The following is a 130,554-nucleotide window of genomic DNA, read 5'->3' as shown; positions in this document are numbered from 1 at the left end:
AGGGAGTATACGCGCAATAAGAATGGGCAGGTAGATGTATGTAGGAGAGTGGCGGTGAGATTTGCTTACAAGGATGAGGATGGTATCCTGGTCTGGAAAGTTGCATGTGGAGTTCTCATAGTGATTCTTGCTGATTTACTCTATGATTCCTTGCATTGTTATTAATTTATATTGCCTGTGTGGAAAAAGCCACTAGTGGTGGCACCCCATCTGCCAGACCTGTGAGGGAAGGAAGGGCAGCTGCCTAGGACTATTGTTATGCAGACTACACACACCTTTCTGGGGATGGTTTCCAAGTTACGTTCATGAACTCTCCTCCAGATATGCACATGTCAGAAAAGGTATCAGTCCATTAAAATCTCTGCCCTGCTGGCACTAGGCAGTGCTAGGTGGGAGCCACATTCTCCCCATCCCATACACACCTCTCCTGTACTTTACTGCATTCCAGCTACCACAAGCCAGGACCCCAGTCACCTGTTTCCTACCTCCTTTCTCTCTTGTCTTCCTGCCCATTCTCCTTCAGCCCTGACCCATGACTTCCCTCCACTTTGATATTGCATTTCTATGATATTCTATGATACTCATGTCCTTATTTCTAGGCTAAGGAGTATCTACAGAATGCTGAATGCCTGAATAAAAAACTTAAATCAGAAAATAAAGTTGCGCGCCAAAAGTTTGAACAAGCACTGAAAGAAGAAAAACACTGGGCTAGAAAAAGGGGCGAGATGGAGGCAAAGTAGGTTTCAGCTGTCAGCTTTTGGATACAGATATTTTAAGTTTGTCATTTTATGACTAATGCTTTTCTTGCTACATTGTGAGATCATGTTTCTGATGAAGAATCTAACATTTTTTTGTTTTCTTCTGGTAGATTGAAGCAATTATGCATTTTGTTGAATGAAAAGCTTAAATTTATGGCAAATCTTGTGGTGGAAAAGAAGAACCTAGAGATGGAAATCAAAAGTCTTGAAGACAGCCTGCTGTATGTAATCTCTCAATATTGACAATAGTAAATGATTTCAGTGCCATTTACTCAGGAGCAAAGCTGGTGTGAGAGATTCTGAAATGTAACATTCAGTAGGGAAGCTAAATGGCTTTATGAACTATACAAGCAGGCTGGTGTGAAACTTCATACAGCTGCCAGTTATTCCAAGTCAGTCTGTGGTTTCTTATCGCCAGGTGAGACATATACAAACAACGACGAATACAGTGCAGCATGTGAAACTTCACAAACAGTGGTTGCGACTGCAAACTCCATATGGTGGTACCAGGTCTTGGTCCAAGCCACTACCATTTGATGGTTGTATCTGAGAAAATCTGCTTTTACTCAGAAAAATCTAAATAAGCACAGATTTGCACCATGCACAAGTGCCCTAAAAAATAAATCTTTGGGTGTGTGGTCAGAGCAGAACAGATTTCCTGTGCCCTATGCAGTAGCATATGGCTGGGAGGAGCACGGCCAAAGCACTCTCTCTTAGCTTGTAGCTGGTAGAAGAGATTTTGGACTTTGCTGCCATAGATGAGGGCATGCCCATGTGTACTGACCCCAGACATCCTGCACTGGATCCAGTTTGCCTATTTGCTAGAGAATCAGGACAGGAAGGCTGAACGCTGTACTCTAATAATCAAATTCTCTCAATGTAAGAAGGGTAATCCTGGCAAAGGGGAGAACTTTTCTTTTTCTCTCTGCTGGAGAGTCATCCTTTGCAAGATAAAGGGAAAAAGTTTGGCCAATTAATGTCCCCCAAACATAGCAGTGCCAAATGTTTGCATACACTCTGTATTTTGAGTGCCACCAGTTGTCCTGGTTCTGTGCAGCATTTCATAGTGTGGCACTAGAGGGGCTGTGCTCCTAGGGTCTTTCTGTTCTCTCTCTAAATCCTCCTGAGGAATGTTTTTGTTAATATGGAGTTGTCCTACTTCTGAATATAATTATAGATGAAATGTGAGAAAAGAATTGCTCACCTCCCTTTTCATACTGAACACGAAAACATACAATACATTCATTCTGCTTTGCAGGAAAAGAAGTACGTTTCTATTTTGATAGGAGCAGTGTCTTCATTTTTCCTGGCAAAGGAGATATTGTTGCCATGTAAATGTGGAATGCAAATAAGACCATGAGGTAGCCATACACTGCTGAAGAGGACGAGAACTTGTAGTGAAGTGTAATGAAGTATACGGCATATAAAACTAAATTTAAAATATGCTGAGGTGAATAATCATCACATAGTATCTTGACACTAATTGGATATCTACACTAATGATGGAAAGGAAAGGGTTTTAAGAGTTTTCTCCCAGAGTCAATCAACTCTTAAATTCAGACTTTTAAACTGAAGTGCATCAAACTATGCAAAATGTACCACAGCTCTGACCTCTTAGAAAAACTAGTTGAAAAATCCCCTTTTCCCAGTCCCTGTCATACTTCTTTAGATTTTTATGTTATGTTTGTACATAGTAGCCTTGTTATTTGACTCTTCACTGGCTTTATGAGAAACAGCATCTCAATATATCAAGTCCCAAATAATTTAATTTCAACATATGACACATAGACCTCCCAGTCAATTTTACAGGACCACCAAAAAATTATTTGGGGCACATCTCACTACTGTTAAAATGTCTTGGAGTGCTGGTTTGATACTTGTAAGTTTTGCATTTGGAACAATAAGACCTTTGGAAGAAACCCCCATACCACCTCTTTGTAAATGCTTCTAGTGTTTGGAGCAGGTGCTTCCCACCACATTTGTGTCTTGAAGGAGTGGAAATCACTGTTTTCACACTGCTGACCTTTTTTGTTGTATTAAACTCTCTTGGAATGTGTTGAATACATATTAAATTCATGCATTTTAATTTTTACCACACATAATACACTAAAAAATGCATACTAAGAATTTAAAATAAATTGATTTGTGCATCTGGCTGGAAGTTCTACTTCTGAACATACTCATTTTTACTATTTACTACTAATACATTAGAATAATTGTTCATTTCTGAAACATCTGCTCTTGTGCTTTTGGATTTGTTTATTGTTTCTGACTTGGAAAAAGTCTCCTGGATTTGCCTTGGTTCCTATCAGGACACTCTTAATTTTAAGTTGATGTTTCTAACCAAAGAAATAACATGTAACACACAGCTATGGTTGAACATTAGTATGTTTGTATTTTTGAGATACGACCTACAGGTACTATATCCAACTTGTAGGTGTTGGAGGTTGGTTGGTGGGAAGGAAATTTTGAAAAACTCCACTAAAAATTTGAGATAATGAACATTTGTAGAGCACTTTATTATTTCTGAAAGTTTCCTTTTTTTTTTTTTTTTTTTTTTTTTTTTTTTTTTTTTTCCCAGAATGTCAAAGGAGATGTATGCAAAGGAACTGGCATCTCTAGAGCAAGATTTGAAGACAGAAAATAAGATGAGGTACAACTAACTAGTAATTGGGCATTGTGTCCTTGAAAACAAAGCAACACATTAATGAATTACTACACCTTGTTACTGCTCTTATATCAGTGATATAAACCGAAGGCCTCACTCTGTAAATATCCAGTGATATAATGGCAATAAAAGCACATCTCCTCGAATATATCCGTGGTTTCATTTGAATAGTATCACTCTACTGTCAAGTGGTGAGGACCACTGAACTTTGCATATATGTGGCTCTTAATCATTATATCATTAAATGTTCTACTTAATTTCATAAGCTATTTGAGAGTTGCCAGCATATGGACATTTCTAAAAAATGTAAAACTGTCTGTTGTTTATTTTAATTAATTTTAAGTGTAATTAATATTCATTGGTAACTAAATTGAATATTACACCATACTTTTGTCTCCAAAAAACAATCACGCTCAATCCAAAAACCTGTCTTTGCTTTTTCCTTTACTCTCATTAAAATGTTACTCTAAAATCTTTCTCTTTTGATAGCCAAGAATCTTTTTTTCTTGACATCTAGTTTGCTTTTTTGTAGTTGTTTCTACATCAGTGTTGTCATTTTATCCTTTTCATAGTTTACAAACCCTAGGGATTTATGAATATGAAATCATGTCCCTTCCAGCCTTGCAACTTTCTAAGCAAAATTAGCCAAATTATATGGTCCAGACTTACATAAGTTAATTTTAAGTACCTTACAGAAGCACTTAAATGAGAGTAGTCACTTTAGGATTCCTCCTGTGTGTTCAGTACAGGCAATTTTAAATAGAAATTCAGAGGTGTTTTTTTTTTTTGGTTGTTGCTGTGTTCAGTCTTTTTATGCATCTCTCCTAGATTCTGTCAGGATACCAGATTTCTTGCTGAACCACTTTGATCATAGTCCTGAAGTTACAGTAGATATGTTTGAGTTTTCCAATATCTTAAATGAGGCTTGCTATACCTCTGATAATGCTATGTCTGCCTTCAGTGTTTTTCACCCGGTTTCAACTTATTTTTGCTTATGTATCTGTCACTAGAGTAATGCTTCAGTGGAAGCTACTGTACTTAAAAAAGCAGAGAAAACTCTTTTTCTTAGAGGAGGAGAACATAAGCAGAGAAGCGAGTGAAAGGATAGAGGCTCTTAGAAAAAGGCGTGCTGAACTACTTCTGAAGGTATGTTAAACAGCAGATATTATAACCCATGACATTCAGTGTTATAGTAAGTTCATGCTGTACATTCAGAGTAAACTGGTACTGAAGTAAGTAGCCTCTAAAGTTCATTGTAAGCTATTAAACATGATATCAGGTCTAATGATCTTTGATATCTAAAGACAGGTCTGGACATAGTACTAGGCAACTGGCTTCAGGTGGCCCTGCATGAGCAGGGAGGTTGGACAAAATGATCACCAGAGGTCCCTTCCAACCCCAACCATTCTGTGATTTGATCTTAACTCCAATTAATAACAATTCAAAAGCAATTATTTAGCTCAGCAGATACTGTGCTTTAAATGCAGACTGCTCTTTTCTTGTTCTGATCGCTTATTTCCTAGCGGTCCAGGTAGACACTATGTATTTTAGAAATTACTCACCTTTGTTTTGTTTTCCGTTACAAGACTGAAGACCTTGAGAAAGAAATTCTTCAGTCTGAAAACCGAATCAAAGCACTCAGTGAAGAAGCAAATAAGAGGGAAAATGATTACAGGAATTATAATGAAGATTTCATTAACAAAATGAAATGTCTGGAGGTAAGCTTTGCTAGTTCTGCCTTTTTTTTTTTTTTTTTTAATTAACCTTGGAAAGATTTCTGGTGGATGAATTGTCAGTGTTTGTTGTACCACATTGGAGTGTAGCTCCAATAGCTATGCTCCAATGTGACCCATCAGTCAGTAACTGTTTCAAGAAATTTCTTTATTTTTCTTTGTTTGTTGTTGTTAGGAATTTTTTGATTGTTTATTTAATGGTCAAAAGCACTTACGATGAGACCCTCAGATTATTGAGACACTGGAAGCAGCACACATGTGTATAACATGCATATATACACCGTATGTATATATTCATGCACAATATGGGCACCAATCTCAATAGAATGCCAGGCAGTGAATATTCTTCTCAGAAGGGTTGCTTCCCATTTTGAAATAAATATATGTGCAGGACCAATTCAGTCATGATATGCATCCAGTTTAGCTTTATTGTGAGCTACCCGATGTGTAAGTTGTTAATGTAGAATTTGTTCTGTCATTTTTGGGTAAACAGGCTAACGTTCATGGAAATACAACAGCTTGGTTTTAGACTTCTGTTCAAATTCTACTCTGAATTATTGTTGTTGTAAATCTCTTGGAGTGATTGGTGGTGTGCAATACATAACCCAAGGCTACTTACTGTTGGTCTTCTTTAAAACACTGATGAGCTTTCTTTCCCAAGAAAGTAGGGCATGGAAATGCTGAACATGAACTATGCAGAGCTTTCAGAAATTTCAAGTGCTTCTCCGATCTTTGCTATGCAGCATATGCTCTGTCCCCAGGGAAACTGTCTGACTCCTGGTCAACAGTGTGATTTGAAATAGGATAAACCGGATGCCAGGAATGTAGGAAGCATTTATATATCTTACGTGACAAAGGTATATTTAGAGAAGGCCTTGGGGATTTTCGTTGTTTATCTGGTGGAGAGGTTATGATTCCACATCACCCAAGACAGTTCAGGCCATGTTGTTACTAAAGCTTTCCTAAAAAACAGGCCTGAGATTGTCACTGATGTGTAAATAGTTGTGCCGGATTCATTCTCCCACTCTTTCTGGCAGTTGAACTATTCAGAATATACAAAGTCATTGCTAAATACATTGACTCCCATTCTGTCTTTTCTTTAATATAATCCATACTAAAAGAGTTTTTCCTACATCTAATACAGTGTTGAGGAAAACATTATCAGAGGGTTGCCCTTCCTTCCTGACCTGGATAAGGCAGGTTTGGAATAATTGTAACTATTATTTTCATTCAATGATATGCTCTACCATTTTCTCCTTTTTTTAACTTTTTTTTTTTTTTTTTTTTTTTCCTGCTATGCTTTCATTTCCTACCATTTTGATGAAGCAATTGTAGCTGCTTTGTTTTCTTCCACATTTTCCTTTTGGGGAATAAATTCCTTTATAAATGCTTTCAGCATTTTCTTGCACTTGTAAAATGATTGCTTGACTGTTGTCTCATGGAGGCAGTCTGTGTAAAGGGAATATTTTCCATTATAAGAGTAATGACAGATCCTATGCTGATTTATTCTGCTCTGTCAGGAGCATCATGGTGATGCATGGTGTCAAAGTACTCTGTAGAAATGAGGCTTAGATCACCTTTCTTTCTCTGCCTTCTTAATACTCTAAGGGTGCCATTTTCATTTTGTCTGTTCTCCTCCGTACTTTTTTTTTTTTTTTGCATTCTTTTTATCCATTCTTCTGCTACAATCCGTTAAAAAAAACAACAACAGAACACCACCAAAACTTATGAGTATATCCAAACATCTATACTTTGAGATTTTTCTGATATTTCTACTCTTTGATCACACAACTGGATATGATTTTCCTGACTTCAGAGTCTCACAGGGACCAAAAACATGTAGTGCAGCATTTGACATGAATGTCGTGTTAATAAAAAAAGTTCAGTGTCCTCATGTTATTTCACATCCTGGGCCCAATTTAATTTCTAGTATGGCTTTATTTCTCGTGTATCATCTTGTCTTTCTCTGAACATCATTCTTCAAGTCCTTCTGTCTGTATAGGATGTTCCTGTTCTCCCTTTCCTTGTTTATACCTATTGCAGCAAAAGAGAATAGATGTATTTTTCTACTGAAAAGTAACTCAACTCCTGACTTGCATTCCTTTTGCCCTAACCAAGATGAGATTCCACTATGCCGAGAGATGCCCATATACAGATGCCTCAGATTCAGGAGCATCATCATTACATTTATCTTTAGCAAATATTAATATGATTAAAAAAATAGGCTTATGGTTGTGCACGAAGCAACATGAGGTATGTTAAGCTGCAGAATTAAATGCTGCCAGGAAAGCACGTGTGAAATAACATGAAAGCACTCCATATTGGCGGTAAAAGGAAAAAAAAAAAAAAGTTGCATTTGTTTTGCTTCATTTATGGGTTAGCAGAATCAATTGCCTAGTATAACCAATGCCATTTAATGTAAATAATGCTAGTATCAGAAAGGTAATACCACAGGCTAGGATAGGGAAGGAACCAGTTAGCAAGTGTACCGAGAGAACTCAGATGTGTTCAGATCACCCAAGTCTGACAAAATTCACTTTCAGGTAGTTAAGTTGCTGAAGCCATTTCAGTGCTATTCATGATTTAACTGCACATCAAGAACAGGTGAAGCTCAAATTATCTTCAGTTCCCAGAATAGCCGTGCTGGGTAACACACAAAGTTGATCCTACAAGAAGTCTGTCTTCTGCAGTGAACAATAGTGCTGCTTGGAAAAGTAAGGAAAAGTAATGGAAAAGTGATGAAAAAGTAAGAACATTCAAATATAGAACAGCTCTTTTTCTGTAGTATCTCTCTGACAAATGAAGTGTCAGGAACTTCTTCAGATGGAGATGGTATCTGCATTTAATAGCTTTTGATGGGATTTTATGCTATGCTTGATCTTCAGGGTATTCTTCTGTCACTGATTGATAATTTTAAGCTCACGTATACATTTATCCTCCACAAAAACTTATAATTTGTTTAATAATATAAAAAAAACTCTTCAGTTTTAAACCTGCCGTCTTAAACGTTTATCATCATCTTGCAGTTTTATGTTGTGAGAAGCAGTGAATAGCTGCTGTCTTCTCATCTTCTCCAGCAAAGACGTGATTTTACACACCTTTCATTGCACGTCCCCTCAGTTGTCACTTCTCAGGGCTGAAGAATGCTGGGTACAAAAACGGTTGGAAAAATCGTCCTAGATAATAGTTACCCATCAGTTACTGACCAAACAGAATAATGGTCTCAGTTAGTTTGAGGGAGTTTTCTCTCAGACTGGAATTAATCTCTATTTTCCTTAATGATTCAGGCGATAGGGCTGAGAGAATGCTTATCGCATCTGCAGAGGACAGACTCGATAAGAGTGGGAGCACCCTCTGCAGGACAGAACTAGAATTCAGAATTATTTTAGCAAATCAAGGAAGTAATGTAGGGGAACAAAAAGAAGGCAAAGAGAAAAAGTTATGATAAAAAAATGTGCATTTGTATGTTTAGGTGGAAACAGTTCTGTACAAATTCATCACTGGGGAGGTCTTCAAGCCTAGCAGTGAGAAATAGGACTAAGGCTGACAAGTTGAACGTAAGTCAGCACAGATGTGTAGTAATGAAAAAGAGAAATATCCAACTGGTCTCTACAAAGTGGCATATAGACTGGCATGGCATGTAATGAAAGTTTGCAGCTCCAGCCAGTTTTGTTAGGACACATGTGGAACACATCATCTGTTATTGATTACCTAATTTAAAGGAGGACATAGATTACTTGGAGATCCAAGGGGAGTTCAATAAAGATGATAAGGGGGAAAAAAAAAAAAAAAAGTTGAAAAAGTGTGCAGTTTTTCCATTTAAAATAAGTAAATCTAAAATAAGATGGTAGTTGCCAAATAAATAAAAACTGATAGCAAGATGACAAACTTCTCCTTGTCCACTTGTTGAGACAAATAGTAGGCAACAGAGCAGATTTAACTGAAGAAAAAATTAAGGCCTAAGAAAACACTGACAGCACAAATTGCAAAATCCTGGAATCAATTGTCTGAGACTCGATATCTCTACCACTAGGGTTTTTAAGGACAAGTCAAACATCTGTCATAGGTACTTAGGTCTAATTGATTCTGCTGTAGAGCAGAGAGATGGACTAAGATGACCTCTTGGGATCACTTCCAGTGTTCCTTTCTCTGTGTTTTTTTTCCCCCTTGGTTACATTGAATTATTTATGCATTAAATGCTGCTTAGAAAGATTATTGATTAATATTTACTTTCATTAAAGAATGACATCAAAACTGCAACTGAAAATCTGCTTAAAAAAGAACAAGAATTAAACGTAAGCAGGCTAACCTTGGAAGAAACACAGAAAGAAAAAGAAGAGAAGTATACAAAATATGAAGAACTGAATAAATCATTTTTAGGTAAGTGTTAAGTAGCTCCTCTACATGGCTGGGTTTTCTCTTTTCTGAAAAGAGCATGTCATACCCCTTTGTCTGCCTGTAGCTCAAGTGAACTATGAAACAAGTACAAACCGAGCTCCTGGCAACAACTAGAATCCATAGACATGGCTATAACGTAAATATGAAGTATTTTGAAATGCCAGACCAGTCAAACAACTCACTCACTGATAGAACCTAGTTTTCTTTATAAGAGTTTAACTTTAATGTTCAGTCATTATTCTGTCTTAAAAACCCTTTCCCTGCTTTGTAGAAAAGAAAGATGAAGAGGTAAGAATCAAAAGAGCCATTCAGCAGTCAATCAAGACTACTAGGAAGCTCAAGGAGGACATGGTAACAGCTTAAAACTTAACTACTAATTCTGTAAAATTTCCACCAGCAGTTTTTTAATCCCAACAGGCACCCATGGAGATGGGAAGACAGGCTGGGGCTGTGCCTTCCTTTGTCTTGCTCTGTTCCTATCTGGTGGATGCCTCAGACCTCAGCATACAAATGCTGTGGCCCAGCATTTGTATCATGATGTCCTTAAGCTTGAGTTTGCATTCCCTAGGCACATGAACAGGCCAAAAAGAAGCTGTTGAGCTGAGACCATTTGTGAACTTGCTTCTATTCAGATGCTTGCTCACTGCTGGGGCAGGACTTTCCACCACTTCAGTAACTCCTATTTGAGAAATCTTCCTGTATCGTTGCCTCTTTACCTATCCTTGTTTCTGCCTTCCAGCATTCAAGCAGCACCAGTGTAAGGAGAGAGAAACTTCTGTTGTTGTGGGGATAGTTGCATACAGCTCAAAATGTCTGAGGCATGGTGGCTCTACTGTCCCCAGTGTCCCCACAAAGCTTGCACAGTGAATCTGCCTGTCAGCCACCTTCAGAGCTGTACAGATGATGAGTCTGAGCACAGTACCACGGTGCACATCAGACCTGCAGAGCTCTCACTGGCCATTTTTACAGCACATGCACCACCAGTCTCAATGTGTAGCAGGGCCATTTGTCTAGGGTTGTGGGCATCAGGCAGCCTGGCCAGAACTTGCTTCAGGTGGGCTGTACATCCTAGGTAACAGTCAGATTGTTTCTGCTTTCTGTTTCTCTGACAGAATGCCACTTTCAGGTGGAAAAGGAATGTAGTTGCATCTTCTGGTGTTAATGGAGAGAATTTAAATGTTTTTAGTTACTGAAGGGCATGAGAGAAACTTGATAAACCACATAAAGGGCTCTGTTTTGAAGTTGCTCAGGATTGTAGGATCCATGCCCAAGTGGCCTGGTAATGGGTAAATCTCTCTGATGACTGTTCCACAGAAGCTACGTGACCACAGATACTGTCTCTGTTCAGAGAAGGGAGACCTCTTTCTCCAACCATATTAGAATCGTGAAGCATAACAACATTTGTGTACACCTGAACATCCAGTGACAGTAATGTGATGCTTCTGTCATTGGGTGGCCTTACAGCAGGGAGGTCACTTCGTGTCAGAGCTGGTTCCTTTCTTGTGGACCATGAGCTGTCGCTTGCCCTCTCTGTGTCTCTTCCTCCTCATTGGTAAGAGAGTACAGATTCCTGTCTCAGATGTTACTCTGAAAATCTTAAATGAAAGGTGCCATGCAGTAGAAACTCTTTTCACTTTAAGTACAAAAATCCTATATAAAGGTCAGGTAGCAGTGAAGATTTTGTTATTTGCAGCTGGAGCTAAGAAATAAGCTGCGGATCACGCGTGATGCTGCAGTTAGTCAGCTGAAGAATCACACAGAGAGTATGAAGTTGCTGGAAAGAGACATCTATGAGATCAATAGAAAACTTGACATTGTGAACACAGAGAACTGCAGATTCAAATCAGTGAGTATATTGAAGCTTAACAGTGTTCATTCCCAATATGAAGTTCTTTGCTCAATTTCACAGAGAACTATCCACAGAAGATGATGAAACACAAAAACCACAGGGCAAACTTTGTCTTGTAAAGGAATGCGCAGATCTGTGTTTACTTGGGAGGGAAACAAAGAGGAATATCCAAGTGCAAGGCATCCGCCTAAGGCGTAATCAATATCACATATCTGCTGCCTTCAGTCAGGGATTGTAGGAAAAAGCCTTCCTGCCACATGAGATGAAAGTGAGATGTAGAATAGGCCTGTTTTGTTTGGAATACATGCTTTTGAAAGTATTTTGTATACCTTTCAGACCCTGGGCTATCAGTGTAGTAGAGTCTCCTTCCCCGTAAAATACAGGAAGGATTGTAAAAGTGCTCTTATTGCCAGCTGTTTTCAGGCTGCCATCCAGATTTGAACCCGCATTTGCACAGCCACGTGGACTGAATTTCTGAGCTGATGTAACCTCTCTGCACTGTTTGGTGCCTGCGAGCAGAGAGCTCTACTGCTGCCAGTAGTGAATCTGTGCATGCTAGCACTGCAGATGTTGGGTACCAGCGACTCTGTGGCTCTGATTATATCCTCCTGGACTAAAAGGCTTCACTCAGACCCCCTGGTTATGCAACAAATCTCCCTCTCCTTATGTTCACTTCGCTAACAGAAGCTGAGAAGGTTTTTCTGATGCCTGTATCGCACCAGGAAGTGCTGTTTATTGTGTCTGGGCTAACACATTTCAGCCAAACCTGGGACAGCACAAGCTGAGTGCCAGTATTGATCCAATGTGAATGAGTCCACCTGATTTTGGGGAAGAAAGGAAGAAAGAGTCCCAGTTTGGATGTGAGCTGTGCTGTTCTGTCTGTTTTCAGCATCATAGCCCGTTTCACTTGGTAGCATAGACATAGCTGGCTTGTAGTGATTTTGACAACTGTTAAAATTTAATCAACAAGATGAAATGGATGCTATTGTTGAAAGAAAGCATGTCCAGAAGAATACGTTAGCCTTCGTATTTCTGTAAGTTAAACATCAGTTTATTCTTGCTGGCCTCTTTAGAAACAGTGAAACTGATTGGACGTTATTTAGAAAAGTTGGAAACTGTGGCAAATACTCAGTTGTAATTATTTTTTTACAGTGCAATCTGCAGATGAAAGAAGATATTTTTGCAATGAATTCTGAAGCAGAAAACCACAAGTCAGCAACAGTCAAAATTCTGAATGACCTAGCAGTGCTTCATGGTAATGTGTTAATAACTATGTCAAAACAAAAAGTAATATTTTTAAATAATATCTTTAAGTTTTTGTGTCTTACCGTAGTTTAACTGTTGACTCTGTTGTAGATCTTCTTCTGAAGGCATGGTCAGAGGACAGCTTTATTCAAAAGGTGAATTTGAATTTTCTATCATGCTATTTTGCATAAATATGTTTCACTTGTGATGTAAAAATGATTTCATGTTGCAAATAGGGCACTGCAATTTTTGAACTCATAGGGGGAAAAGTATTAAACCCATGGTTTCTAACACTATATTTATATTTTTCCTGATACTGTTCCTTTTTGCTTGTCTTTTTGATCCTTTCTTAAACTGTGCAGTCTCCCTGTATCTGCTAGCATTCTTGCTTCTACCTGCTGATCAACAACCTTGTAATGTTTTTCCAGTTGGAAATGGCCTTGAAATTTGGCAATTGAAAATTTCCAACAGGAATTAAACCAAACTATCATGTAAGAAAGTTTTTCACAAGTTCTTCCATTAGAAAGGCAAATTTTCCTCCTTTCCTCCCTTCTTTCCTTCCTCCTTTCCTTCAGGATTGGATCATTATTGAAAAATTTCCTTTGAAAATGGTGGTCTGGTGGCTAGTCAAGCTGTGAGAAAAGAAGATAACATAACTTTCTCAGCATGCTGTGGTTTGTGCTTTTGTTTGTTGTTTCTGTTGTTGTTTTTTCACTTTGAGAAAAAAGGAGTTTTATCCCATGTCATTACAGGAATTTCTGGAGAACGAGCAGGAAATTCTGAATGCAGTGACAGCCCTAGCAACAAAAATTCAACATCGAGAGGAGAAGATTGGTGATATTAATAGCAGGCTACAAAATAGCCTGGAAGGACTGGATTCTCTGTTTGAAAAAAAATCTAGAATGGACGATCACTGTAAGATACACCAAACTTTTTCCCCTAATTTGTTTTCAGTCCCAGAGGAGTTCTGTTAAATATGTTAATTCTTAATAGCCTGTGACAAAATACAAGTAGTACAGCTGTGTTAAATCAGATCACTCTGCTGTAGATTCAGATTTAGTGGAACAGTTAGCGCGTTTTTTTTTGTTAGAAGAACTAGCCATGCTTTATCACACAGCCTGGATATTAACTTTAATTTCCTCTTTCTAAAGGCTTGTGATAACCACAGTGAGGGGGCTGTAAAATTGTCTGAGCATCACTGATCTTTCCAGAATTACATGTTTGCTTTTCCACAAAGGATAAATAAAACTAACAAACTCGAACTGCTGCAGCTTGTTGTTGTGTGGTTACCACTGTAGGAATACATGGCTAATTAATGTTTGTGTTGTCTAGAATTTTACCTGTGGGCAATTTGTACTGCTGTTTCCATTTAAATGCATGCCATTCTATACTGCAGTATAGCAGAGGTGTGCGGTGGTGTTATTACACTGGGGCCCTAGACGCATACACGCCAAATTGCTTGCTTCAGGTCCTCATTTTAACTTGAATCCTGTAGATTTCTGCTCTCCTTGTTGGTTCATTGAGGCCTCGTTTGTAATGAGTCACAGGTTTGTCACTGTATGACATTGCCTTGGTACCGAATGTTGTAAATCGGAAGGGCTGCAGCACTCAGGATGCTTTGAAGTAATTGGGTCTGGGTTATACGACAGGAAGCCAGGAAGGGGGGAATTTATAGAGGAAGGGAATCTCCCTGGAAGGAAGCCAGGCAGAGGGGGGGGAGGATGGTGAACATATAGTAGGAGTCCCCTGGTTCATCTGAAGGCCAATGTCAGTATTATTTTGTGGGTGAAACATGTAGGGCAGGTTTCTTCATAAGGAGCCTACAGAAATGTTGCTCAATCATTCAAAACTGCAAGTACTTATTTAGCTGCATCTGTTGAACTCCTTGTCTGCCATTATATATTTTTTTTAATTACAGTGAGAGAAGAGGATTAAAAATAAAAGCTTTTAATTTGCATTTTACATTCCAGGTTTTGCTGAAGGCTAAAACCCCCACGGCCAGAAGGAAGGTCAGTGTTTGGTAATGCCACGCATGGTTCACAGGCTTCCTATAAACTCTGCTTTTAATAAGACCCTGATTCTCCAGGCTTTAAAATTATTACATGATTCTCTAGCCCGATCAAAAGATGTACTCATTAGTACAGCTAATGTTACCTCGGAGTCATCATTACTTTTCTTTTTAAAAATACAAGGCCCAACTTTTAAACCTAACATATGTATGTGGAAACGCACATAGAAGCATACAGTCCTCAGGACTGCACCTCTGCAGAAAGCTTTTTCTGCCTGTTGCTGCACTGGCTGCTCACACGCCTTCTGTGTATGCACTGATGTGGGAACCACACAAAACTAGACACAAAACTGTCTTTAGTACATTTTAAAGAAAAACACACCTATGAATCTGTCAGTTATGTACCCGGTATCTTAACACATGGACTTTAAGAACATAGTTTTAGTTCTCTCCTCTATGTTTATATGCAAACTGCATTTTCTATGTAGCAGCATAGACAGAATTTGATTTCCTTAAGGAGATCAGTTATTTCCTTAATCCCTAAGTAATCCCTTACTTCTGCATACAAGATGTGGTTTGTTTGCATGCTATTTTTAGAAGCAGCAAACTTTGCTCTGTGCATTGCCAGTTGACAGGTTATCAGGAAATGTGTATCAGATGTAAGAAATTAAACCTATGGAGAAAGGTTCTTGAATAGAGCAGCGCACCACCTTGAGGAAGCCTTGAGAGCACGCACAGAACCCCTGAGCTCTCAGCAGGCTCTGTCCCTTTCCCCTGAGCCAGCAGGTAATTGACTAGAAAACGCATTCCTGCCACAGTAATGTGCAGGCAAAGTATGGAAAGATGCAGTATTTCTGCTACTGCTGCCAACAATTTGTTGTTAAGAAAAATCTCCCTAGAACTCTTCCTTCAACGTTCAGTCCTTCAGTGCTGCTCTGCCCCTTCTGGACCCACTACAGCACAAAGTAGTTTGTGATTAATATACTGTGAATGTGCTTTGGGTGTATTCCCATACAACACACACAGACAATAAACGGATTAACAGGCATGAAGCATTCTCATAAGGGGAAGATGTCTTGTAAAAGACATGAAGAAGGGGAGAAGGCTCCATCCATTTGTAGTTACCCTGGCTCACAGCCTGACCTGCAGCAAGTGCTTTGCTGACAACAGCTGTAAACTACTAGGAAACGAAAATCTTTAACCTGATTCTAGATAGGAATTTATAGCCAGGATATAAGAAAAGGGCTTTAGTGGGAGAAATGCTACTGTTTAATCATTTCCAGAGGAGGTCTCCATACCTAAACCAGTACACAGAACATAAACTATGGAGAACTTCACAGTGCATTTTGTTTTCTTTCTCCTAGAAGTCAGAATAAAGTACAGTGAAGAAATCATAAAAAAAAGACACCTTGAGCACAATTCCAGTGCTTACCTTCAGCTATCTGAAAGTCTCTTTCCCCTCATGGAAGACAGAAGCTAGAATGCATGATGAGAAAACCAAGTGCTCTGTTTCATTCAAGCGCTGTTGTTTGATGTACAAGTGCTCCATGTTTTATCTGAGCTCGGTTTGTTTCATTGAAACTCTGTTGAAAAATAAACTATTGTTCTTCTAAACACCACCTAAAATATTGTAATAGGCAATAAACATATACAAGCAAAACTCTGTACTAGAATGTCAGAAGCTTTTTATGCAAATTCACAGCAATAAATACAGACATTCCCTTTGATCTATACTAGATATTTGCGAAGAATACAAAGTGCAGCTTTTTAATATTATACAGTCTCAGAAATGTTTCACCCAGAAGTCTTGTACACAAATGGCTGCTTCTAACCCAGAAGTTTTCAAATGCGTACCAAGCACTACACTTGCTTACTCCAGGTCGTTGTAGGACAGCACTGTTGGCACAGGATCCTTCTAATGCCCATTCCCCCCCTCCGAGAGTATGCGTGAGGGCTCCGTGTACTTGGCTGTCAGCACGTAGAAGAGGGCAGGCGCGGGGACGAGGGCAAGCAGCGGCAGGTCCTGCTCGAGCTTGTCCAGTTTGGAAATGGAGATGATGCCGTAGGCGTGGAGCAGCCAGTGGCTGACGAGGACAACCAGCCTTTTCTTCCTGACAAGGAGGTCCTTGAAAGACTGGCAAAATGAACACAAGCTTCTGTTAGCGCGCTGTACCTGATGTTTAAGGCACGTTATAGGTAGTGCACAGAGACACTGCACAAAGCCTCGGGGATTGAAGCCTTTCCAGCACATAGCACAGTTTCTCAGTAGGCCACAAGGGGGAAGTCTCACAGGAGCTTCCTCCAGCTAAGAGGAAGTCATAAAGGAAGATGCTTCAATACATAAAACACTGCTGAGACAATGCAAGAGAGCAGTCTCTGCTCATTCAAGTATTTTGTTATGAGTTTCAATACAGAAAACATGTTCACCTACCTCCACTTCAGAAGCAGACATGTACACAGCCAATGTAACCAAGGACAACACCAGTATGATGTATGGGAAGGCGTAATCTAAAGGAAACATTAAGGAAAAATGCATTATTATGCATTCAGGGGAGACTGGAGGCCACTAAGCTACCACAGCCCACCTACTGTCAGACGTGTAAGCAGGAAGGCTCAGCCAAACAGAACTAGTCAATGCTTCCATCTTAGGATCTCAAATTCAAGCTAAATCAAAGATCAGCTGAGCTCCCCAAACTTGAATTAACTTCTGAAATCAGATGTACTCTACCTTTGCAGAAAGCTTAATTAACTCCTGAATTAACTTCCTCTCATACCCAACTCTGTGCCTTTTTGGGAAAGGGGCAGCCTCTAGCAGCACAAGCAAAGATGAGGCAGTGCTGCTCGGAGCCTGGTTAGGACAGGGCTACTAAACAGACCCCTGTTCAGCTCAGGCTCCTCACAACCTGCAGAAACCTTAACAAAATCCTCATCCACAAAGCAAGAAGCGTCACGTCCCTTCTCTCCCTCCCCTAAGCCATTTGTTACTTTGTTTATGGGTATGTTTATTAGCGTTATTAGGACAGAACTCACAGAGCAGGCCTCCTCCAACCGCCTGGAGCACCGTGAGGACAGGGAAGAAGTAAAGTGCTGCGTAAATGCTTTTAAATCGATCGGACTTTCCTAAACCACAGGCAATCTTCTTCACCAGCAGAGGGCGGAGTAGCATCATGAGCACAAGGCAGAAGGCGTAATATATGAACACGATGGTGTACCTGCAAAAAACAGAATGAGAATTTAAATAACAAATTCTTTAAAATGTACAGTTATCTCATCCTACAGGCTCAACTCAGAACCAGGAAATTTGTTAGGTAGGGACAAACCTACAGAATTTACAGCCAAAGGATGTGACAGGAGGGGGACACAGAGACACAACGATGGACAGACTTGCTAGGGGAAAGTGTCAAGATGCAGCAGATGGGGAAAAAATGAAGATTTATGCTTCATAGCTCCATGTCCTAGACTGTGTCACCTTCTTTGGTGGCAAGAAGGAACAGATCACAAAATGCTCTCTGAAATACTTATCTGTTGAGCTTCCCTGCTGCATGTTGAGGATGCAGCACAAAGAAGACACGGGAAAAGACACTGGATTCACAAAATCATTAAATGTTGGTGTTTCACACAAAAAACAGCTCAATGAACAAAAAGACTTCAGGGGTTTTCATACTCATTGGTCCAAGCTGGGTACATGGGAACAATTTCTGCCACTTTGAGAAGAGGCGTGGGCAGAAACAAACACGTACAGAAGGAAGAAACAGCTCTGAGGACAGAAACCTTTCCACTCACAGGGGATAGACGGCTTCGTGGGTGCAGTGCACTGTGGTGATGTAATCGGGGCTCGGGTTGTAGAGCATCGTGTACCAGTCCGAAAGCTTCTTCACCTTGCAGGATCGGATGTGCAGGGAGCCAACGGGGTCGCTGACGAGCAGCGTAACAATCGCTGCAACGCTGCACTCGAACAGGGCGGTGATGTGCTGCAGCAGCGCGCTGGAGCTGCGGAAGGTGAGAAATTTAATTCTGTTTTATACCATTAAGGTAAATCTAAAGGCTGACCCAAAGATGTAGGTGTGTACTGGACAGAGACTTCTGCGGGGTTGTGACTCACTGTGACCAAGGACAGGACAAATAATAACAACATTCTGCTTGAATAAGAAAAAACAAGTATTTTAAGCTGAGCGTGAAAATTAATTCATAGGATCCAAAATGATTTAATGTGTAAAATAACTGGGAACCATTCCAGCTTCTTACACCAAAACCTGCTGTAGTATGGGTAGTAGAAAGTAAGATCAAACCATCACAAGAAGTATTCTCCTATGTATACCGATGCAGGAATGCTGGAAGCAGGAGTTGCCCTCCAGGAAAGCACAAGGTGGCATCAGACTACAAGCACAAAAAGCAAACAGCCAAGGCTACAATAAAACACAGCCGTCCTCATCATGTGTGATACTCCACAGAGCTGAGCTATTCCCTCCTGCAGCAGCACAGCTTCCCTGTGCCCAGCCCAGGGACACTTATAAGTAAACGCAGCACAGGCATGAACACCCTGCCAGGATATCAACACTCACAGTGCTGCAGTCTCAAAGAAAGCCTCAGTGAGAATAAGGCACCACACATCCCAGCACAGATAATATTGTGACATACAATACAAAGCCTTCACCGCTGAAAATCATTGGTAAAGATGGCACATAACCAGGCATTAAGCTCTCTCAGGCCCTTGTTTTCAGTGTTTAGTACACTTGAGAAACATTACTTCTTTAAAAAACTGCAGCCAAGCTCCTGATGGCCACATGGAGCCGTGAATTTAAATCCCTGTTTCTACAGAATTTTCTTGATGCACCCCACTGAAGTTAAGGTACATCAGCAGTGCTGTCAGGACCAAAACCTGCCATACACATTCCTAAAGAGAAAAGTCAAAAACATTCTTTCTTAGGGCCTCCGCAGGTGGCGGGTCAGTCTCATAGGGAGAGGCTGACACAAGGCATTGCTCTGGCCTGCCACGGGGAAACCTGATGTGGGTTTCTCTGCAGGCTGAGATGGGTGGGAAGGGCCAAGATGACTGCTGTAAATAAAAACATCAACCAACTGCCCAGAGCTTCCGTGCTGCTGCATTGGCTCAGCCAACAGGTGTGGTGCTAGACAGATCAGTTCAGCATCTCAGACTACACTTGTGGTTAGTACATTTTTGTAAATACCTTTTTTTGAAGGAGGGGGATGCTAACCTCTTTTTTCCTGAATACCACTCAATGAAGAACCAGTGCAAGACCAAGGGCAGCATGGCCATGAAGCCGAGGTACAGCCAGTCATAGCGGTCGGGAGACCCCAGGCATTCCCGGCAGATTTTGTTCTCGTCGGTCCGCTGGCCCCTGGGGCACACCTGCGGGAAGCACAGCACGGGGGTCACAGCGGAGCCCAACCACGAGGCGCTGCACCCGCCGGGGGCGGCCGAGAGGCCCAAGGGCAGCGAGCTGGGAGCCCCCGCACCTACCCCGCAGTCCCCGTAGGTCTCCAGGGAGCCGTTGACGGCCAGGACGGTGCGGCCGCAGTACAGCCCCAGGCAGGCGGGGTGGATGGCGACGGCTGCGGGGAGAGCACGGGCGTTACGGCACGATAAATTACATTACATTACATTACATTACATTACATTCCGTTACGCTAAATTACACGACGTTAGGTTAGGTTCGGGCCCACCCCGGCCCTTCCCACCCCGCGCAGCCCCGTCCGTACCGGAGCCGACCATCCCGGTACCCTAGCAACGAGCGCTTCCGCTTTACGTCACTTCCCCTTCCGCCGTGAGTCCAAGCCCCGCCCACTCCAGCGAGCGCAGCGGTGGGGGCGGTGACACGGTAGTGGGCGTGGCTACACACGATGGGCGTGTCCACATTGGCGTGGGCGTGGCTACAGGCGGTGGGCGTGGCCAGAGCCACATGGGCGTGGCTATGGGGCAGCGGGCGCGGCTTGGTGGCCAAGTGGGCGTGGCTTACCGCACAGAGGGCGTGGCTTGCCGTGCGGTGGGCGTGGCCTCCGCCGTTTCCCGCGCTGATGGCGGCCGAGCCTGCGGGTGCCGCCGATGCGGGCAGAGCCCCGCGGCTGCCGCCCCGCTGGCTGCAGGCGCCGCCGCTGCTCACCGTGGAGATGCAGACGGGCGGCGAGCCCCTGCGCGTCATCCCCCGCCTGGAGGCGGCCGAGGCGGCGGTGGCGTCGTCCGGGCTGTCGCTGCTGGCGCTGCGGCGGCACGTGGCGGCCACCCAGGACCACGTGCGGCGGGCGCTGGTGCACGAGCCCCGCGGCCACCGCGGCATGTACGGGGCGCTGGTGGTGCGCGGCGCGGCGGCCGTGGGCGACGCCGACCTGGCGGCGCTGTTCCTGCATGGTGCCGGGTACAGCGCCATGTGTGGCCACGCCGTGCTGGCCCTCGGGCGCTTCGCCCTCGACTATGGGCTGGTGGCCGCCCCGCGCTGTCCCGAGACCACCGTGCGCCTGCGCTGCCCCTGCGGGGTCGTCACCGCCTTCGTGCCGTGGGATGGGCGGCGCAGCGGCAACCCCGTCCGCTTCCACAGCGTGCCCGCCTTCGCTGCTGCCACCGGTGGGGCTCAAGATGGTGGTATCGGTGTTTGGGGGGCTGGGGTGCTGGGTGAATCCTTCCCCGGTTCTGATGTCCTCCAGAGGTGGGATGAGGCCACCAGGGCAAGCTCGCAGAGCACGGCTGGGTGGCCTCAGACTGCTCAGCACCGTGCCCCCTTCTCATCGCTCTCCCTTTCCCTGCACAGACGTGCCCATTGATGTCCCCGGTCACGGGAAGGTGGTGGTCGACATCGGCTATGGTGGCACTTTCTACGCCTTCCTCAGTGCCGAGCAGCTGGGCCTCGACGTCTGCTCCTCGAAGACCAGAGACCTGGTCAGCGCCGCGAGCGCGGTGACAGAAGCGGTGAAGAAGCAGGTAGGGCACCGCGCTGCTCTGGCTGCTGCTGATTATGAAGTGCTGCCTGTGTTCACAAACCTCCCTGTGCCGTTCCCAGTTCCCGCTCCATCACCCTGAGAGCGAAGACCTGGCCTTCCTCTACGGCACCATACTGACAGACGGGAAGGACGCCTTCAGCGAGGAGCCCACCACCAATATCTGCGTGTTTGCAGATGAACAGGTACAGGAACAGGCTGTTCTCGGGTGCTCCAGGCACTGCCTTTTTCCCCTTCGTACCCCAAACCTGCATATTTTGTCTTTCCCTTTGTGATATATCCTGATTTTTAACCCCCCCTGGGCTAGGAGGACTTCTCCCTAAGCACAGTATAAAGGTGAGAGAAGCAGAGCTGCTTCATCTCCTCTTGTAGGTTGACCGATGTCCGACCGGTTCAGGGGTGACAGCTCGCATCGCCCTGCAGTACCACAAGGGGCTCATCCAGCTGAACCAGAGCAGAACCTTTCGGAGCAGTACCACGGGGTCCCTGTTCACGGGGAAGGCAGTGAAGGCAAGTGCTTGGTGCTGGAGTTTCCCCCTGGCTTGAGGACTGCGGGGAAGGTGCTGTTGCTGTGGGTCTGTGGAGGGGCAGAAAAGCCTTTCTGTGCCTGGATGGGGAGGAGGGAGGTGCCTGGGGGTCTTGCTTTCACACAAGCAAGGATTTTTTATTAGGCAAGGATGTAATGGTAAGAATTAGTTGTGTTACATGGCTTCACTGCAAACCCTCAGCCATCAGAAAAGGCCCGGGTGAGATGCATTTCTGATGCTGATGTAGATAAATCCACGTGGTTTATCCTCTGTGTCAGCGGGGGGTGGGTTCCTCTTCCCATCCCCTCTTCCCTGCTCCAAGTGAGCGTGTTGCTCTGGGACACCCTGACCCTAACCCCTCTGCAGGAAGCCAAGTTTGGGGACTACAACGCCGTTGTAGTGGAAGTCTCGGGAGAAGCCTTTTACACCGGTACGGCCACCTTCACAATGGAAGAGGAGGACCCGCTGAAATACGGCTTCTTCTTCAAGTGACCGGAGCCTCTCGGTGACGGTGCTGCGCTTCTGCCTGCACATTTCTGCTCTGCTTCTGCCCACGGCTCGCTGCAATGTCCCAGAGCAACCCGACCAGCCTTCAGTGGCATAACGGTGCCTGCTGTGTTCTGAGATAACAGGTCGTGCTTCTCTGCTCTGGCTATTGATGGAGGTCCAGGGCTGCTCTGGGAAGCCACAATCTTTTTTTTTTAAATAATTTTTCACAGAAAATGGAGCTGATCTTTGGAGAGCTGTCTTCGAATTTACGTGCCTTCTCTGCTTCTGTAAATTACTAATTTCTAAGCCAGATTCCTATTAAATGCCAGCTGGAAACACTGCCTTCCCCTCTTGTTCTTGCTGCTGGAGCTCATTTCCAGGGCTCTGCCAAGCGTGTCACTGCTGGTAGGACTGCCTATCCCTCCCTGATGCCTCTTGTTCAGGCAGCAGCGCTGCTCTGCCTCATGCCCCTGTGTCCCCAGTCCTGGATCCCCTTATCACTGCCCTGGTTTCATCCCTGCCAGAGCCCTCCTGTGTCCCAGGTCTGGGCACAAACATGTGCAGAGGATTCCCAGCCTGCTGCGTGCTGTGTCCTCCTCACACTGCTTCCTAAACCCTGCCCTCTTGCTTGTTTCGGACCACAGTCTGCAAACACCATGTGGTTAACTTTCAACGGGAGTAGCTGGCTTCAAAGGTTGGAGCCATTTTGACCTTTGATTGCAAACTTATTTAGTTGTGATTCTGTCTGAGCCCAGGGGCAGCTTGCCCAGCGGAGCGTGGCCAGGGCTGGCGCCGAGCCCCGCGAGGGACGGCCGCTGGGGATAAACCAGGCAGAGACCGGGCAGGCTGTCACGGTGGCAGAAACGGAGCTTCAGGCCACTCGGGGCCTGTAATTTCCTTTGTGTCTCTGGACAAAACGGTGTTGGTTTATTGGAGACACTCATGGGAATTTGCCTCATTAAATTCTTCTGAAAAGGAGAATGAGTATCTCCAGGTGGCTCCATGCAGCAAGTCAGGCTGGAGAGCTTGGGAAAGGGTAGCATGGGGAGGACTGAGAGGAATTTCTTCTGTCAAATTGAAAATTACAACTTTGGAAAGAGAAGGAGCAGAAATCCGCAAGTTTGGAGAGCAGCTGTGCTGCCAGCGGGCTTTTTCAAGGCTGGCATTTGGGACTTTTGCTCCCAGCTTTGCCTCCGATTTCCTGCAGAAGTTCTCCTGCCCTGATGAATCCCCTGCAGCCTGGGGTGCGGGTGGGCAGCAGAGATGAGCACATCATCTGTGCTTGCAGGAATAACTCAGGGGTTTGGGCTGGGGAAGAGGGGGCTCAGGGCAGAGCTCGGTGCTCTCTGCAGGTACCTGGAAGGGGTGGGGAGCTGGGGGTCGGCCTCTGCTCACAGGTAACCGGTGATGGGACCAGGGAATGGCCTCGAGTTGTGCCAGGGGAGGTTGAGGTGGGAAATGAGGAGACATTTCTGCTCAGAGAGCAGGCAGGCGTTGGGACGGGTTGCCCAGGGAGGTGGGGGAGTCCCCATCCCTGGGGGTGCTCAAGGGAAGGTTGCCATGTCCCCTGGTGCTTGGGGACGCGGTTTGGTGGTGACACTGGTGGTAGGGGGATGGACCAGATGATCCTGGAGGGCTTTTCCAAACTAATGATTGTAAAAGACACTAGTGTGCTTATAGCTTGTGCAAACCTCCTTTGGGATCTCTCCCCATACAAATACTCCAGCTGGCTCTCACAGCCCAGCCCTTCAGCCATTAACCTGCAGCCTCCAAAAACCCTTCCCCGGAGCGGGGTCGGGGTCGAGATGCCCATGAAGGGCAGCAGGCTGGGACCCTATAACCGTGACGGGGAGCGGGGCCGTGAGGGAAATCGGGTCCGTGAGGGGGCTCCGCGGCCATGGGGCCGCCGCTGCCCCCGCCCCCGGTGCTGCGGGGCGGGCCGGGCCGGGCGGGTTCCCCGGGCAACCATGGGCGGCCGGGAGGACGTCAGCGGCTGGCGGCGGCGGGCGGGCGGGCATGGAGCCGCTGGCGGCGGTGGCCGAGCCGGGCAACCTCTCCCGGGGCGGCGGCAACGAGAGCGGGGAGGCTGCGGCCGCCTCCGGGGCGGGGTGGTCGGCGGCGGCGCTGGCCTCGCAGGCGCTGGCTCTGCTGCTCATCTTCGCCCTGTCGGCGCTGGGCAACGGGGCGGTGGTGCTGGTGATCGCCCGGCACCGGCAGCTCCGCACGGTGACCAACGCCTTCGTGCTGTCCTTGTCGCTGTCCGAGCTGCTGGGAGCCCTCCTCTGCCTGCCTTTGGCTTTTCTCAGCTTGCTCAGCCGCCCGCCCGGCGCTTGGCTCTTCGGGCAGCGCCTCTGCTTGGCCTCCGCCGCCTTGCACGCCGGGTTGGGCATCGCCGCCACGCTCACCATGGCGCTGCTCTCCTTCGACCGCTACTGCGCCATCGTCCGCCAGCCCCGGCACAAGATGGGGCGCCGCCGCGCCGCCCAGCTCCTGGCCGCCGTCTGGCTGGCAGCCCTAGCCCTTGCCGGCCCTTGGTACGGGCTGGCGGGCGAGGGGCGTCGGGAGGCACGTCCCGGGGCGTACCGCTGCGTCTACGTGCTGCCCTGGGGCTCCTCGCGGCTGGGGCCGCCCTACGGAGCAGCCCTCATCGTGCTGTGCTACCTGCTGCCCTTCGCCCTCATGTGCTTCTGCCACTACAACATCTGCCGGGCCGTGCGGCTGGCCGAGAGCCGCGTGCGGCCCCTCACCACCTACGGGCACCTGCTGCGCGCCTACGGGGAGATGCGCACGGCCACCACCGTCCTCATCATGATCGTCTCCATCATCTGCTGCTGGGGGCCCTACTGCATCCTGGGGCTGGCCGCCGCTGCCGGCCGCCTGCCCTTCTCGCCCACCATGGACGCCGTGGCCAGCGGGATGGCTTGGGCCAACGGGGCCATCAACCCCCTCATCTACGCCGCCCGCAACCCCAACATCTCCGTGCTGCTGCGGCGTAGCCGTGAGGGTGGCTACAGGACTAGGAACAACGTGGCCGCCTACCTCTCGGCCCCGGGACGCCGGCCGGAGCCTCGCAGCCGGGCTGAACGCGTGCGGGAGCGCTACGTCAACCGGCACAGCGCGCCCCCGGGCAGCGCCCCGTCCTCCTCCAGCCCGGCGAGCGGGGGAGAGGTGGCCATGTGGGCCTGCAAGAACCCAGCTGTCCTCTTCTGTCGGGATGGGCAGCCGGACACCGTCTCCGAGGCCGCCATGCAGGCCAAAGCGGACACTGTGGACACCAGCCTCTGACAGGGTTGGGGTCCGGGATGGAGGCATTGGGCGCTGTGGCCGTCTCCCTGAGGACGCAGTGGGAGCCCCAGCTCTTGCAGTGCTTTGCAGCCAGGCTGCCGGGAAAGCGGAGAGACGGGACTGCAGGAGCCACAGTGGGATTTCTTCTCCATCTTGCGAGCTCTGGTTTGGCGACCGAGCCTCCAAGCAGCGAGAGATCCCAGGGAAAGGGTGTGCCCCTTCCATTTCAGCAGGCCTGATGCACTGGTGATAGCTGCTGGGCCCAGCCAGCCCAGGAGTTTGGCTGCAAGAACAAAGCAGCTGTTGCTCCAGTCCTGCAGCAAGCGCCAAGCTGAAGCTGGGGAGCAGACACACAAACACAGCCCAAACCGACGACCGACTGTGTGAGCTGTTTGTTAAGTGCCAAAAGAGCAATTGAAAGCTGCACACTGGCAGCTGGAAGACACTCTGAAAACACCACACTGTGAAAACCGCATCATGGCAGGAAAATGTTGCTTTAACCCATTATACGTGGAAGTGCCGAAAGTCACAAAATGTTGGACAGGCTAAAAAGTGATCTGTGATGATGATATTTTCTTAAACTCCCATGCATAACAAAACAGTAATTGTTGTGACAGACGTCTACGGAGAGGGAAGATGTGTGATACTGGGAGGGAGGGAAAGGAAGATTAAACTTGTCAGCATTTCAGCAGCCTTTTCTTTTTCTTTACAGGTACAGTCAGCTTAAAATACTATGAATGTGAGAAATGAGAGCTCTTCAGAACTGAGGAAAAGGGTGTGGGTGTAGACTTTGGTATCACTGAGCTTGTGCACAAGGTGTACGCTTTCTTTTTGAGCTCATCAGAAGTGTCTCACATCTCTAACAATTTAACCGTGTTTAGAGGAGCCATGCAAGAGAGGTGAGTATCCAAAGGAGAGGTAAAGCAATGCCACGTGTTCTTTGTCTGCTTAAGCATGTGAAAATGTGTATATGCAGAGAACAGATATCATTGCACCAATGGCAGCAACCTGATACTGGAATGTAATATTTAAAAACCAGCTCTGACACTGAAACAAAATGAAAATTACACCAGAAAGGAAGTGCAATTGCACAGCATAAATTCGTATGAATTTATCTGTATCGTTTATTTTTGCCCACAGGCTCAGAGGCCTAAAGCCTTAAATTAGTATTTTGAATCAGAACCTAAGATTGTCCTTCTTTATCTTTGCTGGAGTTAAATGTGAAAGACGGGCAGTGTTTTTCTTGTACTGTCTTTAAAAATATGTTACTGTTTTAACAGCTTTTTCAACTGTTTGTGACTCAAGTTAACATACAACCCTTATTTTGCAACTGAGACAAGAAATAAATTGTCTTTTATGCAGGACATTAAAGTGTCTCAGCCTGGCATCATTCTCAACCCAGCCTTGAAAAGGGAACTTCTCTTAAAAAATTGTTAGATGAATGAGAGTAGACAGAAACCTAATTGTGAAATGTGACCTGATTGTTTGTGAACTTTTAATGCAGCCATTTTTTATGCTGTAAGCATTATTCTAAACCTCTTTCTGTGATGCTCCTGAAGTCCACAAGGAAAAGATACGACCCTTGGATACCTCTCAGTACTCACATTTTGCCCTGTAGATCTTGGATTTTGCAAGTTGAGCAGTGCTTTTGTACGGTTTCAGAGAGAAGCCGGACTGCTTTCCATGGAAGCTGTTTGACAGCGAGCGAACACTGGTGACTTGTTAGAAGGGCAGCACAGGAACTGCTTACATTTTTGTTTCTCTGGCCCGCCCGTCTGCAGCCAGGTATGGCTCAACAGCTCCAAGAGCTTTTGCCTGAGTCCCGCTAGTGACTGACACGATAAGAACAGACAAATTAAGGGATAGTTCTTGGCTTAAGAAAACAAGGAAGGTGAAGGTCCAGCACTGCTGTTCTTGACTGTTGGTGTGCCGTCCAACGTTAGGCTGCATTGATCTTGCTGCTCAGTGGCCCTGAAAAGGGTGGTCCTCCCCCAGCCACTCTCCCAGCCCAGCCATCCCTTGCTGGCCAGCTCAGGCACTGAACGACAGAAAGCCATCGATTCCCTTTTTTGCATGCTGGCCGAGGTTTCTGCTGATTTCATGCCCTGACTGGCTTACCACAGGTCGGAGAAGCAGCCCTGTGGCAGTTGCTTCTGGCAAGGGACAAGACCGGGACAGCCAGGACTGAGGTCGGCCATGAGGCATCGCGGGAGCTGCAGCAGGAGGGAATTATCAGGGCTTTCTAGGAAGGTGGAAGTGCTGCTGGAACAGGACGGATTTCCACTTATTTTTAACAAGCTCCGGCCAGTGCCTGTAGATTAGTCTTGCATGTGCAGAGCTCAATGAGGGCAGCTGGCCTTTGAGCTGTCCCAAATGGCCCTTTTCTGTTAAACACTAACAGTAACTTAAACACTGGGGCATAGCAAAGGAAGATTATTGACCAGATCCATTTGCAGGGGCTGATACAGAGCTGGTAATCACAGCACAGTTGGGTAATTTGGGTACATGAGTCTCTACAGCCACATTTTTCAAAGTGTGATTTAAGAAACATAACCAAGGGGTGAAGCATCTTAAGCCACAACTGAGAAAAACACCAACACAGAGAGAACAAATGCCAGAGGTTGCAGGTTGCCTGCCAGAAGGGCACTTGTGCTGCTGCCTCTCTCCAACGGCGTGGTGACGGGGAGATCTCAGCCATGCTAACCCAGCCCATGGGCTAACTCAGCCCATCGTCACAGCTCGTTCCCAGGGAAGAAAATGTTGCAGGAGGTGGCTCCTGGCCAAGCCACTATGGGGACATCAGCTCCACACCTCTTACATGCCCGTGCTGGTGTGACCCCACTTACAGCTCCCCCTTCTTTGGGCTGGAGGGGCACCCAGTTGGCAGCGAGACGCTGGGGGTTTGGACAATGCAAAAGCAGCTTTGAGGGGCCAACCCTCCAGCCATGGCTCAGCAGTCCTTCTGTCCTTCCTCCTCCGTTGAGGTGAGGCTGGGTGCGAGGCAAGCCATAATTTTGTTTGTACAAGGGCTCTGAAGGGAATTTGGGACACCTTTTAGCACTCCAGCTCAAAAATTGTGTGGGCTATTCAGTGCAGTACAGCCAGCATTAAAGAGAGAGCAATTCGCATGGCTTGAAGAGCAGCTCAGCCTTGGATACCAGTGACAACATTCATCTAAGTCAAATCTAAAAATGCGTCCTTAGGCTCCTTTGTCACTCAGCCAGCACTTCCCAGCACCCTCACCCTTTTTAAGAGTGCCATATTATTTGTGCATGCCACTGATCTGGCCTATGCATTACTTCTAAGAAGGGAAACGTTAAGTCTTTAGGAATGGGAAGCATTTACAGGGTACCGTTCCAACTGGAGTCTGGAAGTTTTGCCATTGATGCAGTCATCGGATTCATTCATGTCATTACTTCCCACTCCCTCCCTGAGCCCTGGATGGAGGCTGCATTCAGAGGGAACGCTCCGTGTACAGCTGACGAGCTGCAAGCAATTAGCTTGGCAGTGACAGCCTGATGGGCTCTAATAACTGATAGCGATCAGCAGAACGGGGATGAGATCCAGCAGCCCTGCTCCTTTCAGCACTGGCGTTGGGTTGTGTAGCCAGCAGATGCCAGCAGAGCTCTGAGCAGCCAGCGCAGCCTTTCTGCTAATAAGAAAAACCTGCTAATGAGATTGATCGCTCTGCCTTCAGGACTGCTGTGCCCGAATTAAGAGCGAGGGCTGCAGCAAATGCATGGAAAAGTCTACGTTTACCCCTCTGGAGCTTTAGAAGGTTTGTCACGGAGGCTGAAATGAATAATTCAGAAAGCACACCAGAAAAGCAGCATTTTTAACAGCCTGTGGAGCTGCACACGCTGCAGCCCTGATGCTGGCAGTGCCTGGTTGATCAGCGCTGCCTCTTCCCTCTCATCTTGGTGCTTTTAGTTGGTGGCTGATTATTAATAAATGGCTGCTCCTCTAGGGCTGCTTGCAGAGCAATACACAGGCACATGGTGGAATAAAATGGTCCCAAATCCCGCAGGAGGAATCACAGGCAATGGGACAGGCTTGGGTAACCAGGCAAGCACCACTATGGGAAGCAGGAGAAGCGACATGGAGAAACAAGCTGTAAATCCCTCCCTGTGGCACAAAATGGATGAGTTTAAAAAAAAATAAAGCGAAAATAGCACAAGACCCAGGGCACGACACCCAGGGCCTGCATTGGTCTGGATGGGGAGTGAGGGATGCTCTGCTCTGCTCAGCCAGAAAGACCCCAGGAGGGGTTGGCTGAAGCTGGAGATTTAGGAAGGGGGGGCTCAAAGGGGAAGGGAACACCTGCATGATGTGTTCTGGGGAGCTGTGTATGACCCTACACTGCTTTCACTCCTGGTGAGGGTGGCTGTACCACTGCCCCATGCCACACTGGTGTGGGCATCGTGGCCCTGTGCTCAGCTCCATGCTCCAGTTCTCGCTCAGGGATGGGTTTTTGGCTAAGCCCTAGCCCCAGGCTCTTCCCATGTGATCTATAATATCGACAACTGAAGACCAGTCTGTGTTTTTTTTTCTTTTTCTGCACGGATCCTGGCGCCCATCCTGCCACCCTGCCTGCAGGGGCTGTGCTGGTGCTCGCTGAGCAGGCAGACACCAAGCCCCGGGGCCTTCTTCGGGATGTTTGGGCTGGGTGAAGCAGTACAAAAACATGCCCGCGGGCTTGTGGGGTGGTTGTGAAAGATGAGCTGGAAGCAGCTACAGCTCGGCACGGGAAGGAAATGTGCTCTGAGAGGAGCCATTTGTTTTCTGCTGTTTCTTTCCTTGCTAGCGTGGAGCTCCTCCAGGCTCGGCTGCTTTTGAAATGACAGGCGTTGGCAGAAGCCCCCAAAACAGAGTGAAAGCAAAGAGCTGCAGTCAGGGAGCGCACAGACAGCGCTATAGCACGGCGTGATTTTGGGGATGACATTTTGGGACGTGATGCTCCTCTGGGGGAGTCTGGGAGGGGAAGCGTTCAGCATTTCGAGGAACATTCCTGCTTCTCGCAGGGGCCACAGCACATCTTGCTTAAGGCAGCAGGGTGAGAATTTCAGCAACACCCCTGCAAGCTGGGGAGCAGCCCGTGCTACGCAGAACAAAACCCTCGGAGGAATCCTGCAGATTAAAAACCCTCAGGGTCACGGATGTGCACAAAAGCAGTAGGTGGCTTCTTCCAAACACCCTCACCCAGCCGTTCCCTCACAACCTCGTAAGTGTAATTTGCTTACTCGATCTGGCAACTGCTCTCAGCGTCAGGGGAAAAATGCCCGAGTAACCAGGTCACTAATTTCTCCAGCGCAGTCTGATGGGCTGTGCTGGTTTGTGCTTCCCTGACCCGCTGCCGGGCTCAGCCTGGTGCATTTCACACAACATTGGGCAATTCGCTGCCCAGAGGTCACGTCGTGCTCTCAAATCGCCCATCTGAATTGTGAATGCTTTCCAGAAAATGTAACTCAAACAGCATTCATCTCCCCTGCTATTAAACGGGGAAGATTTGCCATAGAAAGCCCATCTCAGCTGATTGCTTCGCTCCGAGCCCTCCAGCCCTGCTGTCCCACGGCCCCGTGCTGTGGTGTACAGGCAGCAATGAGAATATTGGGCCGTGGGTCAGTAAATGAAGTTGGAGAAAAAGGTAATTTAGTGACTGATCATCACAGAGCTCCCCCAGAACCAGGAAAATGAGCTTTAATGCCGAGCTCATGGTACCTGACAACAAAATGCAAGGAGAGCTGGGTTTTAGCAAGGGGAGGCTGCTCAAAACTGGCTCCCAGCACAGCCCCAGCACTGGAACAAGTCCTGGAGGTAACCATGGTGGAGTTACCCTCACCATTTACCATGGCATCGCTTACCAGTGCCATCCAGATCACCCACAAAGGCGTTTTGAACTGGCTAATCTTGCACACGCAAGCACTTTCACTGCGCACACTGCACAAACCAGTGCTCAGGCGGAGGACAAAGCGGCAGCAAAGCCCCACGTTGTGACCTGTGCCTGTTTGACTCAGTGAGTGATGAGGGGTAGAATTAAAATTATCCCTCCTCAGCTGTGTTGGGGGGTATTAAGGTGTAGCATTTTTGACTGTTGCATGGCAGAAAGGTACCAGAGACAGCTTGGGCTGGCTGTAAAACCACGTGGCGTGGCAAGTGCCAGAAGCTGCTGGTCCCCAGGCTCTGCTGGGCTTCCCTGCTCACCTGCACCAGACTTATTCAAGGCTAAAAATATAAAAAAAAACTCAGAGGTTTGGGGCCAGAGCACTTCTGGTTGAAATGGGGCCATCTCCTTCTCACAGGTTTTTGCAACCCCAAGCACCAGCCTACTCACACCTTTCCTCCAACACCAGTCCCAAACCTCAAATAGCCCTTTTTTCCCCCAAATATTCCGTTTTTCTCCCATCCCCAGTGACACTGAGGAGAGGCTGCTGTGCTGCTCTGCACAATAACTCGTGGCTCCGTGCTGAACACTCACCGGAATCGCTTTTCTTTATTGCATATTGCCATCTTAGAAAATGTACAGTCTCATGACATTACACAGCATTTCCCGCTAGCTAGCACTAATAACATTCTTGCACCTAACAGACTACCTTGGTCACTACGAAGCTACTAAGCTCCAAGACATATATTTCAGTTTACAAATTATTATGGATTTTTTTTTTTTCATTTTTGGCATTATTAAAAAAAAAAAAAAATCATCTTTAAAATACACACCCAAGAGAAAAGAGTGGCTACTTACACCAGCACCAATCTAAAAGTAGTTTTTGACAATGGCACATGGAATTACCTGCACACAGCCTTTGTATTTATATATATATCATCTTTTTCTTCTCTCTTTTTTTTTTTTTTTCTTTTTTTTTTTGAAGAAAACAAAGAAATGGCAAACTCAGCCCAACAACGAGGCTGCTGTAAAACAAAACAACAACAAAAACCAGGTCTGGGAGGGCAAGAGGAAATTTGTCAGAAAGGCCCCGGTGGGGCCGCGAGGCAGGAGCAGGGGCCGGGACCCCAGCAGGCGATCGCCCTTCCCCATCCGACCACCTTGCGAGTTCGACGTGAGAAACCATTCCTTAAACCATCAGAGGCCAGACTTTTTTTTTTTTTTTTAACCTTTTTCATCTTTTTGCTTTGTTTTGTTTTTAAATCCCCCTCCCCCCCAAGTCCATTCCCTCAATTGTATCAGCCCCGTTTTTTTTCAGCCATAAATAAAAAATATAAATAGAGGCACTTTAGTTAAGGAATAGTATTATCATTACCTTTTGTCTTTATTTCCCCCTCCTTCTGAAAGCAAAGTGCTTAACTCCACCTGTGAACATAACCCGCAGGTTGCGCAGCTGCTTGGAAACGAGGTGCTGGACTTTTGCGCTTACCTGCTTGATTTATTACTGCTTTAATGCTACTCAGAAAGTCTTTTTTTTTTTTTTTTCTTTTCTTTTTTTTTTAAATCTACAGTGCGTCAAAAGTTGCAATGAAGAAAAGAACAAAATGGTAAAACCACAGCTCTTGACAACTCTGTTTAGAGTGATATTTCACAGCTTTCACACAGCACGCAGACCCCGCGGCCTTCAGGTGCTTAGAACCATATTTTTTATACAAATTAGTTTAAACAGCACTTTCGCTATACAGTACATATAGTTCACTGACACCCCATACCCCATCAGCAATACCGATTATCTGACAAAAAAAAAAAAAAAAAAAAAAAAAATATTTCAAATAGTGTTAATATCTAGTGCAACAGGGACAAACTCATCTCTCCACAGGAAAAAGAACAAACAAATAAAAAAGGATCACAAAAGTATCGGTGGTATAAAAAGGTTTTGTCTTGTTTCCTCAAAAAACACACCACAAATAAATAAAAGCAAAAAGTAACAGTCCTTTATATACTCAGCATAATTTAAGAATAGAAATGTTAATATGTTAATGGCGTTTACTTTTTATTCTCCAATTTTTAATTTTCTAAACCTTTAAATTATTACTCCCTGAGAGCTTTGAATTCTTTTTATTATTTTCTTTTTTTTTTTTTTTTTTGGACTGACATTTTACAGGTAGTTCTGCTTACAAATTTGCAAGGACATTGAACAGCAAACCAGTCAAAAAAAAATAGGACACCACGAAGAGACACGTTTCTTGGCATCGTTGCTTCTGGTGTCCATCAAAAAAAAGAAAAACAAGAACAGAAAAGAAGGCGGGCACAGGTGTGAGCCTGCGAGTTTTGCTCCGGCCCCGTTGTACACCAGCTGACCTTCCGTCCTGACCAACATCTACAGAGGATACAGTTTGTCCCATTGAACAGAAAGCAAGAATAAAAATTACAACACGAAAGTTTAATGCTCCTCATCGCATCTGAGAACCAACCCTTCCCGCCGTCTTGGGCCAGGAAACGTTATAAAAGTATAAATACACCTGGGTGCTGTGTGAGCGATAAGCACACTCGGGGAACCTTTTCCTTTAGCAAGGCAAAAGGAAAAGAAGAGCGTTTCCCAAAAGTGATGGGAAGAACAGCATCACTGTGAGCGCTCGCGGCACCGAGCGTGGGGACCAGCACGTAGTAAGCACAGAAGTGCAAGTTTTGGGAATAACCACGACAACGAAAAAAACTCATCAAGTCCAGTCAACTTAGCTTTCTCCTCTTTTCTGCTGGGGTTGTGTGCAAGGCGTCCCAGCAAATGGCCCCGCTCAGTGCCCGGGCATCGGGGCGGGAGAGCGACGCGGAGCAGCTCTCCATCCCCTTTATGGACCCCCACGAGGAAGGCGGTTGTCTCTGTGCTCAAGTCCTCTCTTTCTCCACGGACGTGACATTGTGCTTGTGCCTTGGGAGAGGCACTCGTCGAAGGGGACAGAGGGGAGGGGACGAGCACCCTCAGGGATGCGCAGCTCCACCTGACCCGACCGTACTCGTGGTACTTACACACACACTCGCCCGCAGGGAGAAAGAGCGTGCCACTGTTTCGCTTGGAATCGCAAGGCAGTATAACGAAAAAAAAACAATAATCCTAGCCACTTCAAAAAAGACTGCTAACCAGGTTTCTAAACTCGTGGTTTTCGTTGTTTTCCGTCCCTTCCGCCGCTCAGAAGTTGAGCTTGGTGACGGGCCGCTCGCGGCCACTGTCGGCCAGCTGGTTGGCGATGCGCTTGCGGTTGCGCTTCAGCTTGGAGAGGTCCTTGTCGAAGACCTCGCCCGAGCGCAGGGCTGAGACGAGGTCGTCGAACTCACCGCCCTCCTCGCCGCTCTCCTTCGCCTTCCTCGCCTTGCGCTCCCGCTCCCGCTGCTCCTTCAGCTGGTGGGGAGGAAGGACAGCTCGCTGTCACGCATGCACCCGGAACCCCAAACCATGAAATGACAGTGGTTTCCCACCCGTTATTTAACAAGCAAGAGCTGGGTGCTCTAAGCGTGGGGCTGCTGTCCCCACGTGTCCCCCGCCAGGCAGTGCTAGACCCGTGGATGCCTGCTCACCTGGGCCTCCATGCGCGCCCGGCGCTCCTCCTCCTCCTTTCTCCTCCTCATGTTCTCGTTCTCCTGCTTGGCCTCCGTCACGGCTTGAAGGAACTGATCGAAGATGCCGAAGAACTCATCGGGCTGTATTTTGTCTGTGTCTTCTCCAAAGTACTTCACGGCCTTGGAAAACTGGGGAGAGAGCAGACAGGAGGCTGTCAGGCTGAGGGGACACCCACCACGCCGTTGAGACCCCCATGGAAAGCCTTCAACCTGATGGAGCAGAGAGGAACGTGTCCAGTGGTTGGACATAACAAAGGATGGAATTAACAGCAAGACTTTGATTAGTCAATCCTTGGCTTAAGCATGACATGACCCATCTGACATCTTGTTTTCTGTGCATTAGCTGACCTTTAAGTCCCCCGGAGAGGTCCTGCAGCCCCCTCTCCCAAAAAAAACGACCCTTCACACCTCTGGCTCTGCTCACCCCCCTCGAGCCCCCAGCTCGACTTCATTAACCATGCAGTAGTAAAAGCAAGGAAGCAAAATATTGTGGGACTGAAGACTGAAGACATAAAACTAATAGTAAACACGGCAGGGGAAGGGAAACTCGCACTTTTAAGTTTTCTTTGAAGTATTTTTGGGGTATTATTTATCATTGCCACATGCTCTGCTATTGAAACCAAATGTGTTGGTGAAACTGTGTCTGAGGCTCAGACACAGCACTGGGCAGGCAAATGGGAAGTTTTCCAGCCTTTCGTGCTGTTTGCACACCATTAGTGTAAGCGAGTCAAATAAGGTTGTAGCAAAGGTCAGGACAGGAGATCCACGCTCTGCTGATGGGTCCCAGTCCCCAAGGAGCCCACAACTCATCCTTGTGGGCTGAAATCCTTTGTTCTCACTTCCAGTTTGAAGGAGACTCTGTGCACAGAAAGTTCATTAATATGGGCATGGCGCGGTCTGGAGATAAGCAAGCTTTAAAGAAAAGGAAAACAAAATCAAAGCACAAACAGATTTCTAAGTTGCTTTAATTTTGCTCTGCGGACTAAGCCTGCCTGGATAATTAAGTTTTATTTTCAGGGGTGTCTCAGGCTCTTCAAAAGACATTTAGGGCATTTTCATTTCTTTGTTTATTTATGAGACTTAGCACTTCAGGATGCAAGGGGGGATCTGAAAGGTGCCCTGTATCAATCAAAACCATCAAGTTTATTCCTGTTGATTTTCATTAAAATACTGATGTTATCTGCCATTTCTCAGGAGATTCTGGTGGGGGGAAAAGGCTGAAAATGTTATCCTCAAGGGATATAAAATTTATAAGATTATTAAGTTTCTTCTTTCCTAAGAAAAAAATGATAAAACGATTTAAACATGTGTTTCAAAAATGAAGAGCTGGTGCATTTTCCACAGCCCGTCCCATCTGACGACCATGGGAACAGCCATGCACTTGCTTCAAAGTAGGCTTTGATGGGTTATGGGGGCCACGACCAGACCTTCTCCTCCAGATCCAGCCAATGTAGGATGACACAGCTTGCAGACACTTGTCACCATCTCCTAACTCACTGCAGGCAAGATCTGCCTGGCTGCCACCACCAATTCTGAAGGGTGGCCTCACCTCAGGGTGTAGGCACGGCCTCAGGAGGGCAGTGGTCACTCACAGTGCCAAGCACGGGTGGTCTGGAGGACAGCATCAGGTCAGCACTGGTGCAACCAGGGAGAAGGAGGTGGTGGCACTTGATAACTTGATAAATTCTGTCTTTGGAGAGGTAGCTCATGCAGTGGGATAAGGATGGGACCTCTCTGTGTTGGGTTCTCCCTGCCAGTTCAGTTAAGATGAAAGCCAAAGCAGAGAGGAGGCACTGGAAGCCAGTTCTGGGAGGGCACAGAAACCAGCTGCATGCTCAAAGAGGGGAAGCAAAGCGTGCCTGGGAATCACAGATGTCAGCTGATGGCTACCAATTTGCTTGGATTTTAGCCAGCCTGCTGGGAAGAGAGGATGATGTGGTGAGAAGTCACCGCATGTGGCCCTTGGTGGCTGCAAAGTGCTCACCAAGGCACTGCTCTGGGGAAGCTGAACCTTTGAAGCAGCATCTCTACTAAGCAGGCCTGGAGCTGGCCTCAATTCACGTCTCTGAGCTCCTCAGAAACAGTGGAAGGGCAGGGCTGTCCCTCCCCTGCTATCCAGATCTCAGGGAGTTTGGTGCCCTTACCAGCTCTTTTGCTTCTGCCAGAAGATCTTCAACATCCGAGAAGCTGAAGCTGGCTAACGTGATGAACTGGCTGACGACAGACACAAATTTGTCTCCCGTTTGCTGAACTTGAGACTTCTGAAAGTCCAGCTCCTTTGGGGAAAAAAATAAACAAATCTGGTCAGGCCCTGGCCGATGGGGGACACAAACACCACCGGCCTCCATCAGTGCTGTTGTGTGTGTGCCCACAACAGTGCCAATGGTGCCCCCGCACTGCTGCTGCCTCCTGCCACGCGTGAAAACCTCAGATTACCCCATTTCACAGTATCATGGCTGCTCTATGCTTTTGAGGCCAAATCCTGCAGGAGAGATGCTAGGAGCAGCATTATCAGCCAGACAGCGAGTCCTTCAGGATACCTCCACTGCTTCTTCACCTCTCCAGGTCAGCTGCCCAGCCCCAGCCCCTGTCCTCCGAGGTTTTCCAGCCAAGGAGACCCCACAGCACATCGCAGGTCCTGCTCCATGCACGCTGTCATTCGATTTACTTAGCCTCCCCTGGTGCATCAGACACAAACCATGCACATGCCCAGCCGGCCCTGGGAGGACAGGCACACGTGCAGGGCAGGAAGGGAGGACCAGATCTCTAGGAAATGTGATAAAAGCAGCTTTGCTGGGAGCCCCCCCCACGGAGGGATGCCGTGGTGCTCAGAGCCAGGCTGGACTGCATTTGATTTAAATAATACTTACAGCCTCCACCGCTCTCAGGCCGCTCCTCAGCGTGTTTATTTCTTTCTCCAGCTCAGTCATGCTGTTGGAAACGGCAGGACGTCAATTTTCAGCCTTCCCCAGCACATTCTACAGCTCTCCCACCACCACGACCGTGCTTTTCCATGGCAAAGACCCCGGTGCTGCAGACGTTGCCTCCTGTTTGCAGGCTGGCGTGTCTCGAGCAGCAAATCATCCTGACAGCCTCGCAGCGAGGGCAGCTGCCTATCCGAAAGTGGCTGCAGCTGCTTGCTTTAAAGCGAAGCACTTTTCTGGGCTTTTAATCAAAGGGGCTGTGCTAAAACACCCCGAGCAGACGCTGATGGTGTAGCGGAGCAGGCGGCGGTGGGATGGAGGAAGGGGCGCTCCTCATTCCTGCCCCTGCAAGGTGCTGCCTTGAAAAGGCAGCTCTGTGGGGCTCAGCCCCAGGAGCTGGGAACAGGAAGGCTCAGCAAGCTCACCAGGCACAAGGAGGGCTCAGGAAAGCTCTCAGTGCCAGCAGAAGGTAATTGTGAGCGATTTTTGAGGGAACCACGATTAGGCGAGTACCCCCCAAAGCATCCTTCCTACCCGACGGCCTGCAGCAGCAGTCCTTAACAGCAAGGCAATAAAGGGAGACAACCCAAATAGAGAGAAATAAAAATAAATCGTGTCTGGCGCTCAGGCTGTTTACACAAGGCTCAAGCCCCCAGCGAGCTCTGAGCTCGAGTGCTTACGGGTTTCCACCACCACGTCTGAGCGGCAGCTTTCTCACAAAGACTCGATGACCACAGGCTTGACGTCTTTCCAGGGGTGTCTATCCTAGGGCTGGGGTCCCTGGAAATGCTGACGCAAGGTCATGGGGCAAGTGTTCCTGGCAGGTCTAGTCTGGGAAAATGAAGTTTTGGGAGCCCTGTGCTCCAGCAGTTCATTAGCAGCGCTGGGATCCACAGAGGCGGCAATTCTGCTTAACAGCTGCAGGGCTGGGGGGAGTTTAGGGTTTTCCAGAGGGCTCGAAACTTTTTGGTTTTGCTCTAGATTGGACCAAACCCAAATCTTACATATGGTGTCCGGTTTAGAGCAGAACTGATAAAGTTCAGGGAAAAAAAAAAAAAAAGAAAAAAAAAAAAACTCTTTCTGCAGACGTTTTCTTTCCCATGCCTGTATCTGTACAGCAGCTGCAGGGGCACGAGCACGAGGAGGAAGGCGCCTGCAGCAGCCGGGGAGCGCACCCCGGGGCCACCTTCCCACCCAGCCTCAGCTGATGCCTGCAACCAGCAGCCACCCATTCCTTGGGCAAATATTTCGTCTAACCCTTACAGCCGAAAATTACTGTGTTTTAGACACAAAATTATTGCGTTTTAGACACGGGGATGCTCGCCTCCCCAAATGTTTTTCACATCACAGATGTGCAGCGAGCGAGCCACCCTTTGCTACAGGAGCACTTTGAATATTAAAAAGACCTGCAAGCCACCTAAAACTCCTGGCATGTTTGCTGTCACCTCTAAAAAGGTGCCGTTTAAGGCCTTTTTCATGTTCATGGATTATAAAGGCGAAAGCTCCCAGCCGCACGCATGCTGCCTTCAGAAATGTAAGATCTCTGACTCCTCGTCACGGGCTCAGATCCCCGGGGGCAGCACAGCACGTCCCCTCCTGCTGAATTTTAAAGCTGAAATAGAGCCCCCATTGATTTCGGAGGGACTTAAGCACATACTTGAGGGCTTTGCAAAGCACCAGCAGATTCCTCGTGCACTTAACTCCAAGCACGTGTTTAAGGGCCGTGCTGGATGGGGGCCTCTCCAGACGGCAGCAGCCTGCTCTGAACAGGTCACAGAGAGGCATGCGGGGTCTGTAAGCATGTTGTGGACACCAGGAGCTCCACGTTGGTGGCAAAAGAAGGGCCAGGCAGGACCCCTCCCAGCAGTGCCCCACACAGCAAAGCCCCCCCCAGCGCACGCAGATACGCAGCAGCCCTTTATCTGCAGCCACACCACAACCGCTTCCTACCAGATTACTTGACGTGCCATTAGAAATTAATTAAATGCTTCTGCGGTGAGATAACAGCAGGAAACGGCTGCTGCGAGCAGCTCTCCTCCCTCCGCAGGCTGCCTGCCCTTTAGCTGCGAGGGCTGGGATTTAAAGCCATGAGGTGATGCTTGCTGCAGCACCAACTTTGTGCCACTGCCTCCACGGGTGCTGCAGGTGAGTGCAGGGGCACGGGGGTGCGATGCAGAGAGGCAGGAGGCTGAAGCAGGAGGAGATGCACCCATCCCGGACCAGCGCTGCCCCCCAAATCCCTGCTTACTTGACTTTGGCTGCCTGCGGGATGTCTCGCAGCTCCTCGTGCAGGCGGAGGACTTTGGGATACTTCTTCTCGACGATAGTGATGAGATAGTGCAGAAGAGTGATGTTCCTAGGACAGGGGAGCAGCGAGGTTAACGTGGTGCTGGTTAAATCAGCAGGGGCCCAGGGGAGGTGCCCTGAACATCAGCATCCCCTTCCTCCATCCTTTCTGTTGATTTGTAGGGCCAGGCAGGTTTAAGACCTGACCCAGCTCCCCTCATTCCATGCACAGAGCTCAGCGGGGTGGACACTGCAGTGGCTGTGGCAGCTTGGGGTGGCTGCAGAGAGATGAGCCCCGGGACCCTTCCTCTGGCCACTGAGCCACGGCACAGCAGCTCCTGGCTTCTCCAAGGGGAAAAAACACTGGGAGGAAGATCTTCCCCTCCACCCTCGACCGCCCTTGAGCAGCTCAGAAAGGAAAGCCCCCATCCAACCCCATAAGGACCTCAGCTCAGTTCCTTCCAAACCTTTCACGCTCCAAACCCAATGGTTGTGCCATCGGATGTGCTGGCTGGGCAGCAGGAGGGAAGGGATTCCTCTCACCCCCCTGAGTCCCCAGGGCAGTGCTGACAACCCTCTGCATTCCCCCAGCAAGGCTGGAGCCTGCAGAAGCTACCGAGGAGGAGGAGGAGGAGGAGGGCAGGGGCTGCTCACTTGTCAATGCTGGACTTGGTGTCCGCGATCTTGTTGAGGCTGGAGATTTTAAACCCGAAAGCGTTTCCCCTCTGCCCTTTGTTCATGTAGTTCCCGAAGGCCAGGACCACCTCCAGCAGCTGCTGGAGGCTGCTGCTCTGCAGCACCGCCTTGGAGCCGGCGCGGATGGCTGCAGGGAGAAAGGTGAGGGACGTCACCTGCCACGTGCCGGAAGCCCTGGTGGCCAAAGAGAGGCCACCAGCTCCCTCCCTCCCTCCCGCTGCATCCCTGCCATCTCCACGAGGAGCAGCCAGCAGGCTGGGTGACTTGCCTTCCACCTTGGGCTTGACTTCTGCAACTCTCTCCGCAAACTTCTTCTTGAAGTAGAGGGACTGCAGCCTTTGCTGGTAATGGTTTATCCTGCCAGGGGAAAACAGAGGTGCGGGCTGAGCTTTGCGTGCTCCAGGTGGAGCTCTGCTGCTCAGCTCTTCACAGATGGACTTAGAAAGCATTCCTGAGCCACAGTGATTGAAAAATAATGACCATGTTTCTCCCTGAAACTATGCTCGGATGGGAAAAAAAATGACAATTGAAGCTGCACCCGTCACAGGGCGGATCCTGGTGGCTTCTTGAGCATCATGACTAAGTTACTCTGAACTCTGCAGGTTCAACAAGGGCATTTTTACACCCTGTTGGTATGAACAAACAGTTCATTCATGACCACTCCTGAGCAGAGGCTGATGACATCCAGGCTCCCAATGGCTCTGCAGTGAGGTGGGGCTGGAGGAACCAACGCATCCCAACCCAGCCCATTCCTGAGCAAGTTTGGGATGGCTCTGCTCACGTCAGTTGTATTTAGGCTAAACAAGATCTCACTTGCAAGCAAATGGCAGCCTGATTTGTGTTATTTGGACCAGGATCCATGGGAGAAGTGCTCACAGACAAGGTCACAGACCAGGCTGACGTTGTACTAATTAGTGGTGACAAAGCCATCACACTCAGTTACAGACCACAGGGCAAATTAAACAGCTATGCCTGAAATATATTCGCATCAGCACGCTGAGCTTTCCAGAAGATGACGGCACAGGAGCAACATTTGGGCAAGAAACTGTGAAGATGGAAGGTGACCTGCAATGGGAAAGCTCATTCTGAGCATCTTCCAGCCCCAAGGGGCCTGAACTTCACAGCTCTGCCCTGCCTGCCTTTGACACTCAGCAACCACACGGTGCATCGCCGTGGGATTCACTGGCACGTTTCTCAGGGAGAAGAGGAGAGCTTCTATTTTTGATCTCCTGGAGTGATTTTGGATTGGAGAACTCTCTGACTTTTCAAACGAGTGACTTGCTCCAAGTTCAGCTAAGAAACTCCTTGGAGAAAATTTCAAACAGCTTCATGCTCAGCTGGATTTCGATAAGGAGCTTCAAGATTTTAAACCAGCACCCCTGGAGGATGTGCATGCAAAAGATAAGGTTATTCATTTCTCAAGACCTCTAAGTCTTCAGTGACTGCTGCCAGGATCAGGAAGAACTGACATTTGCTCTCTGCCTCATATATTCTTGTGAGCCCCAGGGACGAGTCATTTCTGGAAATGAGGAGAGACTTACCTACACAGCAGGGCAAAATTTACATACATCGGTCTTGGGTATTTGTTAGGATATTGGTGTGGAGGGGAAAGGAGCATCGCAGTGGCACTGTTATCATTCAAGCAGCACTTCCCACCTGGACCACGACACGGATGATGCACTGTTTGGCAGAGCTGGGCCAGACTGAGCTTTTCTTCCCCAGGTGAGAGGGGAAGTGTGTCAGGAGATGCCCTGGGATCACACCACCTCCCGAGAGCACCCACCTCCCATCCCTCACCCTGCTCCACCCAGCTGCTGCTCATCTGGGATGCACAACCCTGATTTGGGGAGCACAGCATCACGAGAGATCCTAATGCACCTCACTGGTCCTCCCATCCGTCTGGCTCACACATTTTGTGATGTGAAAAGCAGCAAGCAGAGTGTATTTCCCAGCCAGGCCCCATGAAACCCCAAGGGCCACCCCACCTGCTCATTTCGAAGAGGAACCGGTCAGCCTTGGCCATGCGGTCCAGCTCGTGCTTGTGCTCCTCCAGCAGGTCAATGTCACCCTTCTCTGGAACAAACTTCAGGAGCTAAACAAGGGAAAGCACATTTGTAGATAAGAGCTCCATGCACAGTTTTGCAGTTTTTCATGCAAGATGGTGATTTACTTGAATTTCTATTTCTCAATATGCACAAAGTGGCCCCAATGCACATATGAAATGTGTTTCTGCTGTCCCTTTGCTCTTCCTCCCTCTGTCCCATCACATTGGTGTCTCTTGCTTCTGCCCTGGCACTACTCTGGCTTTACAACAGCTGTACTAGGTCTATACCAAGGTTTCCATATTAACCCTGACACTTGAGGTTACAAGGGATTGCTGCAACTCCACGTGTTGCAGATGGAAATTTTGTGCAAGGAATCCTTTCATGCTTCTGCTGAAGGTGCTATTGCCAGCCCAGTTTTAAGGACAGGTGAATAAAACGCTACTAAAGGGACTTGGAGGGGGTGAAAAATCAGATTCCCTTTTTGAGGACTGAACAAGTTTTCAAAAGTAACTCCCACCGGGCACAAACTTCAAGCTTCAGCCACCAAATGGCTTTGCCTTCAGGTCCTAGGACAGATCCAGCTACCAGCATGGGATGCAGAGGCCATCCTGCTCCCAGACTCGATGCTACAACCTAGCTGCTTTCCTGCTTCTCCAGCCAGCCCCTTGAGTGGTTTTCAACATGTTGTTGGCAAATAACTCAGGGCACGATGCATGTCTCAGAGCCACAGTTTGATCCCAGGCACCACGTACAGGCTGCTTGCATTGGCAAGGCACACTGCCAACAGGGAGGAGCACGGGATGCGCTGCCCACCTGCTCCAACATGTCTTTCGGGAGGTCCTCCTGCTCATCCATTGTCAGAATGGCTCGTTTGATCTCCTCATTCGAGAGTTTCAGCCTGGGAGGAGGAGAGGGAAAGAGAGTTAACTGCAGCCGTGCAATCGGAAGGCTTGAGGAGCGTGTCCTCAGCCACCCACCAACACGGCCAGGAGACAGGGACAGCTGAGCTAATGGTCAGTCACATATAATGAGCGGGGTCACATAGAGCAGCACATGGTTTGAAGCACGTGGTTTGAAGCAGCATGTGGTTTGAAGCACATGGCTTGAAGCAGCACATGTGAGACACACAGTGGAACAGCACCACCCCCGATATTTCACAATATTTTATATAAATAATACACGATATGTGTATTTTAAAAAGCATGCATGTGTAGCTCTGGCCCGTGGCAGTGCTGCTCTTGCAGTGCCAGCATCCCCGCTGGCTGTGGGGACAGCAGGGGTGGCACTGCCCGTCACCAGCACGGCACAGCTGGGCACCGGGGCGCAGCTCAGTGCTGCTTCTGCACCCACTTCCACAACCCTTAAGGAAAATTTAGCCAAATTCTGCTGCCCTTCTTATCTTTCTGTGCTGTCTCCCCTACACCTCCTAACTGCTTTCGGATGGAGACTTCCTCTAGAAGAAGAACCAAAAAGAAACCCAAAAGTTGGGCAAGCGGATGCTCAGCAGCCTGCAGCGAGTGGAGGCAAGAGATAGATAGAAAGATGCCCTTATCTCCTCCTGGGCCGAGCAACCATTAATTACAGTTTAATTGGTCCACAGCACTCCCTGTAACCACTCCCTGCAGGGACTAGGATTGCAAAACCACAAATATTTTCCTTCATGTTTTTGTACTGCGGTCAATCAAATAACCTCGGTGTGACAGAGGAGAGCCTCTCCTCACCCCTGCCCTTCCCGGCGGCTCTCGGCCAAGCATCCCCATCACAGACCTGGCTGTTTTCTTTGTCCAAGCCCTTGGCTGTTTTTTCTTCATTTTAGAGCACTGCTGCAGCTTCTAACAACTCTGTTTGTGCTCACACAGGTCAGACAAAGCGCTGCTTTCTGCAGCCTGGTGGGTATCCCCGAGCAAGAGGAATTGGGCTGAGCGCTATGAGCACGGGGCGGTAAGCTCGGATGGTTTCGGGTGCTGGTCTTACACCCAGCCCCAGAGCCGAGCAGAGATACAGGAGTAGTGTTGTATGCAAGATGTCAGAAAAGGGTCTTGCACAGAAATTCAGAGAGCCAACATTTGAAAACTGAGCTGCAGAAGCCACCAGATCTGGGTATCGCCGAGTGCAGTGTGGCAGAGAGGGCTTTAATGAAACCCATTGCCCTGGTTTTGGTGACCAGCACTGCCAAAGGATGCTGAAATACTGATGTGGCTCAAAGGAGTGAGCTGAAACTAGAAACACAGCCTGTGGTGGGATGTGAGACCTCATGGACTGGCCTGTTCAGTGGACCAGAAAGAAGATCTCGAAGAGCAAGAAAGATCTCGATCAGTCCAGGTAATCAGAAGAGGAGGGAAATTTTCATCCTGGCATCTGCTCCAGAAGCAGAGCAAGACCTCAGCACCAGCTTTTGGAAGATGAAGCTAAAGCAGGAAGGGTGCTGGACCCTCTTGTGTCCTGGAGATGCCCTCCTCATCCCGTATGATGGCGATGGCCAGGATGGACCCAACCTGACATTGGGTATGAAGTCTGCACCCAAGCAGAGGTGCTAAGGCACCAAGTGTCAGTCCTCACCCAGTGAAAACCTGATGCTTGCTGGTTTATTGATAAAATAAATAATATTAATATCAATATTAATATTAATATTTTGGAGGTCCTGGGGAGAAGAAATGCTCCCACGAGAAGGTGGCTGGTGGGCAGTTACCTCTTCCCAACGCACAAATGCACCTGAAGCTCCCCTGTGACTGTCTCCGGGTGGGTGGTGAGGGGCGAGGGTGACTTCTGTAAGCCCTGCTCATTAGAAGCAAAGTCAATAATAAAATATACAAAAAAAAAAAAAAAAAAAAAGGCTAAAAAAAGTTTTCTCAGAAATCACCAAAACACCACGCCAAGAACAAGAGGCTGCTTCGGGATCGGCAGAGAGCAATCGCGGGGCGCCAGAAGCAAACAGCTTCTCAGACAATGTGATGGGAAAGGGGCCAGTGAAAGCTAGAAGCTTATCTATAACCACAATAATTATCATTGTTGGCAGCAGCTGTCGAACGCGAGCCGTCTGAGAGGAACGGGGTCACAGTGCTTGCTGTCACGGGGATTTAAGCCCAGCGGCTCGGTGATGCGAAGTGACAGCCCGGCAAGCGCGGGGCTCGCTTGCGTGGCTTTTGTAGAGCCCGGCGAAGGATGTGAGAAGTGTGAAAGGGGAAAAACAAATTCCGCCGGGAAGGGGACGCGCCCTCTTGAAAAGCCACATTCAGCTGAGAAAAATGCTCGCCACTGCCTCGCCGGAGAGGGGAATGAAACGAGCCATTCAGCGCCAGCACGCTCAGAAGGGGACGGAGCACGGTCCCGATTTGCATCGCGCAGAAGGCAGCGAGCTAAAAATACTCAGACGTACACCCGCAGCGACGGCGAGCACGGGGTGGTTTCATTCAGCAAGACCCAACTCTGCACTGACAGTGGCATAGCCGAAGTGCTCTTAAACAAACAGAAAAAAAAAAGAAATCAAATGTTAAAAATATTCTTCTGCTGCATTACAAGCTGAAGGAAAATCCAGTGATCTCACTGTGCAGTAATTTCTCCCAAAGCGAGGCAAGCAGGCAAAAAAATAAATCTACAGAGAGAGATAAAGTATCTCGCTGGCCGTAATCTTTCCACGCTGCAAGCCAGACAATGGCTGTGCTGCTTACAAATGTCTGGGCTAAGCACGGGGCCAGGCGGGCAGGTCTTTCAGATGTCAAAGTCTGCTCAGCCCTGCTTCGCCCAGCCCCCTGCAGCACGGGGAGCAGGATGCTGCGGCTCTGCCCAACTCAGAGATGGGCAAAAGGTTGGCTGGAGAAGTCTGCTGGAGAAGAGTTTGCTGGAGAAGAGTTTGCTGGAGAAGCAGGGGCTGAGCAGAACCTGCAGAGGTCCCCGGGTGCAGGCAGGATGCTGGGCAGGGAGCTTCATCCTTTCCTTTTTTGTCAAGAGAAAATCGCCCATTTTGGGGAGAGAAATCTGCTTGTGGTCGCTTGCAGAGATGGGAAAGCTCTGCAAATGCTGGATAAATACCCTACGAGCAAGTCCCCAGCAGTGCCAGGTTCAGCAGAAGCTCCTGCAGCAAGGGATGAACCCCGAGGCACCTCCAATGCCGGGGTCGGTGTCTCCTCTGGGGCAGGTGATGGCCACGGAAACCACAAGGAGAGCAGCTCGGGATCTGCTGAGAGTCAGGGCTCTCTCCCTGTTGGCTTTTTATATATTTATTTGGCTGATTATACTGGTGCTTAGGAAATGGTGATGCTGGGCAAAACCACGCAGCCCCACTCGCTGCTCTTAGGGAAGGACCCAAAGGGCAGGGGGGGCAGGCACTGGCCTCTCTATTTTCCCATCCCTGTTGGATTAATTACTGGTGACTCGTTACCAGCCACTGCTGGGAGAGAAGGACTGGCTGGTGAGATGAAATGAAGACCTTTATTCAGCGAGGCACCTCAGATACCTTTGAAGTTAAGCACTCGAGTGGCTCTCCTTCACACCGAAGGGGCTGTTTGTGTCCTTAACCTTCAGCTGCATGCCCAAGCATCCTGCTGAGTTACACCCAGTGCTGCTCTAATTGTGCTCAGCGCAGGGGAGCAACCCAGGCAGTGCCCCAGCCCAGCTGCTGTGCTCTCCAGCAGCTTGCCGACATAAATTCCCTCATTCACACGCTGCTTTAAACTCCTCTTTCACTGTAACCCTTCTCATTTTGACTACTGCATTTGAGGAAGTGATAAAATCCCTAGGAGCAACCCAGAGCAGAAAGCAGGCACCGTTCCCCACCCAGAGGTGCCGTTTGCAGGCACCTGCCTCCAGCTTGCCAGGGATGAAAGCCCTGTGGGCTGACCTGCTGTCCAGATACCACAGAATTTGGGAAACCCACCCTGCCCACCACACTGCTGGGGGCTGGCTGGTCCTGGGTGCCACAGAAGCAGAGCAGCTGCTTGGTGCCCCAGAGCGACCACTTGGAATGGAGCTGGGTTTTACTGCTGCTGGATCATTTTTTTTCTGGGTGAGCCAGAAAAAAAGCTGCATTTTCTGCTGGTTTTGTCCTTTTTTTTTTTTTTTTTTTTTTTCCATGTACCTATGCTGCTGGTTCATACTTCCACACCACCACAGCCTGGTTTATTTTACCTGGTGAAAAAACGCCCTTCCTATGAGATTTGGGGCTTGGATTAAATTGTTGCCCAGCCTGGAGAGGGCCATACCAGAGGCTGTCATCCTGGCAGCTGCTAAGAGGGGACACCTCTGTCCCACAGCCATGTGGCACCCACACAGGACATCCAAATTACGCTGCCAGCTGTGGCAGGGAAGCTGCTTGCAGTCCCCAAACACTGCACACAGGCAGCGTTTTCCCCAGCATACAGAGACCGTATTTAGCAGCCACCAAAGCTCAACCAAAGCCTCAGCCCTACCTGGAGAGGAGGATGTTGCAGTTCTGAGCTCTCCGGCCGTCTATGACCGAGAGCTCCTTGACTTTGTGTCGGGAGCTCAACGTGTCGTCGATAGCATCTTCCTTCTACAAAAAAAAAAGGGGGAGAAAAAAAAAAAAGCATGGAGAAAAACCCCGGAGAAGACATTTAGTACTCTCAGCACATACCAACGCGATACACAGCGGGCCCCCATTAATCAGGAGTGTCACCACGGGTTACGGGTAAAACCCACGGCCTGTAACTGAAATACAGTGAGCTGCTTCAGAAACCAGAACTGGCTTTGAAGCCACTGGTTAGAAATGTAAATATTTTCTCAGACAGGGAAGATTTAAGAATCTGCAAACACACAGGCGCTGGTGAATAAATAAAGCGGGGCTTTCTTAGCGTACATATTTGTGATACTTCATTAAACCCTCGCATGAAATGTTTCATTCCGGGCGGCTGCACACACTCGGTCCCGCTCCTGCTCCTGCACCCCAAACATCTGCAGTCGCCCTTCACGCTCCAGTCCGCAGTAAAGAGTTTTCCAATAAAAACAACCAGCCTCACAAATGCAGCTCGCTGCATTCGCTTCTCTTTCAGGGAATTGCTTCCAAAACAAGGGATCTGAAAGCACAAATCCTTGTGGCACCTAAATCTCCTAAGCAGCTCGGAAACGTTATTGTGTTCAAATGAATAACAACGTGCAAAGGTGCGGCTGCACACGGACGGGCAGATCCAGGTAACAGCGATCTTGCAGGGCTGCCCAAGGAGTTCAGGTTGACTCTGGTTTTAATTTACCATACTGCATGCTGTAGTGAGGTTAATAAATTAAAACCTGGCTATTCAATCCTCCTGTCAGGAACATAACCCAGAGCTGCGAGGTCCCACGTGCTGCAGATGAGCACTGAATGTTTCCGAGCTCGGGAGACGTGGTGCACAACCACCCTACAGGTTTAGGGTGGGCGAAGAAGTTTCCATTCTTCACTTCTTTTCTTGCATTGACCAAAAAAAAAACACCTATGAGAAGTGGCAAAGTGATGGGACGGGTGGCACAGGGCTCCGCTGAGCCCCTCCCACAGGTGTGAGTTTATTTTTCTCAATCTTTTGTCCCTCCAGGCAGGGATTCCCAGCGATGCTCAGCAGCTGGAGCTCCCCTGAGTCAAAATCCACCCCACGGCACGCGTCCCCGCGTCCCCGGCCGCTCCAAGACCTGCGGATGCTCACTTACCTGCCGGGAGTTACTGCTCACAAAGAAGTCCTACAGCCATAGCAGAAGCATGGAAAAAGGCAGTAAAAACACATGCGGTTGAGTGACCTCCGCAGAACCAAAAGGAATCAAAGCACAGTTAAAGGGAGAGGGGGACACGCAGCGGGGTCAGCAGCAAGGGGGAACGCGCTGGGGTCTGCCAGAGCCCAAAAACGGGGGATGCAGGTGGGGATGAAGAGAGGAGGAGGAGGAGGAGGAGGAGGTGCGGGAGGGGAGGAAGGGGGATGCTTCACGGCTGGGTCACGCCAAGGTGCTTCTGAGCTTTGGGGACGCAGGGGAGCTCCGCCAAGCCCTGCCAGGGCTGGCCCCAAGCAGCGCCGCTCGGCCCGCCGTGCCGGGGGAGGAAATTGCAGGGTTTTTGCGAGTCTGAGAGGACGAAACATCACCGCCAGTGCCAGGAAAAACAGGGCTTTCAAGTGGAAATAACGAGATTCTCATCCCGGAGCAAATCTCGCCGCCGCAGCAAAACTTTACCCTTTGCCATGGCAACGCGTTTTCCCCTTCGCTTTTCTCCTCCTCACAGGGAAAATAACCCTTCTGCGGGGCTCGGCAGCCTGGCCAAACGCTACCCTGGTGCCCAGCCTGAACTTAGCTTGTCCTGAGACCCCGTTTGCCTGCCGGGCTCCCCCCAACCCCGCAGCCCTGGCCGGCAGACTGGAAGCACGTGCAGCAAAGCCGGTACCGTGAGACCACACACACACAAGAGAGTTTTCCCTCCCCGTTTGCTGGGCTGCGCCTTTTGCTGGTGGTTTTTTGGCTTGGCTCAAGGTCCGGCCGATTGGTGATGGGAAGGGAGATAGCAAAGGTGCGTGAATTGTTTGTTGCTGTTGTGCTTTTTTCAAAATTAAATAATAAAAAATGAAGGCACGCAGAGGTCTTCTGGAGGTAGGTGGACTCCAAACCCAGGTCATTTACAGCAGCGTTCCCTTCCAGCCCCTCTGCTCGGAGGGGACAGCCCGCCCACACGCCTGCTTCGAGTTTAGTCTTCTCCAAACATCACCACTGCCTTCTGCAAGGGAACCTTGTTTACGCAGGTTTTCCCCTGAGCGGCTGCCAGAGCTTTATCAGCCCAGGAACCGTGTGTGGGTTTGGGAGGGAGGATGGGAAGCGGCTCTGTAGGACATCACGAAACGTCCCGGGCTCGACTTGCAGGGGGCTGAGCCCGAGCCCCCCAGCGCCCTCCGTCCCCGTGGCTTTTTGTGTGCGAATGGCTCCCAGCAGAGGTGCAGGACGAACAAGGTGTGAAGCTTCCCTGGAGAGCAAAAACGCTGCGGCCGAGAACAAAAGCAGAACGAAACGTGCCGGGAGACAACGAAACATCAGCCAAGGAAACAAGGAACCAACCCGATCCCGAGCGTCCCGGGACAGCGGAGGTGCCAGGGCTTCCTTCAGCAGCGGCTTTGCAAGGAAAGGGGGGCCGACAGACCCTAAATAAAGACACCCAAGCTGCTATTGCCGTATTTCAGAGAGACCAGAGAAATGCAGCCCTACAATTCAGCTGGACACGAGGGCAAAATTGGACTCCACGGGCCGGTCGAGGTGCTAAAGGAGCGGTGCTTGATAAAGCAACCGCTTCCAAGCCATCCCCATGCTTGTACCTGCCCCGTGGTGCTGGAGAGCAGGAGGATGGGGAGGTCCTTCTGCCCTCTGCCTTCTCCAGGAGAGCTCCCAAGGCACAGAAAGGCTCATTATGAAAAAAAAAAACACCTCCCTCTGCCTCAACAAGCCTCGTCCCTGCCTCTTTCTCTTGCACAAGCCACAATCCAGTCTCTGCTGAGGGATGGCAGTGAAAGGAGGAGTCATTTTGTATTTTTCCATTTGCCCTGGCTCTTCTACCACACTCGCTGTACCTGCCCTGCCCCAGGACTGCCCCAGCCACGCCGCTGCCACTCACCAGCATCACCCCCAGCCTCAGCTCTCAAAACAGCTCTGACAGAGGTGCAGACCCCTGCGCAGGGATCTGCCCTCCTGGTAGGTTTGGGAAGCAACCAGCACAGGGCAGGGATGCTCTAAGGGGTGAATCCAGGGCGCTCCTGTCCTCTCCGTGGGGCAGGGCCCTTTCCCGAGAGCTGCAGAGTTCCCCCCATAGCCTGTGTTAACCTCCCAGCCTGGGACGTGGGAAAAGCATTCGAGGAGATGCTTGGAACTGAGAATGTAATCAAGTCTGTGCTCAAACGGGGATTTCCAGGTGCTGTGGCAGTACACACAGCCAAGTCCCATCCACACCAGAGCCACCACAGCTACTCCAAGGGGGTCTGAGATGTCCCTGCCCCACGCACACCTCCGCAAGCTGCCCCCAGTGCACTGGAGCATTGGCAATGCCACTCCTCAACAGCAAAAAAAAGGGCAAACAGTGATGCCCCAAGCCCTACGGACATCTCAAGGGAAGTGAGAAGTGGTCATTGAGTAAGTGACTTTCAGTAAAGGGTTCAAGACAGGGAGAGAGGAGGAGAAATCCCTGCTCGAGCTTGAAAATGCTGCACGTTGTTAAGAAATTAGTTTATCATCCTTCCCCCAAAGGACAGGCAATTCTTATTGACTGAACTTGGTGGCCCAGCTGATGAAGAGCAGAGCTCCCATCCAGCAGACACCTTCCAGACACCAAATCTTCTTAGGTGTGGCAAAAAGCAAGGAGTATTTACAACTTTTAGGCACATCCCAGCTGTAATCATGCCAGGGTGCATACCCCAGTAAAAGAAGAAAAGTGATCGTCTTGGAGAGCTGCATTTCTCATCTTAACAGCCCAGCCTCGCACACTCAGGAGGTGCTCTGCAGTCTCTGGAGACAACAAGACCCTGGTGGAAAGCCAGGGATTTCCCCAGGCACCACCTGTGTGGCACTCTGGGGACTTGCAGGTGGGTGAGGACACGTGCTGGGGACCAGGGGCATGGTCACAGCACTCCACTCGCAGCACTCCTTGCAGCGTGCAGCATCTCCCCCTCCTTGCTGGCCCCACTTCACCCAGCAGGACCTCAGCCAAGCCAAAGTCTGTTTGGATTCCTGCCTGGCAGTAATCTGCAGAGCCCCAGGTGATTCACTGACTCTGGCCAGAGGGCAAGCTGTCCCACGGACACGCTAGGTTTCTATTCTTGCCTCCTTTCCATTTCCATCTCCTCCTCAGATGGGCCCTTCAGGACGCCCTAGTCAAGCTCCAAAAGCACTGGGGGAAAGAGCCAGCATCATATCACCCGTTCCCAAAACACCCCAGGGCATCACCTATCCCTGGGGGGGTCACTCTTGATATTTGCACTGCTCTAATCCGCCCTGATCTTGCCCTCCATTAGCCTCTGGAAGAGATTAAGCTCTCACGTTGTCTAAGGAGCTTATGTGATGGGTCTGCTCCTTCCCAGCCCGTCCCTGCTGAGCCTGGCGAGAGCAAACAGCCCGGCCTCTCCTCCCCGTGACGCAGCCAGACGTTCAGCAGGTGAGCACAATGTTTGCAGCCTCTCTCTTACTTCCCCCTCCTACTTTTCCTGAAAAAACTCACGGCTTTTGACCACTAATGGTCCTGCCTGGGGTAAAACAAGTGTCTAATTTTCTTCATCGGTTTTGATGCCTTCCAAACTGGGGCCATATTGCTTGAGAAGGAGATTAAAAAGCAGAGACTCTTGTCTGCGGTGTCATTATTTTGGTTTGGGACTTGCTTTTTGTTCAAAGCTCGCATTTTGCTCTGGGCTCACTACAAAAATAAAAGAAGAGATCCACCCATGGTAGATGTGGGCAAAACTGAGTCCTTCTTGGCCAGAGAGGGATATAAATTTTCCACCCCATACAGACATGAAGCAGTCGCTGTTAAGAGTGATCCCAAAATTACTCAACCGTGGCCACATCTGGGGGCTATTTTCATGCATTCCCTGTCATTTTTGTTTGTTTTGTGATCCATCTGGGTGCTGGCGCGGCGACACACGCGGTCAGGTACGTGGGCAGGGGCGAAATCGGTCGCGTCTGGCTGCGAGCTACCATTTCCAGGCAAAGGCACCGGCATGCAAATGAGAGGACAAGCCAGATCAAGTCGATCTGGCAAACGGAGTGAAATAAATGGCAGGAGGCACGATCCGAGACCACACGTGGAACCGAGCGACCTCACGACCACGGCGTCTGCCCCAGAGGCCTGCGCAGGGCCCCGGCCAGCCGTTACCTGCTGTCTTTGGTAGGCGGAGAACGTCCTCTCCAGGTCTTCGAGGTCCAGGATTTTAAACACTTTTGCATCATCGATGTCGGTCCACACGGTGCCTGCCAGCTTGTTCTGAAAGACAGCGGGAGCACAGCAGGTTGGGGTGCCTCCTTTGGCACCTCTGGATCCGCTGCCTGAATTATTCTCCTCCTGCAGAGCACCGTGGCCCTCTGAAAGCACAAATGGGGAACCCCTGGCTTACCTCTGGCAGCTTGGACCAGTTGAAGGACTTGAGGGCGTTCGTCGGCTGCGGGATGTTCTTCTTCTTCAGGGCAAAGCCCAGAGGTGCTCCTGGGGGGGGCATCACCCCATCCAGGGGTGGGGGGCCGGGGGGTGGAGGGGGACCACCCGGAGGGGGCGGCGGTGGGGGTGGCGGTGGGGGACATCCCCCCGGTGGTGGTAGTGGTGGTGGTGGAGGGGGAAGGAGGGATCCTGGAGCTGCAGAAGGTAAAGGGCCACCGGGAGCTCCTGGTGGCAAGGGAGGTCCTCCAGGGCCGGCAGCACAGACCGCTCTCTGAGAGAGAAAGAGAGGAGGAACTGGTCATACAGAGGGAGGGCATCATCCCAAAATACCTCATATTTAACCAGCACAGGAAAAAAAACAAAGGCTTTAGCACACTTGACTGAGGTACAACACAGCCAGAGAGGTGAAATCACCCCATTCCCAGGGATGGACATCTTGGTGGCCCTGCCAGCAAGCACCGTCTGCAGCCCTCTGTGCAGCCTCCAGAAACCACCCCTCAGCACTTTCAGGAGATTTGGGACATGGGCACAACGAGGAGGAGGTTTGGGGCCTTACCCTGCTCATCTCATGGAGCTGTGCTGTGAGATCTGCCACCTGCTGCTTGACCTGCTTGTGCTCGCTGGACTCCTTCTCCAGCTTCTCCTTCATCTTGTTCAGTGTCTGCATCATTTCTTCCTTTTCTTGGGCCTTGGCATCGCACTCCCGCTCCTTCTTCTCCAGCTTCTGCTGAAGCTCACTGTGCTCTGAAATAGTCCCGAAAAGCAACCCCTGAAACCACTTTTGGGTGATGAACACTTCAGTATGGCGAAAGAAAACAAGCAGTGTTATAAACCCTGCGCTACTTACTAGAGAAGTTGTGCAATAGGAGAAAAGGAGTGTGTGCTGGGCACAATAGACTCTGGCTAGAGTGAACCCATGAAGAAATTAATATCTATTTCTCTCATAAGCCCTATAGCATGATACAATCTCGGCCACTCACGGTCTACACAGTTAAATATATAAATTGGAGCTGTTTAGTTCACCATGCATGCTCAGGTTAAAGTTAGTGCCTTTCATCTTTCCATCGCTCACCTTTTCGCATTTTTTCCGCTTGCTCTTTCCACTGTTTGACTTCATTTTCATTGACTAACCTAAAAGGAGGAGACAAGCAGCTCTATGAGACAACCCCGGTGCAGTCAGCGAGCAAACACCACCAGGAACAAACACAACTGAGGAGCACCGTGCATGGGACTAGGAGCTGTGTGGGGTGTAGCTCCCGTGTAGGTATTTCAGACACCTCTGCTCTGCCCTCAATGTCTCCTGGCCATGGAGTTTGCATGCTGGGATGCTCTGCTGCCTCCACAGCTCCAGGGACCCCGACTTGTCCAGCCGAGGAGCAGAAACGTCACTGTGAGAGCAGTGAGTGATGAATAAGGAACAGTGACAGTCAAGGGGAATAGCTCACTGAGCATGTCTTGTTGAGTAGGTCAAAACGATCCGAGCCTGCCAGGGATGATTCCCAAACCTTGCCTCGCCTGCCCTCCGTCTTGAGCAGACACAGTCACGGCAGCGAGCCCCGAGAGAGGAGGACGAGCACTTACATTCGGACGACGTTTTTGATATTGAAGTTTTCCAGGGGAGTGGCGTCGGGGTCCTGCCCTTTGTCACTCTGAATGACGATCTGCTGGACGATCCTGTCCAGTAGCAGCCAGTACTGGACGGTGTTACCGCTTCTTTTATCTGGACAGGAGGAAGGGAAGAGGCTGGGAGGAGCTGCAGGGACGTGGTTGCCTCCCAGGCAGGGGACTTGGGCTGTGAGGTGTGAGTTTCTTGCCTCCCCCTGTACTCACAAGGCATTTGGAGACAGTGGTGCAGGATGGACATAAAGTGCGGGTAGGCCTCTGTGTGAGTCAGCCTCTTCCTCGTCAGCTCAAACATCTGAGTTGCGCTTTTGGTGTCTATGTGAACCTGTGGAACAGAGCAGAACATGGTCAGGCCCCAGTTGGGTCAGTCCCATGGCGAGGGACAGCAGCACCAAGTCACAGCATCTGCTACTGCACCCATAGGCAGTCAGAATACGGCCCCAGTCTCCTAGGAAGCAGCTGTCCTGAGCTTCCTGAGTCTCACCACCAAACCCTATGAGCCTCCTGGCATGCAGATAGTCCCAAGTGCCCCATGAAGGGCAAAAGGCCAGCAGGCATAGGAGAAGAGGGATGAAGCAAAGGAGCAGTGCAACAGGAGACAGATTTCCAACCTCCAAATCTGACCCAAAAGCATGCACTTTGTCCTGGTCTACGTAGGCACTTTTAAAAGGAACCATGACATCAAGAAGCAGGCTCTGAAGCAGTAATGTTCACACTCACCAGCTCAAATCTTTTGGCAAATTCCAGTTCGTCTTCATTTCTAAGCATCTCGAAAAAATCTAAATGCCTGAAAGAAAGGAAAAGAAAAAAAAAAACAGCTGTTAAAAGTAGATATGGATGTGACCATGCAAAGCAGGCAGCCAGTTTGGAACAGCTTCCAGAGCAGCCCACTAGCAGGCAGTGGTCCAAAGACAAGCGAAACTTGAAACACCAACAGGATCTTCAGTCTAGAGCTCCTGGAGCTCCACATGTTCATCCTCATCCTCGCCAGCTCGAGAAACCGATTCAAAAACACAGAGGGCAAAGTAATTACAGCCCTTCCAAGGAGTCTTTTGGAAGAGGAGAGGAGGAGGAGGGCTGACAGCGCCCACCAGGATGGCACCTCCTTCCCAGCTCAGCCCTATGCTGGAGTGCCACAGAGCCAGGGTTCTTCCCCTCCCTCCTTGGTGACACCAAAGCACTTCCTCAAGAGGAGCCAGATCTATAGTCTAGACTCACGTGGCTTTCCCCAAAGCCCATGTCCCAAAACCCGAATGCATGTGTGTAAGGAAAGGGGAAAAACAACCTGCAGGCTGCGGGTCACCACTCACCGGTCTAGGGTTGAGTTTTCATGCTCTCTTAGTTTGTCAATGACTGGCTGGATCCCAAGCATGAGAAATTCGTATCTCAGGTGCAGTCTGAAATCCAGGCTTTCCTGCCAGGGACAGTTGTTGGGTCAACACAGCAAGGTGCATTTCCTCAAAAACCTTACTGACAAGCCCCCAACCCACCAAAAAACCACCCTGACCAAAAGACCCAGTGCTCACCACGCCTGCTCCCTGGCTCAGGACCGCGTTGATGAAGGACATGATCGCTGTCTTGAGGCTCACTTCATCCCGATACCGCCCCGTGCTCTTGTCCAGGTCATTGATCAGCGTCTGTCAAACCCACAAGGTAAGTTAAGAGCCCAGATGCTGCACGAGCTTCCAGAGGACACAGGTGTGAACAACTTCTCCCAGTGCTCCCAAAGGTCCTGCAGCAACTCACTGGTGATGCTTTCTAGACCAACAGGTGCTGCCTGAGGTAGCCCAGCCCATCCCAGCACCCGTGTCTGCAAAAATCAGCCCACCCAGACATGCTGCAGCCTTGCAGAGCTGCAGTCCCAACAACTCTACAACAGCAAGCACTCTTCAGGGAGAGCTGCCTGAAATAACAGTTTTCCCACTCTTTGCTCAGCTGTGGCTCTCCTCAGACAGGGCATTGTTCTGGGGTAATTCCTAGAGTATCAAAATTACAAATGGCCAGAACAAATCATGTACATGTGGCATTTGGATACCCAGGAGGAGGAAGCAGCAGATCTACTCCCAGCAGCGGCTGATGAGATCTGCCCAGACCCAGAGCCGAATTTTGGGAGCCGAGGGGTGAGACGAGAAGCACCCACCTGAAAACGAGTCCGTTCGCTGGCGTATTTCTGGTAGTGCAGCATAGCCTCCAGTACCTTTTTGTGGCCGCCGGGGACCAGGCACACAGCGCCCATGATTTCCAGCACTGCCACCTTCGTCTTAATATTCTCCGTGCTCAGACTCTGAGCGATTACGTTAATGCTCTCCGAATGGGCCAGGACGTGAGCCCGGCCCAGGGAGTTGTTCATTAGTGCTTTTATACAGCCGATGAGCGAGGTATGTATTCGAGACTCTGCTGTCTCATAGTCCATACTTTTGAGGAAGTTCAGAATACACGACAAGCCATCCAGGTCGATGAACCGGGTTACAAACCTGCCAGAAGGAGGGGCGTTTTAAAATCAAATGCTGAAGGAGCACTTAACCCACAAACAGGGCTGACTTGTCTGCTCTTGCTAACCCTGAGTGCTTTTATATATTTTTTCCTGCAATAGATTTTGCATAGCAGCAAGCCTGCAGGATTTCTACTGGTCTTTTGGGACCAGTTTTGCACAGGAAGGGAAGAAGCTCCATGGTCCTGGAGTTGTCTTTTCACCCATTGCAGCCAACCCACAGAAACCCCGATGTCAGCTGAGCCTGCCACCTGCCAGACCTGCTGCCTCCTGCTGCTCCTGCCTCACCACCTGCATCCTCCTCCTCCACTGTACATCTCACACTTTTTTTAAGCAGGGATTTCAGATTTTGATGATGACTGATGTAATGCTGCTAAACTGAACACAGGCTGCAAATTCATGCAGTGCCCGCTGCAGATTCAGCAGAGCATGCAGACATAACCCACCCTCCTTCACTGCACACCCCTCGTGCATTTCAGGAGCTCCCTGCCCGATGCCACCCTGGCTGGGTGTATTCTGTTTTGGAAAAAGGAGTGGGCTCGGACAGCAAATGATCCGAGAACCTCCCAGCACTAGGACGAGTTTAATTTAGATCCACCAGCGCTTTTGTGCAACAAAAGGGATAATTGCATACAGTGAAAACTGATTTCTCTGCTTCAAAGCCCGCTCATACTCCAGCCAAAGTCAATAGGAAATTTGACGTTCACTTCCCTGGAAACAAAAGCAGGTCCAGAAGGTAAGGTTTTCTATATAAACCTGCTGCATCCCCCTGATTTCCAGTGAGATGAACTCACAAGCCACTTTTAAGCACTTTGGAAAGTTTAATTGCAAACTACAACAAAGCTGGGTACCGCCCCCGCTCCCTGGGGACAGCAGGAGCCAGCGCCCAAGAGGTCGAGGTTTCAAGGAAATCGGGTGCTCACCCCGACCTTGGGAATTTCTGACCAAATCCCATTGCCAGAACCATTGCAAACGAGAAATGGAAGAGTGCAATGCATCTGCGAACAAGAGCTGTGTCTTCCATAACCAGACTGGGCAATGCATTTCTTAATGAAATGTTTTTCCATCCGAAAAAGTCAACCAAAGGCATCAAAAAGATTTTTTGGATGCGTGCATGCAGACTCCAGAGAAACTTAGGAAAAACTAAAGACATTTAGAGAGTCCCACCCTTTCTTTATCCTCCCCATCAAAACCTCCTAGCAACTTTTTCTTTCCTGCATTCCACTAAAGCCTGAAGATTCGTATGATTTTATTCCTTCGGAAAGCGCAAGGAGAGTTGAATTTGAAACAAAGGGCTTGGTTGACCAACAAAATTTGGATTTTTTGGAAAAACTCTGGAAGGCATTTTTATATTCTGTTCCAATTAGAATGACAGCAAATTTGAGGGGGAGAAAAAAAGTGGTCTGCTTGCTCTGAACAGACGTGAAGGTGCTGATGGTTCCAGCCACTAAAAAGGCTGAAGAATAGGAACAAAATGACAAGACGGGATCCAAAAAACAAATGTCATTTCAGGGTCCCTGCCTCCCAAGTCCCCTCATCCTCAGCGGGCCCCATTTCTATTTCTTTTCTAAACTCCCTCTGCCAGAGAACAGAAATCAAAAGCCATGACCAGAGCAATAAAGCAAAGAAGTGGAAGAGAATTGCCTCATTGGTTTTGTCCTCAGTGCAGTCTTCAAACTTTCTATTGTTTTGTTCCTCTCCTCCTCGTCTTCTTTTTCCAAAGCAATCAGCGATTTCCTCTGCAAAAGGAAAAAGAGTGGCAAAAATCTCAAAATCTCCCTGCATCCAGGATGGTTTGGGCAGGGAGAATACACAGAGCTAAAGCAACACTAACTGGGGGTCGAGGGCAGAACTGAGGGGTCTTTTAGCCTTCCCCAGTACCCACACATCCCATGTGTCCTTTGTAGGGGGGTGTGGGGATGCCCTGCAGCCCGGAGGGATGGGATATTGCACCCACGCCTGGGGTCACCAGGGTGGGTGCCAGGTCTGGCAGTGCAGCCTTGCCCTACAGGAACTGTATTTCCTACAGAAAACAGCTCTATTTTGGTCTCACCCGGCACAACAGCAACCACCCAGTGCAGCGGGTGTTTTGGGAACAGGGTGGTAGCAAGGATCCTGCTCTCATTGAAGGTTCCTTCAAAACCAGCCCCAAAATTGCTGTGTGCCTTTAGCCTGGCAGCTTCCTGGTGTGCGGGGGGATGAAAGGTCCCTTTTTCCTTGGAGGACATCTCCTTTCTCCGGTTGTACCCAGCGGTCCAGTGGACAAAATAACCTCTCCCTGCATTCCACCTGGCTTAAATAACTTCCATCAGTGTGCTGGGGGGGAGTCTGCAAACTGGAAAGGCTGAGAAGTGCCACATTACACCGCTGTGGCTACAACACTCGGCTCTCTCAAGCACAACACTGACCATATCACAAACCATCACGATATCACAACTGCTCTCCTGCCAGTTACGGTTTTCACAAGTGCCAAAGCACTGCAGAAATACTCACAGCAGCCATGGAGTTCAGCTGGTCGATATAAAACTCTGGCCAGCTGGTGGCTCCTTTATTTTCTTCCTGGTCCTGCAGAGAGGGGAAAAAAAAGTGAAACAAAGAGAGTGGATTAGAAGAAATGACATTAACATCTCCTGCCCTTCAAAACCAACCACCTGTGAAGATGCCTCGTGCTCTTACCTTAATTTATATCAATATAAGCTACATTTTCTACACTCTGAACTCACCACTGACAGCTCCAGGTACAGGAACATTACCTGATCTACTGAGCTAGCACATTTTATGTGCAAGGTGTTACACCATCTGCCTGGGACTAAGCTCTGCCCCAGTGACAGTGCATCGGTTTGGGAATTTTACACCCAAATTTCTCTTGTATTGAGTCTACAGTGCCCTTGAAGTTTTGGCTGTATGGCCTCGATGACTGTGCTTTGAGGGAAAAAAAAAGAGTTTTTACAAGCTATGAGGGGTAAACAAATGTGATGTGAACAAGGTTCCACTCCTGGGGGAGGGCTGTGACTTACCACCAAGGGAGTCTCTTGGCACAACAGCCAAGAGACCCTAGGGGTTCGTTAGTTGTTAGGAGGGAACATGAACATGGAAATGTCCCCCACTGAAGGACATCCCCCCCCAGCCCAAAATCTATGACAAAGATTGAGGCACAGCCTCCTTTGGTCATCCCAATTTACAACGTCCTGCGTCTGCTGAGACACACAAGTCGTTTTCAAGCTCTCCCATGTTCTTGTAGGACATGACCAGTGGTCCACTGAGCACAGCTCCAAAAAATAACAGTGCATGTCCACAGGTAGTACCCGTATTTTGAAGGAGTAGTTCAAGACCAACCTTATTCCCCGCTGTATTTTCCCAAGATTTATACCAAAAGAAGAAAAAGGATAAAATAATAAATCCACTTCAAGCTGGACCAGGAGAAGCAGCCCCTCCCAAGCTATTAGAAGGAACCTGAGATGTTTGTAGGGGTTGTCCCACACCGCAGCTCCCTGCGAAGGCCAGGGACAAGCCACCCTTCTGCTCCCACGTCTGTGCGTGCAGACTAGCCGTAGTATGGCCGAGTTCTGCAAGTCAAAGGAGCAGAGTCCAAAATATTTACTGTGCTTCAAGAGGCATACATGGGAAATGTTTGTGCATCCAAACTTCCCAAGCGTCAGCTTGCCAAGATGAGAAAAGAGAGGGTCAGCAAGCCCTCAGCGTGGGTGGAACTGGGATGGGGACAAGAGGAGTTCAGGAGCACCCAGGTGGCAGCCTGGCATCTCCCCCCACGTGCCAAGGGCTGAGAAAAGCTGCTTATCCATGCGTCTGGTCAAGTTTAAGGCAAGTGAAAGGACTTTCCTGAGTGAGAAGCCTGTATTTAGACCTCCCTGCCCTCTGCTTTATTAGTCTGGGCTGCTCGCCCCTCCTTCTGCTGCCAAGAACCCAAGTTTTGAATGAAACACTTGATTCACCTTCCCTCGACATTTCTTCTTTTTTTTTTTTTTAAACCTGAATGGGAATCAGCAGGAAATTTTTTTCCGAGATGTTAGAAAAACAACCCAAAAACGTGTCCTACCCACGCCAGTGCCAAACCTAATAAACCTGCAGGAGGTCCCAGCGCCTGCCCCTGTGCCGCTGGGAGGACCGCTAATATCCGTGCCCTGCCACTCGGTTTTTGCTGGCTACGAGACGTTCCCCGGGACCATTCCCAACTCCGAGCCCGCCCCTGGGGGTAGAGGATGGCAGGGAGGGTGCCCTCTGCATCGGTTCTCAGCTGCCTGTGGTTACAGCTTCCCCCGTGGGATTTGGAGAGCAGCACCCGCTGTGTGTCCGCTCTCCCTCACCAAAAGCTGCCCGGGTTTTTGTTGTCCCATGCAGATGGGAGTGCAGGCACCAGGCTAGGGCCACAAAATGTCCCCAGAGCTGCTGCCAGATGCTTTGGGTCAGCCTCCAGCACCCTCTCAGTGGTGGATCCAGCACCGTCTGTGTGCACAGGACATGACAGAGAGCACAGCTGTGTGCCCGAGGCACTTAAAAAAAGGGAAAGGGGCCGGGGATGCTGCAGACCCGGGCACATCTGCCAGCCCCCGCCTCCAAGGCATCCTGCTGTGGGAAGGCTCTGCACCAATCCTGCACAGCCTGTGGGTAAAGCTTTCCATCTTGCCAGCGTTCCCAGTGACTTTTGGAGGCTGGCAAGCAGGCTTTGACCGAGCCTGGTGGAGCTGGAGCACCCACGTGCGCCTTGACCACTGCCCCAGATGGGACCAGCTCCCTGGAGACATCTCTCAGGTCCTCCCCAGCACCCCCATAAGGAGCACCCCGCTCCCACCAGTGCTCCCAGCAGCAGCACTGAGCCTGGGGAAGGGCACGGGGTCCCCACCAGGGCACAGCACCACGGGGTGACCAGCACGGCCCCGGACCTGCTGCAGGGTTGGGGCTGAAAGGAAGCGGCGGAGCGAAAAACACCAAGGTCCCCGGGGGGCGGGGAGGGAGGCTGAACAACAAAATTGGCTAAACTGCTCATTTATAATTAACCTGCTGCATTATAAATATTTCCCTTTGCTCGGCTCCCTCGGGCTCTTGCATTTCCTCCCTGAAACCCCCAATTTAAGGAGCGCTCTCAATTAAGCGCGGCAGAACCTCATTAATTCACAGGAGCAGCCGGGCCGGCTCGTCGGAAGGCAGCTTCCCATGCAGAAGGGGAAAGCACAATAAAGCAGCCAAAGATCAGGGCAGGGGCTTCCTTCAGCTCGCTGCAGGACACTGCTCAGTGGTAATTATTGCGGCTAATGGTCTACAGCACACTGATAAGTGTCTCCGAGCGCAGGCGGTGGCAATAAAGGAGCCTCCTGACAAAGCGAGGAGCCCGGAGGGAAGTGACTCACGCAGCTTTGCTCGGAGCCAGGATGAAGGAGGAAGCTCTGCGGGCACCGAGCTTTGACGGGGTGAATTCACAGAAGTCTTCCCAGCGCCCGGGCTGGGCTTTTTGGGGTGTGCATTTTGCAGCCTGACCTCAGTGAGGGATGCGCCAGCTTCAGCTCGCCAGGAGGGCCCACCATATCCTGCCCTGCGGGAAGTGGGGACACAAAGGTTTCCTAAATTCTTCTCAGCACTAAAGCCCTCTGCTCCCTCTCTCATTGGGAAGCTCAGGAAGGGAAAAGTGATGTGAGCAGGTAGGAAGCCACAGGGGAAGGAAGGCAGCAGCTGGCAGGGACAAGTGTGGCCGGTGTGTTTCCCTTCCTAATGTACAGGTCTGAACGACCTTCAGGGCAGCTCTGTGCATGGCACGGCTAAAAGCAGCCACCTGTGAGCCCAATGGCCTTCGGAGGGGGAAGAAAAAAAGAAAAAAGTTCAGTTCTGCAGGCTGCCAAACACCGCTCTGCATTATAAACCATCACTGCCAGCCTACCAGCTGAGGAAACACTGGGCAAGCCCAAGGCTTGGGAAACCTCCACACACATTCCCTTCCCTTTCTGTCTTCTTAAGAAGCACCAAAACAAGGGGATGATCAGAACCCAACATGCTGGATTAATTTTTTTAGGTGAACCCAAGCCAGAAAACAAGAGCTGGTTCGTGCCAGCCAGCTCCGTGCCAACCCCGGGGAGACAGCTCCGGTGGTCACCTCCTTCTTGGGAGCTGAGCTTGCTGAGCTGGCGTGCTCCAGGAGGACTTCTCACCAGGACAGCCATAACAAAAGGGTTAAGAAACTCTTCCAAAAGGGTCAGGGCCAGACCATCACGATTCTGGGATAAGCGGGCAGCCTCCATCCCCTGTGGAGATCTGCTTGGGAATACAGCTGCTGGGGCTCAGTCCTTCTAGAAACCTTGCTCCTGCTGCAAAAATAGGAACAAGTGCATCCATTTTCAAGCAACTCCCTGATGATGTTTTTATTTTGCACCCGTCTTTCTGTTCTGTACAAGCAGAGCAAGGTGAAGCTCAGGGCCACTGCAGCCCACCCAGCTTCAGCATCCCCAAGGCTAGCCGAGGGCGCTGTGTGAGGAGCAGCCCTGCCAGGGCGAGAAACACGGGTGCTGTTTGCAAGGTCGAAAAAGAAGCAGGCAGCAGCACGGGTGGGTTTGGGATGGCTTTAAGCTGCCAGGTTTGCAGTTTCAACCCAGCGCAGCCCCACCGACACGGATGAGCCCTCGCCAGGTGTGCGCCGGCAGCAGCATCCACGCACCAAAAACTAAATAATGCAGCTAACGCCGCTTCCCCGTGCTCTGCCAAATGCTCGTGGAGCAACCCTGCTAGCCCTGCGGCTGCTGGGAAGGGCTGTCATTTAATACGGTTCTATCAAAGCTGCTATCTCGGGTCCGAACCACCCCGCTGCAGCACAGGCCGTGCTGTTTTCCCGTAACGCTTCCTCTTCCTTCTCCTCTGCGAACGCACACATGCCCTTGTACGTTTTTCCCAGGGTTTAAAAATTATGCTAACAATAAGCAAATATAGCATGACCAGATGCCTTTCATAGTCAGATGGCTCATTGTTTAAAAAGCTTCACTTTAAAATCCAAAAAGATTGCTAACAGATGCAGTTTTTGGCTGGAGACGGTGAAAAACCTCGCCTGAACAAAAGTGTGTTGTGATTGGAACTAAAAAGGGAATTACCTTTAAAGATAAAAACTATAAACATTTCCTATTGAGAACTACCCCCAGCCATGTAGACAGCCTGGTTTCTCCGCTGTTTGGTGGGAAGGGGAGAAGTGTCAGCCAGCCTTACACCCGAAATGATGTTTCAACCTGCCGCGGCCACGCTGCGGGCTGCAGCGGGGCTGGGAAACGCTGCTCCTGCAACCCAGGTGGCTGAGCGGGGCGAAACGCCAGGCTATTTATACCCCTTCCCCTGGTGGGCCACCTCTGTCAGATTCTGCTTAGCTCCGTTGCTGCAGAAAAACATGAATAAAGGGAGAAAAAAAATGGGTTTAAACGAAGGAAATGGATATCAACGCAAGCCCCGCCGCGGGACAAAGATGCACGTGGAGGGGCGAGCTGGAAAGCGGAGCTCTCCGGAGGGACGGGTGGAAGGCACAGTCAGACAGGAAAGAGGCCATCTGGCTGGGAAAAAACAGTATCATTGGAGAGTCATCACTCACTTCCCTATTTATCATGCGTTTTCCCCTTTCTTCCTGCAAGCACACCGGTGCTGCCTCGTCCCAACGCAGAGGGTCCCCGATGCTGCCTCTGACACCTGAGAAAATTCTCGATGTGACGCTGACTTTGGCTTGCCACGGGGGCTTGCCAGCTTCCTGCAGGAGAGAGCTACGCGCCCAGCTAAGGGGTTTTCAGCACGGGCTTAAAGAATGTGGCATCGTTTGTCATCTCCGCGGGTCATTCGTCATCCCTGCACAACCTCTGCTGGGTTTTACAGATGTTCCACGTGAGCAGAGAGCTTTTCATCGAAAGGAAGGGGGGCAGAGCCAGACCCCGTATGTATTTTACCTGATTTTAGCTATCAATCCCTTCCCCGCAGTTATTTATGATGACTTTCTGCCTGAATACCCCCGGATCTATTTTTATTTTCAAAATCACCCTGTGAGCTGCCCCAACAGCACGGTTACATGCTGGGGCTGGCAGGAGCCAACCCTCCTGCATTGAAGGGGTGCTGCAGCATAAGCGCTAGGTGTTATTTATTATCTCCTTTTAGAGCTTCATCTCTGTTTAAGAAAGGCCATCCCGAGTCCCCTTCGTTTCCAAACCACTTCAAACCCGCAGCCAAAGCCACGCCAAACCTGGAAACCCTCCGGCTTCCTCCCTGCGCTTCCGAGCAATATCCTCTCCCGGAGGGCAGGAGCAGCAGGGAATAAAATGCTTCAGGATGAGGCACGGAGCGAGTCATCCTCCAGAAATACCACTTCTAAAAGCAGATCTTACCCTGCTGCTAATGCCCCTCCACTTTTGCATCTTCTTGCTTGATTTCAGTCAAACAGGAGGCTGACAACCTCAAAGAAGGTTTTTCCAACAGGCTTTAAATCCCCCTCCAGGTCTGAGTGCAGCACGGCTGCTGGATTTAAAGGAGGAGACCTGCCCGGGTCGCTGCCTCCTGAGTGCCCAGCCTCCATCTCAAGGTGCTTTTTCTCTCTGCCCCCAAGGACAGGACCTCGGGCAATTTATCTAGGGCAGCCCTCAGCTCCAAGCAGGGCCAGGGCTGTGCTCCTTGCCAGGACAACCCAGCACAGCAATGTCTCGTTCTGGCCAGCTCTTAGCAAATTTTGCCTCCCAGGAGAATGCAGAAAAATGGGTAAGAATTGGGATGTGCCCTGTGGAGCAGACCTCAGTAAGGCTGCTGATGCTGGTGGTGCTGGGCACAGGGCATCTGTCTCCCCGGGCCAGGGCACGCCAGGACCTCCTGCAGCATCGCCTCTGCTCCGAGATGTGCCAAGGAAACTCCTTCCACAACAGATGATTAAAAAGGGGACAAGCAGGCTGCCCTAAGGATAACTCTCCCCCTCTCTTTAGGAGGATGGGGACAAAGGTTTTGTAGGATGAACATGGAGAAAAAGTGTTGGCATCATGGACTGTAGCCACAACATCAGATATTTTGGAGCAGCTGCAGCTGGGAGCGCTGCAATCAGCAGGGAAACTGGAAAAAGAAAAAGCTAAAAATGAAGATTGCCCCAACCTGGGACTTTCTGACTCAAAGTCTGACTGAGGTCTTTCAACTCTTAACAGCTTCCTTCGAATGGGAGCCAAGATTGGCAGCAGAGGAAAGAGCAAAATCTGCTCAGAGGAAAATTCTGGACCCTTTGCAACTCACACAACTGCCTACGACTGATGTCAGCCTTCGCCGGCTCCCCCAGGACCCACCGGCCGAAACGAGGGCTTACAAGTTCTCATGTAGTTCAAAAACTGACTTGCTATTAACCACGGACAGGCCAAAATAGTTTGGCGTATCCCGAATTTCCTACAGCACAGCTGCTGAGGCAGCAGCCGAGGCAGCGAGGCAGGAGCCCAGCCTTATCTCCTGCTCCGCAATTAGTCCAGCCCCTCGGTGCCAGATGTTGCAGGCTGCCCCGCACGTGGTTTGTCCTTGGAAAAACAAAGAGGTAGACAGGTAGGATTTCCCTAAGCTGCTACGACAGTCACAAATGTTCCTGTCGTCCTCTCTCCACGTCCATCACGTGGGAGCACGACTGCCTGGAGCTTGCCCCACACAGGGAATCGTTCTACCAAGCACCTGGCTCCCCACGCTCCCCACCTGCTGAGCCGCTGCTGGTAGGGTTTTGCTCATTTTTAATTAAAAAGCAGGACAAAAGCATTCGTCTCTCCTGCCAACCAGCCACCCGGCACATCTGCACGAGCCCTGCGGCTTGCCCAGATGGTTTCGTGGCCGAGGACCATGAACAGCAGAGCAGCAGCCAGGAGCTGGGCTTGCAGGAGCGCGAGATGCAAGGACTTTGGAGGACGACACGGGGCACTTCTGCAGCTCCTTCCTTCAAATCCACCAGGGAGCGATGACTTTCCCCATTTTAAAAAGCCTTGCAGTGCCTGTGTGAGCACAAATAGGTGCTGGAATGGGAAAGGGGGAATATCAGCCCCATCTAAACCCTACCCTGGGAGATTAGATAGCACGTCATCTCCCCACACAGTAACAATTACATGGCTCTGCTTGATTTAATTTCCCATTGTCTCCGCTTATTTAGACACACTGGAGTACGGCCACGCTTATCCTAGAGGCAGCGACAAGCGAGCAGCTTCTGCCCGTGTTCTCCTGGATGAAGAGCAGTGCCTGTAATTTGTTAACATCTCTTCGCCCCTCCAGTCTAAATCTCGGACACGCCAGGCCTCTGTACAACAATAATACATGGATTTCGGGGGCATTTATGAGAGGCTTAAAACTTAATCCTACATGAGCAAGGTAAGCCTGCTCTTGGCCTGAAATGAGGCTGGAAAATCTGGCGCCATTGCTAGAGCAGGGGAAAACAGGCATTAATAGCAGCAATCTGAGTGCCATCTGAGTGGGGCCAGGACACCGGGAGCAATTCAGAGCCAACTTCTGCAGCAAGGTGGGAAGCGTACGGGATGCAGCAGCAGCAGCTCTGGGAATGGCTGGCATTTCCCCCCATTGACAGAGATGCTGCTGCGAAGCTGAACTCCTGGCACTGCTTTGCCCTGGGTGTGCTTTGATACTAAATTCGGCTTCCAAAATTTAGTATTTTTGCCCCATTTCTCCCCATTGCCATAAGACCTGCAGGACCTCTCTGCTTTGGGCAACATGAGGAAGGAAATGAATCCCAATACAGTCAGATGGGTTGGAAGTGGTTCTTCCAACCCCCAGGGCATGCATTTCTTTGCAAAGATACAGAGCAAAAATCTTTGGTTTACTGGGAAAAAAGCTGCTGGGGTACAGAAAGCCCAGGCCTTGAGTGAACACAGAGCTTGCAGGGGACAGCCCGTTCCCAGTTTGGGAAATTGGGGAAATTGAAGGCAAACTGAGTGCCTCACAGGGATCCAGAGCACAGCCAGGAGGGCTTGTGAGGAAGGGCTCTGCATTTTGGAGACATGGATCTAACGACCTTGCTGGCCACCACCACAACCCCAGGACCAGCCAAGGGAACAGATGCATTTCTGTGATGCCCCAAATACCACTTTGCAAACCCAGAGAGAGCTGCTTCTCCTTTCACATCTCCTCCCTCCTGATACAGGTAAGAAAAGCGCTCAGCCCCGCTGGCAAGCAGACATGTCTCTTACTTTTTTCTTGCTGCAGTAGATCTGCCACTTCTTCTCCGCTGGCAGCGCAAACATAGCTTCTCTGTGCTTGTCCGTGAGGTCAAGTTCATCCTGGAAAGGGGAAAAAAAAAGAGCACAAAAGAAGCAATGTGAGTGCACAGCCCAGAGATCACCCAGACACAACCCCCCAGGGAACTGATGTCCCAGCTCATCGCCCTGCACCTATCGATTTGCCGGGTCAATGATGCTAATTATCATCTTGCAATTGCTGACCTCTCCATGACTCTCAGGCAACAGCCGGCTGCCGGGAGGACGGGGCTGCAAACCTCTGCCTCACCCCTCCCAGACGTCACCTAAATTACTTGTTAAGGCAGCAAGCCTTTCAGAAAGGACCCTCGCGACGCCGAGCGCCCCATACACTACATCTGAAGCTCCAGGAGGCTTGCCCAAGCTTGCTGGGCTCGAGGGCTTTTTTTTTTTGGCTTTTGGTTTGTTTGCTAATAATTTTTAAAAGCTCCTAATATCTACAGTTCATAAAGATACTGCTCGGCGGAGGTAAAGCCGTCTACTGATTGAGGCCTTCACGGGTTTATTTGATTTCATTTTAAAGGACACATCCGTCGAGGTCTCTGTCAGCAGCGTGTCCTCCGCTGGGATGCCCGAGTATTATCAAAGCCTTGCTGCTTCCTGGTGCTAGATGTAGGTCAAAGCTTTTAACAGGGAAGGAACTAAATAAAGCATTCAGGCAGGGCTGTGAGACTCGTTTCTAAAGCCAACATTGATCCTCCAGCCATGGATGTCTCTATAAACCACCCCTGTCGATGACAAGCCTTTTGCTGGAGGGGTGCTGGTGCAGTGCGGGGAGTGCTGGAGATGCTGCAGACGGTCACAGGAGAGCTCTGCCGTGGCCTCCAGCCAAATCCCAGTCAGTGGACTTAATTGAGAGGCTCCCCATTAAAAATTACACACTTAATTCTAGCAACTAAAAAAAAAAAAGGAAAAAAGAAACCACATGGAGACTCATTAATTTTTTCCTGCCTGAATAATAGTGCTTATGAATTAGAGCAATTATGTTCACACAAAGGTCTGCGTGCTGGTAGCCCCTGGTACCCCAACCAAAGGTAAAAGCCCCTCTTGGCGAAGGCTGAACAAGATGCTCATGGGGAGACACGGTCCCTGTGTGAGCAAGCCCACAGGCCATGGAGAAATTCAGCTGATCTAATTAAAACTCATGTTGCATCCAGCATCCATGGAAGGGAGCCTTCAGCTACCTCGTAGCCCAAACCAACACAGCGCACCGCGACAAAGCCCTCGGCATCTCGGAGAGGACCTCACCTATATATCCACTGCAGGTAGTGACTTCACTTCCCGATGAAATTACTCCTTACAAAAAAGGAGCTTTTTTGGTTATGTACATGTGGAGGAGCTTCACTTCTTCCTTGGCTTTCCCCTCCCCATGTTGACTGACCTTTCAAACTGATGTGCAAGCAGGCATCCTGCCGAGCACGGCCGATGCTCGTGGAGCTCTGGAAGCAGGCTTGCGAGGTGACCTTACATGGGAAATACCCAGCTGCGATTCGGCCTCTTCAAACTTTGGAAAAGGGCATTTGGGCACGTGAGAGGGGATGAGGGATCCGTGCCGGATACCCACCTCCGCGGTGAGGGTCACCCCAGGCAGCTTCCCTGCCACCCGAACCTTGGAGGCACATCTGTGCCGAGGTTCTTAGAAAAACATTTATTGAAACTTGTAAAATACCCAAACCCTAAAAATAAGACTTGTACAAACACGAAGATTTATTAACCAAGAAAAAATATAAACCGAGCTGAAGCCTCAGCAGGAGTAAGAAAGAATACAGTGGAAGAACGCGTTGGGTGCTGGTGTATGACAGCGTGCAAACAAATCCAAAAAAGGTGCAGAAATCCTGCTAAGCCTCACACAGCTTGTTTCACTGTGCCCCAGCTCTGACATGTTCAGTCATCACAGCCCTTCATCACTCAGAAACACCTACCTAATGATATCTTGCAGGATGCTTGGGAGAGGTGTTTAAATAAATAAGACGTGGCAACCGGTGAATACAAGGATCCTCCTAATCAAACAGTGACTAACCACTGTCATTCTGAGCTGTAACAGCGACTGAACCGTGAAAAATCGGCTCTTTGCTGTTACGACATGCATGGGAATTCCTGCACTCACCTCCAGCCTTGTAGGGCTTGAAGCACCACGTGTGCTCGTGGGTGAGTATCTCAGTACGCCCCGGCCCCGAGCAGGCTGCTCAGAAACTGTCCTTCAGACTCCAAAAGATCAGCAGAGGATAGGAAAACCAACCATTTTCCAGTCGTTCACAGACAACCGGACCAATGCTGGTCTAAGTCTTTTTGCAATCGCACCGCAGAGTCGTAACACGGCAGAGAAGCCGTGCACGACCTCAAACCCATATGCACCTTCAATTAAAAATCATGAACTCAATAATTAGGTGATTCCAACTGGCAGTTAATTTTATAGGCCATTTGCAAGCCAGGCACTCCTGCTACAGCACACGAAGCTGGTGGCTGTCGAAGAAGACAACCCCGAGGTCGGTGTCCATCCCTACCCACCATGTACCCACCTCCCTCACCCCTCAATCCAGCTTCGCCTTCACAGCTCTGCCCCTTTGCACCTGGCCATCTCCCGCGTCCAGAGCTGCCAACTTTGCTGTTTTAAATATTCTTTTGGAATCAGGTCAAAGGCACGTAAAATAACAGCCTCGTTTTGCCACTAAAAGGAAGTCTCTGCCCAGGGTGTTTTTACTGGAAAGAGATACGCTGCTCTTAAATATTTATCCCGTACAGTTAAACTCTTAACCTTTAGATCAGGAAACTTGTTTCCACATTAAATCTTCATTTGAATATGATTTAAAAAAAAAAAAACTCATAGGGGAGATTTGACTGAGTTTATGTGCTGTTTCTGGGAGGTAAAATACATCCGTGCCGCTTGCTTTGCTGACAGCTCATGGCTCCCTGCTCAAGCCAAGGGCAACAACAAATGAACATGAACAACAAGCATCTAGTGGAGGCAATTCCATGCTGCTCTCCTAAAGCTACCTGAGATACTGGTGGTTTAGCCCAGCAAGCTGCGAGCAGGATCCCACAGGCTGAATTGAAGTTTTCATCCCACCTTTACCCTGGAGGATGTAAAGCGGTGCTCAGGAGAGAGGTGCCCATGGTCCTGGCATCCCCGAGCCAGCACGAGGAGCCCAAGGAACAGGGATGCACGTGAGGATGAAAGGACCAGGGCTGCTGAGCAAACCCCAAAAAAGAGTCCTGCTGAGTGGCGCAGGAAGAAGACCACCAGGCAGCTCCTCCAAGCAGGTGCTCCCTTGGATGTCTCCCTAGTGGGAGCTTGCCAAGAAAAGAAGTCAAATCCCAGCCCGTTCCAGCAGTGACAGCATCGAGCAGGCACGGTGTCTTGTGTGCAAGTCAGAGAAGGCTCAGAGAAACCTGGAAAGCTGGAGGAAAGCCTTGAGCCTGAGCTCACTGTAAAGAGAGCTGTGAGGTTTCAGGCTGGCTGAGGTGGTGGTCATCCACTCCAACGCCTTGCTCAGGCAGGGCCAGAAAGAGCTGCTGCCCAGGACCACGTCCAGGTGGTTTTTGAGTATCTCCAAGGGGGGAGACCCTGCAGCCTCTCTGGTTTGCAGTCAGTGCCGTCTCTGACCACCTCGTAAATGCAAACCCAGATCAAAGAGAAAAGGGAGGCGCTGCGGCTGAACCAAGTGATTGATCCTCCGAGCAGAGAGGGCATCAAAGTCCAGCCCCAGGCTGCGGCAGACACTCGTGCCACGGTGGAAATTGTAATGAGCATCCTCTGTGGCTGGGAGCCACCGGACTTTCACTGGGGAAGTGGCAGGAAGCGAGGAGCTGGCTGGGGCTGCTGGCTCCATAGCACGGGGTCAGAGGGGAGAGCAGCAGGGTGAAACAGCTTTAGGAAAGGGTCAGGCTGGAGCACAGGGGTTTGTAAAGGGCAGTTTGAACTCTAAAGTTAGGCAGGACAGCCCAGGCGTGAAATTGCAGAGCTGGAGCCTGAAGTCTGAGTTTCTCCCCTTTGTTATTTCCCTACTCCACGGGGTGGGAGAGATGGGACACGACGCTGGGTGCTGCATCAGAGAGGACAAGCAGGTGGGGTGCTGCAAATCTCTGACTTCAGAAACAAGCCCCAGGATGAGCTCCCACAGCTGAGCCAGCCCAAACACTGCCCACCCCAGTGCGATTGACGCAGGGTTTTCCCCACAGATTCCCTGGTCCAAAAACCTCTGCCAATAGTGAAGTGCAGAGATCAAATAAGGGACAGTTCACTAGGCAAGAGTTGGCACTCCCATAATATTTCAGAGGTGGTAGGAAAAAGGATGAAAAATTTATTAGCCTGATGTACTTTCTGGCTTGTACAGCTGCAATACTTAGAGGAGGCAGGGGAGAAAGGGTGTTGTTCATTGTCATAATTGAAATAAAAAATCATGCAAAGGCTGCTGGCTTATTTTGGGTTCATATATACATATCTGCATGTGCACATACATATGTATATATGCACATACAGAAAGACATCACAATAAATTAACAACATAACAGAAAGGAAGTGAATTAACTCCTGAGGGATAGATGTACAGGGTTTGGAAGCTCCTGTGTGAGGCTGCAAGGACACCAGTGGGACTACAGCACGCAGCCAAGCTCTCCTGCATCCTCAAGCAAATACAGGGAGATCCATGACTGCTCAAAAACCAACCACCCAAAACTAAAACAAAAACAATAAATAAATAAATAAAGACGGAGAAAGAAAGAAACAAGTGGGAACTTTCTGGCAACATTTGGCACTAACTGGTACAGCACGAGAATTAAAAATAAATAAAGCGCCTGTTGAAGTCTGCATCAGCTTCCTTTCTCAGGGGTCATAATCTCCTTTTCACTCTCTTCCAGGCATTCTTCTCCAAGTTCATCAATGTGATTTATCCAAGAATGTTGCAGTGTCAAGGGAAACAGCAATCAGCATTTTTCCTCCCGTCCCTCATCTAATCTTCTTCCGCTGAGCGAACGCGCCGCCTCGCAGGGAGGCTGCTGCACTCATGCTGGCGGTCCTGGCTGTGATTTATACTGGCGTGCAGAAAGCCTCGGCCAGATAATCCATCCTATTTATCTCAGTATTTTCTTTTTAAGCTGTTTTCTTCAAGGAACAGACCTACTCATCGGTGGCCACTACGGCGTGACTGCATGCAAACACGTAACCACCTTCAAAGGCAGCCTGAAGGTAATGCACCCAGCAGCACCGCTAACGATATTTAGACAGCTACAATTCTCAAGCCAGGCAGATTTAGCTCAGCTGTTTATTTAAAACAGGGAGCTATTTCCTTTTTAGTATTCCGAATAAGAACACCTCCTCTCTAGCATACATCTTTCCATCCGCAGTGCCCTGAGAACATAAAAGCAACCCTCCCGACAAGCTGACCCCAGCCAGTGTCATCGCTGTACATTTTCAATTTATTCGTGCCAGCCTGCAGCAGGAACTACAGCCCGCGACCAAAACCCAGCTATTTGTATTTAGTAATGAATAAGCATAACGGTTAGAAGATTCGTATTAATTTTGCCTTTATCATTTAATGAATTTTTTGAAGAAAGGAAATTGCCTACAGCAAGGCAATGAGCAGCAGCAACAAGGAATAACGTCTTCAAAGCCCTTGCAGCCAGTCGGCCTCCTCCCTCATTTAATTTTTATTTCTTTTTTATTAGAAAGGACAGGCTGCAATCCATCCTGCTTTGCAGCTTTCAGTTATTGACCTAAACACATTGGGCAGACGTAAATAAAATATGTATTCCTTTCTTCTCCAGCAGGGAAGATTATGGCCGTCGATATCTGATTTAGCTCCTCAATAAGCTCCAGCTGCGGCTGGCTCACACTCCCATCAGTTCAAACACCTACCTGAGGCAGACAGCACGTACTGCTTTAATGCTACTTCATTTCATTTGTTATTTTAATTATCTAAACTAAGTTTAGATTTTAAGGGTGTTCATATTCCAATGCTAATGTGTTTTAAAAGAGAAATACCTACTTAGATCTCTCAACCTTTTTATTTTTGTTGTTGTTGTGATGTATAACTGCACACATACATAATTTGTTATTTATCGAGCTCAGCCTCCTACGACCTTTTCACTGACATCATCTGGAAAACCTTTCTCCCATTTTAATTAAACACTTCTACATCTTGAATTATTGCACAAAGCACTCTACAAGCGAGGACTGTGTTGATCTAAGCAGTTTTACCCAGACAGGCGAGCACTCTCAGATCTAAAGCCCTGCAGGTGGATTGCCAGAGCGCTTTTTCCACACAATTGGACAGAAGCCGTGAAAACAACAAAATAAGATGTATTGGCCCATTATTTGTTACTGTGATCACTACGATGGATTAAATTGAAGTCAGCCTCAGCTGAGCATGACTGCCCTTCGGTGAGTGCACCTGATACTGTAATAAAGCCTGGTGTTGGCATATAAATAACAGGAGGTTTTCAGATGTACATTTCCCACCTATTTATGGACGCAAAGCAGCAGCTCCCTTTTCAATCAATTTTTAGATATCACCTCCATTGTTGAAATCTGTGAGAGCTACTGAAGTCAGGAGTCAAGCCAATGGGCCAAGTGTCACTTCAGATGTCCCCTGCCCGAAACGGATGCTTACCTACGAGTGCTGTGCATGGTTGGTCTGGGGATAAACCACTCCAGGGTTTCCTCAGCACTAGGAAGGGCATTGAAAAGGGCCTTGGTTACCTATTGCTTGGATATATATATCTATGTGCACATACACACATGTATATACATATGTATGAGGTAGATCTGCCCCCAGCAGCCAGGTTCAGACACTCAGCAGCTGCCCTAGATCCCAGTCTCCCCAGTTGCTGGCACTGGGATATATGAGTTCCTGCCTGCCACTGAGCCCCTTTGCTCCTCTGAGCCTGTGCAAATAAACCCGTGATGGGCTGGTGGCCCCTGTCACAGACCTGGGAGTTATCTGGGCTCCCACCACTGTCCCTCAGAGCTCCTCTGGGGGTGTGCAGATGAGCTTTAGCATACAACCTAACAAGCCAAGCCTGGGATGCTTTTCATAGGAAAGTAACGTTGTCCCTCCGCTTCATATTGGTGATGTGCTATTCATCCTCCCTGCAAAGCTTTGTTTGCAAGAAACCAAACAGAAAAGCAGCTGATAAAACCACTCAGTTTTAGGAGTTTTCAGCGAAGCTAATCCCCTCGAATAGAGGTACTGGTTCATGTGCTAGAGTAGACGGGATTCAGGGCTGCCAGGCACACAGGCAGGACCCTGCAGGCAACACGGGGCTGCTCAAAGCCTCGGAGGCACAACCTGACCTTGGCCATGGCTCTGCACCAAGGAAGGCACAGACCCTGCTTTTGGCAGATACTGCATCGGCACGGACAGCTTTTCTACCCATCTGCAAGCAGATATGGGGCAGGAACAGGCTCTTTCCAGTGGGAATGCTTCCCACGGAGGTTAGCAATGAAGCAAAATCCACGTGGAGTTCAAACCTGCCTGTAATTCCTGCAACACCATTCAGCAACAACACAATTGGGACAAGCAGAATGTGGCAGGTGCCACCAGGCTGGCACCTCTGGGGTGACTCCTACCAGGAATGCTTGGAGCTAGCTCAAACCAAAACCCAAAATGCCCCAATTAATGCCACTGAAGCGTTACCAAATGAGCTATCCAGGCCTCTCCCAGTGATGTGGCCTCCACTTTTATGAAGTGCAAAGTGGAAAGCACTTAGCAGGTAGACCATATATTTTTCCACTTTAGCCGTGCTTCTCATCGAGACAAAGGGTTTTCTTATTTGCTCTCTGCCTTTAGCTGGGGCTCACAATGTGCTGTAACACGGCTCCTTCATAAAGTTACTGCTCGGGAACAGTGCGGCCTTTAGGGCCAGGCGAGCCCCCACGCTGGTTGTAGCTGTAACAGATCTTGCAATTACATGAACGCTTCGGCTGAAACACAGCGCTCCTCGGTGAATTATTTTATTCAAGTCTGTAGGACATGCGTGGGCAGAAAATCCCTATTTGCTTGCCGTGCGACGTCTGTAGCAGACGCTCACCTGCCAAAACACAGGTTCGAGGGATAACACATGAAGGCGTAACGCCATGAGGCGCTGAGAGCAAACAGGGCGGCTGAGGGGACAGCAGGCGGCCTGGGGAGGCCCCGGTGGCCCAGCCTGCTCCTTCCTGACTGAAGGGATGACCGAATTGCTTGGTTTTCTTTGAAGGGATGACCAAATTGCTTGGTTTTCCTCCTAACAGGGGATTCATGTGCTGGAGGGAGCTTCTGGGTGAAGGAATTGGGGTAGGGTTAGGAGGTTAGGGTTAGGTGGCCGGTGCTGTGGCCAGCTCTGGGTGGGCTCTGCAGGAAGGGAAAATGTTGTCCAGGACACAAGGGCTGTTGCAGTCCTATCTCTTCTGGGTTTGCTGTGGGGATACAGTGGAAGATGGCTTCAGCACTGCTCAGTGGTTCTCAAAATCCCAAAGTCCCTAACAGTGCAAAAAGACCAGGCAGCAAAACAGGACAGCTGACCTGCAAGCGTGAAATGCGGAGCCCTGCTTTGCTGCTGATCCCTCAGCTGTTCCTTAAAAGCCGTGTTGTTTTGCGAGGCCAAAAACCTCATGCATTCTCCTTACTCGATTAGAAACCGGGGGAAAAGCACATTACTGAAGTTCCTAAGTAAAACCTAGTGATGAATTCCCTCCTGGGCACCGCTACCACCACACCACAAGTGCTCAGGCTGATCACAGCACCCCTTAACCCTGTGGCAGCTCAGCACCCATGGGGGTGGCTGGGCTGTTCCTGGCACCCACTGCTCACCCCAAACACTTGTGGCACCACGCCAAGCTCAGGTGGCCGGGCAGTGCCAGAGGAGATGGGCCAGGCCTGGCCTGATCTTCTCCCACTGCTCCTGAAGGGCCTTCTTTATGGGACAAGGGGTGAGAGCATGCATCTGGTTCCTGATGCTTTCAAAAGAACTTCAGGCAGGAGTAGACGTTACCAAAAATGAAAATAAAAAATAAGGAAAAGGCGGTTTTGAAAAAGCACAGTCTGCAAAGGCTAGAAGGGAAGGCAGCTCACTTGTGAAAGTGTTTTACCTCCACGGCTATTTCTGTTTGATTTGTACTTACAGGCTCGAACAGGCGCTGTTTGTCAAGCCGTACAAGAGCCCAGGTTCAGACAAAAAGAACATACACCTGTTCCAGTCAAAGAAGCAATAAAACTGCACCTGGAGCATCTCAGCCAAATGCCCTACATCGTCAGCCACAGACAAATTCCCCACTTCAAGCATTTCAAAGGCAACATGGAGTTAATCTCTGAGACTGAGATGCTGCCTCCTAACAAACAGCCCGCACCCAAAGACCAGCTCTGTGGCCTCTGATGAAACGCATCAGTTGCCAAAAGTACAGCAAAATACAAACGCTGTAACAAATATTCTAAACTAGCAGCATCTTTTCTTTTGTTCCCCAGCCGCCCAAAAACTTTCCAAAACTTTCACGTTGTGGGAGGGGAAGGCATAAATCACAGCATGTAGAGAGCACATGTGGGTATCTCCCCTCCAGCAGATCCCTTTGAAGGCAGTCACAAACACCCTGCAACATCAGCCAGCTGACGTGTCACAGGGGGCTGGGGACACTGCACAGCCACCTGCCTCCTGGTGTCAACTGCACAAGTCTCCAAAACCTTCTAATTGCTAGAAATTGGAAGGAGGGACCTGGGGAAGGATACCTGCTCTGGTTTTGTAGGTTTTGACTGAAAATAGGCTGCTGCACATCATGTGTGGGATGTGGGGCAAGGTGGAGACTGCACAAATTTCTTCTGTATTGCTAAAGATAATGATGGAGGTGAAAAGTCTGAAAGCCCAATGGGGACCAGTCACTGGAATTTCCTAAAAGCTCAGTTATTTGGGAGGAAAAGTCTTGAGGGACAGCCAAAGCAGCATCGCCTCTGAGCCCTTCCCTCCACTGGCAGAGATGTAGGGAAGGAGAGAGGTGCAAGACCTGGGAGAGGTGGCACCTTGTGCTCCTGGGGTGAGGAAAGCCCTGGTCTAAGGAGCCACCAGAGCACTGCCAGAACGATGACACCACTACAACCTGCCCTACTGGGAAGAGAGCCAGGTTATGGGGCAGGAAGGTGGACACAGCAACGGGTAACTCAACAGGGAGACTGGTTACAAGCAAGCTGCCTCATCCAACGAGAGTATGAAAAGCACGTGTCCAAAGGTGTCCCATTCTTCCAACCTCTTGTGCCCTCCAAACACACCCGAGGGGTCTTGGGCCCTCCTGGGGACTGCCCAGGCTCTTGCTGACCTTCCCTGCCCGAGCCGTTCAGCCCCTCCGCTCCTCCACCCAGCCGTGAAGCGCACGCCCCGCAGGGCCGGGGCACAGCACCACACACAGCGCTTCATTAAAAGCCTCGGAGTGACAAGGAGTGTTAAGCAGATATAAAGGACATCAGTCATTTACCCATCTGGTGGAAAGTCTAGTTGCTGGCAGAAAATAGGGAGGATTGTTATGGCGAGATCCACCATATGGCACCATTATGCGGAGCTTTGCAAGCGCTTTCTCTGAGCATGCAAGCAAGATTTCAGCCTTTGAAGAAATGCTGTATTGTTAGCCTGGATACACAGGAGCCTCTTGAAAGAAGCTGTGGCAGATGGCACAGCTTTGTTCCCTGTGTTCGAAGGCAGCTCGTCGGGCCGCAGACGTTTCCCCTTGCCGGAGCAGGGGACGGGCAGCCCCAGCGCCGCGTCCCAGGGCTGGTGTTGGTGTCACTCCGAGGATGTGCCTATGCCACCGTGTGCCATGGCACGGCACCCTGATGGAGGACTGCTGGCTGCTGGAGGTGTAGAAATGGCCTAAATCCAGCGGATGCTGCCAGGGATGTGCCAGTACCACGCTGCTGCACGAGCCCTGCAAGAGCTGCTGAACCTGGGGTGCGGTGGTGGCAATGCGGGAAGAGCCGTGCAAAGCTGTGAAGCCCCATCCCTGCAAAATCAGCTGCAAATCAGTAAATCCAGCTGAATTTCTCTGCTTTTGTCAGCGCCTCGCTGCCAGCACCTGCTCCTCCCTGGGTGGCTGAGCCTGGCCGGAGCCCCAGCAGGACAGGGGACAAAGGGAAACCTTTCAAACGGGGCCGGCGCCTGCTTGAGCGACATCCCGACAATACCCCCGCGATAGCCCATTCAACCCTGGTGGGGGGAAGGAAGGGAAAGGGAAAAGGATTGCTCTGGGAGGAAAGAGTGATCATTCACTGACCACAGCAACAGCATTTGCATGCACTCGGGGGCCAGGGGAAAGCCACCGCCTGCTCCCGTTGCTGGCTGGGATGGGGCACACCATCCCCACTGCCCGGGCTGCAAATGGGGCACGTTTCCCAGTTGCTCCTCTCAGAGAAGCACTTGCAGGGCCACAGGATAAAAACTAAACTATATGCAGAAGCTGAAAGTCAAGCAGCTAAAATCCAAAGTGTCCATAGAATACAGGGCAGGACATAAACACATGGTAGGAAAGCAAATCGAGCTTCTAGCTAACTTTGGGGACACGAGTGCTGTCCCAAGCTCCTTGGGCAGCACAAGCCCTCATCCTCTGTCACCAGGGCAATCCCAGGGCAATCAGGATTTCTCTCCATGAGGATAATTTCAGATGCAGATGAGCAGGCAAACTTAGAAATGCCCAGAGCTCCAAGGAGTTTTTGCAGAATGGCTCAAAAAACAAAGAGTTTGCCCTTCGATGTTCACATCAGCCTGGGGTATGCAGAGCAGGGACCTTGCTGAGTTAGTGGTCTTTGTGGGAGGACTGTCCCCACGGGTGACCAAACCCAGGACCGAAATCCTCCCCACACAGCTCTCCGAGCCCGGGCTGAAGGGAACAAGTGGTGCAGAAAAGTCGCAATGAAGCCACAAGGGAAGAGTTGGCCAAGGCCCAACCCGAGCTGGCAAAGCCTCCAGGTCCCCTCCAGCCCTTTTTGACTTCCCTCACCCCAGTGACCGAGCCCACCGAGCCCTTTTGAGGCAGCCCCAGTCCCGCAGAGTGGGCACAAGCCGCCCTGTCCCAGTTGCTCGAGCATGAACAGGGCCGGCAGCGCTGGGGCCACCGGCACGGGCTCCATCCGCAGGCAGAAAGCTCAGCCCAGTGCCTCTGAGTGCTTTCTCTGTCTCTCTTCCAAACGTTACACAGTGGGTTTATACAGAAACAGTGGGACACTTTCCAAACCATTTAGCTAATGCTGAAATTTAATACCCGGCACCAACAGGTTACGGAGAGCAAGAAGGAGCCGGTTGTAATGGGGAGGGGGTTTGCATCTTCTCTCCCCAGAATGCCATTTGGGGAAATCTGGCCTCTTACCCCCACAGGGATCATCTCAGCCTCTCTCTCCTTCCCCTTCGGCACTGACGCAGGCAAAAATTTGATTTTTTGGGGGGGAAACCCGGGATTTTCAGCTGCTTGCACAGGAACGTGGCAAGGACGTGCTGCATGCCCTCCCGAAATGGCTTCAGGTCCCTGGGGGGCCAGCACAGCTCCTGCTGACCCCAATCCTGGAGCAGCAGCTGCCTCCCAGCCTTCTTCTCACCCACAGCTGGGAAAAAAAGCAAAACCTTGGCAGCACGGAGCGAGGGAAACACCACAGCACGCCCGGGTCCAGCTGGTCCCCACCAGTGCTGCTCTGCTCCCACCTCACTGCACGTGCAGCGGTGCCCCGCAGTGCATCCCGTGCAAAAAGCATCTGCTGAATTTGGGAGAGACGCTTTGAAAATCATCCCCACCAGTATTTTGCTGCAAGAACACGTGCTGTGGTGCAGGGATGCCTCATCCCCACTGGGATATGCCATGCAATGGGTGTCCCAGCCTGTCCTCTCCTATCGCCTGTGGAGGTTTCATCTGGGCAAAACCTGCTCCTGAGCAGCCTGGATCACCAAAACCACACTGCTGGGTGTCCGATGGGACGTGCTATAGCATGAAGTGTGACCTTCCAGCTCCTGCTACATGACAAAACACCACGGAGAAGCCCCATTTTCACTGCTGAACCCACTCAAAGTGGAGCATTTTTGGTCCATCCAACAAGCCACGTGGAAATGACAGAGGAAATGACAGCTTTTTTTTTTTTTCTGACTTTTTTGATTTTTCTGATCCATCTTTTTCAGAGTTTTGGTACTGAGGGACAAAGAAACAATATCTTGACTCTCCAAACATCAACTTAGACCATACCCAAGGACTCCTGCAAAGCAGACTGCCCAGCAAGCAAAGCCACTTTGCACCTACAGGGGACAAGCTGCTTTTCCAGCTCTGACACTGCATCACCCTGGACCCCAGAGGCAGGCAAATCCAGAACAGCCCCCAGACACTGGTCTAAGAAAGCAATGCTTTCCACCAAGAAAGGGAAAGCACCATCCGGCAGTACTTCAGAGAGGAGCAGAGCTGAAGGTTCAGCACAATGTCGCTCCCAACAGCAGCCCCTGATGCATCTCAGCTTGCACATACGAAAACACAACCTCAAGCCTGTCGTCACTGGGAAAGATAGAAAGAAAGGGGAAAAAAGAAAAAGGAAAAAACGTTCTACTTACGACCAGCTCGGTGAACATGACATCCAGCTCCTCCACTGGAGGCATGGGCAGCGCGGGCTCCATGGTCTGCAGGGCGAAGCTGCTGTCATTGCGCAGGCGGTACGTGATCTCGGGGTGGTCGCTGCTGCGAAAGCAGCAGAAGATGAAGGAGATCCCCCGGCCGCTCCTCTTCCTCGGGGCCATGGCCGAAATCCTCCGCTTCCCTCCCTGCTGGGCACTAGATCCTGGGGAGAGAGGAGAGAGGAGGCTCCAGCAGCTGCCCCGCAGCACCGCGCTCCCGTCCCGCGGGGAGGAGGAGGAATCGGAGCCACCCACGCGCTCAGCGTGGAGGGGAAGAACGGAGACGGTTTACATGCCAAATATTTCTGCTCAGATTTGACATTTACAGTCCTGGCAACCTTGAAGACCGCACGAGTTCAAAAGACGCCTTTGCTTGCCTTGTGCCGACGCCGTCGGAGCGGGCAGCGGGGCAGGGGGACGCGCCGGTGTCCCCGCACTCACAGCCCCGCAGCAGGACAGGTCCTGATCCCCCGATACCGCTGCAAAGCCCTGCAAATCCCTGCACAAATCTCTGCTGATGTTCCCATGCTGTGCCGCTCCTGCCTGTCCAGCCCCGTCACGGGGGGGGCAGATTTGGGGTGCTGCAGCCAAGAGCAGCTGGATGTGCTTGGTGGCACCAGGGACATGGTCCCCAGAGCAAACAGCTCAGTGCTTGAAGATCTTATACAGCTCAAGAAGCCCTGAGCTGCGAGGCACAAAAAATACCCTATATACCCCTGGTTTGCTCTTAAACGCGTCCCTAAACATCCACTGGCAGCTGCTGGTTGGGCGGCTCTTTTTCACGGAAAGTTTTGCTTGGTTTTAATTAGATAAACCCTGCTTGGAATTCCGGTAAATATTTACAAGACGCGGATTGAGCTGATAAAAATCACACTGCGCCGGTAGCTCAGACTTTTCCTACGCAGTGCTTGCGTGGGACATTACTCACGCCGTTGGTTGGGTCGGTTTGGCTCAGTTCTCAAGGCCATGTCGGGCACGATGCTCGTGGCAGGAGGATGAATGTTCAGCAGTGAGTGAGCCCGAAAGAAATGCCAACCCGTGCCCTGCCCGACGGTTTACAACAAGGACCAGACAAAAACTGCACCAAAACCGTGGCCATCGAGCATAAAAGTCAAAAATACAAGGGGAGGAGCGGATACGAGGGATGAGGACAGCAAAGAAACATCCCAAGGAGAAAAATCAACCAGCAAAGCACAGTGTGTTTTGTTTTGTTTTTTACAAAAATTAAATATTTGACTTCTAAATCCACATATTAAACACCCACATATTTTATCTCTGCGAAGCAAGACACTGAGATGTTCGGAGAGAGGACAAAAAGCCGCACGCTGCCAAATTTAATGCAGGAGGTTGAAATATGGATGACTCGGATTTGCTAACAACATTAAGAGGAGACTTGGACAAAAGGTCAGCATTTCGACAGAAATCTCCATTTCCCTAAAGAATTCCCATTTCCATCTAACTACGTAAGTGTCAAAATACCCAAATGGCCAAAAAAACAACTGCTGGGCACCACGGAGAGCCACTGCCGGAGGCAGGTTGGCATCAGACCTGTGCTGGGACCCTGCACCACCTCTTGCACGGCCCTGAGCAGCCAATGCTGCCTTCCCAAAAATAAGAGACCTCGCAGAAAATTCAGGCTTTGCTCCCATCGCCTTAACTGAGGACCTGACCCTTGAAATTATTTTCGACCGCATATTTTTAGCACATGGTGTAATCATCTGCTGAAGCGGGAGCGACGGGAAACAGTCGCTCGGTCTGCATGGGGGATAATCTCTGTGCCCAATCTGCAGGGCCTCCCTTCTCGGCGAGCCCGAAATCTCATTTCACATCCAGCGCCTCGGATTTGGGAAAATGCAGCCACTGGAGGAATTTCAGCTGCCACGAAATCTCGCATGGCAGCTCCCAGGCAGGCAGCAGCAGAGCAAATCCATTAGCAGTCCGCTGGCACCCACGGGGCTTCGGGAGGGGTTTGGCACCTGGTGGGCAGTTTCTTTCTTAGGGGGAAGGAGGGAAACAAAGAACTAGGGAGACGTTTTCTCCAACAGGGAGAAAATAAAAAACGTCCTGCGGGTTTGGGTCCTGCAGGAGCACAGCACAGAGGGAAATGAAGGCAGGGAGGCGGCTACACGGCTGTTTGTGCCTTGCATGGGAGCTTGGTCCCAACTCACACATGATTATCTGTGAAAAGCTTCATTACTTGGTCTTCCTACCAAATCAGGGCACAATCCTGCTCCTGCAGCCAGGGTGCTTCATGGGCTGGACCAAACCGACCCGTCCTCCTCTTCCACAGGGCGTTTTCCAGCCCCTTTTCAGCACCACGTCAACCTCCTTGCAACCTGCTGCTGCCTACAAGCTCCAATTTGGGCTTGCAAAAATGCACAGAAAGCTTTTATCAGGAGGACACCTGCTCCTCAGGGACACCTCCTTCTGTTGGTGTTTTATGAGGAGCTTGAATGACAGAGCAAAAGGCAAGGTTTTATTTCAGGCTCTAAAGCAGACAGTGGTGTAGTAACCAAGATGAGGTATTTCTGAGCCGCTTCCAGCTCTGGAGCTGTTGAGGTTCCTCATTTTCATCCCGAAACAATTAAAAGAAAAAAAAAAAACGCCCTGTAACGCAGGCTGAGTGGGCTGTGGGTTATTAGCAACAAAGGCTAAAAATGGTTGGGGAAAGAATATGTTAGCTACCAGGCAAATAGCACGAAACCTCGAGAACGCTGATGAATATTCATTACGGCGATGGATAAAAATCAAAACTGCTTCCTGGCAGGTCGGCGGGAGCGCTGCAGACAGCGCAGATTGCCTCAGAACACAGTCCAGATACACAGCCTCCTCTTTTCCCTGTAAATTCTGCAGAAATGGGTTATTCGAGGAGAGAAGAAATGACAGTTTCTTGCAACCCAGTGGCTTGCAGTAAGGAAAGGGAAAGGAACCAGTTCCATGTGGCCCCGCTTGTTAAACAGCCTGCTCCCACCTCCCATCTATACGTTTGAGCACTAATTACATCAATAAATTCAAGTCAGATTGTGATCTAATGCTGCCTTCTGGCCTTTACTACTGAGCAGGCCAGAATAAATTAAATTTAATTGCCCCTGTATGTACAGAGCCGGGGAAGATAGGCTGGGAAGGGTCATCGAGGGAACTTCTCGCCAAACCCCAAACCCCCAGACAGGACCGATGGGGCTGAGTGGTTTCTAAAACTGCTCTGATTTTCCAGAAATAGGTAGAAATGTGCACGGGACGAGCTTGGACAGGAAGGACTGGGAGAGGAGGATGCAGGATGGAGACCAGTCGTGCTGCCTGGCTCTCATGCACCACCTCGGGCCAAAGTCATCCCTGCAAACCTGCACTTGTGCGGGTTTGTAAAGGATGAGCCTGATTCCTATTGCAGTTGTGCAAGTGATGGGGATCGCCCCAGCTCCCCGAGGGCTCCCAAAGACCGGTTTTGCCCAGGATCTTGCACGACTGACGGCTGTCAGCTCGAGCTGAAGCTGCTTTTCTGCAAGCTCGTGCCCCCCGCGGGACCCGCTCGCTGCATTCCTGCTGCCTGCTCGCTCCATCACATCCCCACGGCTGGTTTTGCTCCCCGGGGGAGGCCAGATGATGTTGGGGAACGATATGGACAGATCCTAATTAATTACAAGAGATTTGTTTTTGGCAAGCTGGAGGAGATAAAGGGCATTTGTCTTCTCTGAGCTAACGAATCACTCCAGCAACCAGACGAGGGAACCGTGCCACTCTCCCCCAGCCACAGGCACTGGTGGCAGGTAACGGGGTACCTGTGGCAACCCCTTTGGCTGGCACCACAAGACGCTGCCCCTTTCCACGAGATTTATTCAAGTTCTGTCCCATTTCCTGGGTGGGGGGAAATAGAAGCTGTCTGTGGGGTCGGTTCATAAAAATCATGGGGCTGGGGAGCAGGAGGCAACGTGTGCCCCAGGACAGGAGTGGAGCTTTTGAGGTGTCTGAGCCTTCGGCAGGTGTAGGAGGAGAAAATCCTTCATGTATGACTCGGGTGAAACCCCGACACTCTGCGAGGGAACGGCTGCCAAGAGCATTTGCTAAATTTGGAGCTGACACTGGACAAAAGGAGAACGTTTGCTCTGACACAGCGACGTGTTCCAAGCAGCGACTTTTTTTCTTGAAACAAAGACAGCTTTTGGCTGTGGGGTCATAAAGCAGTGATTGCAATAGGGATCTGGTCTTTGGGGTCTCTACGCCACCCAGTAAAAAATGAGTTCAGGAGCATCTCTCCTTGGCTTGTGGTACCCCTGTTACTTGGTCACCTCTTCTCCCACACCTCTGGTAAGGAGATGGGGGTCTCTGAGCTCCAGAAGCTGCCCTGGGGTCTGTAGCTGGCTCCTTCCAGGTGGGCAGGGGGATGCCTTGGCTGCACCCCAAGGCGACAGGGCAGGTAAAGGGACGGCTTCCACCCGTCCCGTGCTGATTTCTGCTGGTGCAGGCTGCTCGGGAGCCACATCTGCAAAGGACCAGGTGACTCCAGGGCAGGGCGCTTCCTGGAGGCTGGCACCTCGTCCTTGCGAAGCGTGCCAAAACCCTGCACAAACGTCACGACGGAGTTTGGACCGTGATAACAGCTCAGGGCAGGCGAGGCAGCAGGACACGGCCCTGGCTGTGACCGAAGCAGGCGGGATCCCAGCCCTCCTCCTCCGAAACTCCAGCGGTGACCTTGCCGGCGGCTCTGCAACGCCTGCTGCGCGGTGTGATCGCGGTGCCAAGCGGCAGGGAGGTGTGTTAATCCCAGCGCCTTCCCCTCCTGCCCGTGCTGTTGGGCTGGCTGTTGCACAGCTTCTTTTAAAAGAGGCGTAAAGGGTGAAACGAGGCTTTGGGAAGGAGCTGATCCAAGCGCTCCTCGCAACCGCTCCCTGCTTTGCCAAACAGCCATAAACCAGAGACGAAGGTGGGTGCGGGCAGGCGATGCTCCTCTGGAAATAGGGCACCAACCCAAAACAACAGCAGCAGCCACGGCTGCCAGAGAGGTATCAACAACGCCGGGGTGGGACGCGCTCACGTGTCCACAGCTCCCTAAAGCCCACGTTTGGGACCCTGACACGAGTGCCACTGTGACCGACCGGAGCGTGCTGCTGTTTCTGGTCCCCCCCCCCCGTGCCTCACACCACCCCGGCATCGCCTTGAGCAGTGCTCCCATGAAATCAGTCATTAGGAGAAAATTGGGCCCCGGTGTCGCTTCCGCCTTCGCTTTAAGGAGAGGAGCACGGCAATTACAGTTTGCATATTCAGCAGCCTCCTTGGCAAGCTCCATCAGCCCGCGTGGAGCAAGGCGCTGCCGGAGCCTGCCCGCCACCGATGCCCCAGCGAGCTGGTTCGAAGCCAGCACCGGCACTGCGGCTCTGCGGTCGGCAGCACCAAAATACCCAGCGAGGGCACAAACGCATGCAAAGGAGGGTGCCCGCTCCTCTTCGCACCCGCCCCCAAACCCACGCGGCAGCTAGGAGCTAAATCATCAAATATGAACAGCAGCTCACTGCTTTTCTGGCTCCTCTCCCATCCCCTCCCCAAACGAGGAGACGAGATCCCGAGCGAGCTCTTTCCCAACCGGGAGCTGTATTTCAGCGCGTTTCACAAGGTGAAACTCTTTCTGGTGACGCTCGCTGGCCGGCTCCGCCGAGCCCTGGCCCATTTCGGCATCTCTCACCTCGCCAAACGTCTGCCCCCACCCTGGAGTTTCGGGTGGCGCAGGGTGCTCCTGCCTGATGGGCATTTTCTGACAATCCCCCCCATCACTGCCCAGCAGCCTCGCTTGCTGGCGGTGGCTGGGAAAGGCTCTGCTTCTGTGGGCGATGTTGCAAGACCCACCCTGAGTGCCAACAGCGCTGAGAAACGCCAAAAACATGTTCTGATTTTCCACCTTACACACCCCAGAAAACCGGTACCCTGCGTGGCTCTGCTCGATAATTCGACCCGTTCGGTGTTGATATCAAACCCTCTGAAACGTGTGTGTGAGGCCGTGCCCATCTGATCAGGCGGCACAAGCGTTATTATTTATTTATCAGCATTGTTTTTAAACTCTCGAAGCAATCCCCTCCCTGGGTGAGCAGCTAAGGAAGAGGATCGCATCGGTGGGAGCCGCCTCCCCTCCCACCGGGCAGCCCGGAGGACTGGAGCCCGTCCCCAGCACCTCCAGCACGCAGCCCAGCGCCGCCCGGGTGGTTTCTATTAAAAGCAGCCAGGCTGACTTTTTGGCCACAAACTCCCACGCGCGTTTTCCTCAGACCCCTTTCTCAGGCACGGCGCCGTTTTCACCCGCAGACTGCACAGGAGAGGAATGTTTGTGTTTGGGTAAAATACGTGCGCATCGGCAGGAGCTGGTTTGATGGTGTAGGGGAAAAAAAAAAATAAAGCCACAAAGCATTTGGCCCCAAAGCCTTGAAGCATTTGATGACTGGCTTTCTCCCCTGGATCCTCCCGTGAGTCAGAGCTCGGGAGCCATCCCGTGCTGCCAGTGCTACACCTCTGGGAGCAGAAAGGGGCTTCCAAGTGCCTTGTAGGCACACCTGGACGTGGCCTTGCTGCTGTTGGGGAAAATGGGCTGCCAGAAGGAGCCTGACTCATCGTGAAATCACAAGAGCTGCAATTCCCAGCGTAAGCAAATCTCAACATTCTTCAGTTTCGCGGATTTACATTTATATGCCAAATCCTAAATTATCCCAGATCCTCCTCCCTCTTTCCAGAGATCCTGTTGGACTCCACGACCCAAAAAAAAAGAGGGGGTTGCAGCTCCGAATTTTGCTCCTGCTGCACAATAGCAGCGTGATAGCTGCACGCCGCCTCTGACTTTGGCAGGAGCCGGCTGCAGTTGCAGGCTCCCAGCCTGGTCCCTGTGTGTCCCATCTGCCAGCACTGCAAAAAAAAAAAAAAAACACAAAAAAAAACAGCACTCGCATAAAACGTGTTTACTGCCTTCTGTATTCTTTCCTTTTATTGTGGCATTCATCAAAAAACAGAGCGTACATCTGGGCCTGCTGCCTCGCAAGAAGACATTTTCCTCTGCTCCCATCCAAATGAGCTCGCAGAGGCATTTCGGGGACTTGATGGTGAAATTCAGATTGCAGCATGAAAAATTAAACCAGTTTATTCACCGAGCCAGCTCGCAGCTATATGTTCAGGGGCAGGGAAGGGATGGGTGACCTGTTTCACAGATTTGTAATATGCCAAGAAAAGCCTGTTTTTGTTTTTTTTTTTCTTCTGCCTGCACACTACTTGACAATGCTGTTCAGAGAAAAGAGCAGCAGCTTCCACTCGAGCTTCCATGCGAGCGTTTGCCTGGCAACATCATGGCACAGCTCAAGTCGCTTCTGCTGCAAGAGAGCAAAGAGGAGCGCCCAGCCCAGAAGCACACGCACCGGGGGCTCCACAATCAGCTTTTCTGGGGAAAAGCACACAGCAGGGCGAGACACGATCTGCCTTAAAGCTCTCCAACTGAAGGAGCAGCACTGCCTGCTTTGGCAGCCCAGCAGAAATACAGATAAGGGTCTGGATGCTGTGGGAACATCCCTGTCTTGGGCATGGGAGTTTTGGAGAGGTTGGGTACAAGGAGAGGATGCTTTCAGGGGTGCCCACACAGCCCCTCGCCCCATCGTGGCTGCAGGGATTGATGCTGCTCAACGCACAGATGCGTCCAGCCAGGGAAAACGCTGCTGGAGCAAAACTTTGTTTAGTTTTCGAGGATTAAAAACAAACCTTGATGGAAGTATCCCAGACAGCCAGACAGCGGGCGGCACGGCAACACCAAAAGAGGTCACAAGTTCGCCATTAAAAGGGTAAACGTAACCGGGGGTGAGCTCAGCACCAGGTCCTCGAAATGGCCACAGACCACTTCCAGCTGGAGCTCCATCAGATACACGAACATGGGCAAATGCCATTTGTTTCAGAAACAAGGACAACAGGCGTGTAACCCCTGACAAGACCCAGTTTGGGAGCCTATATAAATATATATATATTTCCCAATACTCACTAAGCAGCTAGGCGACCCAATTCACAAACTGCACGTGTGCCTTTTTCCAGCAGGCGGGCAGACCTCTGGTCCTTCTTCTGCTGAAGCAAACATAAAAGCAGGTGGCGGGAGGAAGAAATATATTTCAACCCCCTTATTACACCACAAGATGCCTCAGCCAGCTCAGAGGGACGTGACAGCTCCATTGAGCATCCCAGGGCAACAGGAGGTCCTGCTGCTGCCTCATCCCACCTCCATCCTCAGCACCCAGCACTGTCACAAGCTGACATCCAGCCCCGCTGCATCTCCATCCCTGGTTTTGCCCAGACTCGAGGGAAAACACTCGCACAAAGCTAAAAAAACACCTCCGTGGGGCTGATAACATGAGATATGAAGCCCGCACCAGCGTATCACGGTGACCAGAAAGCTCCCGACACAGCAGGACCACTTTCCAGCCAGCCCCCAGAAGGAGAGCTCCCATCTCAGTATTTCTCTGTTTACCCCCAAAGGATGTGGATCTAAGTCTGTGCGTTTTTGAGATCACTGCGGGCTCCAAGCACTTACTTTGATGATGCAAAGCTTTTGTCAATAAAAGCTGAACAGCCTGGCAAGTGGGGAGAGAGGAGCTGCATTTTCCACTGTTGGAGGATATTTGTTTGCCAATTAGCCTTTTCCTGGAGAACAATAGTTCAATAAAAGCCTTGCTTTATTTTAATTCCTTTTTTTCCTTCCCTTCTCCCCCCTCAAGCCCTGTTCCTCCAATGAATATTTGGGCTCTGACTTTGATATATCGTATGCAAAGCCTCTCTGCTGAACTTTCCATTTCACTGCTCCCCATTTCAGCGGTAATCCCTGGGGTGAGACGGGCTCTCCCGCTGTAAAACGGGGGAAGGAAGGCAGGTTTTTCCTCTCTTAAGCCTCTTAATTAATTTGGCACCACACACGGGATTTTTGAAGCCGTTCAGCAGTGAACGCCTGCCTGCAGTACAGCAGCTCAGCAATGTCTGGGGCCAGCACCACGGCAAAGGAATCGAGGAGCCACCGGCCAAGTCCCCGCTGGCCAATTTTGGGTCATGTTTGGGGATTTGGGCATTATCCATGCTTAAGGTGAGGCTTCTAGAGCTGCTGGTTTTTATGCAACTTGCTGTGTGCAGCGAGCTGGCTTTTGTGCTTTTAAAATGAAAGTGGGTTGAAGCTGGTACAAACAGGAGACCTTACTGAAAGGGACCCTGATGGGCAGGTAGATCTCCGAGCAGTTCATTAAACTTCTGGTCCAGAGAGTGCCCAAAGCCAGCCAAACAGATTCATTCGGTCTATCAATTGCCCTACATGCCACGAGCCATGTGGAATGCGGATTTCCCTTTAAAGATTTTAAAACACTGACATTAATCCAGAGTGATTTTTCCCCCTGAAGTATGAATTTGGGGTCGAGAATTCTTTGATAAAAATGGCTGAGAGCAGAAATTCCCCACTGGCAACTCTCCTTGCAGCACGGCACTAATACCTCCCACTGCTCCAGCAGATGAGCACTGAGAAATAATATACGTGAGCTCGCATCAGACACGACGTGATGCTGCACAACTGCACAGACATGGCTCGGGGAGATGAGAAGGGCTCCAGCACTACGTCTGCTCCTAACTGGGTTGCTAAAAGCAGAAATTTTTATCACATTACACTAAAAGGCTGCTTGCATTTAGACATTTAAAAAAGGAAAATAAAAAAAGCAGGCAAAACCAGCAGGCAAGTCTAATTGGAAGGCTTGATTGAATTTTTTATGCAATACAATCTAGATTACAGCAAAACCTCCGCTTTGAATAGGAGGGATGCAGGCTTCCCATCAGAGCTCAAACCCATCTCCTTATAATTCAGAGGAGCCAGTTTAATCAAGGCACACCATTTTAATTGCCTAACTACCCTCCTCTCACCGACTGCAAGAGCAAGGGCTTGCTCCGAACCCCGCCAACTCATCTGCCTCTGGGGATGGACAGGGTGATGGCCCTTCCCCTGCAGAGCATCCCGAGGGGAACATCTGTCCAGTGGAAATCCCAAGGGGATGCATTTAAAAATCAATACTGGCCATTTTAATGCTTAATCCAGGAAAGTATCAGCATCAGCAGCATCGATATAAACCAAATTTAAACACACTGAGTAGGTGCACAGGCTTCGGGTTTTTGTGCACTGATTTAGCCAAATCTGTTTTTACCCCATTCAAGTCCAAATGGGGCATCTGCAACGCTGCTAATGCTTCAGGCATCCTGTCGGCCTCATCTCTCTAGCTTCTTTGATGCAATGATGCTGTTTAAAACCCAAGCCTCTTCTCTTCATGAGCAAACACTTCCAGTAAGGAACCCCCCCGTGAAGGTGCAAGATTGCAATGACAGCAGCCACCTCCCTGCCAAGGCTACATACAGAATTTTGTACTATTCTTATTATTACTGTTTTTGCAGGTTTTCACATTGCGCTCGCCACAAATTGCAATACAAAAATTCTCACTCCTGTAGTTATTTACACAGAGATCTTCCTGTTCATTAAATCTAGAAAACAAACAGCCTCATAACTGTGAAGAGATGCTTGAAAAAGTGACCCTAGGGTACCCCTATGAAGCTCAGACACCCTGAGAGAATATAACTGTGCTTGAAGCTTTTAATTTAATCTCATCTTTTGGAGACAGAAGACTCAGTGTTCCCTTCTTGAGACCAGCACCATTCCAGACACCCCATGAGAGCAGAGAAACCTTTCCAGCCGCCACCACAGGCACAAGCCCAAGCTCACAAAGCCACAGTATCACCAAGTTCTCAAGGGACACAGCATCACATTCTGCCCTTATCCATCACCCTGCCTGGGCAAATGCCACTTCAGCTCTGCAGAGAAGCCCCGTGGTGCAACACCCCCACTCTGCTCATCCTCACACATCTTCAAACCACGTTGCAGATGCCTTCTCGCTTAGGGTTGGAGTCCACCACTCTGGCCAGCAAAGAAAAACCCTTCTCCCCATCGACACCAGGCCAGTTAACTCGCAATCCAAAGCCAAAGAAGCTTCTTTGAGGGCTTCCATGTCCTGGTGGTGGAGAGGTATTGTAGGAGTCCTTGCACCTGTCCCCTGGGTGAGGCTTTATGGTACCAGTGGTGATCAGGAGCCGGGGGACGTTGCTTCAAAATTCAGAAAGGATTCCTGGCTTCGGGGCAATCTGTTGACTGACATCAGGTCTACCCAGCTCTCCAGTGAAAAAGGGTCTCCCCAGCTGCGTTTTTGCATTCATGGCTCACCAGATCTTTTATTACAGCCCAGACAACACCACTCATGACGAAGCAGGGCCCAGCAGGTCTAACCAAGCTTGAAACCCATCAAACAAACCTTTATTCCTTGATCTGAGCTTCACCATGCCCACGCCACAAGGGTCAGGAGCCGGCCATTTGCTGCATTCGCCTGGCTCACACCACAATTAACAGCCCTAATAACAAAAAGGCCCAGCAAAGCGAGCGGAGTCGCTGCTTGCTGGCTCAGGGGCTGCAACAGAGCGATGCCATCTCTGCTCAGATACCCTCAGGTAATGTTTTTGACACTTGGCCAGGAGATGGAGGTCGCCATAGGGCCTGGCTGGGTGCTGCTGCTCTCTGCTCGGCCTAGCACCAGCTGGGAAGGCCCAGAGAGCCTCCATCCACCCCTCTGCTGCAAAACAGGCTTATATTTACCTCCACCTCAACGTTTTCCTCTGTGTTCAGCCTCAGTGGCCCACTTCACCGATTTTACACTGCAGTTTGGATGCCCCAAACCCTAATGACACACCTCAGAGAGAGAATTACCCTGAGCTCAGCCACTACCTCGTGTCAGTCCACAGGAGAAGTAAATTAAATGGCTTTTGGATAATAAATCTTCACAGTGTTTTCTAGCACAAGAGCTGTAACATCACCACGAGAGCTTGAAGAAGCTGCCCATTGGATTTAGGCACCTGAACTCCAGATTCACTCCGCTACAGCCAGAGATTGCCACAGGAAACCAGCACACACTGAAATAACTGCCTCTAAAGACAAAATCTTTCAAAATCCCATTAGTGCAGGTTTTTAGAGTTGGCAAGAGCTGCCTGTCCCCATCAACTGCAACACGAGCTGTAAGAGCAGCAGCAGGAGGGAGAAAAAGCATCTTCCAGGCAATTACAGGCAATTTTTGCAGAGTGCCTCGTGGGGGGAGCAACCCCTGCCCCAAGAGGAGTACCCAAAGCACACCACCAACTCTTTATTAGATTTCAATAGTCTTAAGGACACGTCACATGGATGAGGAATGAATGCTATGCAAATCCAGCCTGAGACTGCTCCCTGCCTAATCTACCTTTAGATTCAAATGCTTATTACCACGGCATCTAATCGGGTAATGCGTAATAGGTGGGTTTAGCTTGGGCTCCAGACCATCGGCTGTGTTCTTATTTAGGAAAATGAGGTATGAAACGAAACAAACCAAATCAACACTGCAAAGAATTCAAGCTGTGGTGGAAAGCAGAGAGCAAAACCCAGGTGTGGAACAAAGTATTGACACCTACCAGTAAAAACCACGCAGATAAGCAAACATTTGGCGGCTCACCAACACCACAGTGAGCACTGATTCCTGCTCACACCCTGTGGCATCCCTGCAGGGATGCAGGTGGCTGGGCTTTGAGGGTCTCTCCCTTTTCCCTGTGGGATGTAAGGTGATGCAAGGCTCTCTCACACGCCCACACAGGACCCAGCTGCTGGCAGATGGCTCCCAGAAGCAGTGAGCCAGTCACACTGTGGCTTCCAGGCTACCAAAGCACATTACAGCTGCTCTGGGCACCCACGTTAGGGCTGCCACAGCCTGGGTAAGATGTGCCAACATGGAGCCATTTGCTGGTTTGGGGAAGCAGGGGTTCCCCTGCTGCATCAGGGCCTGCAGAAGGATGCAGGGACCATGGGGATGGCATTCCCAGAAGCCACCATCTCCCCTTTTGCTGGCAGCAGTCGTGCAAAAGGGCTGACCAACATCCTCTCCGCCCTTACCTGAACCAAGAAGGAGATTCATTTCTCTTCCAAATCTTCATCCAGCCGGGCTGTCCAAGCTGTATGCCATCCCTGCTACTGCAAGGACACAGCCAACACCCCAACCTCTCACCTACACCGTGTGGCCATGACACGCACCAGAAGCAACCCTGGGACACAGAATTCAAGCTTGACAGGTCCTCCTCTCCATCTGCTGCTCATCAGCCATGCTAAGCCTTCCAGCGATGGAAGATGGCAAGGTTTTCAACACTTGTTTTCAACATTGTCATACAACTTCCACCTTCAGGACACCAACTATCAGCAGCTTGTCCTCCCCTGCCTCCACAGCATCACAGGTAATGGGGATGCAGAACACGCAGCATCCTTTGTGAATCTGTCCAACACTGCATGTATTAAAAAGCTCTCCTGCCAACAGCTGCTCTGCCTGCTATGACAAATGGCACACAAACCTGTGACCAGCTCCAGCAAAAGGGTTGAGAAATGCAAATATTGTTACCGGCCTCTAAAGTCACTACAAGCCTGTGTTGACTCTGCAACGCTAAGGAAACCACACCTGGTGGGGGAAGCAGCACCATGAATACCAGAACTAACACAGAGGAGGCTTGTGTCTGCGAGCCCAAGCAACATAATGTACGTTTATATTAAGGCTGCAAGATGAACTTACGTTTATTAGGCATCAGAGAACCCACACGGGCAAACATCCCCCCTGCAACACCTACGTGTCTGTGCAGTCCTGCAGCGTGGGCCCTCCGGTGTCCTGTAACGTGGTAAATCCAACTAAAAGCACTCTTTATGGCTTGGATGTTCATAACATTTGTGTGTGTTCCCTGGCGGCCAGTACAGACTGAGTTTTCATTGCATCCCTTCCCTTAATAAAAACCTCCGCAACACCCTTCTGGCCCGATCCCTGTTTTGACAAACCTTGTAGCAGCTCCACATATTGGAGATGAAAATCAATCTGGAAGCAAAAAACCCAACGATGGACTTCATGAATTGTCAGTGGGGGGGGAGGAGCAGATGTACTGATCGACTTTAAGGCTTCCTTTCATCAGGAAACTACACTAAAACCATAGGTTAATTTTAAATGATGCACTTTATTACCACAGAAAGCAAGGCAGCTGATATTCTGCCTCTCAGGCACATGTGCTCTGTACTTTATAACTTACTGACTGAATATTCAAATGCTTTGAAAGAAGAAAAACAAACACAAAGGAACCGAAGGTTGCAGCTTAGAGCATTTTCACAAGCCTTTTCAATGACCCAGCTGGGTGGTGGTGAGGGCTGGACCTTCAACTCTGCTCCTCACCACCTCCTCCAGCTCATGGCAGGACCCAGAGCAAATCTTGGGGGCTTTTTCCCATGCTCCTGCAGCCAAGGTGACAGTGGGGAAGGCTGGACGTGCTGTGTTCCCATGCAGCCCAACCCCTGGCACCGATAGAAGAAAGATTTTGTCGGACTCTCCAGCCAAGGACGAGGTGGAGATGCGAGTGGGGGCTCCTTCCTAGCACCAGTGAACCACACAAACAATATTTATTTTGTCATAGGGCTTAAACACCCCTACAATGTCATACCCACTTGTGAGCCAAAAAAAAAAAAAAGCTGACATTACCATATTTATAGCCATTTCCACTTCTGGACCTCTGACTACAACAGTCTCTGGGACCAGCTCATTCCCACAGATGTCTCAAAGAAGCTCCTTCATCCCACTGCAGCACGGGACCCATGGACAGTCCTCACACATGTATTTCCAAGGGGAAAAAAAATCATTCAAAGCCTCCAAAGCTGCGTTTTCGATCATTTATTGGGGAGCTGTGGGTAACACACATGCAAAGAGCATGGTTTGCTCATGAAAAAAAAACAGGATGGCAACCTACTTGAGATGTAAAAATAATTTGATGAATAAGTATATTTAGATTTATAACCTCACAGCAGCTTTATTTATAGGGATGCCAATCACTTTTACACGGATATAAAACGGGCTGGCAGCATGCCTTCCACTATATCCAGAAACCCATCTGTAACAAATCTAAGCCGTGATATCTCTGCATACATTTGGCCAAACAATAACGCTGCCTGCCATCTTGACTTTAAATGTACAGATGGACCGGGGGGGTAGGCTCTCCAAGCCTGCCACACGGCCAAAGATGGACACATTTCGCTTTCACCTACTAGAAACCAGTTGGGGAAAGTAGGAGACGAAGGAAAACCAGTCACCATCTGGGCCACGTGGATATTAACACTGACATAATGCTGGGTGGAAAGCGAGCCGGCATGCAGCTGGGTACAGGTGAACCTCTTTCAGAGCCTCTCCTCACTGAAATTGGAAGCAATAAGCTGGGAAAAAAAGAGCCACTGGAGCTTTATAGCATCTTTGAAAGGCGAGAGATTAAGCTTGGGCTCTTGGGTATTGTCTTTTCAATCCACCACTTGAGACACGAAGCTAGGACAGAGGAAGATGCATGAGAAACTAATTGAAAGCCATCGCTTGATTTTCAATCTCAAAGCAGACAAGGATTTCTCCTGATGCTCCTTCTCTGTCACCACTGAAAACTTCATCTAAAGCCTGCAGATGTCGAGGGGAGAGGCTGCCATTGATTTCCACGGGTTTGGCATCACAGCCAGCTGGGGATGCGAGCCCAGGGCAGCCCAAACTACCCGGTGTTGTCGTGGTGGGGTTGTATTTTTTCTTGTTGCTTTTACCATCTGGAGAATGGCTTTCATTCTGAACACGTTTATTTCACAAAAAAATAAGCAAAAACTGCTCTGCACCCAGTGGTACTTCTGGGATCTGGTTGTGCCTGGCACTGGGAGAAGCAAGGGATGGCTCCGTGCAGGAGACCTTTCCTGTGGAAGTCGTGGTATTATGGCAAACGCCAAGGCAGAAAATGTTACTCTGCACTATCACTTTGAGTGGCTCTGGGAACAAACCCAGCATTCATTAACAACACTCATTCAGCAAATGATTTGAATAAGCTGAGAAGGGCTCTCTCACAGCCTGACAGCATAAGTTGATAGATTTCTGCCTCTGCTCCTTAAAAAAGTTATGAGAAAACAACTCCCAACAAACACGATCGCCTTCCAGTTCAATGAGCGGATTTACTTGACCCTGCTGTGGGGACGAGGCAACCTCTCGAGGTCCCTTCCATCTTGATTTCAATGCCATTTTATACCACAAACTGTTTACAGGCTGGCATTTGCTCTGATTCATACTCGGAAATAAATATGTCTAAAGAGTAATTGATGGAAAGGAAAAACAGAAACACAACAGCAGTTTTCTCCCCTCTCACAAAGACAAAGCAAAGGAAAACAACCAGACGTGGAGCCATGACATCCTCAATTCAAATGTTTTCCAAAACATTTCCAAATGTTTTCCAAAACTTCCAGCTGAAGCTCTCACAGCTAAGCTGTGACTCCGTCAGGGCCCGGGGCTACGTTTGCAGCTCACGACGTGTTTCAGCACAGCGGGACGGTGCGCCGGGGCATGCACCAGGATGGTTGGAGAGGCCTTTTTGGCAACTCCCTTGCCAAAAAACAACCAAGACCCTTGTGCAGAAAATGCAGTGTTTCAAAGGAAAACTTCCCCTTTCTTCCAACGTGATGGAGCCCGATTGCCACGTGGACATCTGGAAAGAGTCGGTGGATGCACATAGCCAGATGTCCTCACCTTTATGGCAGGCTTTTGGGTTTATTCCGAGCACCTTAGGAAATCATTTCTCTGCCTCTGATCAGAATGCTTAGAAAATGAAAAGAGAGAAGCTTACATTTTCTACACTTTGGCAAGAAACACTGAGGTTCCTTCTGAACACCGACGTGTTTGTGGTTATCACACAACCAGAGCTAAGGAGTTTGAGGGAGGCGCTGGTCTGAGTGCCATGGGAGGAGGTGATCCCACTTCTGCAGCCAAACCTCCCCCCTGCTGCATGCCAGCTTCCACCCGTGCCAAGAACCCTGTCAGAAATGGCAGGGTCCATAAGCCAGAGCCTCAGAAGTCCTTCAAAGTCCAAAGCTGATTTCCATCTCTTTCAACTTGCTTCTGGACACAATCAAACCCCAAAGGAGGCTGCTTTCCAAGGGAGCCCTATCAAGCGTACGTGGGCTTTAGATTAGACTTTCTGTAGAAAAGAAAAAAGCCTTGCTCGAGGATGATAAAGTCTAGACACCACAATATATTTTCCATCTGATGCAGCAAGCCTAAAAAGCCCTCCCTTGATCTCAGACTGCCATGATCAAAGCCATTATCCCATTCGGAGCCCTTCTGAAACTTTAGCTTCCAAATGTGCAAGTTATTTTTAAAATCTAAACCAGGCCAAGCCTCTTGTTTGGAGTTTTACGAGGAAATCGGGGTGTGCTCGTCCCAAACCTTCCCCCCGCATCCGCGAGTGGCTGGCGGTCGGCCCGCACGCATTTGGGGGACACAGCCCACCTCCCCACGGTGGACACAGGGGGGAATATTCCCCTTCCTTGACCGAGATGAAAGGTTTTGGAGAGCACCCGTGTCAGATGGTGCCGCGTAGCGAGCGCCAAGCCTGGTTTGCAGCAGTCAGAGGGGACCCGTGGTCAGTCCCCACAGTCGAGGCTTGCAGCGGCCAGGCTGGGAGACATCAAGGGATGGGAGTGACGAGGAGCCTGGGGACATCTGGAAGGGCATTTTGAAAGCACGCAGGTGCCAAGCTGCATATCCTGTGTCCCGAGGCAAAGACGGGTCTTGAAACAGATGGGGACGGGAGGTGACTCCCTCCATGGAGGGGAAAGGAGCAGTACAGAGCACTCATTTGCTCCAAAGCTATTTAATAGCCAAATTTATGTCCCTAGTGAGTGCCTCACTCATCTAAGCAGCTTGTAGAGCATTAACACTATAAACAAGCCGAGTTGCCTCCATTTGCTCCCAGCACCCACTTTGAAGGCACCGCTCACCTCTCTTCCCTCCTCACTCCCCATTTCCACTCTTCCTCCACTCCCAGCACCTCTGTGCCTCCTGCCACCTCTCCCTCAGCCCAACCTCTGCCCAAACACCACCACAGCAGACCTGGGAAAGCCACAGTGAAGCAAGCAGGCAAGCATGGAGAGGGGCTAGAGACCCTCCATCCCCACTGGCCTTGGGCAGCCAAGGGCAGCGCTACGCATCGCACGTCATGGGTGCTTCAGGAGGTGGTGTCAGGAAGAGGAGCCCTCCACTGGCTTTCCAGTTGGGTCAACATCACGGAAAATTTCTGTTTGACAGCCTTCCTTCAGGATTTTTCCATCACACTAGACATTTCTCACCTGAGCAGAAAGGGTGCGGGCAACAGCAACGCGGCACTGGCTGCAAGAGTGGAGCAGAAACCTCTAATGTCACTGTCACCTCTGATGGGGAAACCACAGCCATCGGGGCTGGGATTGAGCCAGTGTTACACAAAGAACGAGTTAAAAGCTGTCAGAGGGGACAACTCTCTTTGAAAAGTGGCCGTGCTGACAAGGAAATGGAAATGCTTACCCCTAACACTGGCTCTGCTGTGGCACTGGGCCCCAACTCATGCCCCAGTGCAGCAGTTTGGGATCATCTCAGAAACACAGGCTGGTTTGGGTTGGCAGGGACCTCACAGCCCATCGAATCCCAGCCCCTGCCATGGGCACAACCCCTGCCCCCAGCCCAGGCTGCCCCCAGCCCCATCCAGCCTGGCCTTGGGCACTGCCAGGGATGGGGCAGCCACAGCTCCTCGGGGCAGCCTGCGCCAGGGCCTTGCTGCCCTCAGCATGAAAAACACCTTCCTTATAACCACAGGAATTACAGCTTACCTGAGTTAGTGCAGAGAGAAGATGGACTTTGAGCTCAGCCTGCTCATGAGCAAGTTTTCCTAGCTCTGAGGGCACCGAGGCCAGGCAGATGCTGACGGCCCCACCTCGCAGCGGCCTCTTCCCTTGCATGGGAAGGCAGCGAGCAAAGCCACACCACGCATCCGTAATCCTCGACAGGGGCTAATTAAACTGCAGTTACTGACCTCAGGACAGAAGCCGGCCAGAGAAAATTTATGGTCTGCATCACACGGGCGAGCGGAGGAGCTGATGGGCCGGCAGCTTTGGGGTTTAAAAGGCTGTGGGACTGCATCCATCACCGGGAGCAGCGCGCGCCCCGCACCCTCGGCCCCGAGGGTCGCGCACGGGATATCTGACGCGATAAATTAGGCAGCTGACGAGCCAGCATCGTGACTGCTGACTGCTAGCATGGCTTCCCAAGAAAGCAAAACCAAGGAAAAGAGGGAAATTATCGAGCCTCATGCATTGTCCTCTGTGCCACCGCCAGCATCACTCTGGCCCCTCTGCACAGGCTGCTCTCACAGTGATAAATATTGAAGGGAAACAGGCACATCATTCATTTAGGCTCTGTGCATGAATCGGGGGTGGCCCCAGCACCACACCTGTCTCGTGGTGAGCTTTTCCAGCCCTCTTTTCCTGTTTTTCAGTGTTTTTCTGTGTCGTTCTTGCATTAGGGAGGGGGGAAATACATACCCCACTGTCTTCCCTTCCAAAACCCTATGTGCAAATAAAAGCTGGAAATCAATTGGATCGCCAGGCCTGGGAAACTTGTAGCACTAATTCATTTCCAGGCAGAACCGTGACTTTTATAAGGGACACCACCGAGTGAAGGAGTCAAAGGCATAACTGTACAAGGGAAAGCAAACACCCTTTATTCCTGCAAAGACATTTTTCTCCCTCAAAACGACCCCGAGTAACACAGAGCCTGCCAGTTTACAGGGGTATACACTGAAGGCTTGGCTGAAAGCAAGCTCATTAAGCTGGCTGGGTCGTTAAGCGCCAATCAAAGCAGGCAGTCCTCTGATCATCACATGAGGGGTTGCGAACCAAACACTTAAATCAGGGAAATCACCAGCGGGGAAAATCTTTCCAACCCACCCCCCCAGGCAAAATCCACCACCACCACCACCCTCTTTTTTTTTATTTACTTACATAAGCAGCATGACAGATAACTTGGAGGAAATCAGATGCTTAATGATTAAGCGACACTCAGGCAGCACTCTGAAAGATAAATACGCCCTTTGGAAACCCTGCAACAAAAACAGAAGGTATAAACAGACAGTAACTAATTATTCTGATTAAATCTTGGAAGACCTGAAATACCCGACCCGGCCAGACTGCAGCAGAACAAAGCCCGTGTGTGCCTGCGCGGCTCGCAAAAAAAAAATCAGTCACACCCTTTCCAAAAGAATTCGCAAAAATAAATGCGAGTGCTTTTTGTTTGCATGCGTGTTCCTTGAGGTCTGCGCCGGTAGGAAACCTCTGCAGTACCCCGGGGGGATCCGTTGCCATCAGCTAAAATTAGACATCAATGAAAGCAAAGTTCCCCGAGCGGGTAAACACGGGGTTGTTCCTCCGGCGTGTGAGCGAAGCTCCCACCACGCGCTTTGGGAGTGGCACGCTGGGCTTTTCCTCCCCTAAAGGCCATCGAAACCAAAAACGGAGCTTTTTTTTTTTTTTTTTTTTTTTTTTTTGATTAAAAGAAATTAAGGGAAGTAAATAAGGCGTGCTCCCGGGGAGAAGCAGAGGGGGCAGGAGCACACGGATGGGATGTGGTGTGCTGGGATGCGATGGGATGCTTGCTGCAGTGCCGGGGCACTTGCAGAGCCCCCCTGCAGCTTTCCCATGAAATGGGAAATTTTCATTTTCATTTCAAATTTCCAGCATGGGCCATGAGCACAGCACCAGGAGCCTCTGTTACACAGCAGACACGGCATCCAGAGCAGGGCAAGGGGATCTGCTCAGCAGACATCGCCCTGCTCTCCTCGCCTCGGAGGAGAAAACTTCATTTTCCTTCCCCTTTTCTCCCTGCCCTCCCCCACCACGCTAAATACCAGCGAGGCTCGGGGGAATATTTAATCTCAAACCTCAGTAATCAATCAGTTCGCCCTTGCACGCGAGCAAGAGTTGCAGCATTAAGCACCAAATCCCCTTTCTATCCAGCAATGCCACGTTTTAATTACGTACATAAAATTCGCCTTTTAACATAAATCTCGAACGGATCCCGCCAGCCCTGGGTGGTGGGTTGGGAGGGACACGGGGACAGGGGGAGGAAGGGGAGGAGAACCCATGGTGGCAATTATTGGAAATGACAACTTGAAACGGCTGCTCCGGTTTGCTGCGGGCACGACGACGCTTTGACCTTGGGTTTGCTCCTCACCCTGGCGCAGAGGATGGGCAGAAAGCTGCTGAGATCCCGCAGCCAGCCCCAGCGCCACGAGCTGCATCGCCTTCATTGCCCCGCGCCAGCTCGCAAGATGGAAAACGGGGGCAGCAAACACACGGTGGGCACGCATTAAAAGGTTTGGGCCAGGCTGTGGTAGAAACAACAGCAGCGGTGTCTCTCCACCAGTGCTAGGAGCTTACTCAGAGCCTCTCCAGCTCGGTTTGAGGAGTTTTAGGATCACTCCCCGCTAACATTTGTTCCTTCCCAAGTGCAAGCATCACCAAACCGACAGGACCATCGCAGGGCTGCCAGCACACCAGGCAGGCATCCCTCCCTGGCACCACGCCCCAAGTGACAAACATCGATGTTAAAACCCTATATATTTTAAACACAAACACACACACACACAGACTTTTCCAATATTGGGGAACAAAAGACGGGACATCCTGCTGAACCATCGTGTGCAGCTCGGCTGCTCTCCACAGCGACAAAGGAAATCAGAACCAGAGCCCACGTGCACACCCGCTCGCCGCGGCGTGTTTTGGCTCTGGGAACATTTCTGGGTCCCCCCCAGCGCAAGCTCTGATCTGTAAGAGCTGCAAAATGATCTTGCAACCCCCCTGACCGAGGAGCAGAGGGCTCCAGGGTCCACGGGCAGCCTGAAGCGCCAGGCTCACCAGCTCCAAGGTGCCCAAAGCAGCACCGCAGCACGAGGAGAGGACAGAAATCAGCTCCTGCACATGGCAGGGAGCTTCTGCCCCTCTGTGCAAAACGAAACACCCCAAAAAGCCACAGCGTGCAGAACAAAGCCAGCTCAGGTCCTGGGGCTTGGCCGCTGGGTGAACCCACCCGTGACGGCCGCTCCTGCCCCGCTGGATCGCAATGCTCCGATAAGGCAACAGAAACAAGCTCGGGTTTGGGGATGGCGGTGTTATCTTTGACTTCTTTACACGGAGCAAACCTGTGGTTTTGAGCCCTGTTCTTCCAGGCACGTCCCACAGCGGGCTCCTTAAGCACACATGCGTGTATCGCTTTCAAAGGACGCACGCACCCTGGCTCGCAGAAGCAGTTTTCGGAAGGGGATGTGGTGCGGTGCAACGGGAATTTTCCAGTTCCTCTCGGCAGGAAATGCCACGCTGAGATCTGAAAGGCAAATTTACCTGCAACCGAGATTCCTGCGCCCCGGTTTCCTTCAAAAGGCGGCCGCTCCCTCCCCCCTTTATTTTTGGCTTCGCTTTCCCCGAGACTTGTAACATCAGGAATTGCTTGGCACAGGGACAAATTCCTCAAGCTCCACACGCATACCTAGAGAAACTGTTTCACTTACAGACGCCCTGATCCCTTCAGCCCACGCTGGTGGATGCTCATTTTGGAGGGACCAGGCAGGGCTGGACACCCTCAGCGTGCTCCCCAAAGAGGATGGTGCACCGGGACTGGTGCAGTTCAGGATGGAGACACTCGGCATCCGGAGCCAGCTAAACCTCCCAGGCACAGAAGCAAGGATGAATTCATCGATTCGTGGAAAACGTCCTCCTAAATGACTTCTTTCGGAGCAGCAGGAGTGGACAAAATGAGGGCTATTGGGCTGGGCTGGCAGCAGCGCTGCGGGAGCGTCAGCTCTGGAGAGCACTCGTCTGGCTGCAGCTTCCAGGTGCGTGCTCCTCGCCAGGCTGAGAGCTGCTGGATGCTCACCGCCGCCTCCTGACAAAGTGACGAGCTCTTGAATTTTTCAGTTTCTCGAATAAAAGGCAAGAGGAGCTCTCGTATTATGCACAGCACAAAGCGTTTTCCCCGGCTCCTGTGCATTTGCAGCACTTCTGTGAGCTCTTACATCAGTCAAACCAGCCCCTTCCAACGCCAATGCCCAGACCCACGGGACCAGCACAGCCCCTGCTGCCAGCCCATCGCATGCCCACGGCCAAAGCTGCCGCTTCCCGGGCAGATTCAACATTAAAGAGCCTTTTGTTGCAGCGACTGCAGCTTACCGAGACTCAAACCACCGTCCACAGCTCCAAATCACCTTCTGGAACCATTTACCGAGCCCCCGTTTTCAGCTCATCTGCCAGTTTGTAAGTCAGCATCAACCCGAGATCGATTTTTTCCAGCATCAGCAAGGACGCTGAGTACCGACGGATGCGCTCCCGCAGGATTATACCTGCAAGAAGTGCTGCGGGAACACCTCTGCCTCTTACAAATCCCCCCCGCTGGTGATATTAAAACCACAACGAACCCCAGAACCTCGTTGGGGGATGCTGGGGAGGAAACGTCACCTTTACATAGCGAAAATGGAAAATTAAATGCATTCGTAGCAGTGCAGCATGCAAACTCTTGTGCTCCTGGCTCTCCAGTCTGAGAGCTTCTTATTGTTGCTCTGTCATCACGAACACCTGAGAGACAAGGGACAGCAGCGTGCCAGGCCGTGTCTGGTAGCTGTGCGCTCACGTGATGGGAAGAGGAGGGTGGAAATAGAATAAAAAGGGATTAAAGATGGGGAGGGAAGTGGCGTCGGGGAGGAAAACCACAGCGCTGGGCTCCTGCTGTGCTCACAGAGGAGGGCACCAGGGACACGGCTCTGCTGCATTTCGGAACCGAGCAGGTGCCCGCAGCAGAGCAGAAACCACGCTGCTCTCGGAAAGCCACCCCCTTGTTTCCTTCACCGACCAACTCACACGAGGTGACCTTGCAAGGCAAAGCCAACTCCCCCCGCGTTTGTCTCTAATTTGCCTCCCCCACCCATTTTTAAGCCAAACCAAGGATAACGCCCTGCTCTCCCTTCAGGTCACTGGTTTCTCGTAGGCACCATGACGTGCGTTAATATTACTCATTTATAGGACACCCGCAGCTCTTATTGCCCTGGGTGGCTGCTGGCAGGGCCGGGGCTGGCACCGTGCTGCCAGCACACACACAGATAAGGGGTGACCCCGGCTGCCGAGGACGAGCGTGGTGACACACTCCAGATAAGCAAAGGGGAAACGGGGTTTCAAAGCAGGGCGCCGACACGCAGAGCAGGCAGCCACGGGTGGCTCCCACCTCTCTCACCACTCATTTCACCACTTATTTAGCTCAGAAGTTGCCTCCGTCGGAGACCCCGAAGATGCCGCAGCACTTCTCACCCGCTGTGAATTTTTGGTCTCTCGAGGCCTCCTGGAAGCCCAAACGCAGAGGAATCTCGGATGCTATCCCACAAGACAAGCCTCAGGAGGTGAGCTACATACACGATATTCCCCCACTGGTGTTTATTTTCCCTTTTTGCCTTCCCAGACAAAAAGGCCCTACCTCTGCTCAAGCCGACCAACAGCTTCTTATTCCTTTGCATCCTCAAATACTCCACTGCTAGCTCTGGGAGGCCAGCAGACACCTCTCCATCCTGCCCTCCTCTCCACCCTGAAGCCTCCAGCCGTGCCCAGGTAGCCACAGCGTGGCCACCAAACCCTAAAACACGTAATATCAACAAAAGGTGATGGCCCCACAGCAAGACCAACTGCTTCTACAGCCCACATCCCCCCGAGCTAGAGATGTCCACGCAGTATCAGACATCCCACAGCTTGGCCACCAGCACGGCCCAGCCACGGGCTAGCAGGAGGCAGCAGCACCTTGCCCATGGGGTGTCCTCTCCCCACCGAGTCCCGGCATGGGATTCTCCTCCTGGGCCTGTTTGGAGCCGCTTTGCATAACCAAAATCAGAGCCGGCCGCCGTAACCACATCTTCAAGGGTGTGTTTAACTCCGATGGAAGACAAAAGGGGTTTGGGTCCACCGCAGATTAAAGGAGCTCAGCCTGGTTCCTTCAGGAGCTCGCGGCCGCCCCGAGCACGTCTCAGGCAAACGCGCTCCTTGCAGCTCGGTGGCCTCAGGAGGAGGCACAGACGGGCTCCTGCGAGGCTTTGACAGGGGAAACGCAGAGCGAAGAGGTGGAGGAGTAGGTCCAACAGGTTCTCCGAGCCTCGGGCACGGCGCAGTCTCACCGGGGTGGCTGTCATCCGTCTGGACCCCGCGATGAGGCGCAGTGACCTCCGCGGCTCCTTCAGCCCCAAGGGAGGAAGAGGAGGAGCCGGGACAGCGGGGGGAGGATGAGGACATTTCCCTCCTGGTCTTCAGCTGCTCAGCTCCAGGGCAAGGCCTGTTTTCCCCGCCTAATTTCCACCTGTAACGTTTCATCCCCCGGCTCCTCCAGCGCGGTCACAGCACGCAGATGGGACCGAAGACAGGGTTATTTTTACATTTTCCCCCCCCGGGAAGCCACATCAAGTGCCACGTCGCGTCAGATCACCAGCACGCTGCCGCCTCAGCCCCGGCTCCATCGCAGCCCAGCTGAGCACCAAAACCATCTCACGCTTTTGGGTCTTTTTCTTGAGGTTTTCGGGCTTGGCCACGCCACGATGCACCAAAGCCCACGGACCGCGTGGAGGAGGAGCACTGTGCCAGCGTCAGGGATTTCTTTAAACCCTGATCTCTGGGCACTTTTATACAGGGAGGAAAAGCCCAATGCTTACACGAGCAATTGAAGAGCTTCTGGGCTTCACGGAGTCGTGGTGCTGTGATGCTCCTGCTCCGTGCCAGGACAGGGACGTGGCGACAGTCGGGTGGCCACCAGGAGGGTCAGGATGGGGAAAATTGGATTTTTTTCAACAAAGGGAGCAGTTTGCCCAATGTTTTATTCCCCTCCTTCCCTTCAGGTTATGCTTGTCATCACCCGGGCACACCAGAGCAGCCTGGCGTTCACCAGAGCAGGTTCTGTGCTGCTTCTCTGCAGTTACTTTACAAATAGCGAAAACAAACAAATAATGAACGTCTGCACCCTAAAAGCATCCCACGGCCCTTCCCCCGCCAACACCTCCCCGAGCAGAGCGCAAATCCAGCTGCTCCACAATCTTATCTCGACGCAGAAACAGTCTGGGAGGAGATACAAGGGTTTCCCTGAAGGCACGGTTTATTAAAGGCATCTTTATTTAGCTGCTTTTCTTCAAAAACACTGCACTAAAGCGCCGCTCCCGGATGGGTTTTCATTGCAGCAGCCGGGCAAGCCAGAGGCAAACCCCATTGAGGCAGGGATGTGGGGATGGGTCCCCGCTGCCACCCACACCTGGAAAGCTGCTGGGCTCCTTCCCAGGCTTAAAAGCAGCCCAGAAACAGAGCCCACGGCCAGCCCACGGCACTTCCAGGCACCCAAAAGCTGCAGCAACCCCGCTCAGAGCCACCCGGAGCTCTGGGGACGTGCACTGATGGGTGTTTTGGTGCACCACAGTGATGCAGCCCACGGAAAGCTCCCAATTTGCTCGGCAGCTCCGCGTCTGTCCCCTCGCTGCGTACATTGGCTTTGCACACCCGTAGCCAAACGCACTTAATGCCAGGCTTCGAGAAACACCGAGCTACAACACCACGAAACAAAGAGGCACCGGTTTGCTCACATCCCCGGGACCTTCCCTGCAGCCACGGCTTCTTATTTATCCAACACGCGACCTGTACACGTCGAGCTATTTTAATCCCTCCTGCTATTAATGGGCGGAAAAGGCACTTGGGTGAAGGCGTTCGGCAAAAATCTCATTTAGAGATCAAGACAAGCTTAATTGGTTTCTAGCCAGACCCGCACAAAGATGGGTTACTCCACAAATACAGTTGCTAATCTGCCCATTATACTCCGTAAGCCCCCAACGGACAAAGAAAAAGGGGGGAAAAAAAGAAGAAAAAAAAAATAAAAAAAAGACAAGATGCACAAAGGAACGCGGGGTTTTGAGCACGCTACTTGGAACAAGGAGCAAATTTGGGGAAAAAAGCTGCGGATCCTGCAGGAACAAGGGGGTTGCTCTTTTTTGGGGAAAAGGAAGAGCCAAGTAGTAAACACAATAACAAAACCTCATCTAATGGGGATCAAATGTGTGTTTTCCCCCCTCGCACCACGCGCAGCCACCATGCATGTCGGGTTGGTGGGGAGCGTCCCCAGCAGCTATTGTCTCTGCAGGTCTGCAGCAGCGAGGGGAAAAGCCAACGCGGCCGAGGAAATGTCACTTCACGAGTGGTGGAGCTGAAAGGACGGAGAGCCTCGTGATTAAAAAGCGCACGGGACCCGAAACCCTGGAGAGCTGAATTCACTTCCTCACTCGGCTGCAAAGAAAAAATAATAAAAAAAAAAAAATAGCGAGTTTCCTGTGTGATCACATCCTAGATGATTTATTCACGTATCTGGTGTTGAAAACCGAGGGGAGGGGGGCGGAAAGGAAGCAGGAGGAGGAAGGGGAAGAGTCGATCCTGCGGGTTTTTAATAGGCTTGGGGTTAGCCGAGCACTGCAGCGGCTCAGCTCCCGGCCCGCGGCGCGGATCCTGCCCTGGGAATCGCCAGGCAGGTGATGAGAGGGCTCGCTGCTGCCAGCCTTGTGCAACAGCCCGAGACTCCCTGCTCTGGCGTAGGAGGCCTGTTTATTTCTTCAGATGCCAGCCAGTTTTGCTGGGTGGGAAGAGCGGCACCCCGGGGACACCCCACGGCACGGCGCCGCCAGGCCCCGCAGCCGCGGCCTCTCCTCCAGGTGCAGCCCAAAATGTGACACGCAGGGAACAAGACGGGGACACGAGGCAAGCGAGCCGCAGCCGGGACTCAGGGCAGCACCATCTGCATTCGAAGTGCTTCGGTCGAAGTACAGCAGGAGGCTTTCCCCACGCACACCGCAGCACCGGGCTCTCACGCTCCAGCTGGTCCAGCCCCGGCCCGAAGTCAGCGGAGTTTCATCCGATGCCACTGCTGGGCACCTCCTGGAAATCCACCCGTTGAGCATGTCGAGGTTAAAGTCCTCCTTACTCGGTTTTTGCTCATGTGGAAATGCGTCAGGCTGTCGGATGGCTTGAAGCAGGGACAGGCTGCATTTTATGGGCCTTTTTAAGGAAGTTGTATCATGACGACTACGGGAAACGCTCGGGCTCGTGCCTACACACTCCACAGCAGACACGTCACGTCTGAAGACACCACGATCACTGCTGCATCCCTCACGATGTAGAGCTGGCAAATGCTGAACTCAGCGAGTGGAAGAGCAGCCTTTAGTACAGAAGTAAACGCACAAAAACGCACCAAGACTTGCCTCCAACTCCAGATCCAAAAGTAAGAAGCTGTCTGTAGGGATTACGGTGTTTAGCACGCTCCAGAAATTTTTCCTGACATCTTCTTGCTCTGTGTAATGGGGAGGAGGGACTTCTTGCAGCTCCGGAGCCACCAGCGATTTCACGTGTGATATCCCAGACAGCAGCCTGCGCCGAAGATAAAAGGAGCTGGAGTTTAAAAAGGGAACTGAGTTGTCCCCGGGGAGCCTCCAGCCGCTTTGTGGGACGCATCCGTAACGAGGGGACGGTGACGAAGGGAGCGCCGTGTGTCAGGTCTCCAAGCCAACCCCTTCCTGCCAGAGAGCTTCAGCAAGCAAACGCCTGACGTGAAGTAGCTGTCAGGACAGACATTTGAAGCGTCGCCTCTTGTAAACAGGGTTGCTCCGGAGGCACGGGGGATTAGGGCAGTTCAAACAGTCCTCGGCGTGACTTACCGGAGCGGATCTGCAGCTTCAGCTCCTCTGCTGCCCAGCTCTTGCCCGGCACCCCTGACAAACACCAAAGATCCCACCCCGAAACCTTCGACCCCACCAACATCCCTGCACGCAAGCAGGGGCAGGGACGGTGATGGGAGAAGCCCCAAATTCCAGAAGAAAACCCCCAGAAGAAAACCCTCACCCCCGTAAAGCACTGAAGGAACCCCCACCCCACGGTGATTTCCCCAAAACCGCCAAACACAGCCAAGTTTTGCTCTGGGTAGGGAGCCCGGCTGCTGCTGTTTGATTCAAAAACCCCAAAGCCGGGCTCTGAGCAGCACGGGCTGCCTTTCCCCTGCCTCTTGGGGCTGATGGATTAACTGGGTCTTCCCAGTTTCTATCACCAGCGTTTGGCTGCTGATGGGTTGCTGGGAGCTGTGCACAACCCGTTTCCAGCCAGGGCTTTGCTCTCGCAAGAAGGGACGAGGAATCCCATTGCAAAACTCCCGGTGACAGCCTGGGAGTTCACCCGCTCGTAAAAATGCTCGAGCCTTGGCGGCGCGGCCCGGCGAGGGGCAGCCCGGGTTTTGGGGCAGGTAAGCCGTGCACACATGATTCAGGTGAGCAGCACGTAGCTGGGAGTGCATAGCTAAGTGCTGCTCACCCGAAGGAATGCGGGAGGCGAAACAAGAAGCCACTTGTCTGGCACGGTGAGGAGCCCTGCAATAATCCGCGCCGCCCCAACAGCGCCGAGGAGCCCGGCTCTCTGAAGGATGAGGCCGCCAGCACCACGATCCCACCAGGATGGGCAGCGGGCAGGCTCGGGAGGACGAGGACACCTCCAAATCAACATCATGCCACCACTCCCTGAGCACTTTACGCAGGCACCGCCGTGAGTCCTCATTGCCAAGTCTGGAGGTTCAGAACCAGGGCTCCAAAACAACTTGGAAGCAGCCAAAAAATAGCAAAGCAACCGCCCTGTCCTTCAGGAAGGCACAAAAAGTGAACAAACAAGCACCAGAAACCCATCTCTGATGCTCTAACGCCGTGCCACCAGCCAGCTCTGCCACAGTGGCACGGACCCTGCCACCACGACGGCCCCTCCGGCGGGTGACAGCAAGGTTTTGCACCGCCTGTCAAAGCCTGTCCGTGCAACCCGGTCAACGAGCAGCTTATTTATTACCTTTATTACTCCCGATAATAATGACTCATCAATGAGCGCCAGCAGGTTGGGCCGCCCCGTCCATCTGGCCGATTTAGGAAGTGACTTCCCCGCGCAGGTGCTCCCGGCAGCACAAAGCCCTTTCATTCAGCAAAGCCAGAACAAAAGCCGGAGGCCGAGCACTGACCGCCAGAGGAAGCACTAACGAAGCCGGGGGAGCGCTGATTCATGTGGAGCACGCAGAGGTTGCTCCCGAGCTCGGCGCGGGGCAGGACACCCGGAGAGTGACCCCACCTAACTTCACCGCGAGGAGAGCCGGGGCAGATGCTGCTCGGGTGATTTCACGCATTATTTTGTGCTGCTGTAACGCAGGTGGCTGGCGTTCAGACCACACCGCTGACGGAACAAAGCCCTGTCGGTTCACCTCATGAAAGTCTCCAGGTAACCAACCCCGTATTTACGGTGTGCCAGGCTGCTTCTCTCATCTCCACCTCCTTTGTTTTCTTCTCGGAGGCCACAGAGATTTGAAAGTTTTATGACTCACTCGGCTGAGATTTTCCACGCTCCCCCAGAACTCCTGGTTCTTCAGCACGCTCCAGAGCACTGTGACACCCCATGAGGACGGCAGGCACCGGGCACAATCCACCTCCCGAGAGGGCAGGTGGGAAAGGTGGCACCAGCACAGCTTTATCCCAGCTGGGCTCAGACCAAGACAGCAGCAGGAAAAGGAAGAACCAAAGACAAATTGCAAATGCACTATGCAAAAAAGCTACAGCTGGCATATTTAAGTGCTTCCCAAACTCCTGCTAGCTGTTCCTCCCATCCCCTAGTACAGTCAGCACGCAGAGTAACCTATATGCTAAGCCATATAGGTTCAAGTCAGCGTAGACACTCAGTATTTTTTCCCCAACTTGCTCCCTTTTGTTCAGATCACCTTTTTCAGCGCAGAGCTGATGTTTGTCATGGTGCAGAAGCGAAAAGTACATATATCATTACCTTCAAGAGGAAGGAAAAAAAAATCAATGTGGACACGATTTGAATTTTACAGCGTTCGACTACCACGACTTGCAAAAAACCAGCTGTCCCAGCAGGTCATGCAAGCTTCATAGGACAGCTGTAAGACGCAAGATCTTCCTTCCCCTTTTAAAAGAGATTTACTTATATAAAAATGTGTATTAAAAAGAAAAACGCATGCAGGCTGAAGCCCTGTAGTTAAGGCCCACTCGATTACAGCAGAACGAGTGCGCCCTGCTTCACAGGGCCTCACCAGTCGATCCACGCAGCCGGGCTGAGATATTTAATTACCAGCATCAAGTCAGAAACCAAAGCACCCAACAAAATCCTCATTTGTGCGAGAAGCCTGCAGAAATCCCGTCGAGCAGGCTTTGGCAATCTCCAAAGCTGACAGCTGGACGCCCTTGCTTATCTCCTGCTGGAGCGCGCGCGCGGAAAAGCCCTGAATGCTTGCAGTGCCGAGCGAGCCGTGCAAGCAGCCCCGCCGGCCTCTTGTAAAGGCTCACAGAAATAGGCGAGCTTCATTTATTAATACTTCAGGGATAAAAGCGGCCGTGCAGCAGCAGCTCGGTGCGTACGAGTGAAGAAGGAGGATGGGCAGGGGACGAGCACGCAGTGCCCACCGCCAGCCACCCTCACAGGTACGCTCGCTGCCCACGCAGGAGGGATCGATGCAAGGGTTGATCTCTTCAGTGGGATCCCTCAAAGAAAACCTTTCAAGCAGAAGCTGGGAGGCTGCTGGTGACCAACAGCATCATCACACCCACTCGGGCACCCCGCTGTCTGCCCCTCGTGCTGGATTTCAGCGGTTTTGAAGCTGGGAGCGAGCCAGCAACATGATGGTGGGCACAGGTGGGACCAGGGGGGCTCCGGGCCAGCAGGTAAACCCCACCCGAAGGCTTTCTGCAAGGGAGGAGTCACTCGGCGGTGGTGACAGCTCAGGAGAAGAGGGGGAAGAAGCCAAAACAAAGAACAGAAGCAGGGGGAGATAACCATGACCCGGGGCCGAGCGGCCGTCGCCCCCTGCTCTTCCCATCCGTGGAGCCCTTCCTGCTGCCTCCCGAAAACAAAGGGTCAGATAAGGAGCCGGCTCAGGTCGAGACCGGTCTGACTCCGCTTCCAGCCCAGGGCAGCGGATTCGGGGCTGCTCCTACACCTCACCCATCCTGTTTGCCTCCCCGGGGCGGAGGCCGGGACGCGGAGCCGGCTGCGTGCCCGGCCAGCCCCAAAACACCGCAGGGCCGCACGCAGCGACCCGGCTGGACAAGGAGGAGGACGAGAAGGAGGAGAAGAAGAAGAAGGAGGAGGAGGAGGAGGAAGCCTCCACGCTTCCTGCTGTCCCACCTTGCCTGGTCGGGGATCCCAGAGCCTGGCTCTCGCTCCCTGGAGCACGCAGGAGGCGGGTGGCCACCGGTGGCGTCTGGCTGGTCCCCGAGCAGAGCGAGTCACTCATTAACCGAGGAGCGGCCAGGTGGAGGTCCGGCCCGCGGCCAGGAGGAGGTCGGGCCCGCGAGGCCACGCAGGAGGCCGGCAGGGGGAAAGGAAGCCGGTGGGAAGAGGCTCGCAGCCCGCGGGGCCCATGGAGCCCTCGCTGCGGGCGGGCAGGGAGCGCCGAGCGCTCCGAGGTATCGCCGTGCAGCCGGGCCCGGGGAAGGAAAGCGGGGCTGTGCTGCGAGGCGGCCTTCGTGCGAAACACCGCCGGGTTTTGTGTGCAGTATCGGGATCGACCTCTAGAGAGGGAAAAAAAAAAAAATGGGGGAAAAAAAAGAAAAAAAAAAGGGAAAAAAAGGAAAAATAAAGGAAAAAAAGGAAAAAAAGGAAAAAAAAGGAAAAAAAAAGGAAAAAAGCCGTGTCTGCTGTCCTCGGTGCAGCGGGGTGAAGCTGGCTCGGTGCATGGTGGTGAAGGTCTGCGGCACTCGGGGGCCACCCGGGGGTCCTGGCACCCTGCTGCCCACCTGGGATTTGCACGGCCAGCTCCTCATGCCCTGCTTTGCAGCAAGCAGCCCCTTGTCTGAGCTGCCGCCCAAGAGAACCACTCGGCTCTGGACAGCAGGAGGGCTCTGGTGTGGCTTTGCCTTAAATCAACCTTGATGCAAAAAGGATGCCCAAAGCACCGAAAGGATGTGAGCAGCCCCCGAGGATGAAACCCCAACGCTGCCGCTGATGGCTTCGCATCCACCCAAGCACAATCCGACCGCAACCACCGCAGCGGAGGCATCGCCCTTTCTGCGCCCCCGACCCAAATTCTCCATAAATCCCCCCAAAACCCTCATCCTGGAGGGTGACACAGCCAACCCGCCCACCCCCCCGACCCCAACCCCGCTCCCCCCCAGCCCCATGCCGACCTTACGCTGCCCCTGCACAGCACCGAGGGGCTCCAGCACCCTTGGGTGGGCAGCCTCAACTCCTCCTTCGCCACCCAGCCCCGCTCCCCTCTCCACATAGGGACCCCGAGGGGGGTCCCCAGGGCTCGGTAGGGCACTCACCGAGCGGCTGCGGACCCCCGGTACCTGCCGGTGCGGCGCGGAGCCCGCCCGGCCCCTGCCCACAATGGGCCGCGGCCGCCCCGCCCCGGGCCGCCCCTCGGCTCGGCCCCGCCGCCGCCATGGCGTCACTCGGCCCGCCCCAAGATGGGGGCGGCGGGGATGGGGTGGTGCTGGGGGCTGGCACCGGGGGGTAGGGGGTGAGGGAAGGGGTATGGGTACAGGGAGAGGATGGGGGGAGCTGGTGTGGGGCATAAGTACTGTGAGGAGAGGGTGGGGGAGCTGGGGGGGGGGGCTGGGGAAGAGGGGGCTCAGGGCAGAGCTCGGTGCTCTCTGCAGGTACCTGGAAGGGGTGGGGAGCTGGGGGTCGGCCTCTGCTCACAGGTAACCGGTGATGGGACCAGGGAATGGCCTCGAGTTGTGCCAGGGGAGGTTGAGGTGGGAAATGAGGAGACATTTCTGCTCAGAGAGCAGGCAGGCGTTGGGACGGGTTGCCCAGGGAGGTGGGGGAGTCCCCGTCCCTGGGGGTGTTCAAGGGAAGGTTGCCATGTCCCCTGGTGCTTGGGGACACGGTTCAGTGGTCACATTGGTGGTAGGGGGGTGGACCAGGTGATCCTGGAGGGCTTTTCCGAACTAATGATTCACCGACAGCCCCAGCAGTGCAGAACGGGTGTGGGAGCACTCAGAGGAGGGCACCGGTGCTCGTCCTGCAGGTCTCTGCTCCATGGTCACTGGTGGTGGGCACACAGAGACAGCACAAAGCGCACCGGGGAGTGAGGATAAAGCCCTGAACCATGCGGGTGGGCAGGCACCGAATGGGCTCCTGGTGAGGCACCCAGTGCCCTGTGGCTGTCAGCACCCAAGGGACCTTTAGGCAATGCCCTCAGTAATGGGTTTCATCTTTTAGCTAGCCCTGCAGAGGTCAGGCATTAAACGGGATGACGGTTGCGGGCCCTTCCAGCTGAGCTATTCCACCCTATACTAACCCATTTTGTTCTGCTCAGCTACCTGGGTGGTGCCGATCCGAGAACCGGAGGGTGGCATTCCCTCCCGCAGAGCCCCAGCAGATGAGCCACGGAGATAAAATTTCATCAGGCTGGTGACACGGGTGGTGACGGGCATGCAAGATCGGTAACCCAGCTGCTTTTACAATGCATGACGATGTTCTCCCAAGCAACATCATTCCCCGCCTGTCAGCTCCGACTTAATAAATCACTTTTCCAGGGGTTCCTGTTTCACGTAAAGCAGCACAGCAGCCTGACCGGCTGTACGTGGCTGGACTTCCACGTGCACTCGCATAACCTCTGTATGGAGATAAGGCTGTGGGCTTCCACCCGCTTCATGCATAGGAAATAGTTATTGCTCTTGTTGCAAATCAAAACTTGAGATCAAATTAATAGCGTGTAACATTATAGCCTAAGTAAACTTTTTTTTTTTTTTTTTTTTTTTTCCTGGATAAGAGGTCAAGCTATTTATATCTTGGGTGAATTTTTTTCTCAGCCACAACCGTGTGGGAAGCTCTGACGAGCTAGGAGGGACTTAGAGGGATTGCTCATATGGGCCAAGCACAAATAATTACTAAGACAGCAGAAGGGCCAACGATGGGAACGTAAAGGAAGAGCATCCTTAGGGGAGCTGACACTGAAGTGCGGGACGAAGAGTAACATGAGAGCGACTGCATGGGGTGGGCTCTCTGCAGCTGCAGCCAGACGGACTCCTAGGTGGCCATCTCACGAGGGAGAGACAGGAACCAGTGTGTGCACGGGGTCTGCCAAGTGCTACACAGGTCAGCCTCTTACAGCCCTGACAGCAGCTTTCCCGGCCCATCCAGGCACCATCACAGGACTTTATCTGCAAAATAAACCAGGATCAGACCCAGAGTTTCAACCCATCCCATACAGTTTCAGTCCAAGACGCCACACTGGTTCATGTTTATGATCCCTTATTCCCAAACAAGTTGTCTGTACCCTCCCTGGAGGAAAAAGCATGTTGGGAATGATAAACCCATTACAGACATTTTTTAGGATGTCAGCTATGCCTTTTTGGTTTTAAAGCAAGAAGGTACATTTATCTCAACAAAACACACTTCCATAAAGTGGATTTTCTACTCACTGTGCCCGGCCCTTTTCCTAACTTCTTGTCTCTTGTAGCAATGAGCTCCACAGGTAAATGTGAAATGCCAGGAAAAAATACTGTTTCACTTTACTGGTGGAGAACTTCAAAGTCGGCCCTATTCCCTGTCACTGCTACAAGGCTGGCCTCACCTCTGAGTGGTTTAAATCTCTCTCCACAGCCTAGCCTGGGGCAAACAAGTCCTAGCCCTTGAGCTGCTGTCCCCAGGGATGGATCTTTCTGCAGGGAAAGTGTGACTGGTCAGACCCTGAAACCAGAAATAATTCCTTCTGAAACCATCAATACCTTTGCATCACCATGCGTGTCTTTCCAAAGAGCTAGAACTCCCCACAAAAAGCAGACAGCCCGAGGTGCCCAGGACACGTGTCTGTGCCAGCCCACAGCAGAAGCAGCAGCGTGACCATTCTGTCCTAATGCTTTGTTATGCAGTGGTTGGCACACGTGGATCTTGGTGAGGTCAGGGTGGGTTCCTGGTAATAGGGCACTTCTTTGCAGAGGGATGCATCGGAGGCTGCACGGCAGGCTGAAAGGTCAGCAGAAGGGCTCACAGCACACGCTGGCAAAAGGAATCGTTGCAAATTGCCACCACCAGCTTGGTTTTGGACAGAGACCCCCATGCAAACAGCAACATGCAGTGTGCAGGTGCTTTCATAACGGTACCTTGGTGTAGGAGCAGAGGGAATTGGCAATTATGGGGGCTTTTTTGGTGTTGGGGGCAGGCTCTGAGGAGCAGCATGTCCAATGGCAGTGCTGTGAAGCTGGTGGGGTGCGTGGACAAACGCATCTCTAAATATGCTGGGGAAAAGCCAGCTCAGCTTTTGGAGACAGAAATGATGACTCACGGAATCTATCACGGTCCTTGGAAGCAGGCAAAGGTTTGGAGGACAACAGAGATCTAATGGATATAATAGATATGGATTTTCTAAGGGCTCTTGAGGACGGTATGGAGCCATGAAAAATTAAGCTGTTTACAGACAGAAACCACAAGGGACAGCCAGGGATGGTTGGTCCCTGCGGTGGAGGGATGCCCAGGGGAGCTGTGCAGGGGCCTGTGCTGCATCTCCAACCGTGATGTGGGCAGGTTGGGAGCTCATGACACAGGAAAACCCTAGAAGGATTTTGGGATGCTCAGTGAGAAGATGACAGATGTGGGGATAAATCTAAGTGATGAGCTGCAGAAGAAGCACTCCTACCCTCATGCACACAGTGATGGTCTCTGAGTGACCCTCACCCTGTGACAATGGGATCCTGGGGTTAGTTTTAGCAGGAAATTTGATGAAAGCATCAAACTTATTGCTCAGCAGCAATCATGAAAGCAAACAGGTAGGATTTAATGAGAAAAGAGGAAAAACAACTGTACAGATTCTTAGTTTGCTCTCGTCTTGAATATGATGAGCGGTTCCTTTCTCTTTTCTCACCAGAAGACCAAAGATGGGGGGCATCTAGGTAACAGGATTATTCAATACAACGCTTCTAAACAAGCCTTGGGCTCAGGAAGTCCTGGAGCTTCAGTCTACTGCAGCCTTGGAGATTTTACTGGAAAATGTCCCTGTACACTTCTCATGCCCTTTGGAGAGGATGCTGGGTGGGATGGTCCCCGTGTCCGACCCAGCACGGCTGTCTTATGGTCCTACTTTCACTTTTCCTCAACAAAATGCCCTCCCAGGCCTCCCCTTCCCACCTCTCTCACGGAGACACGTCATCCAGGCAGCGACGGTTTGATCTGGAGGCTGCCAGCCTTGGGCAAGCAGCTGCAGAGCGGCTGGCACCTGGAGGGGCGTCTTCCTCGTGGCAGCGGTGCAGCCATTTTCTTGTAATTGCCTCCTCGGAGCTTGTTTGGAGGCTGCTTATCAAGCCCCATTGTGTCGCTTTCCTGCTTGTTTTTCCAACAGCTGCCTATTAAATTAAGCTCCCATATTCAGGCAGGAAAGCCCAGTAACCAGCTGCCCAGAGCCTCGCTGGCTGTGTAGGACACATGCAGCAGTCAGCCCGGGATAGGGACAAGCACCCAGCCCTTGGAAGGGGACAGCGTGGGCACCCAGCCTGCCTGGAGGATAATCCTGTAACAGGAGGTTTGTCTGTTGGATGGAAAGCTGAACCAGGCCTTTCTCTGAGCTGAGGGAAAGAAAAAGAGTTTCTTGTCCTAAATATCACGGAATCACAGAATTGTAGGGGTTGGAAGGGACCTCAAGAGATCATCAGGTCCAACCCCCCAGATACGTAAGAATATACTTGGCATTGTTCAGATTAGCTGCTCGCTGGACCTGTCAATGTTCTCTGAGCTCAATCCATGTGAGATCGATCCCGTGTTGTCCCCTGGGGGAGAGCTTTTGTGTGTCTGCTCCAGTGGAACTTGAAGGGACCCCCTTGGTCCAGCGGGCAGTAACGGAATAGGGAACCTATCCCATCACAGAAATTAAATAAAATGGATTTTGGAGGGGGAAAAAAAAAAACAAACAAACATCTCTCCTCAAGGTTATAGGGTTTTTTTTTGTGTGTTGTACGGATGAGCTGCTCAGCAGAAAAATGGGCTGTAGCTTTTATTTCATCACTGTTTTGGTCTCGGCAGCAGAAGACCAGCGCCAAATGAGCAAAACCACTCTGTGCTGCTGCCGTCATCCTGCTCTGCCGGAGCTTACGGGAAGGTTTCCATAGGCAGCAATCAGGGCTGGTTTTAGCTGAGAGGTAGGAGACAGCGCTGTGCTTTGGCTCTCTTTAATACGGGGCTTTTAGAGCACATAGAGGCCCTTTTGTGGCTTGGTATCTGAGCAGGGAGGTTCTGCTTGAAAACAAACCGCACCCAGAGCCAGCCTTATCTCCAGCAGCGCCGAGCCCGATCTCGCCCCAGGGTTCACAGCAGCTCCCAGCAGCTGGCAGGGGAGGCAAAGCTTCGGTGTGATGTTTTGCAGCCTCGAAAAGGAAAATAAACGCATTCCCAAGGCAGGGCTCCGCCGAGCCTGTTGGCTGGAAGTGCCAGCAGAGACTTGCTGGATTTAGGTCCTGATTCTGCAAAGTCCTTAAGCTTGTGAAGAATTTGTAATTTGCTTGTAAGCAAATTCCCCTGCACGTCGATGACATTTAATCACTTACATATACGTGCTTCATGGTGGGTGAGGGGGTCCCACCTGCCGGCCACAAGTCCCACCTTTGGAAGTTACTTTTCTTGCACTGAAATGCCAGGAAAGGTGCCAGATTAAAAAACAATAAAAATCCCTGTTTCAGGGCAGATGGGGCAAATCCTCCCCAGAGGAAAGTTCAGTGCCCCGTTACCTTCCTTATACCCAGGGGCATTTATAGCAGCCAGGGAAGAGGGCAAGCCTACACGGCTTCTTGGCTTCATGGCTTCTTGATTTGCTCACAACTAGCAAGGGCTGAATGTGTTGCCTTTGCAGAGGGGCTAGTGGGAAGGCAGAGCATTTAAAGCCTCAGATTAGGGCAAGAAGTGCAAGTGGGGAGGTGAGAGTAGTCTGGCCAGACGCTTGGGGCAGTGGATGACAGATCCAGCTCGTGACTGCCGGCGAGGTAAATGAGGACATCGCTTACCCGATGGGAACTGGGAGCCCTCACAAAGGGCCTAGCCGCGCTGGAAATACCTCAATCCTCCTGATTTTGGTAGGAGTCAGCCTTCTAAGTACCTACATTCCTTTTGCAAAACGAGGACTTGCCTGGCTAAGCCAATTCTCAGTAATTTGTCCTCAGTGACTCAGGCGGCGTGACCCCAGCAGCCTGTGGTCACCTGGGGACGGCAGCCAGACACCCCGAGACCTGGCCGGGCGCGCTACATCACAAGGCAGTCTCTGTCCCGACGGCTATTTTGGTCACCCCGATTTGTCCCGCATCATTAAATTTTTACAACGCCTGACTCCAGACGACTTCGAGCTTGTCTCCAGTAAGTGCAGAGCTAAGAGGTTTTGTTCCTCCGAGCACGGGGCTGGAATGTGAAGACTCAGCGACCGGCACCGGCAGGAACATTTCCCTGCTCCGTGAGGGCCGTGCAGCTGGCCCCGAGTGCCCCCGGTATCTTTCACGGCATTGCTGGGGCTTTCGCAGCTCCTGGGGGTGGATTTCTTTCTAATGAGCAGGATTCGGGACAGACCTGCAGGATACTTGCAGAGTGATGCTGCAGGCAGCAGAGCAATGGGTCCTGGTGAAGTCCTGTCAAGAGAGCCCTGTGCTGGTGCCCTGCATGGTGGGATCACTGCAACCCCTCCAGCCCATCCCATAGGATCTTGTGGGGTCACAGCAGCACCAAGATCATCTTCCCAGGCCAGGCACAGCTGCTGGTGGGCCGGTATCCTCAGCATCGCAGAGCTGGCGGAGGGAAATCCTGGCCACACCGACAGCAGCGGGGACGTTCCCCTCCTTAGTCACAGCCAGATTACCAACCCCGTTCTTATATTTTCCACGGAGGCGGCGTGAGTAAGAGCTGACTCCTAGGGCTGGTCGTTGCCTCCAGAAGCCTGTAGGGAGAGAAGTGCTGACGGGACTATCAGGCTGTTTTGGGACAAAGGGGAGCCAAAGGGACGTGCGAGGAGTGGGACGGGGACTCTGGGATGGGATGGAGACACCCCACGGGGCCAGGACAGAGGGGGCTGCCCCAAGGGGACACAGCATCCTCCGAGCTGCTGTCCCTAGAGGAGGTTAGCCACACGTAGCTCTGCCTTTTCCACCACCCCTAACACACCTCAGCCCCTCCAGAGAACACATCAGGTCTTGGGAGCTTTATTACCGCTCCTGGATTCCTGGCTCATGTATGATGGACAACACAAATGATGAGCAAAGGCCACGGGTTTCAGGAGCCTGTACCCCATGGCTGGGGAATCGTGGCTTCCCCACACTCCTGTCTCAAGCCTCCCCGCAGCCAGCTGGGTGTTTAAGATGCTGGAGGAAGGTGGCAGTGGCCCCCCAGCTCCCTCCGGGGCTGTTTCCCTCCCCGTGCCGGCGCGGGGAGGCGAGGCAGGGGGAACAGGAACTTTCCCACTTGGGCTGAGACGATGGGAACGAAACCTCGCTCCCCCCGGCACCGACCCGCTGAGGCGGTGGGAACATGAGCTCAGCCCCGAGGCGACTTAATGGGCTTTAAAAAAAAAAAACAAAAAAACAAAAAAAAAAACCCTTTGTATCAGCCCCATTCTTCTTCCCAAAGCCGGCTGGCACCGCTCCAAGGGGAAACCTTTGATTCTGCGAATACGCCACAATGAGCACCCCGAGGAGGCTCGGCTATCGGGCTCCCCCCCTCTCCCTGACCTCCTTCCCCCGGGAAGATCAGCAGGATGCGGGAGAGGTGCTTAAATCATTCCACCCCTCCAAAAAAAAGAAAAAAAAAAAAACTTGGGCTGCAGCAGATTCCCTGCTGCTAGGAAAAAGCCTCCCCGTGCCGGCAGCTCGGCCCCGTTCTCCTCCCGGCGATGCTGAGGCTGGTGGAGCAGCCCCCGGCTCTTCCAGCAGTCCAAGGCTGGGGCTTGCCGGAATTTACGAGCTTGCAAGAATCCCACCATGGGGTTATCTCCCCCCCCTCCCTGCTTTTTATTGCTGTGTAGATAGGGATTTGGCGATAGAGCCCTTCTGGGTACCGCAGCGAGCTCGGGCTGTCTGACAGCTGCAAATATTTTTCCCCACCACTGCCCAGGTCCGTGTGTGCACACACCCTGCCCACACGGAGCAGCTCACCCCAAACCGGGTGGCCCTGCAAGTACAACACCAAAAGCTTGCCAAGCAGAGCGCCCGCTCCCTACTCCCATCCCTCACACGCGTGTCCCCCAATCCATCCCCTTCTCCACGAGGTCGGTTTTTATCACTTTTAAATTGCTTCTGATTTTTTTTTTCCCTGATTTTTTTAAATTTTTCTTCAGATTATACAAACCCTGCCCTTCTGCAGTGCTCTCCAGTCCAAGGCTGGGATTTCTGAAAGGGATGTAGGGGAGTTAGGTGCTGCACCTCCGGCAGGAGCCAAGCGCTTTTCTCCTTACCGAAATCCCAATTTAAGTAGGTCACCGGGATTTTTGTGCAGCTGCTTTCCTTAGGAGTCCGAGTAAAGCTTCCAAGTTACAATTTGCCGATGAGAGGCCAGATTCAGAGGCTGTCAGCTCCTTTGTGTGTCCTCAACATGTCCAGGGCTGTTTGGTTTGACTTTGGGATCGCTGGCTGCTCACGGGGGTTGCTGCAGCTCATGCCAGCAATGGCACAAGCTGGCAGCGCTGCCCAATTTCGCCCCTTTGGTGACACACAGCCATTGCCACCTCGCAGCTTGTCACTTAGGAGCGGGGCTGGAATGGCTCAGCGTCCCCATCCACATCCCCATCACGAGCCCAGCTGGATGGATCCCGGCCAGCCCAAGGTGAAGGTGATGGGAGCACGAGGCTGAGCCACTTCTGCCACCAGAAGTGGTGACCCACAGCTTAGGGACGGCACAGTGCACCCCAGAAACCTATAGGCAAGCAACGGGCTGCCACCAAAAATCCGCTCCTATCCTTTATCAAAATCAGTGCCGCTTAGTCGGGATGCTCCGGGCATGATTCAACACTCATTATCTTCATTGTGCTGGAGATTAGGCTGCAATCTTCCCAGATAATAGCGTTATTAGCTCACTATTATTCTTTCTACATTATTTATTTACGCTCAGGCCAGAACACTCAAAGCTTCCGCTGGGACAGTGATATTGGTTCAGTGGACAACACACACCGCTTTTACTCTGGCAAAGCCAAGATATCTCCTATGTAAGAACAACCCCAGGCCAAACATGCTCTCACCAAGGATCTTTCTCCATCTGTAGGAAGCTGCACGTGTTACGGACGCCCCAGCAGGTGCTAATAGGGACAGAAGGGGGTCCTAGAGCTTTAGGACAGGGAAGGGGCTGTTGTGCTTCTGTACCCCTACTGCCTCCACCGTCCACCCCAGCTGGCAGCAACCCTCTTGTGTTGGTCCAGCTCCTAAAAGAAGGCCTGGAAAAGAAATTAGAGTCCGCCAATTACTCACTTAATGGTAATGGCATGGGTTCCTGACTGTGGTCTTGCTCATCTGCAGAGGCACGGAGCCCTGGCTCACAACAGCACAAGGGGCACAGCGAACCCATGGCAGCCCAGCGAGCCGGGCTAGGCACGAGGGCTGGTTTGAGTCAGCTTTGGTGAAGGCTGTCGGGGGTTATTTCTGGTGAAATCACCCAGCCATGATTTTCTTCTGAGAACATCACACAGAGGGGTTCCCACTCCAGGAGAGAGCACCTGCGACAGGCCCGCGACACCCCAACAGCACTGGTAGGCCTGTGGGCTACCTTTGATGTGTGTTCCCTCACTGTTTAAACCAGTCCCTCATGGAAAGGCTTGGACTGGAGGCTGTAAAAGCTGCTGTTGTTATTGGGCTACCGTCCATCTGTCTGAAACTCGGGTGCCCTGAGTGACTCTGCTGATGGGAAGCAGAGGCTGGAGGCTCCTTTGGACGTGCTCAGAAATCGTCCCCGCATCCAGGACTGCTTTCAGAGACGTTTAACACCATCCATCTCCCAAGCCTCTCATCGCACAGCCTCGTCCCTGGGGTCTGGTGCAAACACTCAGCTCCGGGGGCGGTGAGAGCAATCCGGCGGTGCCGTGAGGAGCCGTCCTGCGTCAGGAGTGGGGCAATCAGTGACTGCGTGGAAACGCCCCGGAGGAGAACCTGTGGATCTGGCGATGCATCGCTGCGTTCCCAGCCCAGCCCAGGGGCATCCTGCCAGCCCCGTGCTGCTGCAGCCCTCCTGCCCGCTGGCCTAGGAGAGCGGGGATGGGGTACATCAGAGAACGTGCCTGTTTGCCTTTGCTTGCTGCCTGTACTCTAAATCCAGAGATGTCTGGAAGCAGGCTCTGGATAATATTTACTGGACTGCTCCCCTTCCCCTTTGACAGCCCAGCTCCAGCTTTCTGGAGCTGCCAGCAGCGTAGCACCCAGCACTGCCCCTAAGTGAAGCTCTAGTGAGCCAAGAAGGGATGAGCTGGCTGGTATTAAACACATGCCTGCACCTCCTGGTGACCACAGGAGGGGCATCTCAATCCTTTCCTTCCCTGGGGGCCATCTACTCATATCTCACCTGGACTCTGCCACCCAAGAGCTGGCCACCACCGCCAGCTTTGCTCCAGCTTTGCCATCGGGACTCGCCTCCCTTGGGTGCTGACGTCCTGGCAGCAAAAATCCTCCTGATGCCTCCTGGGACTGAGGCAGCAGCTGGCTGATTTGCCCAGGACCAAAACGTGGATCCACACCAGAGCAGGGACATTGCCATCATCCCTCGCCATGCTGTGCTGCTGGCCTGGCCTCCTCCCAAAGGACAAGCAGCCCAACTAGATGCTCGGCTCACCGCTGTGCCACACAAAACTGCCCACGGCTGGGGCTGCCAGGGTGTTATCAGCTGCTCTTGTGGCTCTGCAGAGAAGCCAGGAGTCTAAGTGAAGGGTTACTAACTGCATCTTGGCCCTGGGGAACCGTGCTGGACGAACTGCCATATAATCATGGCCCAGCCCAGCCTGCAGGACAGCATTATAATATTTTTCTCTTATCACTGCGCAGCTTTGCAGGCTCTGACTTGGTCTCCTTTATCCATGTGAACGTGGCCAAGAGCAGAGCAGCCTCTGCCTGCAGAATGGCTCCTGGTGTTCCCTTTGTCTGTGGGCTCTGGGCTGTTTCTGTCTCCTCTCTCTCTTTCTGCCAAGAGACAAGCTCTGCACGGTAGGATGTACCTTTACAGCTTGATCTTGGGATGAGCCCAGCCAAGGAGAAGGGCATAATTTCCTGAATATTACAGATACTCTTTCTGTGGGCTGGAGCAGAGCAAGGTGAGCAGCACCCCGAGCTCACAGGGTGGGTTTGCTGCGTTTAATTTCAACCAGGATCTGCTTACCGGTGCCCACTGAAAGCTGCTCTGAAAGAAAGCTGAAAATAGATGGATCATTTTGGCTGACGTATCTGTTCCTCCTGAAGAACTGGACGTTTTTGTTTGAATAAATCCACAGTAAATCAGCTTGGAAGAGAAACAAAGAATCTGAGGGACATGAGAAATGCAGCTCTGCATTCCGCTTTTCTTTTCTGCTGCTTCTGATATGAACGCTCCCACATGAGACTTCTGGCTGAAAACAGGCTGCAGTCGACTTAGATTTTAAAAATACTTAATGCAAAGGTGTTGCTTTGTGTGCGTGGAACCGAATTCAGTGATTTTCTAAACCAGGCCTCCAGCTTTGCAAAAAATTGTCTCTCTACAACAAATGAGCCCGTTTCTAGCCCAGCCCTTTCCACTTCTGGTTTCGGACAGGTGTGCAGCAGTGACGCCTAACACGATTTGCACACCCTTTACACCCTGTTGACTAAGTAGTTTCAAAACAAACCCCAGACGAACCTCATCTCCCTCCGAAAAACCACCTTCTCTTCATCTTCCTCAAGGAGAACCCGTAGGAAGATGTAAAATTATCCAAACGAGAACTTTGGCACGGCTAGGGTACGGCAGGCTGCGTTAGTCATCAAAGTCGCAGCTGGAGGTTGGCAACCCGCTGGCGACTTGCAAGCGAATTATTTTTATTTTCTGTTTACAAAATAGGAGAAGGAGATTACCGGGGAGGCCTCGAGGCGGGCTGCATCACCGGTGGTGGTAAAACCGAGATGACACAGAGCTGGCTTGCACCAGACGAAGGTGTGCTCCTTCATTAAGCCTGACTCATCCCTCCCAGCAGCAGCAGGGCTGCAAGAGGATGCGCGGAGGCTGCGCACGCCCCGGAGCCGCTGGCTGCCGGCAGCTGCCAGGGGCTGGGCAAAGCCCTGATCCTGCTCTCGCAGGGTTCCGGCTGCTGCACGCACAACTGGTGAGACTGGTTGGAAATCGCTGGCTCAGGACTGGGTGCGTGCCCTGGCTTTCCCGTCTTCCTCTCTGGGAATTGCTCTTTAGGCTGTACTTGTGTGGGCCGGAGAATGGAGATTTTTATTTTATTTTATTGGTACTAAATTAAGCTGGAGGTATCCTTTACTGCTGTTTGAGACTCCTGGACACACAGCGCTGTTAATCTCAGACTTGACAAATTGTAAATGAAGCTTCCACAAATTACAAGATTTTATATATATATATATATATAAAGAACACACACTGGCTCCCTTCACTGGGGTTTTTTGCTTTCAGAACACATCTGGGCTCTTTTCCCTGCACACACAGCAGCAGAAATAGCCCCTTCTGCAAAAGTGGAAGCCTACAATGCAACCCTCTGGCTACAGATGCAGGAAAACATGACAAATCTCCTTCCTGCAGCACAGCAAGCAGCAAAACCCTCCCAGTTCTGCACTTCTGGATTCAACCGATGGAAAAACTGTCCCCCAAGAGGACCCGGCGGGTGTGTTGGTCCCTCGGTTTCTCAGTGCTCAGCTGTCAGTGAGGATGAGCAGCACCACGTTTCCCAAACTGGCCACTTGAATGGGACAAAGGAGCAAATAGCCATCACCCTGCCAAGCCCTGAGTCTTTCTGCTTGACTCACAAAGCAGGCTTGAGGAACAAACCTCCTTCCCAGTCCCTTTGCCTCCTCAAATCCCTCCTCATTAGGGAAAGAAAAGGTCAATATCGAACATGGTGAAATGAAGCACAAGGAACGAAACACCTCCCTTGCCTGCCGGAGGGTGCTGAAAGAGCCAAGCGTGAACCTACGTTTTCCAGAGCCTCTATCAGCTCAGGGTGACTATTTTGGCTGGCCAATATGCAGCAAAGGAGCCTGATTTCAGGAAGCAATTTGCAATTGGAAGGAAAAGAAAGCACCTGCAAGTGGGTCATAGCTCGGCCTCCCCAGACAGAGGTTTGGAAATTGTCTGGCAATTTGAGAAATTTGAGAGGAGGTGCACAACCCTACCATGAGGACGTTGAGGAGATCAGAGGCTCACCACACCAGCTAGCCCTTGGAGAGACTTCCCCAGCTCTGCCCAAGGAGCCTGCTTCCCTTCTCGCAGCATGTCTTTGCTGATCCAGCCATGTAGCAAAGCCCCATCTGGGCCTGTGCATTCCTCAGCACCACCCCATCTTTTCAGACCCTGCACAAAGAGACTGTCTTTCCCACCCCACTGCTTCACCCAACTCTTCATCTCCCTCTCTTTCATCTCCCCACCTTCATGTTTTCTCCAGTGCTGCCCCTCATACCTCCCGCTGGCATCTCATCATCCTCTCTGAGACCTGCCCACGGTGATGCTCTCTGCAGTGGTGGCTGCAAAGACCATGGTGCGGCCGTCTCCTCGTGGAGAGCAGCCTCTTCTGCATCTTTGTGTCTGTCCACCTCTACGCATCATTCACCTTTTCTCTTTAATCCTGCAGTGCCCTGGGGGAAATCACTTGAACGATCGCACAGGGCATTGGCTGGAGCTCACTTTCTCCTACAGCTGGTCAAGGACTTTCTGCTGAAAGGCAGCTGTGAGGGAAATGCCTGCTACTGCAAACAGATACATCCCATGGGACGGTGCCAGTTCTGCTGACATGTCCTCATTCCTTATCTTAACACAACAATAAAACATTTTTCTTTTTTTCACCAGAACTTCTGTGACAAATACAGTTCCTTGATAAATATGAACACTTTCATTTTTGATCAGATTTGGTTTCAGACCAAGTTTTTAAACAATTTGATTTTTTTTTTTCCTAGGAATGGAAAATTTGATTTTTGACCAACCTGCTGCTTGCAACCTTCAATATGTTTTAGAAGGAACCTTTATTATTATTATTATTATTATTA

General features: G+C 50.9%; 4 protein-coding genes across 5 annotated transcripts; 2 read left to right on the top strand and 2 right to left on the bottom strand.

Moving 5' to 3' along the window:
• Window positions 1-16,327: 16,327 nt before the first annotated feature.
• On the bottom strand, window positions 16,328-20,400 carry JKAMP (JNK1/MAPK8 associated membrane protein). 2 transcript variants are annotated; one of them, XM_082762418.1, is made up of 7 exons: window positions 20,381-20,400; window positions 20,142-20,233; window positions 19,849-20,030; window positions 18,443-18,649; window positions 17,690-17,871; window positions 17,091-17,167; window positions 16,328-16,793 (listed from the first exon to the last, which is right to left on the bottom strand). In XM_082762418.1, exons 1-7 carry the CDS (start codon window positions 20,391-20,393, stop codon window positions 16,575-16,577), a joined length of 972 nt encoding a protein of 323 aa, XP_082618544.1. In that variant the 5' UTR covers window positions 20,394-20,400; the 3' UTR covers window positions 16,328-16,574. The 2 variants fall into 2 exon arrangements, with proteins under 2 accessions (XP_082618544.1, XP_082618545.1); XM_082762419.1 differs by having other exon boundaries at window positions 19,876-20,030.
• Window positions 20,401-20,679: 279 nt separating this feature from the next.
• Window positions 20,680-22,837, top strand: L3HYPDH (trans-L-3-hydroxyproline dehydratase). Its single transcript, XM_082762201.1, has 5 exons — window positions 20,680-21,239; window positions 21,424-21,593; window positions 21,673-21,795; window positions 21,983-22,120; window positions 22,504-22,837. Exons 1-5 carry the CDS (start codon window positions 20,696-20,698, stop codon window positions 22,627-22,629), a joined length of 1,101 nt encoding a protein of 366 aa, XP_082618327.1. The 5' UTR covers window positions 20,680-20,695; the 3' UTR covers window positions 22,630-22,837.
• A 1,805-nt stretch (window positions 22,838-24,642) lies between these two features.
• On the top strand, window positions 24,643-26,427 carry GPR135 (G protein-coupled receptor 135; the record flags this gene model as incomplete). The annotated part of the gene is made up of 1 exon (XM_082761190.1): window positions 24,643-26,427. The coding sequence occupies one exon, from the start codon at window positions 24,643-24,645 to the stop codon at window positions 25,909-25,911; it is 1,269 nt and encodes a 422-aa protein (XP_082617316.1). The 3' UTR covers window positions 25,912-26,427.
• A 7,477-nt stretch (window positions 26,428-33,904) lies between these two features.
• On the bottom strand, window positions 33,905-116,782 carry DAAM1 (dishevelled associated activator of morphogenesis 1). The gene is made up of 26 exons (XM_082762155.1): window positions 116,713-116,782; window positions 103,316-103,413; window positions 83,329-83,552; window positions 69,730-69,819; window positions 61,055-61,126; window positions 60,206-60,300; window positions 58,211-58,544; window positions 57,597-57,707; window positions 57,381-57,484; window positions 56,791-56,857; window positions 56,278-56,395; window positions 56,029-56,167; window positions 55,520-55,578; window positions 55,004-55,191; window positions 54,407-54,718; window positions 54,169-54,276; window positions 48,764-48,867; window positions 44,172-44,256; window positions 43,299-43,405; window positions 41,582-41,670; window positions 41,272-41,440; window positions 40,580-40,687; window positions 38,278-38,338; window positions 37,552-37,683; window positions 35,366-35,536; window positions 33,905-35,189 (listed from the first exon to the last, which is right to left on the bottom strand). Exons 3-26 carry the CDS (start codon window positions 83,509-83,511, stop codon window positions 34,980-34,982), a joined length of 3,216 nt encoding a protein of 1,071 aa, XP_082618281.1. The 5' UTR covers window positions 83,512-83,552; window positions 103,316-103,413; window positions 116,713-116,782; the 3' UTR covers window positions 33,905-34,979.
• Between the last annotated feature and the right edge of the window lie 13,772 nt (window positions 116,783-130,554).

This window comes from Aythya marila (genome assembly GCF_965140915.1).
Source record: "Aythya marila genome assembly, chromosome: 5".
Taxonomy (NCBI): Eukaryota; Metazoa; Chordata; class Aves; order Anseriformes; family Anatidae; genus Aythya; species Aythya marila.
The sequence above is the reverse complement of the archived record's forward strand: the minus strand, read 5'-3'. Positions and strand labels throughout refer to the sequence as shown.

Excerpts from the sequence above, each read along its gene's own strand:
- JKAMP (XM_082762418.1), bottom strand. Across the intron at positions 17,872-18,442 it reads CACGAAGCCGTCTATCCCCT|GTACACCATCGTGTTCATAT; the intron begins GTGAGTGGAAAG and ends TGTTTTTTGCAG. Across the intron at positions 16,794-17,090 it reads TGTCTGCTTCTGAAGTGGAG|TCTTTCAAGGACCTCCTTGT; the intron begins GTAGGTGAACAT and ends TCATTTTGCCAG.
- L3HYPDH (XM_082762201.1), top strand. The coding sequence starts at position 20,696 with ATGGCGGCCGAGCCTGCGGGTGCCGCCGATGCGGGCAGAGCCCCGCGG. Across the intron at positions 21,240-21,423 it reads CGCCTTCGCTGCTGCCACCG|ACGTGCCCATTGATGTCCCC; the intron begins GTGGGGCTCAAG and ends TTCCCTGCACAG. Across the intron at positions 22,121-22,503 it reads TCACGGGGAAGGCAGTGAAG|GAAGCCAAGTTTGGGGACTA; the intron begins GCAAGTGCTTGG and ends ACCCCTCTGCAG.
- DAAM1 (XM_082762155.1), bottom strand. The coding sequence starts at position 83,511 with ATGGCCCCGAGGAAGAGGAGCGGCCGGGGGATCTCCTTCATCTTCTGC. Across the intron at positions 37,684-38,277 it reads GCCTGAGAGCGGTGGAGGCT|GAGCTGGACTTTCAGAAGTC; the intron begins GTAAGTATTATT and ends TTTTCCCCAAAG. Across the intron at positions 35,537-37,551 it reads TGGCAGAAGCAAAAGAGCTG|TTTTCCAAGGCCGTGAAGTA; the intron begins GTAAGGGCACCA and ends CTCTCTCCCCAG.